At 38.3% G+C, this 144,179-nt stretch overlaps 5 protein-coding genes across 7 annotated transcripts; 3 read left to right on the top strand and 2 right to left on the bottom strand.

The window, feature by feature from the left end:
• The first annotated feature begins 43,808 nt into the window (after positions 1–43,808).
• Positions 43,809–64,826, top strand: LOC125238087. Its single transcript, XM_048145376.1, has 9 exons — positions 43,809–43,944; positions 44,076–44,293; positions 44,980–45,156; positions 50,198–50,296; positions 58,210–58,314; positions 59,849–59,987; positions 60,504–60,657; positions 61,991–62,124; positions 63,652–64,826. Exons 1-9 carry the CDS (start codon positions 43,809–43,811, stop codon positions 63,789–63,791), a joined length of 1,302 nt encoding a protein of 433 aa, XP_048001333.1. The 3' UTR covers positions 63,792–64,826.
• A 4,129-nt stretch (positions 64,827–68,955) lies between these two features.
• LOC125237664 (transmembrane protein 165-like) lies at positions 68,956–132,476 on the bottom strand. 2 transcript variants are annotated; one of them, XM_048144799.1, is made up of 6 exons: positions 132,304–132,476; positions 129,771–129,886; positions 83,459–83,812; positions 75,575–75,655; positions 74,832–75,024; positions 68,956–71,077 (listed from the first exon to the last, which is right to left on the bottom strand). In XM_048144799.1, exons 2-6 carry the CDS (start codon positions 129,876–129,878, stop codon positions 71,010–71,012), a joined length of 804 nt encoding a protein of 267 aa, XP_048000756.1. In that variant the 5' UTR covers positions 129,879–129,886; positions 132,304–132,476; the 3' UTR covers positions 68,956–71,009. The 2 variants fall into 2 exon arrangements, with proteins under 2 accessions (XP_048000756.1, XP_048000755.1); XM_048144798.1 differs by lacking the exons at positions 129,771–129,886; positions 132,304–132,476 and adding an exon at positions 100,694–100,962.
• A 299-nt stretch (positions 132,477–132,775) lies between these two features.
• Positions 132,776–137,955, top strand: LOC125237668. The gene is given in 9 exon segments (XM_048144803.1): positions 132,776–132,983; positions 133,067–133,184; positions 133,524–133,683; positions 134,301–134,795; positions 136,472–136,558; positions 136,692–136,808; positions 136,948–137,065; positions 137,316–137,528; positions 137,618–137,955. Coding segments are annotated over 9 exon segments (1,656 nt in total). The 5' UTR covers positions 132,776–132,820; the 3' UTR covers positions 137,803–137,955.
• Positions 134,781–135,732, bottom strand: LOC125237667 (splicing factor 3B subunit 5). Its single transcript, XM_048144801.1, has one exon. It carries the CDS (start codon positions 135,534–135,536, stop codon positions 135,279–135,281), a length of 258 nt encoding a protein of 85 aa, XP_048000758.1. The 5' UTR covers positions 135,537–135,732; the 3' UTR covers positions 134,781–135,278.
• LOC125237662 (bifunctional peptidase and (3S)-lysyl hydroxylase JMJD7-like) lies at positions 137,956–141,738 on the top strand. 2 transcript variants are annotated; one of them, XM_048144796.1, is made up of 7 exons: positions 137,956–138,088; positions 138,161–138,240; positions 138,405–138,475; positions 139,122–139,277; positions 139,976–140,142; positions 140,753–140,944; positions 141,490–141,738. In XM_048144796.1, exons 1-7 carry the CDS (start codon positions 138,037–138,039, stop codon positions 141,705–141,707), a joined length of 936 nt encoding a protein of 311 aa, XP_048000753.1. In that variant the 5' UTR covers positions 137,956–138,036; the 3' UTR covers positions 141,708–141,738. The 2 variants fall into 2 exon arrangements, with proteins under 2 accessions (XP_048000753.1, XP_048000752.1); XM_048144795.1 differs by lacking the exon at positions 138,405–138,475 and having other exon boundaries at positions 137,960–138,088; positions 138,161–138,311.
• The last annotated feature ends 2,441 nt before the right edge of the window (positions 141,739–144,179 follow it).

Raw genomic sequence — 144,179 nt, 5'->3', positions numbered from 1 at the left:
TTCTGTTAAAATTTTAGATGAAAAGGACCTTATTACATTTACATCACCAAGTCTATTTAGGCGCGGAATTCCATTTTTTTCCTTGTGTAAGTGTTTTTCTAAGTTTAAAAATAATTTTGATACACAATAATTTGTTTAGTTCTGTTGACGTCAACAGTGCACATGGTAGTAAATATATTTTCACCTTGGGCTTTTGAATCTTTCACTACGCTCAGGCAAATACCTTCGTAGTAAATATTTAAAATTGCTTCTTTTATTAATCAATATTCTGTTATAATACTTTGTTACATAGCAGTCCGATCTTCTATTTTAATACCTATTATTTTTATTGTGGTGAAGCTTCAATCCTTTTCCGTTTTGCGGAAATGCTACTTAAGCTTTAATCTCAATAAAATGTTAGGTGCTTGCCATTTTGAAGAACTAAATAACAGCCCTATTATAGATAGTTGATGGCATAATTTTGCTAATCAAATAAACTGATTTCTTCAATTGATTGTCAGCATGTGTAATACACAGAGACTAGCAAGGTAAACATACTATATTGTTAAGTTAGATTCCTTCTGTCGGTTTAAAAATATTCAACTAGTAAAATATTTATAGATGTAATGTAATAATATAAATAATTATGCCATTAAGTATAATTAAAATGACTTCTAAATAAAGGATTAATAATAATAAGATTAATAAGTGGTTTAATGTTTATGAATTCCTAAGGAGAATCCAAAATACGAGTACACTCAATAAGTAAGTATTTAATAACCGTGAAAGTGATTTTATTTACCTAATTCTTGGTTATTTTTATCACTAGTATCGTATAATGAATTAATGATAAACAGTGTTGACATGGCTAATAATCGAAACACGATTACGACAAAAATTTAACTATTATTTATAAATGTAAAAGCAAAATACCTATTTGATATAATAGGTAATAGTAAGAACGGTAATAGTCACATTTCGGCGCATTTAATGGTCTAATGCTAAAACTCGAAGTATTTAAGAAACCCATTGTGCCCGTTATCGGCTATTGATAAGGCACTTTTCTAACTTAATAATACGATACTACTCTCCTGGCCGATTTCGACCACGGCGACTGTTTCAATCACCACCACCTCAACCATCCATCCGACCATCTATTTCGTTGGTGCGAACCCACAAATACCCGTGCACATGACGGGCAGCAAATAATATGTATTGTATAACTTAGTAAATTATCATTGTTTCCAACCGGCACAACGAACTTTGCTTGACCAGTTTTACCGCTGCAATTATCAATATTATCATGCATTTTTTACTAAAGGTTAGGTTAGGTAAATGGGGGATGTCTGAAAATTTTAAAATCGCCTGATATTTTTTCTGGTGATAGGAATAAGCATTTCTATTTACAGAAAAAAGTTACAGATTTTTTGGTGGCACCATACATTTTATAAAAATAAAAACGTGTTGCTCGACTGCGCGTACGACCCACTTCGGCAGTTATGAGATTTGTCTTAGTCTTTAAAAAAATTCCATTTTGAATCTGTGCTGGCCACAGACACTGACAGTTGATTGTCAGCTTGACATTTTTCTCGGAGAATTCATAACCATATCTGGTGAACTATTTATTACTGTTTTCGACTCATTTTCTCTCCCTGGCCTCTGATTTTGCCTCCTTCTACGACTACCTTCGCTCTCGAACCCCGGACCGTGATTTTACTGGCTTAAAACGACGACCTTTGATTTTAAACCCTGGACCTGATTCTACTTGCATTAACGAAGATGTGTGCTTGCCCTGCTTGCTGCCGACGGCCTTTGCGTTGAACCCCGGACCTGATTACAATTTTTAAGCCCATTGAATTGGGAAAACGTGGATAGGTACTAGCGATTTTGTAAGAGCTAGTTCATCTAATTTGCCAAAATGTGGAACAGCGACAAACACAATGCCTGTGAAGAAGAAATTGATGAAAGATGCAGAGATATTTTGGACAGAGAATGTGTATCCCATTAATTTTGAAAAGTGCAACTACATGTTATTAGAGTGTAATAAACATAAATTTGTCTTGATCTATATTAACATTATTACTCATTTTAGCACCCATAAGTACGTTTTCACATTATTCGATCTAATACCAGATGTTGGACCGATATCCCATACATTACAGGCGTCGTCTTGGATTTTTTCCATTGAAATCCTTCCGACATCCGATATTGGATCGGGTAATGTGAAAACAGGCTAACTCCTAGTAGTGATTCATAAGCGCACCTGCCTACAGATGAGAACTAGAGAAGGACCTGTGCCCTAAACAAATAACTTTAGATTGTTGGTTTATTGTCTGCTTTAAGTAGTTAGTGCTCAAAAAGGAAATGAGTTTGCGGTGTGACGCCTACTGCTTTTCACATCACCCATTCAGAAAGGGTACTTTTCGGCCCTGTTAGGAGGGAATTAAGTGACACATTTCTGTTCAATAACTTTGTCTGGCCTGTATAAAATATTAACGCCACGGAAAGTGTTTGCACATAAGTAATAATCAGTAATCAGTAATTCTTTATTGCTATCATAGGTACATAAGTTGGTACATTTCAGTAGGTATAGCACAGCTATGAACCCTGTAAGGGCACTGCAAATATAGTTCTTAATAACTAAAAATCTTAATACTTACAATCTTATAAATCTTAATACCTATATAATATTGCTATGAAAACATTTTTATGTTGTAACATATTTTAATATTATGTATAAAAAAATTGTGTTGATTAAGTGCATAATATTTTTACAACAGACCTGATTCATATTTTAGTATTTTACTTATATGATATGAAAAAAAGTGTCAAATGGTAGCAATAGTAGATTGTGCAACAAGGGAGAAAAATGAGATATATATCTTGAGTGTAGCAAGGTATTCTTAAATTTAATCCTGAGCGTAGTGAGGGATTCAAGTGTTAAGACACAAGGTGGAATCAAATTTGCTACACATATTAACATCAACTTTTAGGAAATTTATATATAATGATATGTTATATGAACATAAAAAATGGTATGTTATGTAACCATGTAAAAAATGTGTCCTTGAAGGGAAAAGTATCACTTTGGTCCCTAATAGCAAAGAGGAAAAGTGCCTCTTTGCACCCTCCTCGCAGTGCAGGGAAGAAAATAACCCTTTCTTTTCGAATCCCAGTCACTACACTCAGTATTCAATTACATATAGAATACTTCACTTTGTTCACAATTCAATTTATATCCTCGCTATAAATATGCAATTTTGCTCCCTCGTAACACAATCTACTATAGTGCTGTTAATCATGCTTTAACAGTATGGAGGGCCATAGAAGAATATGGAAAGCCATAGCCGACTGAATTTGATAGTAACTTGACAGTAACTCGACACACATGACACACACAAGTAAAATAAAACAACACAATAAAATAAATCAATTATATTTTATTATAGGACATTGCAAATTATAAAAAAAAATGTATTTTACCATATTTTTCCTATTGGTCTATCCAAAAAATACACATTTTATAAAATGCCACCGTGTCAGATATTTAAGGCTTTCTTTTTATGATATTATTGCCAGCGTGTAACTGCATTTTAAGGTTGGTAAACAAGACACGGTATCTTACACTCAGGTGGTCTTCACAGCAAAATCGCACTCTGGTTGGGCAGTTCCTGCCAACCTATTGACACCAACTTTCCTTCAGCTCCTTTCTTAATATGAACAATTTTAAATCTGGGTTTTTCTGGTTGGTTTTAGAACAAGTTTGTATAAAGCATGTTTTGGGATCCTTATATCGTGTTTATGTACTTGCATTCATTATAACAAATAGTGTCCGGAACTTAAAAGCGATGATCGTCCTTATATCAAGCAAAATCAGAAGTCAGGGAGGCAAAACGGATCGTAAACAGTTCAGCAGGATCAGGTCCAGTGTTTAAAAGCAAACGTCTTCGTTAATGCAAGCAGAATCAGGTCCAGAGGTTAATATCAAAGGTCGTCGTTTTAAGCCAGTAAAATCAACGTCCGGGGTTCGAGAGCGAAGGTAGTCGTAGAAGGAGGCAAAATCAGAGGCCAGGGAGAGAAAATGAGTCGAAAACAGTAATAAATAGTTCACCAGATATGGTTATGAATTCTCCGAGAAAAATGTCAAGCTGACAAACTGTCAGTGTCTATGGCCAGCACAGATTCAAAATGGAATTTTTTTAAAGACTAAGACAAATCTCATAACTGCCGAAGTGGGTCGTACGCGCAGTCGAGCAACACGTTTTTATTTTTATAAAATGTATGGTGCTTCCAAAAAATCTGTAACTTTTTTCTGTAAATAGAAATGCTTATTCCTATCACCAGAAAAAATATCAGGCGATTTTAAAATTTTCAGACATCCCCCATTGTGAAGAATATTTTTATCAGTGTGATGTTTGTTTCGAGAATTTAGTGATGCCGATAATTGGTATAAATGGCTTAAGTCTCAATGAGTCAATGGCACTTAAGACTATTATAAGTGAGCAAGTGGTCACATACCCACTAAGTCATAGGCTCCCCACAGACAGTCTTAAAAATTCATAATCTTAAAAAAAACTTGTATGCAATCTGACAGTTCAAACTGACACTGACAAGACACTGACAGATCTGAACTGTCAGATTGCATACAAGTTTTTTTTAAGATTATGAATTTTTAAGACTGTCTGTGGGGAGCCATAAAAGTTGCTACACTGGTTGATAAGTACTACGTAAGACCACAGATTATAACAGCTCTTGCTATAAGATATTACAGATGACTTCTAATGGTATATAACTATTATTATTTGGGTAAATAATATTACGTTATATGTACTCCATTTATATTATTATTCAGAAACGAAAATTTGATTTTTAATTCGTTAAATAAGTCCGTTTGGCCAGCAACGCCATCTAGGTAAATATTTGAACACCTTATTCAATCCGACCGCAGGCACGTGCATGCGATAATCGACCTAGTGGTTTCCATGCTGCTATGGTCGCGAGTGTACCTTTCGAGAAACGGGCCACTGGTTGTAGAGTGGCCTAGGGTTCCAATTGGTTGACTGTACACTTGTACAGTAGATGTGTCAGTTACGTGAATAAAGTTAAGTGTATATCTCATACCTTAGTAACTGAAAACTTAACCCCCCGTCACTCGGAAATGACTCAACTAGAGAAAGACCCGCCACCCGCCCGTTACTTTCTTCATGCGCGTCCTAATTGGACGTCAGGTGCGCAGGCGAAGACAGAGGGACGGACGTTAAAAGCCGTTACTTTTAGCGGGAACTTGAAATTCGAATTGGAATAAATATAGCACTTTTTAAAGGGCTTGCTAGACTTTTATAATCGAACTAGAGGAGAAATCAATGGGAAGAATTTGATGACTTTTTTGGAAGTTATTTCACCTACATATTACCGAGGCCGAGACGTTCTAAGAAAACAAATAAACCACAAATTGCTATTTTTTCTTTAATTTTCCTGTAGACTTATCTCTTTACTTAAGGTACTTAGGTTAGGTACCTAGCCAGATCGATTTTTCACCCCTAAGAAATAAATTTCGTTGAAATCGTTAGAACCGTTTCCGATATTTCTGAAATATATATAATAGGTAATTGAAGGAATTCGTAGGTGTGTAATTAAATACAAGAATTGCTTGTTTAAAAGAATAAAACATCAGTAGGAATAAAATTGATATCCAAATGTCTCAATTTAGAAAAACTGGCACCATTGGTTTCAGTTCGAATGAGAGCAAAGTGTTCGGCAGAACGAGCAAATTATTTCGTTTTAATGTCATATTTTCAAAATAACACGTTATTATCAATGGCGACACTAAACGCCAAGACGGCTGCGCGCGCGCATAAACCGCCAAAACTTGTCTCTTACGTAACCATTGGTACCAAAAAGGGTAAAACAAAAAAAAACACTGCGTGCCGTGCCTGCTAAACGGCCATATCTCAAAAGAAAATATTTTTGAGATTATTGAAGATTCGGGTTCAGAATCATTCAAAGTAATACCTCAATTCGGAAAAAATACAAAACGTCTCCTTTAAAGCCTTTTTAACCCCCGACGCAAAAACGACCAGGTGTTATAAGTTTGACGTGTCTGTCTGTCTGTTTGTCTGTCTGTCTGTCTTTCTGTGGCATTGTAGCGCCCGAGCGGATGAACCAATTTAGATTTAGTTTTTTTTTTGTTTGAAAGCTCAATTAGTCGGGAGTGTTTTTAGCCATGTTTCATGAAAATCGGTCCACTATGTCGGGGTTTTTTCAAAATTTTAATTTTGTGGTTATTGAAAGATGCATATGGCCACATCTCCACAAAAATTGTCAACTTATTTCATGCAATAGCCTACAGCATACTAATGCAGACGTACCAGTTATATTTTTTTAAATAAATGGCTTTCCCCTCTTTTGACAGGAGGGATTTTGCCAACGACGACGTTAAAGACGTACACCGCACGATAAGAATGTTCGGTGAATTAATATTTTTGAATTGTGGCTGTAAACATTGTCAAAACTTTGACATGAGTTTTCTCGAAGAAATATTTTTTGAGATGCGGCCATTTACATGCATGGGACGACTTGTCTCTTACGTAACCAAATGTCGCTACCAAAAAGGGTAAAACAGAAAAAAACTGTGAATCGATACATTACGCAACTTCGCACCTGGGGGCAGATGTACTCAGTTACTTACTGTTTATCTTCGTTGATCATAAATTAAAACTTATTATTTAGCGAATAAGGGCTATCAAGAGTCTTACCTTCTTTAATTGGTCATGGATGGTCTCTCTAACTGTGGGATAAGGTGGAGAATAGTCAGTTAATAATGGTTAAGGCACGTGCCGAAAGTTTTCTTTGGAAAAAGGATATTTTTAGTGTATTTTTGAGGTGCTTTCGAGTTGAGATACTTAAACGGATAAATCTATGTTGGGGTGTGGTAAAATTTGTAAGTATCGAATAATGATATTTTTAGTGTATTTTTGAGGTGCTTTCGAGTTGAGATGCCTACACGGATAAGATCTATGTTGGCGGGTGGTTAAATATGTAAGTATCGATTGATGTTCTTTGGTTTTTGATGGTGAAATTCTCAATAATCAATTGCTCATCTTAAAACTGTATTATAAGCGAAAAGCACACTACAGCTAAGTTTAAAATTCCGAGTAAAAAAAACTCTATAATCGAAGTTCCATTCTCTATTATTTCATGCGCCAAGATTTGAACCAATCCTAATTAATTTTGGAAAAGCAATGAAAATAATTTATCTGCTAAAAATATTGGTACCTTCTCAAGGTATACAGATATAGTGAGAAAAGGGTTTCCTTCGTATTTTTCCGGAAACGTTCGTATTTAATTTAACATATTAGTTCAGTCAATGTCAGTACATCTCGTACTGACACTGACTGAAATAGCATGACACGTTCGTACGTTTCCGTAATAATACAAAAGCAAATCTTTTCGAACTACATCTGTAACCTAATTTACTTAAATTCATCTAAAATTGAGTTTTTTTCTTCGTTGAAACACGATACGTAATACTTAGATTTTTTTCTATACATATCTTATCTACATACCTATATATGTCATATAATAATGTTTATATACAGAAGGTCAAGTACCCAAGGGTCAGTGTCCGCACAGATGCGCGGACATCTGCGCAGGAGTCTCGCTCGGCCGGCCCTAACGTCTTCGATGTGTCGTGGGGGCGTGTTACAGCACTAGTCAATATTGAGCACTGCCACGCTGCCAATTTTATACCGGTATCAAAAGTATAATAAAAGTAAGTGTAGTGAAAGTGCAATGTCACAGCTTCGTTTTCTTTCAACCCCTTATTTGCCAAGAGTGGCACTGAAGCTTTAGTAGTTTCATGTGTTCTGCCTACCCCTTTATGGGATACAGGCGTGATTGTATGTATGTATGTATGTATGTATGAAAAGTATCAAACATACACGACATGCGGTCTAGCCCAGTGGGTAGGGATCCTGCCTGCAAAGCCGAGGTCTTGTGATCGAGTCCCATTTATTCGTGTGAAAGGCACATAATATTTCTTCCTGAGTCATGGATGTTTTCTATGTAGGTGTGAAAGCGACTGCCTTCTGACTTTCCAACCCAAATAGTAACTTGGCCTTATTAGAAGGAGTCCGTTTTCCTCACCATGATCCCCGATGTAAAGCGACTGGCAAATGGGCGTTTTCCAAAATAAATCTCGAATATCGAATTTCACCAGTTCTGGACGTGTGTGGGCTCATTCTTCTCAGAATCAATGTGAAGCTATAATCCCATTATAATTCCACAATGATAACAAAATTTAATTATGAATTCTCCTTATTATTTTTTCTTTTTATGAACTATTGACTCAAACTAAATAAGAAATAAATAAAACTAACTGTTACTCATTTCAATTATTTAATAAAATTGCAATAGAACTATTAATTAGATAATATATTGTATAAGTCATAAGTTAAGTATAGCTTTAAGAATATTGTGTGTCCTTACAGGGCGTCATGTACCTACCTATATATACTTGTAACACCTACTGTATCATGCACATGACTACAATGAAATAAAGAATAAAGAATAAAGAATAAATCTCGAGCTGATTCGATCCCGACCCCGACGATAAAAAAATGTGTCCCAAATTTTCCATACAAAATTCCAGTTAATTCCAATGCTCGTAGTAAGTTCATACCTACTAAAATCGTGACGTAAAGGAAAAAAGTGAGGACACATTTTGTCGTCAGGATCGAATCAGCTCGTAATTCTGAGAAGAATGAGCCCAAACACGTCCAGATCTGGCGAAATTCGACATTCAAGATTTGTTTTTGAAAACGCCCAAATATCTAATGACATTTCGCACAAAAACATAAGTTCTGAAAAACTCATAGTTGTGAGCCGGGGCTCGATACCACAGTAGGTATAATAAACCAACATGCAGCGCTCAAACTGACGTAGTCTCGTTACAAAAAAGGGAGGGTGCCTAAGAAAAGGTTATATAATTATTAACGGGAGGGCCATACGGTGAAAGTAACAACGCTGCCAGACTATAATTGTGACTTTAGTATTGAAACAATAGGCTTTCTTCTGTTCTGGAATGTATAATACTATAGCTGAATACTAAGTACATCGAAAGCAAATCTTGTATGAATTATCGTAAGTTTTTTGGGCTATGGTTAGACACAATTTGGCACGTGCAAAAAAGTATGTGTATGTAAAGTATGGCGAATATATTCTAACAACGTTTTTAGACTCGTGCGTAAGTGTCATAAATTTAAGTATCTTTTTTGTGCCACATTAGATAGTATCTCAATTCACATCACACAAAATTGGTTATATCCGTTAGGTGCTAATGGTGCTATCTTGTAAAAATTTATCAAGTTTGTGTAACATACACGCATGTGTACTGCGAAGATTTTGCAGATGATTTTCATTTCCTATGGCTTATATAATCGCAATAGCTTCAGTTATTTTTCACCGCACCAACTGGTAATGGCTCTCTTTGCTTTTCGAAAACAGATAGCAAAATTGCATTTTATCTACAAGAGTGAAAAGTAATTTCATACCAATGTTAACTTGATGTCTTGAGCAGCTAGTAGAATTTACCTATAAATGATGATTTTGAATCATAAATATTGAATAATTGATGGATTTGATTTAGTTTGATGTTTTATAGTCAGTATTTTGTTTGTGTTGGTGTGGTGAAAAATTATGTGTTTCACTCGGTGGCAAACTTTGTGCCTTGAATTGAAACCCACGCAACGCTCAAGATTCCACTTTTTGAACCACTCGCTACGCTCGTGTTCAATATTGGAATTTTTCGCTTGCTCGGCAATCAATATTGGCCACATGGGGTTAAACAACAACTATGCCCCCTTGTAAAACAAATAACTATCACATTTTTCGGCTAAAATGTAATTTTTGGTGCAAGCTTTTGTAGAGGACAAAATTTTGCTTACCACAGGGCACAGGCAACTATTGCTCACCGATACAACCTTAAGCACAATAGGCTCCTTGTCTTCTAGTAAAATCAGCTTTTTTAATAACTGTCAAAACGAATTTTAACGGTTTGCTACTATGGAATTACATAATATTTATTATGTGAACATTGTATGCGTAAATCGGATTTTTTTTTTAAGTTTCGTAATACTCAACCCGGGTGAAAAATATTATAGTTACTTGACCCGTTTGAACCTCAACATTGAGAGTACAGAAGGGCATCGATAATGTTCAGATAAAATATGAGAACTGTTATCAACCACATTGTGGTCCGCCGCAGCTTCCCGCCATGAGATAACTCGCTTCACGTATGGGAACTTACGGAACACAAAAAGTATTATCAGAAACACTTTTAAGTTCTCGCGCTTTGTACACATATTTAAAGTCACAAACAGGTCGAACGCGATTAAAATAAAAAAAAAAAGATTTTAATTTGGTAAAAATAATGTTAATTAATCGCGTTCGACCTGTATGTGACTTTAAATATTATCAGAAAGCCATAAGTTAACAATTCGGACAGTGAACGTGTTAACTTTAGTGCGTTTTCACATTATGCGATCCGATGTCGGATGTAGGACCGATATTCCATATATTTGAGCCGCCTTTGATTTTTTCCTTTGAAATCCTTCCTACATCCGATATCGGATCGGATAATGTGAAAACGGCCTTAGGGTTAAGCTAACAATTTTTATATCAGAATTATGTTGTGCTTTTTTCCATGTTGTCCATTATGAGGTCATTTGAATTTTTGGAACGGTCACCCATCTATTCATGCGTAGGCACTCAATTTTTTCCGCAATGGTCCTATATCTTTAATGTTTGTATCTGATGTTTTCTGGAAGAGATAGCTTTTTAGCGCAAAGATCACCTGGTCTGTAACCCTCCTTAAGTGATCGTGTATACTTATATTATGTGTGCCATAAAGAATATTTGAAATTGTCTTCCACACCATGCTTTTTTCAAAAGAAAAAGATATATTTTGAAGTTTTTGAACACACTTTGAAGTTGCGGTAACAAGCTAACAACCAAAACAAAATATTTTGAAGTTTTAGACACACTTCAAAGTTGCGGTAGGGTCCGAAACAAATGAAAAGACATACACGATAGTCGAGAGTGGAAACAGCGGCGGCGTAAGGCTTCCCATCCTCTCGGATTACTTTCCGGCCGGACATAGGGGACACGGTCCGTACACAACGCACACTAGTGTACTTACTACACATACTAGTGTACTACACGTATACATACACGTGTGGTGACTTGGTGAGCCTCTTATAAGATACAGGAGTTATGAATTCGTGGCTGTCCTGTAAGACAAGTCAGAGAGTCAATCGGATTACCTAAAGAAGAATGAAAATCTTGTTTACAATTGGATCGGATATGGTGAAGAATTGGAAAGGACTTCAAATGCATCGTAATTATTTTTAAATTATTGAGAAAGTAACACAAAGTCCCAAATAAAACGGGAATTCTGAGAAATCCTGTAATAAAACTTGAAAATATCACTCTTATTCTATAAAATTTACGCCGTGGCTTGCGTGGGCGACGGTCGCGCGATGGTCGCGCGACGGCGATGCGACGCATACGAAATCAAACCTTATCGATATGGAAGTATGAGACGCGACGGCGACGGTCGCGCGACGGTCGCGCGACCGTCGCCCACGCAAGACACGGCGTTAGTGTGGCTTCAAAAAAGATAAAAGCGTCAAATATTAGAGGTTAACATATTAAATTTAAACTCTGGCACAGTATGTGCTATCAAAACTGTTACCTTGGAAGGACTAGATTTTAGAAAAAATCTGACAAATAAAACCAAATATTTAAGATCTATTGTAAGATCGAAGGTTCTTGAACATTTGTTATGCACTAGCATGTTAGTATTAGGTTTATATAAATACCTACTTAGATAGTTTGGATTTAAATTATTTAAAATAAGATATCGTCACTACTTTAAAAAAAACTTGTATCTTCGTCTGTCAATGAAAAGAAAATTGTAGTAAGTATGTATGGAATGCATATAGACTTACTGCGTTTTAACTTTGAGGAACAGCGTGAGATACGAGATTTTTTAAAAGTAGTGACGATATGTACAATTGTTATTATGATATAGGCATTCGTTAATAGTTATCAATTCCTATAAACTACTAAAATGTATCCTGCTTATGTGATGTTATTGTACCTTACGAAATAAAATGAAATCCATACTAATATTATAAATGGAAAAGTGTGTGTCTGTTTGTTTGTCCGTCTTTCATGGCAAAACGGAGCGACGAATTGTCGTGATTTTTTAAGTGGAGATAGTTGAATAGAGGGAGAGTGACATAGGCTACTTTTAGTCTCTTTCTAACGCAAGCGAAGCGGGTAAAAGCTAGTAAATAATAAATAAAGCTTGCCAAAGTATAGCAGCATATAAATAGAATCACAGACGTCTGTTATCTATTCAATTATTCATACTTCCGGCATTCTTATTATAATTTCCTACCTGTCGCGCCCTTGTTTTTTGTCTTAAACTGTACATCCTCTGATCCTAATAAGTCCATTTGATAGCGGAACTGATTATTCAAATTTCGAATCATTGAAGTCAGCCATTTTGTTTTGAGACCTGTCACTTTAGAATTACTTTGAAATCGGGGATCAAACTATAAAACCTAACCCCATCGATCTTTTGAAGAGACTCAAAAAATGTTGGGTCATGTCGTTCTGATTTCCGTTATGTTTCGGTGGTGTTTATGACAATTTGCTTACGAACTGTTTAATTATTTAATTTAAATTCGGTTCCAAAACGGGAGGAAACATTTGTTGACATCCTTTAGGGTACCTAATTAACATAATGAAGCAAGATGACGTAGTTTAATACCCTCTGAAGGTCGAAAGTGAGATATAACATTTCTTCATTTATTATTTATTTGAATTATTAGATTATTAAAGTTTTACCATTAGTATATAATTGCAAGTACCCAACTACCCACTTAGATCCGTTCAGATTAGAGACGAATGGAGGACTGACAGATGAAGGCCTCTGTCAGTTGAGATTGAGCAGTAAATCCTAAATGCAGAAGAACCTCACCTTACGGAAGATTTTGTACCTAGTTATAGCATAATTACAGCCAGATAACCATAGATCTTACTCATAGTGTTGTGTTACTGCTTAAGAGTAGGTAAGGTTTTCAAAACTCAAAGAGGATGCGGAGTGTTAAGGTAGGCAACATCTATTAGAACTCAAAAGCTGATTGCGGGCAGTATGCCTGTTTTTCACTGATTGATTAAGTACCTACATTAGAAAACACCCATGACTCAGGTACAAATTTCAGCACTCATCACACAAATAAATGTCAATACCGGGATTTGGACAGTCACCGGCAAAAAAAGTGATGATTGATTTCTGTACCTTATCGCTTTTAGTCATTTGACAACTTCGTATGACATTTCAAACAAGATGTTAATGTGACAAGGTACAGATATCATCACTTATTTATGCCGGTGACTGTGGACCCGGGTCCATCGGCTTAGCAGGCATACGGCAGGGTTAATCGAAGTAAATAATAATAAGCTTTTCCCCTCACTAGCTCGGAAACACGTGTTTTATCCTTTAATACCAGCGGGTAAAAACGCATTTTATCCACTAGTGGATAAAGTAATTTGACTTTGAGTTTAGTCAAATTTTCTGCTTTAAAATGATAAAAGTGGGTTAATCTATAAGTGATGAACATGTTTTACCACCTATGGAACTACTGGAACTAGCGATAAACTCGTGTTTCGCGTTGTACTTTCCTCGCTATAGTGATGGGAAAAGTTTTGTGTTACACACGAGTGCAAATGTATTTGACTTCTCGTATATTGAAAAACTCGCAAGCTCAGGATTCTATTCTCGAACCACCAGCGAAGCGAGCGAGAGAGAGAGACTATAGACTCGTTTTGCAATTCCACACTCGGCGTTAAAATACAACTTTGCACTCTTGTATAACAAATAACTATTAATTGGCCGCTCTAGATATGACCGTTACTGTCCGTTCTGCTTGGACTAGCATTATAACCGAGCATTAACCAAAGATGACACGTCTACGACTCTCCACGCATATCGCGATGGCGGTAAATTAGAGAGAGCCTGCAACGGTATCTGTATCAGGCCAGTAAACAGTATCGTTCTTGGACTTCATTCAATAGTTATTTGTTTTACAAGGGAGCAAAACTGTTTAACCGCAGGTGCCAATATTGATACCCGAGCAAGCGAAATATTCCAATATAAAAATGGCATATAATTAACCAGGCAACTAAAATATTAAACGGGAAGTTATGTCGGGCATACAATAATATAATTTGGCTGTGTTTTAATATTGTGGCGACAAAAAAAATATATGAGCCTCAAATATTAAGCATCATTATTATTGAAAAAACGGCAGCAAATTTCAAGCGACAAAAATATTGCCGAGGAACATTAGACAATACTTTGGCGACTAAAATAATAATTGGCACCTAGTATTGTAATTTGTAAAGCGTAAGATTTTTAATATTTGTAGTCATATAGATGTTAGCACCTAAATAATTATACTTAGCTCACCGTTTAAAGTAGTATTTAAATTGCGGAGGCAACTAAAAAAAATATTGGGAAGTAGTTTTTTTTAAAACACATATAAAATCGTTTCTTAATGGAAACGATGGTCTCATCGGAAGATCAGCGCTGGAAGTCACCAGCAACACGCTGAGGTGAGGCCATTTCGTGGCACTTCATTCCTTTCCGTCTTGTGGTTATTATGTGTATTTTGTCTTGCCTGTGTTCACGAATAAATGTTTATTCTATTCAAACATCGTATTTGCGACCCGTAAACCACGGGTAGTATTTAAATATCTCACATCTATTTTCGAGCGAGTTGCAAGCGAGGGAAGGCGTATCAAATCATTTTATAATAAGTACACAGCAAAAAGGTGTGTATAAGCTTCTAATGGGTTGGTAACGTGCATGTGAAACCCTTTAAGTTGCAAGCGTCCATAGGTTACGGTGACCGCATTCCATCAGGCCGATCGTATGCTCGTTTGCCACTGACGTGGTATTCAAAAAAAATGCCATGATAATCGTATAGTATAATATTACAAGAGCAGAGTTATTTTTAGTAGAGGTAGAGGTTTTTGGTAGGTCCTACCAAATTTTCTAAATATGGCATAATTCTTAGGTACTTTGTATGAACAAAACAACGATAGCACAAAGGAAATGAAATACAGTCCCAGAGGCATGCATCCCCAACACACATGATTCGCAACACAATCAAAACAGAAATAGGAAGAAGATGGACAACTTTTTACCGCCTAAAATTACGGAAGTACTCTTAATTTAGAAGATTATTTTGCTCATGAACATTATGCCAGCATAAGATTCAATATTATAAAATCTGCGGAACGATTTATGCCAAAGCATATTCTGAGTAAGGTTTTCCTGCCAAAAAATAATCTTTCAGAGTGATGTTAAGACTGCGTAAGGCCAGCCTTAGATTCGATAGAGTAAACGTCACGAAAATTTAAATTAATTGTATTCGAAGTTGCCAGCACCCCCAAACACCTAATTTCTTACCCATAAGTATAATATTTTGTCGACCGTTATATTTTATAAGAATCCTTTTTTTTTATTAAAATGACAGCTTAGGTGATGAGTGCCGATGTATAAATTTTAAATGTACTTTTTATGTTAATTTGCTATATAAATATTTTGAAAGAACTGTATATTTTATATTAATAGACAGCCGTTTTCCTATTAAACTGTATCTCTTAAATTGTTTCCAATATAATAATTCAGTTGCCAAATAAATAGTTGGTACTCGCGTCTGAATAAACCGTAGCCATAATGACATTAAAATGCTACCTCATATTGAAATATTATGAGGCCCCATTTTAGTCGCCAAACTATTATTTTTGATACCCATTTCTATGGTTATTTAGTCGCCCGGTTAAATAGGTGCCTATAAAAATTAACATACATACATTACATACATACATACAATCACGCCTGTTTCCCAGAGGGGTAGGCAGAGATCACGATCCTGACAAATCACTTTCGCTTCACACACTTTCATAACCTTTCTCATACACGCTCGTCGATTTCGAGTACTTCTGACCTGGCGTTTTTGCAATATTTCCCCGATTTGAACAAGAAAAGTTCGCCTAGGTCTTCCACTTCCAACTGACCCTTCCACTCTTTTTTCATATACTTTCTTCGTTACTCTCCTCTCATCCATCCTCTCTACATGCCCGAACCACCTTAACATACCCATCTCAATCTTTAAAATTAAAATTCAGAAAAAACCCCCGACCGCGACATAGTAGACCGATTTTCATGAAACATGCCTAAGAACACTCCCGACTAACTCAGCTTTCAGACAAAAAAACTAAATCTAAATCGGTTCATCCGCTCGGGACATACGATGCCACAGACAGACACACACACACAGACAGACAGACAAACAGACAGACAGACAGACAGACACGTCAAACTTATAACACCCCGTCGTTTTTGCGTCAGGGGTTAAAAAAGGTAAAATAATGTTAATTAATCGCGTTCGACCTGTATGTGACTTTAATTTTAGATAGTTATTTGTTTTATAAGAGAGCAAAATTGTTTAACCGCACGTGCCAATATTGATACCCGGGCAAGCGAAAGATTCCAATATAAAACGTGGAATCTTGAGCGTTGCGAGGGTTTCAAGGCACGAAGGTTAAACAAACTTTGCCTACGAATGAAACACATATAGTTTTTCACTACACCAACACGAACCTACTCGTAATACCTACTAAACTAACATCAAACTAAATCAAATCCATCATTAATTTTATTCAATTTATGTATGTATCTCTACGTCCTTTAATTTAAATATTTCGCTCTTCTCTTGACAAAAGTATTAGGCGGTATTAATGAAGTATTTTAACTGTTGACCTTTTCCGCCAAAACCCATATTCATTAGTCCATTTGCATATTAACTCTGACTCAAAATGGCGACGACAAAGCAGCGGAAACGGAAATCAATCGGGGCGCTTTGGTAAAAACGGGGTTGTTATGCTGATTGGTTGTTTGAATATTATTACAATGTGAGAAACGGGACGAATGTTACTAACTGTTACAGGAAGGCACTGATTTAAACTTACACGATTTTTACACATATTTAAAATTGCAAACGGGACTTAATCGCGTATTGATATTATTATGTTTTAACCCCTGACGCAAAAACGACGGGGTGTTATAAGTTTGGCGTTGTCCGTCCGTCCGTCCGTCCGTCCGTCCGTCCGTCCGTCCGTCCGTCCGTCCGTCCGTCCGTCCGTCCGTCCGTCCGTCCGTCCGTCCGTCCGTCCGTCCGTCCGTCCGTCCGTCCGTCCGTCCGTCCGTCCGTCCGTCCGTCCGTCCGTCCGTCCGTCCGTCTGTCCGTCTGTCCGTCTGTCCGTCTGTCTGTCTGTCTGTCTGTCTGTCCGTCTGTCCGTCTGTCCGTCTGTCCGTCTGTCCGTCCGTCCGTCCGTCCGTCCGTCCGTCCGTCCGTCCGTCCGTCCGTCCGTCCGTCCGTCCGTCCGTCCGTCCGTCCGTCCGTCCGTCCGTCCGTCCGTCCGTCCGTCCGTCCGTCCGTCCGTCCGTCCGTCCGTCTGTCCGTCCGTCCGTCCGTCCGTCCGTCCGTCCGTCCGTCCGTCCGTCCGTCCGTCCGTCCGTCCGTCCGTCCGTCCGTCCGTCCGTCCGTCCGTCCGTCCGTCCGTCCGTCCGTCCGTCCGTCCGTCCGTCCGTCCGTCCGTCCGTCCGTCCGTCCGTCCGTCCGTCCGTCCGTCCGTCCGTCCGTCCGTCCGTCCGTCTGTCTGTCTGTCTGTCTGTCTGTCTGTCTGTTCGTCTGTCTGTCTGTGTGTGTGTATCTCTTATTCTTAACCACGTGTCATGAAAATCTGTCCACTAAGTCGGGGATTTTTTCAAAAATTTTCAAATTCGTGACTACCCACTTGAATGTTTTGTGTGTGTTATTATAATTAGGCTTAGGACTTTTTATGGCATACCGTGGTTCTAAAATCCGTGGACTCGACATATGAAAAATTTTCGAAGTCGAAGTCAAAGTCCAACAGTATGATGTCATATTAAATATAAATATTTATACATACTGTCACAACGTTACCTAGTTAATTTTAATCGAACGTGGTTAATATTATAATGTTATTTATTAGTACATTTTATCATAATCCTATATAATAATACCAAAAAATTACTATTAAGATAAAATCAACTACGTCCGATTAAAATGAACTAAGTGACGATGTGACAGTGTGTATAAATATTTATATTTAATGTGACATCATACTGTTGGACTTTGACTTTGACTTCGATTTTTTTTCATATGGCGACTCCACGGATTTTAGAACCACGGTATGCCATAAAAAGTCCTAAGCCTAATTATAATACGCGATTAAATCCCGTCTACTATTTTAAATATGTTACAACAAGGCTTAGAATAAATTTTAAGTGGAGTACTGCCCTAAGTGAGACGAACTCACGGCATCTGCATCTATATTCCATCGCTCTGCCATCTCAGCCACCAATACTTCAACCAAGCCAGTCAAATTTTCAACCATATTGGTCAATGGGAGTGTTCCAGCTAATAAACTTGGTACTTACTTATAAGTACCTAGTTTTTTTGAGTACTATAGTACTCAAAAACTACTACTTGCCTGCTTGTCACTATTAAGGAAGCTACTGAGTACCAAAACCCCTACCTACTTAGTTATTAAAATAAGTCAATGAACGTTGATTACTCTACATAAAAGAAACATACTCCACATCGAAAACAACATAAATAATACTACTAATCAAAACATCGTAAACAAACTAACGTGCAATAGGTATTTGTTATACGCCAATTAAAATGACGTAAGCGCCATATACACATACAAACATTTGCCATTTTGTAGCTGAGACTGCCACATTGACTTATATCGGATCGTGAGGAAGTGGCACACGGGCATCAAAAATGCTGCTGGTGCATTCTATGCGACTAATCGCACGCGTAACGCAAACTCGGGCCATATTCATGCATCAAACGAGAATATTTAACACTGATTCAAACTTTCAGTATTATTAAGTATCAAAACGGTACTTAATCGCGTATCATTATATTTTATAACTAACTTCAGACGTTTCGAGTTAATTAAGTCCCGTGTTACTAAATGTTATCGAGAATATTCAGTCTAAATTATATGAATTGACTTATCCTTACTTTATAAATCTTGATCTGCGCACGCGTTCGTCGACACCGCAGGTGCGCCGGCGCACACCTTGCAACGCTTATGTGATTCTAATGAGATTAAGGCCAATTGGAAGATGCCGGGATCGCCCTATACTTATTCTGAGTATTCTGACCCCTCGATGTGCGTATTTTAATATATATATAATATATATAGATATGTATACACTTATACCTACTCACTTCTGACTTGACGTAGAACACATGAAACTACTTTGGAGTGTACATAATTATGTATGTAGGCCATTTGTTTCAAAGTTGTCCACCCCACTTTTTTTGTAACATGGGTATTTTTACGCGATTCATACTCAGAATCGCGAGGTCTTTCGATCCTGAATCCTGATAGGAGAAAAAAATGTCCCAAGATTCCCATACATTTTTCAAACCTTCGATTCCGTTACCGCCATACAAAATGTATGAAAAAATGGTAACGGAATGGGAAAAAATCTTGGAACACTTTTTTTCTCCTATTAGGATTGAAAAAGCTCGCGATTCTGAGCGGAAACCACATAAAAAAATTCAAATCCAAAAAAAGGGGGTGTACAACTTTGAAAAAATGGCCCATGTATGAGAAATGTATCAGCAAAATGTAAACCTGCAATTACATGTTACACGATAACGGCCGCAAATACTACATTACGATACTAGTGCGGAAAAGAGGAAGTTCGAAACGAGTGGCGAATAAGTCAAACACGACCGAAGGGAGTGTTTTAAATCGACACGAGTTACGAATTTATTTTTCGTTAAAAAAGTTCCCAATAAGAAGAGTCATAACTGACACGTATTACCTAATACAATAACAGAATATATAATAGTACAAGTACAGTAGGCCCACTGCTTTGATGTTCACGAAATGCCGCTTTTTTAAATGCCTACAAAATTCTAACAAAGAAACGAGCCACACGTGCGCAGCGTCGGATGATAGGGTTGCCTATAGATTAAAACGAATTAATATTTGCAAAAAATGTTATACTATTATATTCATGTCTTGGGTACTTTCTAGGTATATATACAGTATTTATATATTTTTGTTTGTCCCAACATCACAAGCCTTATTGAACTTTTCCGTGGGACTCAATCAATAGTAGATCTATGTAAAATTGTGCTATTTTATTAATGAAGTCTATTTAACTAAGCTTCATTAGCCATTCCACACGCGGACATCGCATATGAAACTTAAAAAAAACTCGCGACGTAAAGTAACAATTAGAATGTGCGAACGTGAGTTCCATGAGAATGCGCGCCACCCCTGAGTAGGCCGCGAACTCGCGGCCGCCGGCATGTACTTGTAGCGCGGCGATAGGATCGCGGAGTGAGCCGCCCCTGATATTATCGCCCATTCAGTGGCGACGACCTTCGTGCGGCGCAATAGAATTCAATGTCGTCTGGACGCGTGCGGTCCGTTTGTTAATGTAGGTAAGAATTTAGAATGGCGGCGTTTTGTGAACATCAAAGGAGTGAGCCTTCTGTACTTGTACTATTATATATTCTGTGATAATATCTCTTTCGTAGCTATCTATCTCTACCGCTCTTGCGTATTGTCGCGACAGAGCCAGACTACCTTTCGGCGGCGTTTCGATTTCGTTTCGCGTCGTAGAAAGGCCATTCGGCTACGGGCCCTGACTTGTAAATACTGACCTGTCATTCGTATCAAAGTGCACTTATTTATGTGCGCATGAGTCACTGTCTGGAGCGAAATAAAACATTCGAACTATCCAGTATGACGCATGACAGTCGCACGAGCTATATGATTCATATTATCAAAGGATTTAGGTCAAATACATTGCCTACCTGGATAGGACGTCCTATAGGATATTTCCAATATCGGAAGGATTTCAATGGAAAAAATCCAAGGTGGCGCCTGTATTGTAAGGGATATCGGTCCGACATCCGATACCGGATCGGATAATGTGAAAACGGACTTACTCGTACCTACATAGATCTATATACAGAACAGACAGTCAATAAGTTTTTTATGTACATTTGTCGTTTATTATTTACTAGTTGCGTTGGAAAGAGACAAAAAGTAGCCTATGTCACTCTCCATCCCTTCAACTATCTCCAGTTAAAAAATCACGTCAATTTGTCGCTCCGTTTTGCCGTGAAAGACGGACAAACAAACAGACACACACACATTCCCATTTATAATATTAGTATAGATTAGCAAGCTCGTTTTTTCAGCAACGCAGGTTTTTTCTTTAAGGTTTGCGCGCTATTGTGAACTTGCTGATAATTAATAAGTTGCCAATCTACTTTGTCACAAATCACCTCTGTCACAACTTACCCCAGTCTCCCCTGCTTTATAAATAAATAAATGTATCTTGAAGATTTAAAACTATCCAACACGTAACAAATGCACGTAATACCATCCCTCAGGGTCAACGACCCCACCTAAGATGGTTAGCAGGTGGGTGGCAGCTGGATTCCCTCCAATCTATATTCCCCTACTAGGCTAGTCGCTACCCGAGGTGAGTGAAAAAAGGTATTTTATTAAAGATAAAGGTTTATTTTAATGCATAAATGGCAAAAGCGATCAGCTTGCTAGATTAGCTTCTAATATACTGACTGCTCAGGCCTAGTGGTAAGAGCGTGCGACTTTCAATCCGGAGGTCGCGGGTTCGAACCCCGGCTCGTACCAATGAGATTTTCAGAACTTAATTCGAAATGTCAATTGATGTTTGCCAGCTACTTTTCGGTGAAGGAAAACATCGTATGGAAACCGGTCTAATTCCAATAAGGCCTAGTTACCCTTCGGATGGAAGGTCATATTGCAGTCGCTTTCGTAAAACTAGTGCCTAAGCCAAATCTTGGGATTAGTTGTCAAAGCGGACCCGAGGCTCCCATGAACCGCGAATGCCGGGATAATGCAAGGAAGACTATACTGATCGACCTTAGAGTCAACCCTTGTACCTACTGTTATACTCGTATACTCCGTGCATGGTGAAACCAAGATATGTTAGCAACGTTTTTATAGCCTCTCCACTGCCAGCGTTAAATAAACGTTATTTCACTGATTTTTTACTTTTAAAATAACATTTGGGCCATGTTTGTCAAAGTTGTCCGCCCCACTTTTTTTTAGATTTGGAATTTTTTATATGATTTCCACTAAGAATCGCGAGCTCTTTCAATCATGATAGGAGAAAAAAAGTGTCCCAAGGTTTTTTCCCATTTCGTTACCATTTTTTCAACATTTTGTATGGCGGTAACTGAATGGAAGGTCTGAAAAATGTATGGAAATCTTGGGACATTTTTTTTCTCCTATCAGGACCGAAAGACCTCGCGATTCTGAGTATGAGTCGCGAAAAAAATACCCATGGAACAAAAAAGTGGGGTGGACAACTTTAAAAAAAAAAAATCATTACCATTAAAACTTCCCTCCTCCATTTTAGGGAATGTCACTCTCCATCCCTTCAACTATCTCCACCACATGGACAATCAAACAGACACACACACTTTCCCATTTATAACATCAAGTATATGGATTAGTACCACTTATACCTAACTAACATATTACGCAACAGTACATTGACTCCGTCATCTCGCACATAATTATAATTATGTGATAAATTCGCACGCGTCTACTTAAGGTGGCTCGCCTAGGTTACCCGAAGCTCAGGCTGCGTTAGATGGCGTTAATCTGCAAATTACCAGTCTTATTTTTTTTGTGGAGTCGTACAGGCATTTATATACTTTCAATTATGCTTCGCGAACATTTAATATTAAAATTGACGTATTACAACAAACATTCAACTTCTCATTGTAACGTTAATCCCCTTAATGTAAATAAATTTACTATTTTACACTATTTTTAAGTACCACTCACACATACAAACAGTGTTTTTGTATTCATTCTAGTCGATAATTCCACGCGGCGACAGCTTGTCTAAATAGCCTTGCGGTAAATACGTGCCATCGCATGATTTGCATGGAAGTACTGGGTTCGAATCCAGGACTTTTTCTCTTTTTTTTTTTTTAATACTACGTCGGTGGCAAACAAGCATACGGTCCGCCTGATGGAAAGCGGTCACCGTTACCTATGGACGCCTGCAACTCGAATAGTGTCGCATGCGCGTTGCCGCCCCATTAGAAACTTGTACACTCCCCTTTGCTGCGTATGCACAGCAAAAAGGAGTGTACAAGTTCAAAGGAGGGTTTGGGTTGCCGAGGACTCAAAGGACAATAGACGGAACAAATTAGTTCCGTAAGTCCTGCCGTCGTCAGCACCCCGCACCCTCGTTGAGCTCTGGCAGCCTTACTCACCGGCAGGAACACAACACTATGTGACACTATTTTTTGTTCGTCGAACTCAGAATTTCTAATATAGTTATCCTAATCTGATATTTTAAAAAATTCCAAAAAGTATAGATAAATTTTAGTTTCTAAACTACGATCCGAATGATTTTTTTCTAATTGTTTATTTTTGATGGAGCAAGGGTATTCAAATCGCTTTTGAAATCTTAAATTAGTAAATGAAAATGCAATAGTTAACTGAGTAACGTAATGCTTTAAAAACTCAAGTGGACTTTTTTTATCTAGGGAGTGATTTAGATAAAATATTATATTTAGCGAGGGTATTAAAAGTAGTGTTTTATATCTCAACTTAATAAATAGAAAATCAAAATGACAATAAAAAAATCAATATGTTCTCTAAGACAAAATTGATACCTTCGGCTCTCCATTCTTGCTCAGTCAATAAAAAAAAGAAATTTATATCCAAAAAAATACAAAAAGTTTATAGAATCCTGGGAATCGAACGCACCTTCACGGCGTGACAGACGATTGTTCCCCAACGACGCCATTACATAACACGCTGTTACCGATGAAATTGGGCTATACATATATAATTATTTAAATATAAATAATAATGTCAAATCCATACTAATATTACAAATGGGAAAGGGTGTGTGTCTGTTTGTTTGTCCGTCTTTCACGGCAAAACCGGAGCGACGAATTGACGTGATTATTTAAGGGGATTTAGTTGAAGGGATGGAGAGTGACATAGGCTACTTTTTGTCTCTTTCTTACGCGAGCGAAGCCGCGGTCAAAAGCTAGTTTATTATAAATGGGAAAAGCTGGTTACTCTATAATCTGAAGTGGAAGAATTCGTTGTTTCACCAAAGATAATGTGTGTTTGTTTGTTTGTCCGTCTTTCACGGCCAAACGGAGCGACGGATTGACATGTTTTTTAAGTGGAGATAGTTGAAGGGATGGAGAGTGACATATGCTACTTTTGTCTCTTTCTAACGCAAGCGAAGCCGCGGGCTAAATCTAGTACAGTACGGAAGCATGGTCGCGCGATAGACGATAAAATATCAGGCCGTCCCTGTCGCACTATTAGTAAGTGCGATTATAGGGACGGCCAGATGTTTTATCATTTATCGCGCGACCATAATTGCCTGCCTGGACCAGATTATATTGATGATAATTATTATTTGTAACCATTTAGTTAATATTGTCTTCAGTTACCGCGATAGTTACTCATGAAATAAAAACTATGAAAACGGATTAAATCGTGTATAATGAATTTACAATTCATCCCGACGTTTCGAACACTACAGCGTTCGTGGTCTCTGAGCTCAGCGGGTGACTGAGGAAAAATTACAATGTGCAAAAGCTACCCACATACCTACATACATATTCATATATATAACTATTTAGTTGTTGAAGAAAAATATTCACACAACAATAACATAGGTCAACTCTAGCTCAGTAAATGTAAGGAAGTCAGCACATTACTAATACTATGCCCACACTATGACCTATGTACCTGACCTGACGTGTAATATTTTATTTTATCAACAAAGGCATAATAAAGATTATAATGTATTTTTGTATGAAAATAAAAAATAGGAAAGAAATATAGTAAGAGTCTTTTTTAATAGAATATTTATTCTATTAAAAAATAAAAATAAAACTTAATAAATCCAAAAAAAGTTCAAATTATTAAAAAAGAGCCCGGAATCGAACTCGAGATCTCCTGTTTCATAGTCAATGCATTTGACCGAGACGCCATTTCGATTTACACTAGCAGTGTCGAAATACACGATATGTATCTTTATTGACAAAATGCGTCATTATTTCTGAGTCTGCTTGAGTTAAGTAAACCAATATCTTTAAATAATTACTTGTCAAGAGCCAAGTGTCACTGATGACAATGTCAACTAAAAATGCGCGAAATATGACGGCTCTGTGTCTGTACACAAAATTTGGCACACACATTTTCGTAAAATTAATAAAATATTCACATGGATTTGTCCATGATTTCTGTATGAAACAATGTATTTCGTTCAATACTGCGACGATGGATAATGTATAGTAGATGTATGCGCATATTTTTATTTAGTTGTAGTGTGCGGTGACTAAATAAATGGTAGATGTTTTTTGTATGGAAAGCGAGCCACCTTAATTGCACGTTCGCGGTCAATGTCGGGTGACTCAGATGCTCTCGATTTTGTGGTCCGAGTTATAGCCGGCAGCGTTTCTTTATATTATACCAAAGACGATCGAGTTTTATAGAGAGTTACTATCAAAGTAAAACGTGTAATCACTGCCATCTCTCGACACAAGCGGCAACGTTTTTTTTTAAAATATTATACTTATATTTTAGGTATATGTACGTACTATGTGTGCAATATTTTGTAAATATATTATTGATTGATTGATTTATTATTTTCCCGTGTGGTGACGGGTTAAGAATTTCACCACCCCCTTTCTTCCCGTGGGTGTCGTAGAAGGCGACTGTGGGATATGGGTTAAATTGTGGCGTAGGCGAGAGGCTGGCAACCTGTCACTGCAATGTCACAGTTTCGTTTTCTGTCAACCCCTTATTTGCCAAGAGTGGCACTGAAAGTTGAGTAGTTTCATGTGCTCTGCCTACTCCTTCATGGGATACAGGCGTGATTATATGTGTATATTATTGAAACAGCGTTTTTACTAATTCTTTCAATAATTAATTGTGGTACATGCGTCATATCCTTATTGTTTTCAACGGACTCTCTTTATTAGCGAAACCACCTTGAGGAAACACACTGTATGAATAAGATTTTAAATCCTATATAAATAATGCTTGCTAGTAACTTACTTAGATTAGGGCCAGTTGCACCAAACCACCTGTAAATGTAGGCTCTGTTCGTAAAATTTTACCGATTACGTGGAGGACTTAACGATTTGTTAATGAATTGCGTTGCACCAACCCAAAAATTACTGAACGTAACCGCTAACTGTGATGCCAGGTCGTGAATGAAATCCTACCAACATTTTATGGTAGAATTGATTTTTCATATAGCAACCCAATCATATAAATGTCAAAATCTTTATTTAAAAAAAAACTTAGGCGCAAACTAAACTTTCTTTGCAGCTCTTATCGAAATATTTAACAATTTACACCACTTATGTACATTTGTGTTCGTGGTTATCTTTAATGTATATTCATGACGCATGAAAAGGACGCATCTCTACGACTTTCAAGTGGCTATTTCCAACCTAAAAGCCTTTGTAACAAGGAATGAAGGAACCAATTACCAGGCAAGTTTTCTCATGAGTATTATAATAATTATAGGTAGCTTATTACAGACCTCTTACCCAAATGCATAGCCTTTATTCCGTGAACTAGCTATGAAACAAATTAGCATACTTTTGGTGCAGTACTAGGTAAGTTCAATGTCATACACAGCACACAGCCTATGGCAAAATTTCCAATAAGATTAATGACAAAACTGTTTGTAGTAGCAGACATTTAAGTTTATTTATGTACTTTTACTTAAATTTTGTTGTGTTTGATAAGGATTATTAAGTACTAAATATAATAATAAGTTACATGTTGCTTTCTATTCAGAGTTGATTTACACCATTTGATGTGGACTACAAGATGACAGTTCTACAAGTGAATCTGTTCTAGAAATCAACAAATTATACTATGAAATTAACTGGAAGTCTGGAAGAAACTTGTAGAAAATAAAGTTTTACAAATTATTATCATCAGAATTTCAATTTTGTCAATAAAATATATTTTTGTTACTTTATGTGCCAAATGACTATACAGTCTCCACTAATAGACCCCAACCCATTAAAAATTGTGGTTATAAAATTGGAAATTGAATGCTTATTCTAAAGACCACATTTTCACTGCAATATGTTTGAGGCTGGCATCTATTGGGATCAATCCATTTATTCACATGTTAGAGAACAGCATCAATAGTTTAAATGTGGCCGGCAGACACATTTTTTCCAGAGTATGTAAGTTTTCTATGTAATCAAGTGTTTACATAATTATATTACTGTCTGAGTAACCCACAACACAAGCATTATTAAGCTATCATGGAACTCAGTCAATCTGTGTAAAAATAAAGTCCTACCTATAATATTTCTTTTTTTCTAACTTATATCTAGTGTCACAGTTTATGATAATTAGTACTTTATTCATGAACAATACAGGATTTTATCTACCTTCCTGTATAGTCATTGTTTCCCACTATACTCTTATTATAACTATCTGCTTATTCAAGTTATAATATCCTTTTTTTGAGGTGTAGATAAATTACCCATGGAATTATTTACTGTTGTTTTAATTTCACAGAGGTATATTTCTTCTTTCCAGAATAGTAAGTTTCCAAATTAGCATGACACAACTAGAAATTATTTTGCCTATATAATTATACTGCTACTGAAAAGTCTGATAACGCTCTGACATGCCACAATATTCGCAAGCCCACCCTCAACAGTATGCTGAAAAATAAGTACAGAACTATAAGTGCCTATGAAATCTTAGACTCTGATTTATTTTAGAAATGTTCAGCTGCATCATTTATATCAAAGCAACACAAATTATGAAATACAATTTGAGGACTTTTAGTAGTAGGTAATAATACTTTAAAATGGTTAGAACATTTTGGTGTCAAGAATTTATCCCTGACCGACATGAAAAATTTAGGTATAAGTAAAGTGAATTTCAAGCAGATACTTACTATGTTTGCATTACTATTTAGGATATAAAATCTGTATTGCTTTCATGTTGGTTAGCTTTATGTATTTAATTAGCTGAAATACATGCTTGATTGTCAACTTTGCCTTTGCACTAGTCAAACTCAAGATTGCATCTCTCTGTCCGGAGTGTTTACGAATAGTATGAATTCACGTTCATCCCACTGTTTTACTAAAAGCCTACACTATTTATGCTGGTAGAAACAAATAAATTCTCATTCCTATGCCACTGGCATAAGTCAACTTCGCTGTGTCACCGACATAGGAGGAGGATTATTTTGGTCTCAAACTTTGCGACGCCAGCACTGAACATGTTAAATGTAAATAATTTAAGTTGACTACTGCAAAGTTTTTGCATTATAGGTTTATGAAAAAGTTATAAAAGGAGAAATAAAACACAGATAAGTAGGTATGAACAGAAGTATTATAATAACATTTTCTTTACATTTTTTCACTGATATCTTGCCTATGCTGTTGCCTAAAAGTTGTGTAGATTGTCCCAACACATTTGCTTCACACTAAAATACTTCATTTCGTATGTCTCATAGACGTGTATAGTTTAAAACGAAAGTTGATTCCTGTCGCGAGATACGATTTTGAAGGTCGGATTTTATACAATGTTTGTCGTTATTCTCGCCCTGATTTGGGATGTCATAATGGATCCACAACTTTTTCCAGGATATTTATTATTTTATTCGTGATTCCAAATACACCAAGACCCTTTTAAAGACTGTATTGTCGACAAATAGTTTTCATTATTTGCTGTCGAATTTTGATCTCATAGGACGCACTTGTGAATTTCTTACAGCATCGATCGATTATATATTCAACTAAAGCTCATTCTGCACTCGATCTAAATATAAACACACACATTTATTAACAAAATAAATTAAATTAAAGGTGTTTACAGTTCAGTTCAGTTCAGTTTTTAAAATTAAATGGCTTCAGTCCATTGGGACTATTTCGCCAGTGTCAAGGTGATATGAGCTAATTATTAGTAATTTTTGTACGGTAAGTACGACATTGTACGGTGAGTTAGCACTTGTAAATTGATAGCTAGATTTTACAAGAGCACGTGGACTACCGGCCGTTTACGACAAAGAAAAGGCTAAACGCGTTTCGAGAACAATTCTTCATCAGCTTCTCACTACAACATTAGTTTACTGCATAATAAGCTATCAATATTACACTTTAAACAACATTAATGAGTAAAAGAAAAATAAATTATTCACGACACGAAACCGCTAAGATGGCGTCCCAACCGGAAGTCTGATAATTATTCCAAAGGTGTTTACAAACACAAATCGTCGCGCAATTAAAATAACCTTAAAACCACTCTGGTGTGTCACTGTCACTTTTTTATGTTTAGTTACTTCCACATTTTTACTGTTTTAAACGTTTTATAAGTATTTTACATTGCTAATAGCTCAAATTATTTTAAAATAAGCATAAACTCGTGAAATACGGGACAAATTCAAAACATTGGCCGCCATTTTGGTTCCTAGATTTACCTAATACGAGCCGTTAACCGGTGCTCTGGCACCGGTTAAATGAATCGTAACCCTTTTACTGACGGATGGCATGGTGCAACGCAAATATGGACTTAACGGTCGTCGGAGCCATCTTTAACGATGAAGGGGGCGTCAAAGTGTGCTGGTGCAACCGGCCCTAAGAATCGTACCTCAATTTCTTAGCGCCGCCTATGAAATACTATCATAACTACACTGATTTTTTTGTACTGACGTGATATCATGATATTCATGATATTCAAATAAAGAAGCATGTCATTTGTTTCTATAAAAAATAAAAACACGCAAAAATGTTTGGGGAAAACATGATTTTGGCCACTTCCAGGCTGCGAAACAGCGCCATCTGGCCTAAAAGGCCCATACATTTCAGGGGTACGCTTTTTTGTATGGGCTTTGTTTGTCCCGGTATTATATCGACCTTGGTTACTAGTTACCTATTTTGTCACTATTGTAACAAAATACTTACTAACCAGGTTTTATATCTCCTGTCTACTCGTACATAATCTTGACACTAGAAAAACGAACGGCTTACAACCATTGCAGGCATTCTTCTAACCGCTGCCCGCTTCTGCCTTAATCCCACCCGCGCGTGCGCACGCTCCCCGCGAGATGCGCCGCGGCAGCTGACCGTGCTCGTTTTTTATGCTTCACTCTAATCTTGATACTTGGGATCATTGGGGTTATCTCAGAAGAGAAATTTAAATACTTATAATTATTTTTTTTTTACCACAAAAGTATCACCTACACTAATTACTACCACAGTTAATATGTGAGGAGAATTGTAGGTACACTAAGATACAAGTGCAGAAAAGAGGAAATTTGAAACGAGTAAGGTACAGCGGGGCAAATCTCGACTGGGGGGCAAATGTAACTGGTCCATTTTTATCATGTTTTACAATATTTGCATTATTAAATAGAGTGTCCACGGGTTATATATGGTCGGCTTGTTCAGTGGATACATGTAGAACTCAACATCATAGTGTAATAATGGAAAAAATGGATTAGTTACAATTGCCCCCAGTCTAGTTTTAACCCGCTGTACCTTATCAAAAAGTGCGAAAGGGACGGCCTGGCCCCGTAGCCGAATGGCATTTATGCGACGCGAAACGCCACCGACACCGCCGCCACGCCGCAGAAATGCAGTCTGGCTCTGTCGCGCCAATGAAATAGAAATAGAAATATATTTATTGCAAGAACATAGTTTTGTTACAGTCAGTGTGGTGTTACATTTAAGGAGGTCCTTATGTTCTACCCTATGATAGGCATGCAATATAAAGCTAACATGCAAAAACAGTTCTATTAAAAACCTAAATAATGCGCAAGAGCGATAGATCAACCGCCGCCTATTAACCGCCTTCCAAATCTCAAAGGAAGGGGTTATCAAGTCGTCTGTATGTTTTTTTTTTTTTTTTTTTTTTTTTTTTTTTTTTTTTTTTTTTTTTTAATGTTTGTTCCTCGATATCTCCGTCGTTACTAGACCGATTTTGAAATTTTGTTTTTTGATTGAATGTATATGCATACAGATTGGTCCCATTTTTCTCAGAACCCAGTTCTGATGATGGGATCCTGGAGAAATCGAGGGAACTCCTCAAATCTGAAAGGCATACATATGGTGATTTTTGTGTTTTTAAAGGAACAGCATGCATTTACGTACGGAACAGTGACATTTGGTGCAGTGGAACTCCTGATGATGGTCAGAATGGAACTCCTCAAATCTGAACGCCACACTTATAGTGACTTTGGTATTTTTATAAGAACAGCATGCACTTACGTCCAGAACAGTGATATTTGGTGCAGTGGAACTGCTGATGAAGAGTGAGCCGCCCCTGGTTAGAGTTCCGTTCTGATAATCATTCTCATCTGTAAGTACTTCAGAATCATCCAGATTTCAAAATTGGTTCAGAAATGACGGAGATATCGAATAACAAACATTAAAAAATATACAGACGAATTGATAACATAATCCAACATTTGAAAGTATTTATCACCAGAACCCCAAAGGAAGGCGGTTTTTTTTTCTTAAAAATTATTATTTATGAAGTACAGCCTGCATAAAACTACACTCTTCCGGACCTTCATTTAATATCGAAAAGGGAGTCAAGCAGGGTGACCCGCTATCGCCCAAGTTGTTTACCAGTACCCTCGAACAAATATTTAGAAAACTGGCGCCTGGATGGGAGAACAGAGGTATCGACGTCGGTGGACGGCGATTAACAAATCTCCGTTTCGCCGACGACATAGTTTTGTTTTCGTCTTCAGCTACGGAACTCGGCACCATGCTACAAGATCTAAGCAGTGCAAGCCTTGAGGTGGGATTAATGATGAACATGTCAAAGACCAAGCTCATGACAAATAGCCAAGATGTTAAAGTGTTTGTGGATGGGGAAGAAATGTTATATGTCCAAGAATACATCTACCTGGGCCAAATAGTCTCTTTTCAGGCACGACAGGACAAGGAGGTCGCAAGACGAACCGGAAGTGCCTGGAAGAGCTATTGGTCCATGAAAGAGCAAATGAAGGGTGACTTCCCAATATCTTTAAAAAGAAAGCTCATGGACATGTGCATTCTCCCCATCCTGACCTACGGAGCACAGACTTGGTCTTTGACAAAAGTTCAGAAATCCGCCCTCAAGGTCTGTCAGCGTGCCATGGAGCGTAGTATACTCGGCGTGAAGTTGACCGATCGCCTCAGAAACACTGTACTACGCTCCAAAACATGGATAACTGACGTAGCTGAAACAGCCGCCAAGCTTAAGTGGGACTGGGCAGGGCACGTTTGTCGTATGCCGGATGACATGTGGGCTAAAGCGACAACCAATTGGATCCCACCAAATCGAACCCGGGGTCGCGGAAAACCTCGACGGCGTTGGCGAGATGACCTTGACGCTTTTGATGAGAACTGGTGGGAAACGGGTCAGGACCGGGATACGTGGAAAGCGAAGAGGGAGGCCTTTGCCCAGCAGTGGGACACTCTAGGCTCATATAAATAAATAAAATTTATGAAGCAAGTATCAAGAGCGTTCGGCGCGTGCGCGCGGCAGATGCGCGCAGCATCTGTTCGGCAACCTGTTGCCCAGCTTTATAACCAGCTTTTGCCGGCGGCTTCGCTCGCGTTAGAAAGAGATACAATGTAGCCTATGTCAGTTTCCATTTCATCAACTATCTCCACTTAAAAAATCGCGACAATTCATCGCTCCGTTTTTCCGTGAAAGACGGACAAACAAACAGACACACACACTTTCCAGTTTATAATATTAGTATGGATTACATACCCAAATGGTGGTAGTTAGCAGAATGCATTAAAATGCATTACCTAATTAGGTTCTTACCTCTACCTAATCATTTGATCAATTTGAAAGTAAATGTAATGGGTATAATAAGCGATTCAGCAATGAAACTCATTAACGGAACCCGAAAATGAGAATTCTGTTTTAAAATACATATTAAAAATAAATAAAAAATACCTTCACACGTTAATACCGTCATTAGCTCACCTGTATGTCCTGTAACACCTAATAATTGTATATGAATATACCAAATACATATGTAACTCCGTATAGAGAGCTATACAGTCTAAGAAAAAAACGTACCTAATCAGAACCATGTAGAAAAAGGTACGGTGGCCTAGATGGCGTTACACCTTTGGAGGACGCTCGACTAGATGGCACATTTCAACACATATCAAACTAAGAATATGGGCCAAATTGTCAAAACTGAGGTTTAAAAGTTTTAAGCTTGTGTCGAGAGATGGGCGTCTATGCTCTGTGATTACATATTTTACATTGACAGTAACTCTCTATAATACTTGATCCTCTTTGCCTATACTTTTTTACGCGATATGTTTACCTCGTCGAAAGACACTAAAATGACATAGGTGTCTTGAAAAAAAAAAGTACCTAAGTAAAACAAAGGTTAAATAAAAATAACCTGTGATTTGAGTAAAAGAACCGTAAAAAGACAAACTCTTTCTTTTTCGTTAAGTCTCTTAAAAAAGTTCAATTGACTCGTGCTGCACCGTTCAAAATCAACATCCAGCTTTTTTGTTCTAATTGGAAGCTTCATTAGAGGATGCTCAAAAACTGGTACAAATCGCATCCTGTAAGTCGTGGCAGACGTAACTTGTCGCTCCAGTGATCTTATCTGTTTTTTTAGGCTATACCTCAGGCAATTAATGACCAATAAATAAATATCTTGAAACCTTATATCCATACCAATATTATAAATGGGAAAGTGTGTGTCTGTTTGGTTGTCCGTCTTTCACGGCAAAACGGAGCGACGGATTGACGTGATTTTTTAAGTGGATATTGGCTACGTGCACCACAATTACGCCCACTACCATGTGAACTTGAAGTGGAAAATGTCAAAAAATGACATGTAAACAAACATATATTTTAACGATTTTTCGCTTATTTTTCGTTAATTTTCAATAAATCGAATAACGAGAGCTACTATTTCAAGTGTAATTTAGGTAGATAGATTATAAACACATGGATATAATAATAAAAATCAGTTTCCAAAGCATTACTCACGGTATAAACTTCCAACCCCAAACCACAGAAAGAGGCAATAAATTGGTGCTGGCAGGGCATATAAGGAATCTTGAAGAACATAGGAGTAATGGCAGAAGTTCTACGAGCGAGTGATATGGTATTCGCTAAACCTCCGTCCCGTTAATGCCATATAAAACAAATCTAAACGTAAGCACCTAGTCATGGCCGCGGCCGCAGAAATATCCGACACGGGCCCATTCCCAGGCTAGGCCTAAATCTTTAAGCATAATCTTTTACGGTAGGAAAAATACTAACAGCGTATTGAACAATATTAGGTAAACATAGCTTAAATATAATTTATTATAATGTTTTGTTTTGACATGTCACTTACGTTTTCTTTTTACGGTAGCTATCCATTTAGTTCTTCGATCCAATTTCCAGTGTGCTCTAAGAAAAGCATAGAACGTACAACGACTATTTATGGCATTATTTTTACAATTAATAACGAAACAACATTGGTGCCCCATATCAAACATTACACATTGTATTATATTTTATGAGTTTTGATAGATGACAACCACAATCAGTGTCGATTTTGACCACCGCAAGCACTGCGATCGCTTTGCTTACCCCCTCCATGCACTTCGCACGAAGCCAATAGTTGAAGGGATAGGAAGTGACATATGCTACTTTTTGTCTCTTTCTAACGCGAGCGAAGTCGCGGGCAAAAGCAAGTATCTTATAACTCTCACATTTCGATCAAATATTGCAAAATCGAAAAGCTCTTGCTTTCGACCCATAGCGACTCACTAACATATGTCACTCGTCCTTCGGGAGCTACGATGCCACAGACAGACACACACAGACAGACAGACACGTCAAACTTATAACGCCCTGTCGTTTTTGCGTCGGGGGTTAAAAATAGTACGCAAGTAACAAGCAAGCAATTGCTTTACCCTACCCGGGTCCATGTAACATAGTCATAAGTCTAGACATAATGCATGTACATGACTGCAATAAACCAATATGAATATGAATATGAATATGAAGTCACTGCGATATTACGTCCGGTTTTAATAACGCTCATATTTTCCCCATTCCGTTACTTGCACCTACGTCGACTTTATTTTACGGTATAAAGTATAAAAGGTAAAAGTTCACGTCGAACCCGCGGCAATAAGAAAACGACCGCCGACAAAAAACGAGACGAAATTAATGGAACGGCAAAAACTGGCGACAGATGCCGTCTGGACAGTCGCGCGGGAAAGTGCACAATACAAGAGATATTTAATTGATAGCTTATCAAATCGAATTAAGTCTAATCAAGTCTAAGTAATTCTTACGAAGGTTAAATTTCATTTCATTTCATTTCATTTATTATGAACCAACTTACACTAACAGATAAACCAAACATGTAAGTTATAGGTTACAGGTAAAGATTACAACACAGGACTATACAACTATACAGGACTATACAATTCTCCAATAGCTGGGTCCACACAGAGCGAGGCATGTCGCGAGGCAATTTCCTCGGGCAGCAAACGTGCTATGTACTAGACGTGCCTCGTACGAGGCAGTGAGTGAGTTTTGCTGGGCCGAAGAACCACAAACGCTCACGAAACGAAAAGCCAGTAGATATCTAACTGTATCGCTCTTGCGTATTGGTGCGACAGAGCGCGACTGCGTTCCGATCGGCGTCTGGCATGATCGATTGCTATTCGTCTAGGCCGGCAGGCAGGCAAGGTCGCGCGATAAATGATAAAACATCAGGCAGGCAAGCATGATCGCGCGATAAATTATAAAATATCAGGCCGGCACTATTCGTAAGTGCGACAGCGACGGCCAGATGTTTTATCATTTATCGCGCGACCATGCTTGCCTGCCAAGCCGTCCCTATCGGATTTAGTGAGGCACTTTAGCGCTCGAGTGTACCGGAAGGTGTCGGCACGAGCTATAGACCGGTACAACCGATTGTCTCCGGCGGACGACGAACTGGGTGCCAACGGACAGGTTTCACTCACAATTTTTATTTGGCTATAAGTAGATATAGGTATGTATAATATTCCTTTGTGCATATATAGGTACACGGTGGGCCTGAATTAAATAACCCGGAAGATTTTTGATGTGAAAACAAGTAAAAAATATGAAATTTTTGAAGAAGAAATATTTTATTTTTTATTTTGGCGTTCGCATTAGTCCCCATGGTTTTTTAATAAGTCATACGTTCATAACCAAAAAATAAAGTTCTGGAGTATTTTTTTCAAACATTTTTTTTTGAGTATGCGGTTTTTTTCCAAAGTTTTTCTTTTTTTTAATACTTATCAGTCAATTAATACGACAAGACTAGAATATATAGTGGCGTAGCGTAAACTACCTACAGTCAAATTACGTTTTTGCGCAGGCACATTAAACAGCGGAATGCAAAAAATAAAAAATATACCGGAGGACGGTCCACCATGTTCCATGGGTCAATCGAAAGTCCCTTTTGAATATTATTAATTCGATGTGGACAAAAGCCGAAGGTAGACGGTAATGTAGTAATGACATGCAAAGGTACGTAGGTATGTATAATTAATTATTATCAAGGTGTTTCAATCCTCAAGGTTTAAAGCGAAAGCGCGCAGATGTAAGCTTTCTCCTCAATTAAACGAAGTTTCGCCTACGGACTTTAGGCACTGAACCCATTAAAAGCGAGTAGACCATAAGCTATTGGCGATAGACAAGGACCACACCTCAGACACTGGCGATCAAATAAATATGAAAGAGGCGCGTTCCTAGCACACAGTCTATTAAGCTCGTGTAGGTGAAGAGGTGAACGCGTACCATGCTAGTTTGAGCGAGATATGACAGGTCGACTGTTCGCGTTTTTGACAGGCGGTAACTGTGAGGTGTCCGAGGTGGGCGGCACTTTCAGCGGGGAGCGGGAGTGGCCATACTGTACGATAGTACTCTTTATTATACTGTGCACGGACAAAAGATAGTCAAAAAAAGTCAAAAAACGCTCTTTTTAATACAGTTGCTCAAAAAGTGCCCGTTTTTTGGCTGTTTAGCGTGCGAGAAGTTGGTTTTTACGCACTAGTGCGTAAAAAGTATACGTTCCATTTTACGACTACTTACCGAGTTGTTATTGTTCTCGGCGTTAACGAGGGCTGGCGAGAGGTCGCTCTGGACCGCGTAAAGTGGCGTGCTCGTGTGTTGGAGGCCAAAACTCACTTTGGGTCGTCGCGCCAACAAAGTACCTAAGTACATACATACATACATACAATCACGCCTGTATCCCATAAAGGGGTAGGCAGAACACATGAAACTACTAAAGCTTCAGTGCCACTCTTGGCAAATAAGGGGTTGAAAGAAAACGAAACTGTGACATTGCAGTGACAGGTTGCCAGCCTCTCGCCTACGCCACAATTTAACCCATATCCCATAGTCGCCTTCTACGACACCCACGGGAAGAAAGGGGGTGGTGAAATTCTTAACCCGTCACCACACAGGCAAGTAAGTAAGTAGGTAGTAATTACCGAGTTGTTTTAATATTAGTCGTTTACTAAGACGGAATAAAACTATAAACATACTATTAAGGCATTAATATTTAAAACATTGATATTTCCTATGTAATTGTTTACTGTTAGTCATATTATAGGTACATAATTTATAAAATGGTTTATATTTAAAAAAAATAGGTCACAAATGAGTCGTGTAAACAGAATGGAACGAAACGCGTCTTCTGTCAAAAGCAAAGACCTTTACAGGGGACAGCTGAATCACATTTTTTGCCATACGAAATTAAACCTTATTACTGAAACAGAAAGTCGATCGTATCAGACTAGAGAAAACGGTCCACATGAGAGGGCATTGTTTGGGCTGGTGTCCCTCTCGCACGTGTTGCCAGTGTTTATGAGGTTCCCATATTAGTAGTATTTTTATCTGTATATTACCTGACTTTATAACTTCTTATTTTATTTTAATGTTATATTCAAACTAGGGTTTCGATATATTTCAAAAAATTTGAAAATAATTATAATGTAATTATTTTGATGCCAGTAAATCAAAGATTTGTATAATTAAAAAATACTTTCAATCGGGTGTTAGTAGATTTTAAGTAGTAACTTTGAAAATTGACTGGTATCCCCAATTTATGACAGTGATGACGTCACTGAATAATGTTGACATTGTCAGCAAGTGCGAGAGGGACACCAACCCAAACAATTACCTCTCATGTGGACACACTTTTTGACCTAACTAAACTATCTAGTTTAATAATTCTAAATCTATGGTCAAAAGAGTTGTCTCTTAATGCAAGCACGTTCAAAAACCTTAATATGTTACGCAATTTGTCATAATTATTTAATGTTATTTGCAATATATCGAGGCATAAATGGGTCGATTGAATTAAAATATTAGTATACATTAAACAATCGTCCCAAATCGTAAATGTTTATTTTTATGGTACCCAATGAAATAAATTGTGTTGGATGAATAGCAAAATCGAAAATATGCCCGCAAGTTTAAAAGCTTCAAAAATACGCCTTTGAATTGTCAATTTGTCAAATATACTGCGTCAATGTCAATGCGAAAATTCGGAGTTCGGATTGTTTTATTTCGTTGTAGTAGTATTTTTCGCAACTGTATTAAAAAACGTCGTTCGTCACACGTGCGAGAATATCATTCTTCACTCGTCCCGAGATTTGCCACTCGCGTGCCGCTCGTGGCAAAATGTCTCGGGCCTCGTGAAGTTCATACTTCTCGCACTTATAACGAAATGTACTATTTCGCTCGCGCTGTCTTAGCGTCTTCTCTTTTATTTACACGGGAGCGACTAAGGGCCAGTTGCATCAACCACATTTGACAGACACATCATCGTCACGCAGCAGACGTCTATAGAATTTCCCACACAATAAAATTTAAGGAACGCTAGAGAAAAATGCTAAAATGGAAGGGATCCCCCCTTTCAACTTGGGAATTTTAGTTAAATATACAAGTGTTATTAACTAAATTTATCGAAAAAAATTGTACATTAAAAAAAACTCAGTCAAAAGATATTAAAAAAATATCTTTAAAATCGAGGTTCTGCTCTCGACTCTTTCCTCCTTCAAAACTTAATCATCGGAACGAAATTTGAGAATCTGAATAACAATGAAATAATCTATGTCGGACCGTTTAGCTTTTTGGATTAATTGTTACCAATCTTGAGTATCACACCTTTTTTTGCGCCACAATGAAAAAGGCCGTTTTTGGAAATTTTTGATTGGCTCTAGAATCTTTAAAAAGCAGAATATCAAAAAAAATCAAAACGGTCCGACACAGATAAAAATAATAACATTCTGTGTTGAAAAAATCATTGCTCTATCTTCAAAAACGGAAATAGTCGAGAGCGTTTGTATGGAGAATTTACCCCTACCGTATCGTCTTAACGGTGACAGACGGTTCGGTGCAACCGACTAAGCGACAGCTAAGTATCTTTAGTGTATGATATCTATTTCAGTTTATCTTTAGTTCGTTTCTACCGCCGATAACTCATAGCCTCTACTCTACAGATTAAAATGTTAAATGTGGTGCGAAAATATATGCCTTGGTATTGTTACGGAAACATATGAACGCGTCATGCTATTTTAGTCAGTCTCAGTACAAGATGTTCTACTGACATTGACTGAACTAGCATGACAAATGAGCATTTCTTTTTTCTTGCCAATATTTTTTTTTTATTGTTTTAGGGAATTTTAGATCAATTGTACTCAGAATCACGAGTACTTTCACTGGGAGACAAAAAGCTTCCCAGAATTTCTAGACATTTTTGTTACTTTCCTCTTTTGTTACCCCATACAACATGTACGGAAAATGGTAATAAAATAAGAAAAAATCGTATGGGACAATTTTTTTAACTACTAGGATTGAAAAGGCTAGTAATTCTGAGTAGAAATAGCATTTTTTTTTTAAATATCACACTTCATAAAAGTGGCAAAAAAAAAAGAAATGCTCAAATACGAACGTTTCCGAAAAAATACGAAGGTGACCCTTTTTGCACTACCTACATCTGTAGCTGTACTCGCTTTTGGTGGGAACAGTGCTTTATAACGGAAGCTTTGTGTTAAAACGACATCATTAATATTTTATAACGAATTGACTTGTGACATTTTTGTTTTAGACAAGGGTGTGGTACTGTCGCACTGTCAAAAAATGTAATTTGTAAATGAGGAGTGCCTTTTAAAGGGCTTATTTTTCTATAAAAACCTTTAAATAAGTCTTTTTGAAAAGTTTCTTCAAATATGAGACATATGTATGGTTACGCAGCAATGTCATTTTACTTCCTTTACACTTTTACTTAAATATTTTCGACTCGGGAATTTAAGAAAGGGCATTTTTTTATTGCTACTTTCGATGTGCTCGTATGAGCCCGTGTGGTGACGGGTTAAGAATTTCACCACCCCTTTCTTCCCGTGGGTGTCGTAGAAGTCGACTGTGGGATTCGGGTTAATAAATTGTGGCGTAGGCGAGAGGCCGGCAACCTGTCACTGCAATGTCACAATTTTCGTTTTCTTTCAACCCCTTTTTGCCAAAAGTGGCACTGAAACTTGAGTAGTTCATGTGCTCTGCCTACCCCTTTATGGGATACAGGTGTGATTGTATGTATGTATGTATGTATGTACTTTCGATGTTTGTCAGGATATGATACCAACACCTACAAGAGTAGGGTAGTAGGTAAGTAGATAGAGGTAACTTACTTCTCTACAACAAAATAGTATTTATTCTCAGAAAAGATGGTAGGTACCTGGTAAATTTATAAATACGTATATCCTGTAGGTACCTACTACAATCTTCACAGACTACATTTTTTATTAAAGTAAAGGAGGCGAAGACGAATTAATTTTTTTTTTTAGAAATTACATAAAATTAAGTGACAATTTCTTTGAAAATCTACATCACATCAAGTTATTTTCGTACAAAATTAATCTGTAACTTTTACTAAAATTGCTCTTATGCCTTATTATTATTATTATTTGGAGCCTATCGTGTCCCACTGCTGGGCAAAGGCCTCCCCCCAATTTTTCCACTTCTCTCTATTCAAAGCCGTGTCTGGCCATTCCTTCAAAAAGGAGTCCAGTTCGTTCCGCCATCGCTGTCGGGGTCTGCCAGATCCCCGATTCGAGTTTTCGGGCTCCCACTCCGTGGTGATTCTGCTCCACAACTCGTTCGGCATCCGGCAGACGTGACCAGCCCAGTCCCATTTTAGCTTGGCCGCCTTCCGAGCTACATCGATAATTTTCGTCTTAGTGATTATGCCTTAGTGATTATAAATTTCTATTATATATTTTTGGCAATTTTTTGAAAACGAGCCTTTACTGTCACAATTCTTACCACTTCTGGACATTTTCTCATATTTTGTTAGACCAAGTAGAAAGTCTTTTAATATGTTATATGTATATTTGTGAACTACTCGCAACACACGGTATGATTAAGCGCTCGGTTGCGATTTCACTAATTTTCACATGAAAGCCCTCTTTTATTTGACATTTTATATGTACTATGCCTACTTCTGAAGCTGGGACATAGTACAAAAAAATCCATATTCATTTACTGAAAGAAATATAACCAACAAACCAACCGGTAATAAACCACATAAAAACAACTTTACACAAACAATCAAATTCAACGCGTTCCTATATCTCAAAATACCTAAATTACATAAGATGTCCCCTACACAATCTGTCCCCATCTGATTACAAAACCATTGGATGCTGCGCGGGACCAGGCCACGCCCCTCACGGGAGATCAGCCAATCAGAGAGCGGCTGGGGTTCTTTGAAAGATTGCTGAGATTTTGCTCTCGACGATACCTACCTATAAGTACCTATTGATATTGAATTGATGTAAATAAGTGCGTCAATTGATACAAGTAGATATTTCTATAGATAAATAAATTGCTATCTTTAATATTCTTATGTGAACAAAACTAATAAGATTTCTAGTTAGATTTTATTTCTTTATATAAGTAAGTACACGCCTGATTTTATTATATTTTGTTACATTTTTATCTACTAATAGTACCTAGTAGTAGTGGTAGTATAAAACACTTTATTGTACCAGAAAAGAACATAACACACGACAAGAAAAAGCTTATCACTGATACGTACAAAGGCGAACTTATCCCTTTAAGGGATCTCTTCCAGTCTTCTATTAGTGATAACTTTTATTTTAAATCATCCTTGCATCATCCCGGCAAATGCCACGGTTCGTGGGAGCCTGGTCAGCCTGGGGTCCGCTTCAACAAGTAATCTAACACTAGTTTTACGAAAGCGACTGCCATCTGACCTTCCAACCCGAAGGGTAACTAGGCCTTATTGGAATTACCTAGTCCGGTTTCCTCGCGATGTTTTCATTCACCGAAAAGAATACTTATCAGTAAGTTATTGTACAGGTACCTACTACATTATTATAGTCTATAGATAACTTGAAAATTCCTAGGAAGATTACTGAAGTACTTAACAAAAAATTTCTACTTAAGTCTAGGAGTTATTAATTAGATCACACGCTCTACCTATTGGGTCTCGGATAATTGCATTTAAAAAAATAATAGGCTCGTTCAAAACTTTTGTTAATTGATCCTGTACTAATTTATAACTAATCTACAGGTTAAAACGCCATACAATAAATACCCTTATTACCCTATTCTACCCTAAATTCATTATAAACGCAACTCTACAATATAAAATGCATACAATTCGTTTATTTCCACGGGATGCCGACAGAGGCGGTAGAGAGCACTGACAACCAGCCAACGGGCGGGATCAATAACAATAACCGGGTACCTGGGGGTTAGCATTTATCCTGAAAGATTTGATGCAGATCCCTTCTGTATGGATTTTAATTTTTAAGCTATATATCCTATATCCTATCTTTTGACTACAAGAATAAGGCACGGTAAGTAATATAAGATACGGATCATTAAGAGAGCTTGAGAAACTAAATTAACTAAAGTAAATAACGTAGAATATCTTTTGCTGTATTCTTGACGAATTGAAATATTTTCGGAACTATTACTGCCATCTATGTACACTTTAGTAAAATTCTACCAGAGTAATTACTAATTCTACTCGCCACTAGATGGCGCTGTACAACAATGTAATAACATGGCAACACTAAAAATTTGTTGATAAGTATTGGTAGCATTGGAGCCTCATTATCTTTTAGCCAATAGGAAGCTAGAATCGCAATGTTTTCATTCTGCTTTCATATGGTTCGAATGTTCCCGCGGTGGCCCTTGCATAGATTTCCGTTCTAGCGATTTAAAGTTATTTTTTCAATTTTTTTGTTAATATAAAATAGAATAGCCTTTAAAACGTTTTAAATACACATGATAAATAATTTAATATTTTGTTTGCTAAAGTAAGCGGTGAAAAAATGGTTTTTGTGAACTTTTGTTTTATTTGATTTTTCCTGGAATTGCAATGTTTAGGCACTGCGTGAATAGTGTTCGTGACAAACTTTACTTTATTATTTTACCATATTATCTTACCAATTACCAGTGATTTTTACATTCATAATATTTCTGTAAATATTTAAAATCGAGGCGAGATCGGAAATGTATATCGAGTAATATTAAGAATCATGGGTGAAAATGAGAACTTTGAAACAAATTACATATGGAAAGTGGGCGAAGTAGCCATAGCCTGGCTGTCCAAGAAAACTTACGCAAAAGTCACTGTAGTGAAGGACAATCGTGGCCATTTTCATGGTGATAAGGGTACGATTTCTATTTTGAAATGTAGTTCATTGTATTGTTTGTTAGCTTTACCCATGGTACCAGTTTTCACATTCAGTCAAGTACTTTGTCCCGGTCACGGTAATGCTGTAAACATAGTTGCATAGTTTTAGGCGTAACAGTGGAAGATGATGGTTCTACGGAGAAAGTGAAATGGAAGAAAGAACTTTGCTATCATGTTGAAACTTTTGTCACGAAACAGAAACTTTGGATTCCATGGACTTGTTTACGTCTCGCGGAGAGGTGCAGGCCGTTCTACGGGCCTAGCAGAGTGGTCAAACCGAAGGGCATGGTTACTAAAACTAGCCCTGGGACGGGGTCTGTGAAGAAGGTAAATAAACACAACAAATTACTTACGTACATTTTTAATAGTTTCAATGTTAGAAGCCGCTTGCTTAGTACAAACGGCGATAGCGGCGAGCGACGGCCATAGGTGCAAACGAAAGGTTCCGTCGCTATCTCGCTCCAACCTATGGCCTCTTCTAGCCGCTGTCACCTTAGACCATTTATTTATCATGGTCATTATAATGGTCAGGCCTTTAGTGTTGTAGGTTTCATATAATAAAATGGGGATAATGAACCCCTCCCTTGTCTGTCTGTCTGTCTATCTAAGCAAACCGTTTAAAATGTAAAACAGTGTTTGTGTGTCATCAAAAAGTATCTTGAAAGGCCCCCACAGATATAAGAAAAGATAAGATAGGTCCTACTCTAGTTATAAATATGTGGTCTGTTCTCATAAATAAATTGAATCTATGCGAAAGAAGAAAAATCCAATTACAATACTAGCTTTTTCCCGCGGCTTCGCTCGCGTTAGAGAGAGACAAAAGTAGCCTATGTCACTCTCCATCCCTTCAACTATCTCCTCTTCAAAAATCACATCAATTAGTCATTACCATTAGTCGCTCCGTTTTGCCGTGAAAGACGGACAAACGAACAGACACACACACTTTCCCATTTTAATATTAGTATGGATTCTTATACTGCACAGACTGATTGAATACTGATATTCCTTTGCAGGTCACTAAGGTAGATCCCCTGCTACCCTTCAATGTGAAGCCAGACCACTACAAGACCCCTGACTTTAATGCCAAATATGATCAGTCGCATCAACCACTCAAGCAGGGAAAAGTTGAGAACTCTTTTAAGGAGTTTGTGCGGAGGGGAAAGGAGATGTTCTTTGATACATATTACAAGGTGACAACATGCATGAAGTGTAGAAGATAGTGCTAATTCTCTGGAGCACTAGCCATGATGTCAATAGTTGTCACCGTAGCAAAATCTCTGTTGCACCAATATGAGAGTTTTGTTCACTCGTTATGCATCCAACTGTTGGCATCTTGGCTAGGTCTTTATTCCATTCTGTACTATTGGCTCATATGGTCAATGTTAAGTTCCAATTTCATGGCAGATGCTTATAGAGAAAGGAGCTGGACTGAAACCCTTGTTATAAAATTGCAAACATGTATCTCTTGTCTCTTTCCAACACACACTAATTTCAACATGTCCAATAAGAACAGACAATTATCATTATTAGACTGTTAGAATTAAGAGACATGAATGATGCCATACAACTGATTTTCCACCAGATCATAACCTTCTTTGCTCTATCCCGGCATTTGCCACGGCTCATGGGAGCCTGGGGTCCGCGTTGACAACTAATCCCAAGATTTGGCGTAGGCACTAGTTTTACGAAAGGGACTATCATCTGACCTTCCAACCCGAAGGGTAACTAGGCCTTATTGGAATAAGTCCGGTTTCCTTCACTGAAAAGCGGCAAACATCAAATGACATTTCGCACATAAGTTCTGAAAAACTCATTGGTACGAGCCGGGGTTCGAACCCGCGACCTCCAGATCGAAAGTCGCACGCTCTTACCACTAGGCCACCAGCGCTCTCTGTGATTTTCCACCAGATAGGTATATTATAAAAAGATTCATAGCAAAGAATTTGACACCAATAAGAACCAATAGAATCCATACTTCCATACTATAATACTATAATATACTATAATAATATAATAATATAATAATAATAATTAATAACACAGTCACACTCGATCATGTACTGCGGGGCCATCGCGGCGTGCCGTGTTGCTCGAGTCAAGTTTCCGGACGCTGACCGTGCAACTAGGACCGCCGAAGGTGTCCCTGCATGGCAAGTACGGATCGAGCGTCGTATCAACTCGTTTAGGACTCTCATTGCAAAGCTGATCTGCTTCAGAGGGGGTAATAATCGCCCCCGAGTAATGCGCTTTGTGAACCAGGCGTTCGCGGGGACGGACATCAGGCCCCGCGACTATTTGGCCAATGTCACAGAGCGCATCGACTTCCTGAAGCAGAAAGTCTATGCATAGGCAAGCCGTATTCGCCGCTACAGAAAGCGTGTGGACCGATTCCAGCAGAATCGTCTTTTTCAAAGCGACCAAAGGAAAGTATACCGAAGGTGGGAGGAAACCGACCCTCGTGTGTCTGACGTGCGGCTGCCGGATGCTACTGCCATGTCTGATTTCTGGCGTAGCATCTGGTCGGTGCCCGTCGAACACACGGAGGGTGAGTGGATGACCGTTGTCGAACGCGAGTGCGAGAGCATCGAGCCTATGGGGGCTATCACCATCAGCCCCGACGACGTAAGTTGTGCTACCCGTACGGCCCAGAACTGGAAAAGTCCTGGACCGGACGGATTGCACAACTTCTGGCTAAAATGGTTTCGATGCTCGCACTCGCGTTTGGCAACGCAATTTCAACAAGCCCTCGATCTTGGTTCTCTCCCACCTTCCCTAACAACTGGTGTTACTTTCCTGCTCTATAAGTCCGGTAGTACCACGGAAGCAAAAAACTACAGACCCATCACGTGCTTGCCTACACTTTACAAGCTCCTTACATCCATTTTGAGAGCAAAAATTAACGCGCATATTGTCGCTAACAACATTCTGGCTCCCGCTCAAAATGGATGTAGGGTTGGGTCCCGTGGTACTAAAGAGCTCCTCCTCATAGACATGACCATCTGCCAACAAGTTCGGCGGAACAAGGGGGCCATTTCGGCCGCTTGGATTGACTATAAGAAGGCCTATGATTCGGTGCCTCATTCATGGCTGAGAAGGGTATTGGAGCTGTATAAACTTGATGCAGCTTTAATATCCTTCCTGGCTGCATGTATGAGGCAGTGGACCACAGTCCTTCGTCAACCAGGAGGCAGGGATGGCCCCCTGGCCCGCAGGACTTCATAAGGATTGAGCGAGGAATATTCCAGGGTGACAGTTTGAGTCCATTATGGTTCTGCCTAGCTCTGAATCCCTCAGCACGCTGCTGAAGGATTCTGGGCTAGGTTGCCGGCTTCGGAGAGAGGGTGAAGTCATCTCTCACCTTCTGTACATGGACGATCTCAAACTATTTGCACCGAACACCCAAGACCTGATGGTGCTATTGAAAACCACAGAAGTTTTCAGTACCGCCATCAGAATGGAGTTTGGTGTCGATAAGTGTGCGGTCATGCATGTGCAGCGGGGGAGGTTGTAAATTCAGAAAATTTACAACTTTCTGAGACGATGTCGTTCAGATCTATCTCTGAATCAGAAACCTATAAGTACCTTGGTATGTCACAGTCGTTGGGTATTGAGGATGTTGGCATTAGACGGTCGGTAAAGGAGCGCTTTTTCAGTCGGCTGACAAAAGTCCTTAACAGTCTTTTGTCAGGAGGCAACAAAGTGCGCGCCTTTAACGCCTGGGTAATGCCTCTACTCATATACTCCTTTGGCATACTACGGTGGACCCAGACTGAGCTGGACGCCCTGGATCGGAGGGTCCGCTCACTGCTTACCACACACCGTATGTTACACCCGCGCTCGTCTGTTATGAGATTGTACATCCCACGGAAGTGCGGAGGTCGAGGCTTCCTAAACGCCAAAGATCTCCACAACCGTGAGGTGTACAATCTCAGGAATTACTTCCTTAACAACGAGTGCGGGATGCATCGTGATGTGGTGGCAGTGGACGGAAACCTCACGCCGCTCTCCTTGGCGAAACAGAACTGGCGCAAACCTGTGGTACTAAGTACTGCGGACCGCAAGGCGGTATGGGAGAGCAAGCAGCTACACGGGCGGTTCTACAAGGCCCTCACGGGACCCGATGTAGATCTGCTCGCATCGGTGAACTGGTTACGATTCGGGGACCTCTTCGGAGAAACCGAGGGTTTTGCCTGTGCAATTGCGGACGAAGTTATGATGACGAACAACTACCGGAAATATATCCTGAAGGACGGTACGGTCGACATTTGTCGGGCATGCCGCCGTCCCGGAGAGTCACTCAGGCATATTATTTCCGGTTGTTCTCATCTTGCTAACGGCGAGTACTTGCACAGACATAATCTCGTAGCCAGGATTATTCACCAGCAACTTGCTCTTCAATACGGCCTTGTGGACCGCGAAGTACCGTACTACAAGTACTTACCTGCGCCAGTTCTCGAAAATGGTCGTGCCACGCTCTATTGGGATCGATCTATTATCACTGACAGGACTATTGTAGCCAATAAACCTGACATTGTGATAATAGATCGACTGCAACGCCGGGCAGTGCTCGTTGACATCACCATCCCCCATGATGAGAATCTCGTGAAAGCCGAGAAGGACAAGTCCAGTAAGTACCTAGACTTGGCTCACGAGATAACCGCCATGTGGGATGTTGAATCAACGATCATTGTTCCGATAGTCGTTTCAGCGAACGGTCTCATAGCGAAGAGTCTCGACCAACATCTTAAGAGACTCTCGCTAGGTGGCTGGATCAAGGGCCAGATGCAGAAGGCGGTGATCTTGGACACAGCACGGATAGTTCGACGGTTCCTCTCTCTGCAGCCCTAACCACCGGCAGCTTGGGCCCTGCCCCGCTGCTGGCGGCACCCTAGGTTAGGTTTTTTATAATGTGTTTATATGTGTTTTATATTGTTTTGTATGTGTTTTTGTATTTTACTTTTATATTCATATTATAAACAGCCTAGCCTAAGAAAGAAAATAAATAAAGAGTATAATTAATAATTTAATTTAATAATATTTAATAATAATAATAATAATAATATAAATGCGAAAGTAACTCTGTCTGTCTGTCTGTCTGTCTGTCTGTCTGTCTGTCTGTTACGCTTTCCCGCTTAAACCACGCAGCCGATTTTGATGAAATTTAGAACAGACAATCTTTAGACCCTGAGACAAAACATAGGCTACTTTTTATTTCGAAAAAAAGGGATGAAGGGGTTGAAAAAGAGGTTGAAAGTTTGTATGGGATTTCTTAATTTTAAAAGATAAAACCATGAAACTTTATATTTTAGCACTTGATAAGAAATCATTAAACATATATTTAAAGTCACATACAGGTCGAACGCGATTAATTAACATTATTTTTACCTTTAAAATAAACATGGTGGGAAATAAACATTAACTAAAAGCGGGTAGATTATATTTATTTGTCTACCCCGAACATTTATACAAATTAATATCGGGTAGTTTTGTGTTGTTTACATCTCCGGTGACATTTTGCTGGGACGTCAGTCTTCTGCGACCACGACCAGTGCAACCTGGCCAAAACGTTGGGAAAAAAGGTAAAAATAATGTTAATTAATCGCGTTCGACCTGTATGTGACTTTAAATATGTGTACAAAGCGCGAGAACTTAAAGTGTTATATCATTAAACATCTTGATAAGGGATAGGGATAGCGATAGGGATAGCGATAGGGATAGCGATAGGGATAGGGATAGCGATAGGGATAGCGATAGCGATAGCGATAGCGATAGCGATAGCGATAGCGATAGGGATAGGGATACGGATACGGATAATATGGGTATCGTTAGAGGGATACGGATAATCGGTCGGCGGTCTCTTACAATCAATGTGCTCTAAGACGATCATTGTTTGCTTGCTTGAAGATTACGTTTGCGATAAGTATAAGCAAAATGTAAAAAATTGTAAGGGATAATAGAAAAAAGTACTTTTTACCCACCGATCATAGTGTCGAAATACGGGCTATGTGGGATGTTTATAAAGGTTTCCCCAGCGTATATAGAATTACCTACGCTGTGGTCGATGTGTAATATTTCTACAATCATTGCAAGCAAAAGTATTATGTGCAATCGAAATAATCGCAGATAAATATACTTACAGAGAAACCTAAGGATCCAAATGAAAATCTTAATGAATACTTTTATTACGCGGGCGAAGCCGCGGGTAAAAGCTAGTTGCTTATATAATTATAGGTGCTGATGATGGAGAATACTATTGAGAGCCGGGACACACTAGAATATCTTCTGCAAGTGGACGCCAGTACTGAAGACAAGTTCGACTTGGTCATCAAGGTAACTATGAGCCTCTGCAAAGCCAAAGGTAAAGGAAAAATCATTTTCCACATAGTTTTTAAATTTGGTTCAAGATGATAGGGTTCAATTAGCATAATTTTATGGTAAAATAATTCAAAAATAGGAAAATAATGAAATAAGTAAATGTTTATTCAAAACTAAAACTTAAAACTAAATTTTAACTTCTGCCAAACCTGAGTATGGTTTGTTGTAGAGACGGGCCGAATATGGACTTTGCCGAATACGAATATTCGGCCGAACATTCGGTTCAGCTCTTACCGAACCGAACATTCGGCCAAATATTCGGTTACGCCATATTTAGAAAGCGGATGTTAAGATTAAAACTATTAAAAGATTGTTAATGGTTACATAATATGTTACTAGAACTACATATGTTCTTACGATTTAGATATCTCTTTTTAGTAGTTCCTTAGAAAGCTACTACTTATTATCCAATGGAATACGTAAGATCTTCATTAGTTATGTACTTTGTTTATTCGGTAAATATTCGGCAATGCAACCGAATTCGGCCGAATACGAACATTGAAAAACTTGCCGAATATGCCGAATACCGAATATTCGGCCCGTCTCTAGTTTGCTGGCAGACGAGGCTCCAAATACATTAGGTTCTATATCTACTTATAGTACTTATACTATTTACTAGCAATGTCTCATATTACTGCAATTATGCCTCCCGGACCACCAGGTTGAATTCCTAAAATGTTGAAATCCCGAAACGTTGACTTTCCCAGAATGTTGATTTTTTTCAGTTTCGCAAAATGTTGAATTCTCATAACGTTGAAATATCAAAAAGTTGAATTCTCAAAATGTATACTTTCAACATTTTGGGATTTCAACATTTTAAGAACTCAAGTTTATATTCCTGGAATCTTTTTTTAACATGGGTATTTTGTAATATGATTTCTACCCAGAATCGCGAGCTTTTTGGCCCTAAAAGGAGAAAAAAATGTACCTTTGATGGTCATGAATTTCAGTCTTCAGACTGTATTTAACCCATTGCTGCCACGGGGAACAAAATTTTAAGGCATTATGCTTCGAAAAGGCTCATCAGTGGAGTCTTGGAACTTAAATATGCCCTGAAACTATATAGCATGTAACAAAAGTCAATAGGGTGCTTTGAGATAATTTCGACATACAAAAATGCTCGGGTAATTTCGAAAGGGGAATCTTGATATGATGGAAATAATGGTGATTTTTATGTGACTTTCAAAATTAGACGACGTTCGAAATTACCCCAATGCACATTACTTCAACAGCCGACAAGACCAATACCCTGATTGCTATTTAAGCGGAAAAAATCGAAACTCATTTTTTTCGAACTACGAAATTTTTTCACTTGTATCACACTTAGGGTCATTAGTAACCCTATGAGCTGTTAAAGTATTACTCGGGACTTTTGCTACACCCTGTAGGTACCTACTGCAAATTTAATCTTATGGAAATTTAACATTTTAGGGTTCACCATACCGCAAAGTCAACTTTCTGCAAATTCAACATTTTAGGATTCAACAAGCTGCAAATTCAACTTTATGCAATTTGGACATAAAAAGAACTCAACATAATGCAAATTCAACATTTTAACATTCAACATCCTGCAAATTCAACTTTTTGCAAATCCAACATTTTAGGAATTCAACTTGGTGGTCCTGGAGGCAATTATGTTGTATTTATATTTTTAAAGCATGATTTTCCCTACTTTTTAGCCACATTGAATAATAACATAAATTTACATAAGTGGCATTTTGCTACATTGCCTGTTGATATTAGGTAGGCATTTTGTGATTGCTACTATTGCTACATCCATTAGCAATACTTTACCCTTATTTCGCTGTTAAATTTGGAGAAGATTTTTAGATATAATCAGGGACCGGACAACCCCTTCCGCGCTACAAGCCTTTCATTGGGAATCCCTAACGTAAGGACGACCCAATCGAGAGACTCTCCCTTTCGAACTGCAAGCCCATTCATTTGACTAGCCCTTACAAAAAACTTAGCAAAACAATAAAGCTAGCCCTGTGCATTGGCTTACCGCTATCCGATACGGCTTGCAAGCCTTTAATAAGGGTTACCCTTATTTTAAGCGCTATTTATAAGGCTTTCCCTTTTGTTGAAGCGTAGTCGAGCCTTGCGTGAAAGAGACAGGATTATGAATCTAAGCTAGTGTAAGAGGCGGAAGGAAAATGCGCTGTTGCCAATCCGCACTATGCGCCCCATTTTTAATTTTGCAACGAAACATGTTTTCGTTGGATAGAAGTAGAACACGGCTAGAAATTATTTTTTCCCGTCACTAGCTCGGAAACACGTGTTTTGTCCTTTAATACCAGCGGGTAAAAACGCATTTTATCCACTAGTGGGTAAAGTAGTTTGACCTTGCATAAAATCAAATTAACTGCTTTAAAATTGATAAAAGCAGGTGAATCTAGTAATAAAGATGATTTACCACCTGTGGAACTACTGGAAGCAGTGATAAACGCATTTTTTGCGTTGTTGTTTCCTCGCTATATTGAGGGGAAAAGTTTTGTGTTACACTCGGGTGCAAATGTATTTTACTTCTTGTGTGTTAAAAAACTCGCAAGTTCAGAATTCTATTCTCGAACCACTCGCTTCGCTCGTGGTTCAACTATAGAATCCTTTCACTTGCTCGTTTTTCAATTCCACACTCGGCGTTAAAATACAACTTTGCCCCCTTGTATAACAAATAACTATTAATGAACTGGGAGACAAGGGACTGAGGATCGCCTGATGGTAAATGATCATCGTCGCCCATAGATCAGTAATATGTATGTTCGTACGTATGAATGTATGTAGGTATGTATGAATGTATGTAGGTATGTATGAATGTATGTAGGTATGTATGTATGAATATAAATATACATATAAATATGTAAATATGTATGTATGCATGTATATTTACATGCATACAGTGTTGGCCGAAAATCAATACAATTAACCATTATCATCACACATTGAAAACGTTAATTGCCAACATAAAAATAAGCCGTTTTCGTCATCCAACTCGCCTTGATGAGTTAATTGGGTGAGCAGTTCCTAAGATAGAGCTGATGCTGAACCCTGGCTTTTCCCAGGGGAACGCGGGTTTGGTTTAACATAGGCAAGCGCTGTTTTCGTCATCGGACTTGTTTTGATGAGTACTTGAGTGAGCAGTAACCAAGGTAGAGCTGATGCTGAACCCTGGGTATTTCTAGGGGAACTCGGGTTTCGTGCAACATAGGCAAACGCTGTTTTCGTCATCGGACTTGTATTGATGAGTACTTGAGTGAGCAGTAACCAAGGTAGAGCTGATGCTGAACCCTGGCTTTTCCCAGGGGAACGCGGGTTTGGAGTAACATAGGCAAGCGCTGTTTTCGTCATCGGACTTGTCTTGATGAGTACTTGTGTGAGCAGTAACCAAGGTAGAGCTGATCCTGAACCCTGGCTATTCCTAGGGGAACGCGGGTTTGGAGTAACATAGGCAAGCGCTGTTTTCGTCATCGGACTTGTTTTGGTGAGTACTTGAGTGAGGAGTAACCAGGGCAGAGCTGATGCTGAACCCTGGCTATTCCTAGGGGAACTCGGGTTTCGTGCAACATAGGCAAACGCTGTTTTCGTCATCGGATTTGTATTGATGAGTACTTGAGTGAGCAGTAACCAAGGTAGAGCTGATGCTGAACCCTGGCTATTCCTAAGGGAACTCGGGTTTCGTGCAACATAGGCAAACGCTGTTTTCGTCATCGGACTTGTCTTGATGAGTACTTGAGTGAGCAGTAACCAAGGTAGAGCTGATGCTGAACCCTGGCTTTTCCCAGGGGAACGCGGGTTTGGAGTAACATAGGCAAGCGCTGTTTTCGTCATCGGACTTGTCTTGATGAGTACTTGAGTGAGCAGTAACCAAAGAAGAGAGCTGATGCTGAACCCTGGCTTTTCCCAGGGGAACGCGGGTTTGGAGTAACATAGGCAAGCGCTGTTTTCGTCATCGGACTTGTCTTGATGAGTACTTGTGTGAGCAGTAACCAAGGTAGAGCTGATGCTGAACCCTGGCTATTCCCAAGGGAACGCGGGTTTGGTGTAACATAGGCAAACGCTGTTTTCGTCATCGTGAAATATCTGAGACTCGTCTTTATGACTGGTACTTGGTTGAGTTGAGTAGTACCATAGAATCTGTCAAACTATTTCTGTTGATTGTTGTGAATTCTATGAAGATCGTTTGAAACAGAAATACTTTTCTGGTGGAAATCAAGCATACAGCGCGTCTGATAGTAAGTAGTTACCGTAGTCTATGGACGCTTGGAACTCCATTATTCTCTTTATTCCCTGTGTTACTATTAGTGAAATCGACTGTACTTAATTTTGATATTCAAATGGATATACATACGTATTTTTTTAGACACAAATAAATTGTTTCATGTATGGCAAATTAATAAATGTGTTCTAACTACTTGATGTTAATATTCACTTCTGGTAAGATTTTTGTTCAATTAATATTATGTTTTTATGCCTAACTTGAGATTGCATGAAATATTTCTATATTATAATGTACCGAAACCAGAGTTGCCCTAGATACCGCCAGGGCTCAGCTACAGCGCTGTCTTGCGCTACTGCGTACCCAAGTCCTCGTCAAGACATGTCCGATGACGCAAACAGCGTTTGCCTATGTTACACTAAACCCGAGTTCCCCTAGGTACAGCTAGGTTTCAGCATCAGCTCTATCTTGGGTACAGCTCACCCAAATACTCATTAAGACAAGTCCGATGACGAAAACAGCGTTTGCCTGTGTTACACTAAACTCGAGTTCCCCTAGGTGCAAACAGAGTTCAGCATCAGCTGGACTTTGGGTACTGGGTACTGCTCACTCGAGTACTCAAGACAAGTCCGATGACGAAAACAGCGTTTGCCTGTGTTGTGTTACACTAAACCCGAGTTCAACTAGGTGCAGCCAGAGTTCAGCATCAGCTGGACTTTGGGTACTGCTCACTCGAGTACTCATCAAGGCAAGTCCGATGACGAAAACAGCGTTTGCCTGTGTTACACTAAACCCGAGTTCCTCTAGATGCAGCCAGGGTTCAGCATCAGCTGGACTTCGGGTACTGCTCACTTGAGTACTCATCAAGACAAGTCCGATAACGAAAACAGCGTTTGCCTGTGTTACACTAAACCCGAGTTCCCTTAGGTGCAGCCAGAGTTCAGCATCAGCTGGACTTTGGGTACTGCTTGCTCGAGTACTCATCAAGACAAGTCCGATGACGAAAACAGCGTTTGCCTGGGTTACACTAAACCCGAGTTCCCCTAGGTGCAGCCAGGGTTCAGCATCAGCTGGATTTCGGGTACTGCTCACTCGAGTACTCATCAAGACAAGTCCGATGACGAAAACAGCGTTTGCCTGTGTAACACTAATCCCGAGTTCCCCTAGGTGCAGCCAGGGTTCAGCATCAACTGCACTTCGGGTACTGCTCACTCGAGTACTCATCAAGACAAGTCCGATGACGAAAACAGCGTTTGCCTGTGTTACACTAAACCCGAGTTCTCCTAGATGCAGCCAGGGTTCAGCATCAGCTGGACTTCGGGTACTGCTCACTCGAGTACTCATCAAGACAAGTCCGATGACGAAAACAGCGTTTGCCTGTGTAACACTAAACCCGAGTTCCCATAGGTGCAGCCAGAGTTCAGCATCAGCTGGACTTTGGGTACTGCTCGCTCGAGTACTCATCAAGACAAGTCCGATGACGAAAACAGCGTTTGCCTGGGTTACACTAAACCCGAGTTCCCCTAGCTGCAGCCAGGGTTTAGCATCAGCTGGATTTCGGGTACTGCTCACTCGAGTACTCATCAAGACAAGTCCGATGACGAAAACAGCGTTTGCCTGTGTAACACTAAACCCGAGTTCCCCTAGGTGCAGCCAGGGTTCAGCATCAACTGCACTTCGGGTACTGCTCACTCGAGTACTCATCAAGACAAGTCCGATGACGAAAACAGCTTTTGCCTGTGTTACACTAAACCCGAGTTCCCATAGGTGCAGCCAGGGTTCTGCATCAGCTGGACTTTGGGTACTGCTCACTCGAGTACTCATCAAGACAAGTCCGATGACGAAAACAGCGTTTGCCTGTGTTACACTAAACCCGAGTTCTCCTAGATGCAGCCAGGGTTCAGCATCAGCTGGACTTCGGGTACTGCTTACTCGAGTACTCATCAAGACAAGTCCGATGACGAAAACAGCGTTTGCCTGTGTTACACTAAACCCGAGTTCCCATAGGTGCAGCCAGAGTTCAGCATCAGCTGGACTTTGGGTACTGCTCGCTCGAGTACTCATCAAGACAAGTCCGATGACGAAAACAGCGTTTGCCTGGGTTACACTAAACCCGAGTTCCCCTAGGTGCAGCCAGGGTTCAGCATCAGCTGGACTTCGGGTACTGCTCACTCGAGTACTCATCAAGACAAGTCCGATGACGAAAACAGCGTTTGCCTGTGTAACACTAAACCCGAGTTCCCCTAGGTGCAGCCAGGGTTCAGCATCAACTGCACTTCGGGTACTGCTCACTCGAGTACTCATCAAGACAAGTCCGATGACGAAAACAGCGTTTGCCTGTGTTACACTAAACCCGAGTTCTCCTAGGTGCAGCCAGGGTTCAGCATCAGCTAGACTTCGGGTACTCATCAAGACAAGTCCGATAAAAAAAACGGCCAAGAGCGTGTCGGGCTACGGTCAGAACCTATCAAGTTCAAAACAATTTTCCTAGAAAGTCGTTATAAAGTTCTAGTTTTGTGATTTTTTCATATTTTTTAAACTTATGGTTCAAAAGTTAGAGGGGGGGGGGGGACGCACTTTTTTTCCTTTAGGAGCGATTATTTCCGAAAATATCAATATTATCAAAAAACAATCTTAGTAAACCCTTATCCATTTTTAAATACCTATCCAACAATATATCACACGTTGTGGTTGGAATGAAAAAAAAATCAGCCCCCACTTTACATGGGGGGTACCCTAATAAAACATTTTTGCCATTTTTTATTTTTGAACTTTGTTGGCGTGATTGATTTGATATACATATTGGGACCAAATTTCAGCTTTCTAGTGCTAACGGTTACTGAGATTATCCGCTGACGGACGGATGGACAGACAGACATGGCGAAACTATAAGGGTTCCTAGTTGACTACGGAACCCTAAAAAGCAGCGTTTGCCTGTGTTACACCCGAGCAAAGCAGGAGCCTATCATAACTATAAGTATTTGGTATTGAAAATTGAACCTTATTTTATCTACAGCCGTTTCCATTAAACAGAAACGCGCAAATATCACACACAGTGCCGCCATAGGTAACGATCGTATGTTATTTCGTTCGGAGTAATGTGTGCTTTATGAGCGAGGTACAGGATTTAAACTCGCACGATATGATCTATAAGGGAAAGCAAATAAAACCCAATATAAGGCTCACCCGTTAGGCTGAGCCGATGATAAGGGTTTTGAAAGGGTATTGGGCTATTTTAGGTAAGCGCTTTCGTTAGGGCTTTAAAAGCAAAATGAAAGGGTATCGCGTCAAAAGGGTAGGGTAAGTTAAGCCTAACGAAATACCCATACAAAACCCCGTATAAGGGATAGCGGGCCGGTCCCTGGATATAATGAACAAGTTTGTGATGATTTAACGACATTAGTTTTTTTTATTGCAACAATTGATTTTAATAACAAAGCTACCGTGAGACACTGACATATAAACCGGGTCACTCACGTGTAAAAAGTTGAAAAACGCTCGACATGTTTCGTTCCGTAACGAGGAGCATTTTCATTGAGCTCGCGCGATTCCTTTGGTATTCCGACGCAGACTGCGGGCTGCAGCTGCAGCTCGCCGCGACCGGTGCAACGAGAAACTACCCCCATTTTGAGAACAATTTATTTTCTTGTAGAACATAATGACGGAGAGAGAGATAGAAGATTACCTGCACCAGTGCTGGCGATACAACTACGTGCATAAGCGACTTCCGGCGAACGCCGAAAATGATACAGGAGAGGTAACTAACTCGTAAACTCTAACCCCCTTAGGATTCATAAACGTTCACTAAAGTCATCAAGCCGATAAATTGTTTGTCCCTTTCTATCACACCAATACGTCGGAAAGGGACAAACGAATTTTATCGGCTTGATAACTTTAAATCCCGTTTTCACATCACCCATTCGGAATTGGGATTTTTCTTCCTGTTAAGAGTGAGAAAAGTAACGCTTTTCTGTACAAGGGCTTTATGATTTTACTATTTATTAGGGATGTACCGACTATTGATTTGGCCGACTACCAACTAGTCGGCGCTTGGGTGGCCGATTAGTCGGCTAGTCGGCCAGAACATAATTTTCGAGTAATTTATCAAAATTTTTGAATTACATTGGTCCTTTGTTGGCGCTTTTCATTATTTTTTAAAGGTTCAAAGGTCAATGAGAATATTGATATACAATTTCCATTTTTAACAAACGGTTTGGCTTAAGTGGGTAGGAATCCTGCCTATGAAACCGATAATCCTTGGTAGGACATTTCTTTCTGTAATTACCGCAGTTGTTCTTTTGAGTAACAACATAACAAATAGGTTCATAATACAACAATATCAGCTGTTAATTTATGTTTGTACTGTTTTTCTATCACTTATAATGTGCCGACTAATCGGCCTTTTTTGCCGACTAGTCGCCGACTACAAATGTGGCCGGATAGTCGGCTTTCCCGGGTACATCCCTACTATTTATACATCCAGCTGGGTCCACACAGCAAGGCACGCCGCGAGGCAACTTCCTTCAGAACGACCAGTGTAGACAATATTATACGTTTTTCTCGCCACGGACGTTTGCCGCCCGCCTCTGTTCGCATTTTCAGAATTTGGGTCACCCCAATTAGCAAAAGTTGTGTGACGATAATTCAGCATAAAATCTGTCTAAAAATTTTTTTTTATACCACGTCGGTGGCAAACAGGTATACGGCCTGATGGAAAGCGGTCACCGTAGCGCTGGTAGCCTAGCGGTAAGTACGTGCGACTTTCGTTCCGGAGGTCGCGGGTTCGAACCCCGGCTCGCACCAATGAGTTTTTCGAAATTTATGTGCGAAATGTCATTTGATATTTGCCAGTAGCTTTCCGGTGAAGGAAAACATCGTGAGGAAACCGGACTAATTCTAATAAGGTCTAGTTTACCCTTCGGGTTGGAAGGTCAGATGGCAGTCGCTTTCGTAAAAACTAGTGCCTACGCCAAATCTTGGGATTAGTTGTCAAAGCGGACCCCAGGCTCCCATGAGCCGTGGCAAAAGCCGGGATAACGCAAGGAGGATGATGATGGAAAGCGGTCACCGTAACCTTATTTACAATTTTCGCATTTTGAATGTCGATTATCGCTTAAAGTTTATGTAATTAACACAAAAACAATATTTTTATTGAAATTTCATGCTTAATTATCATCACAAAACTGACAGCGAGTTAATTTTTGTGAACAACTTTCGCTAATTGGGGGGGTCCCAAATTCTGAAAATGCCCGAGGACGTGTGATCTGCACACTTAGCTTTTTTTTTTTCAGAATACACCAGTTCGAAAAGTAGCTCCTATATCGTGGTGCCTCGTGTGCGGGAGTAATGAGGGCAGGCGCCGCGAGTGCCCGCGCTGTCCTGTCTCGTACCATCCCGCCTGCCGCAAGGAATGGCTCGTCAAAATCATACGTAAGTTATATCAAAGAGGATTGTAAGTATCAATCCGAAGCGGAGTTCCTCATAAAGCCAATGGCGCAAAACGTCACAGAGAGGCGCAATTTTGTATGAGTCAAAGGAGCGTAAGCGTGACGATGAGAGAACTTCAAAGCACTTGGAAACCTAAAGGACAGTAGTGGCAAACCACCTAAATGGGCATTCCGACGCTGACAGCAGAGAAATTTTTTCGAAGAGGATATACTCGATATACGGAACTAGCTTTTGACCGAGGCTTCTCTCACGTTGTATTCGAAAATTGTGAATGGCTCCATACAAAACTTCCACCTCTCATTTTAGGGGAGTGGGGGTCAGATAAAAGTAGCCTAATACACTCTCCATCCCTGCAACTGTCTCCACTTAAAAAATCACGTCAATTCTTCGCTTCGTTTTGCCGTGAAAGACTGACAAACAAACAGACACACACACTTTCCCATTTATAATATTAGTATAGATAAGTATAGATTTACTAATAAAAATCTTAACTTCCAGATCGAAAGAACCCACCAAAGAAGCCACAGAAAGAGGCTGTTACCATCTCCAAAGTCCTGTCCAGTACCCGGATCCTGACCACCAGTTCCTTGGTCCCAGCTCAGCTGCGGGATGAGTTACCCTGCCCTAGCTGCATGTGGGGACCCAAACCAGGGTATGGCTTACTTTCTCATCATTTTAATCACACTTGCTCAGTAAGTGTGCAATAGTACGCGGGCGTAGCAGGATTACTCCCGCTTTGTTTCTTTAAATTTTGTCTTTATTCATGTATTTTTCTATTGCAAGTGTGATGAAAAACATTGTGTATAATGAAACAACTGGTATATATGGCTGAAGAGGGGGTACGTATCACAATGTCTAAACTTCGACCAGTCTGGCGCAGTCGGTAGTGACCCTGCCTGCTGCGCCGCGGTCCCGGGTTCGAATCCCGGTAAGGGCATTTATTTGTGTGATGAGCAGAGATATTTGTTCCTGAGTCATGGATGTGTTCTATGTATATAAGTATTTATTTGTATATCGTATATATCGTTGTCTGAGTACCTACCCACAACACAAGCCTTCTTGAGCTTACCGTGAGCCTCAGTTAATCTGTGTAAGAATGTCCTATATTTATTTTTTATTTTTTTACTTAAAAAAACTAACGCTAAATGGCCTACGTTCAAAATACCTAAATTCTAAAAATCTAATGGTGTTTTGAGGTATATTTAAAATATCGAATGTTTAAAAGGGTGCCTATTATAATGTCTAAAATTAAAGAACCTAACGTTAAATGACCTACGTTCAAAATACCTAATGATTTTAAATACCTAAGCAAGTTACACCTACACTTAACAAATGATGACAATTTGTCGCACTGTTTCGCCGCGAAGGACGGACAAACAAACAGACACACACACTTTCCCATTTATAATATTAGTATGGATTCTCAGGGACCGTCCACACTCATAAGACGCATGTCTTGCGGCGCGCAACGGACGTCTCCGCCACGCCGCCTGAATGTGATTCAAAAAACGTCTCCTCAGTACATTTTGTATAGGAAGGACGTAAGACGCGCCCCAGGCGGCGTGGCGCGCCATGCGTCTAAGGTACTGGTCCCATCGCGAGCTAGTAAGCTATGAGCTATTGGCTATAAAAACGAACAAAAGATAAGCACTACCGTGCAAGTAAAAGAGACACGGCGATTTTGATAGCTCACCACTGGGCAAATATAAACGTCGCAGTCTCTTTTATTTGTACGGGAGCGACTATCTTTTGTTCGTTTTTATAGCTCATAGCTTACTAGCTCCCGGTGGGACCAGGGGGGCTACCATGAAGTGCTAAAGCCGTTCAGTTTAGGTTGAGAGAGAGGGACGGAGCTATGGAACTGCTACAGCTTCGTTCCTTTCTCTCAACCTAAACTGAACGGCTTTAGCACTTCATGGTAACCCCCCAGTACCTTATGAGTGTGGATGGTCCCTTCCCGTTTATAATATTAGTATGGAGGTCAGGTACGACGACGTGGTGTGGCACAAGCTCGGCAGCTGCGCGTGGTGGCCGGCGCGCGTGCTCACGCCGGGCGACGCGCCCGCCTGCCTGCTGGCGCGCCGCCACGAGCCCACAGACTACCCGCTGCGCTACTACGGTACTACACACACTATAACGTAGCTGTAGCTATCGTTACATTTGGCAGGTCCACAGAACAGCGCCCTGAGACAATGTACTCCGTCCCCATTTCACCATAAGACCACTAGACGATCGGCATACGCTTCATGGTTAGTATTCCAAAAATACGCACCGAGCGTTTCGCTTCAACATTTCATTTGCGAAACGTCAAGGAGTGGAATGCTCTGCCTGAGTCTGAGTTTCCGCTCGAGTACAATCCAGGTATCTTTAAAGCAAGAGTAAATAGGTATCTCATAGGTAAGCGTGCTCCACCGTAGACCGCATCGATGATGCGGTCTACGGTGGAGCACGCAAAGTGATGACTTACCATCAGGTGTGACCGTGGTCAAACGTCTACCTATTCATACTAAAAAAAAATTAAACGACAAATATAGACGTCCGTCGCCTCCAAACGTGCCTGATGACTGTATGACACAAAATTATCTTTTTTCCTATTCACCTCGTCCACCCTTATTAGCAGTGATCGGGGATTTGGATGCCACACGGGATGAATGACCTCAAACATTATGCTAGTATGGATATGCCGCGGGATTCCAAGCTTTATGTGGTTAGAAAAAGGACAGTTTTTTATCATAATTTATTTACCTACCTTTATATTATTATCAATTTATTGCTAGTACGGGTCAAAATTTTAAATAATAAATGCGACATCAAATCATCATTGTTATTACTGTTGAATGTATTTTTCTTGACCAGTTCAGTATTGGCCTTACAATAAAATGAAGTGAAAATTCACTTTATTATCGATAAATAATTTAGTGCAAAATTTTCACATACCTACTATTTTCTTAGTGACAAAGAAAGTTTGACTTGTTTATATTACACGTATTTAAATTATTACCTACAGTTCTAATCATTACTATTTACCTAAGCAACACTTGCTTATTCAATATCGTTTATGTTATAAATATATTACCTACACGATAATTGCGTTTATTTTTCAACCAGTTACTTATAACCTCATTGTTTATGAGCTACTATAGTTTCTTACCATTAGGCGCTCCGTCTGATCATTTGTCTACTATGACGTAAGAAAAATTATCACGGGCCGGACGGCATATCCATATCACTGTTTCTAATACTTGACATCCCGCAGTGTGGCATCCAAATCCCCGATCATTGGTTATTAGGGTCAGTTGATCCAAACCGTCTGTTACCGAATTTAATGTTCGCATTTTTTTTGTACCGACCCCACATAACGTGGGATCCTGTAGGAGGAAGATTTTTTTTGTATGGGAATTCACATTAATAGAAATATCTATGGGGTGAGTGTATCCCCGAAGTTCATCATCATCATCATTCACTTGCCATTATCCCATCGCAGCGTGTCTTCCTCTTCTATACATTTCTATCGCCCGTCATTCTAATCATTGACTTGCTTTCGTTTCATTTCACCTCTCACGCAGTCCATCTACGTTTTCCTCTCTGCTTCCTTCCACATTCAAACGTAATACCTAGTCACTAAAAAACTCTTAATATATTTCAGGTACGCTGAACCACTCCTGGGCCCGCAGCAGTCAGATGGTGTTATTCCTGCCCTCGCACGCCACTCGCACCGGCGACTCGTTGCTCGCACAGGCCTTAATGGACGCCGCAGATGACTATATCGCCGTCTACCTTACATAACTTCATTCTACACGATAGTGGTGTGTTTTACCACCTCTCGCACGCCACTCGCACTGGCAACTCGATGGTCGCGCAGACGATTATGTCGCCAACTCGCCATATACCTTACATAACTTCATCAACACGATATTGCCGTGTTATACCACCTCTCGCACGCCACTCGCACTGATCAAAATGGACGCATCGGACGATCATATCGTCGTACCTTACATAACTTCATCAACTTAGTTATGTAACACAACAGTGTTATACCACCTCTCGCACGCCATTCGCACTGGCGACTCGGTGCTCACACAGGCCATAATGGACGCCGCAGATGACTATCGCCGTCTACCTTACATAACTTCATTCTACACGATAGTGGTGTGTTATACCACGTCTCGCACGCCACTCGCACTAGCAACTCGATGGTCGCGCAGACGATTATGTCGTTAACTCGCCATATACCTTACATAACTTCATCTACACGATATTGGTGTGTTATACCACCTCTCGCACTGATCATAATGGACGCATCGGGCGATCATATCGTTGTACCTTACATAACTTCATCAACTCAGTTATGTAACACAACAGTGTTATACCACCTCTCGCACGCCACTCGCACTGGCAACTCAGTGCTCGCACAGGCCATAATGGACGCCGCAGATGACTATATCGCCGTATATCTTATATAACTTCGTCTATACATTGTGTTATACCAGCTCTCGCACGCCACTCTCGCATACGCATTATGGAGCTTAGACACTGGTCCCACTACAAGCGATAAATCCGATAAGCTATCGGTGAATGGAAACGAACAAAAGATAGCTCCCGTGGAAATAGAGAGCGAGCGATTTATAGTTATCGCTCGGCGGCGAACTGTAACTCGCTCGCGGTATCATCGCGTGTCTTAGCTCATCGCTTAATTGCTTCTGGTCGGACCAGTGCCTTTAAAGCACACCTCTGACACTGACGATCAAATATATGAAAGAGGCGCGTTCCTAGCACACAGTCTAAGCTCGTGTAGGTGAACGCGTACTATGCTTGTATAAGTGAAATCTGACAGGTCGACTGTTCGCGTTTTTGACAGGCGGTAACTGTGAGGTAACCGGGAGGGGGTAGGCGGCACTTTCAGCGGGAGTGGCCATACTGTATGATAATACTCTTTATTATACTGTGCTTAACCCTTAAATGCATAGTGATGTATATGCATCATGCATTTAAGGGTTAAAGCTTCAGACAATACGGCACTGGTCCCACCGCGAGCTAGTAAGCTATGAGCTATTAGGCTATGAAAACGAACAAAAAGAATTCCCGTGCAAATAAAAGAGACAGCGATATTAATAGCTCACCGCTGGGCGAGTAGCTATAAACATCGCCGTGTCTCTTTTATTTACACGGGAGTGATTATCTTTTGTTCGTCTTTATAGCCGATAGCTCATAGCTTACTAGCTCGCGGTGGGACCAGCCATCGTTTCCTTCTATCACCTATCACATAGTGTTTCTTATTAGGTATTTCAAAGAAATATTGTTTAAGTTACACGACTGAGTAGAATACCTACTTAATATTTTGTTAATATTGTGTCGTTCAAATAGGTATTTGCAAGTCAGCACACACTTTCATTCACTCAAAGGATTTAAAATAATCCTTTTATCTGAAGATGTGATATAAAATTACGATCAAAAACCATTTAAATTACAATCCATCATTTATTATTTTATCTTTTGACTATGCGAAGTAAATGTTGATTATTTTATGCGAATTTTAAATTGTGATATTAGTCAATATTTGTTATGTTATTTTTGTTATTGTAATCGTTAGACGCACGTTACTAAGGCCTGATTTAGACGGCGTGCAAACTCGCATGCGATTTTAGTTACATTGCGGGCTGTTTAAGTTACATACAATTTTACACAGCCGTCAATACCGCAATGTAATAAAACTCGTATGCGAGTTCTCGTACCGTCTAAATGGGCTCTAACTTATTTTGCATGTATATTAATCACTAACGGCTCAGCCACGACATTGGTCTAAGCGCGACAGCGGTGAGCGGCAGCCATACGTGCGAATGAAAAGTCCCATCGCTGTGTCTCGCTCCAATGTATGGCCGCCGCTCACCGCTGTCGCGCTTAGACCATTGTCGTGGCTGAGCCGTAATAAACTAGATATGAGAATCTGAATATAATTATGTTTTTTAAAGTAATTAGTTTTATTTAACAACGGCACCCTAATTTGGACACTCGCGAGACCCAATAATGGACACAAATCTAAATAAAGAAGCTTAACTTCTTTTTCAGTACAGATGGTGTTTTTTTTTACGCACTAGAGAAGTGGTTCATTATATGCCAGGTCGAAACTTCGGAGGCTAATCTGTACTGAAAAACGTCGTACGATACACGTGCGAAAAGGAAATTCGTAACTCGTGTCGATTTAAAACTCCCTTCGGTCGTGTTTTAATCTATCGCCACTCGTTTCGAACTTCATTTTTTACGCACTTGTATCGTAATGTACTATTATAAAATATGAATACAATATTGTCTGTCACTAGTTTTTGTCTATTACTGGTGCCGTAGGTATAACTACGGGTTTTTGTGATAATAATTGGCTGGTCAATGTCCGAATCGTTTAGTAAATATGTATCATGACATGAGTTTCATCGTGAGGAAACCGGACTAATTCCAATACGGCCTTACCCTTCGGGTTGGATGGTCAGATGGCAGTTGCTTTCGTAAAAACAAGTGCCTAAGCCAAATCTTGGGATTAGTTGTCAAAGCGGACCCCAGGCTTCCATGAGCCGGGGCAAATGCCGGGATAACGGAAGAAGGATGAAATGTATCATGCTTACTTAAGATTATTTTAAATCCTGCATGCAATTTTGGCTTGTCAGTTGTACTAGGTATATAAACATCTAAGCGAATGAAACACAGTACATATATACAGCTATTTTTATTCAATTTTACATAAAAAATAATACTTTAAATAATTCAACACTTAACAAAAGCATCCAACATGATACGACGTTCACTTTTGTACTTATAAAAAATAAACTTAAATGGTATTAACAATAGTTTACAATTTTACATACATACATACATTGCAGCTTGTGTAATATCATTCAAAGATAAGTGAAATTATTTTGTGTGGATATTTCAGAATAATGACAACGAGGAGGCACACTGACATTTTTTCCGTTCAAGTGTCTAGACATGTCACTGTCAGTCATATGTGTGAGAGAGAGAAAAAAAATCTCTCTCACGTATGAAATTTTTTTCATCACATTTGCTGTTTAAAGGCCTCATGGCGTCTACGTGTACTGAAAAGAACAATGTACTATTTTATTCCCAATATTCCTTTTGATGTTAGTATTTTTGTGGTAACATTAAACAAGTTTGAGAAAAGCAAAATCAAGTTATTTTCAGAATTTACATATCATCGGTCCTTATGGAATATTACGCAAAACTTAAACTTAAGATGCGTAGAGGGCACCACTAACACGCAAATAAACAAGCGTTTGTGCACCAATGCCACATTTACTAACCCTTAAATGCATAGTGATATATATATGCATCATCTATTTTTGACTATTGACAAAATGTCAAAATTCAAATTTGAATAAATCTTTGTCAAGGTCATGCATTTAAAGGTTAATAAAAAATAATGTATGAAAATTTGTCAAAAACTGTATAGTTTACAGTTCGTGATAGAGTCGCCCCCTCGCGACAAAACATTGCAGTAATAATCCAAATCGCTTGGTATTTAATATTGAATGTGACAATTATTAGGACAGTGTCCATTACTGGGACATATACATCATATGGATTAGTTTTTTTGCAACACCCTGTGGAGCGATAAAAATATAAAATTACGCGAAATAAGATAATGGTCAAGATATCTAATCTACGTCACTCATGTTATTTACGAAATAAGATAATATAATATCACAGACCATCTTTACAAAAGTGTATTTTCAAGCATAGAGGATTAAGGGAAGTTGTAACTCTATACATCAGTAAATGCAAGTTATTTGTAATGACATCTAGCGTCAACTAGCGTAAATTATTAGTAGCACTACTCGACACTAGGTGTCACCAGTGTCTCGTCTGCCAAAAATGTAATATTAAAACAGTTTACATTTTATATTACAAGCATAAGGAATAGGCTACTTGCCTCCTAGTCAAATCAGCTTCTTTTTAAGAACTGTCAAAACGAATTTGAACGACTTGCTAATATGGAATTAATATGAAATCGAATTGAGTGACGTCACGGTCAATTCAGTTATTTTATATATTTCTACCTGACTTATTAAATAGGAATTCGATTTAAAAATAACTTCTGTCCATGTTTTTCTAATAATTATCTGATGCTTTATTTCGTGCATAGTATAAAATAAAACATTTTATTTTAAGAACAGTCAAGTTCCCTATTGAAAACAGAGTACTGATTAATACTATTGTAATATTAGTTAAAAATGTTGAGCATTACACTTTGTGTTCGTCGCGACATCTATTGACAGGGTAGCAGTACTGATAATTTACGCTAGTTGACGCTTGAATGTCACTACAAATAACTTGCATTTACTGATGTACGGATTTACAACAGAACTCTTCCATTACCTATTCCTTCAAGTAATATGTGGCTTCTCACACTGAATGTCAACCAATTTTAAGGCCACTATAGAACCCTGTCATATTGACTCCGTGCTTTATACAAAATAGAAGTATCTTTGAAGTTTACTGTGAAAAGGTCCTACAGTGACCTAGTGCTCTGAATATTTTGGACATGTACAATAAAAATATCCATAAATTTTCGCTTGTAATGAATTGACGACATGTTTTGTTCTAAAAAGATTATCTATTAGATTAGAAGATTGAACATTTTGATCGACTCAACATGCAAAAATAACACTTGCGACATTTAAACACGAACATAGATTAAATATAAGAAGATCATATACTTATATTATATCATCCCATACATTAAAATGCGACCGCCTAAGAACGCGCATACACTACACCACACATAGATGGCGCCACAAAACAAATGCCTTGTTGCCATCGATTATTTGTAGATTGGCGTTAAGTGTCACGTTCGAGACATAAATCTATGTCAAAAGTGACACTTAACGCCATCTACAAGTATAATCGAAAACTACAAGACATTTTTTTGTGGCGCCATCTATGTGTGGTGTAGTGTATGCGCGTTCTTAGGCGGTCGCATTTTAATGTATGGGATGGTATGATCTTATATTTAATCTGTGACACGAATCAAAATTAAAAAATAAGTATAGTTTTTTTGCCTTGCGTAACTTTCAGCCCGCTACGCTAAACGAAGTTACCGGCTATGTCGAACAGAAAAATAGTATACCTACATACTGCTGCAGAAAATAAGAAATAATAAAATCACGTAGGTATTTGTCGAACTCTCCTTCGATTCGGCCGACAATTCCATATGATCTATTATATTTCTTGCATTACTGCTCTAGGTACTTAACATAACACATCTTTGTACGTACAAATTGATTCTGCAGCACTCTTGAACAAAATGAACTAAACAATACTACTTTACGATACAAGTGCGGAAAACAGGAAGCTCCCTTCGGACGTGTTTTAATTTACACTCGTTTCGAACTTTTCCGCACGTGTATCGTAATGTACTACTTCGCAGATAATTTTCTTATTATGAGGTATGTCATAAAAGATTCAATAGCCTAACTCTAAAATGCATTTTTTTTCGTGCGCTTTGCGTGCGCTTTTAATTTCATAAATACCGTTATGTTATCTTAACCAATGAGTTTACAATAGTAACAGTAACATGGAATTTTCATACAGATACAAAACTATTAATTTATATCGTCACTACTTTGAAAAATCTCGTATCTCACACTGCTCCTCAAAGACAAAACGTAGTAAGTCTATATGCATTCCATACACACTTAATACATTTTTCTCTTCATTCACAGAAGAAGATACAAGTTTTTTTCAAAGTAGTGCCGATATTGAACAACGTTCCAACAATATTTTATTGGTTACTCGCTTTTGTCAGTTGAAAAAAAACGGAAAATAAAAAAACATGCAAAAGATTATCGTCTCATTCATACCTACAAGAATTGAATTTTCCCTCTTTTTCAACTGACAAAGATTTTGACAGACTATAATAATATAATCGTCCCGTCAGTAGTATGTGACAAAATGCGTTTTCTGATGGCGACTATACAGATAGTCCTAATATTTTTTACATCAAAATTATTATTTAAAAAGTCATCTTGACAATTTCTCTGAAAAATTAAATGTTTACGCGTCCAAGACGAAAACTAAGTACATTTCATTGAATTTGACACATTACAAATTAGTCAATATAATATATATGCCATAAAGGCCCGGCCACGACATTGGTCTAAGCGCGACAGCGGTGAGCGGCGGCCATACATTGGAGCGAGACACAGCGATGAGACTTTTCATTCGCACGTATGGCCGCCGCTCACCGCTGTCGCGCTTAGACCAATGTCGTGGCTGGGTTGTAATAGCCGAAACAATCTATAGGCACCAAAAGCAAGTTCGTCACCGAGCGATGAACTAATCTCTCACTCTCTCTTTTCTTTACACAGGAGCGACTATCTTTTGTTCCGTTTCTATCACCGATTGCTCATCGCATGTGGGACCAGTGGCATATGTCGGCGGCCAATAGTAAGATCCGGCAGATAGTGAAATTCCTAGATTCTTACTAGGTTTAGAATCGGTCTCTCAAGTTTTAATAAAGTTAAAAACAATTGAGGTTGAGCTAGTGTTGTGAACTCAAGTCTTTTGAGTCTTAATAAAAACCTTACTCATTTCTGCTAAGCGCTTAAAAAATGTCGACTATGGTAAATCAAAATAATTGAGTCCTAAGCGTAACGGCCCAGCCACGACATTGGTCTAAGCGCGACAGCGGTGACCGGCAGCCATACGTGCGAATGAAAAGTCACATCGCTGTGTCTCGCTCCAATGTATGGCCGCCGCTCACCGATATCGCGCTTAGACCAATGTCGTGGCCGGGCCGTAATTGTCGGTTGCACCAAACTAAATTTAGCGTTCGTATTTTTTTTATATGGGAATTTCTGCGTTACGTTAATGTCTGTTAACTGTGTTTGATGAACTGGCCCTAAGCAACACTAGCTCTAACAAAATCGTTCTCAGCACGTAATATTAAGTGCACAAGGAACTATCATACTATTGTCACTTACACGTACATTGTCTACATTAGTCGGGGCCGATGAAGAGCGCACTCACGGCGAAGAAGAGGAACACCAAGCCACCGATTATTGTCACTGTGAACAAAAATAATAGGTTATTTATAGGGTAGGTAACTTCTACAAGAATTAGGTACAGTGTCTTTTCAAAGGGCCTATTTCTATAAATACATACATACTTAGTAACATTATGACACAAGTGCGGAAACGAGTGACGATAAATTAAAACACGCCCGAAGAGAGTATTTTAAATCGACACGAGTTACGAATTTCCTCTTAGCACGAGTATTACATGACGTTTTCCAGTACAGATGACCCTTTGAAGTTTCGTCCTGACTAGAAATTAACCACTTTGCGTACCTACTAGTTCCAGCAAAAAGCACCATCTGTACTGAAAAAACGAAATAATATACCGCTCTTTCATTCAGCACTGCAATTGACCTTGTAAAATCGGGCGCAGCCCGATATTCAAGCGCTCTTAAATTCAGCAATGCGCTTAAAGTTGTGGTCACCTATCGAAACTTCGTCAGCTTATGCTGCAATTCACCTGTTGGTCGATTCACTCACCAGTTCTGACGCTGATCTTCTTAACGCTCTTACATTCAGCAGCTCACTAGACCCTGTAGAATCGGGCGCAGCCCGACATTTAAGAGCTCTTACATATCTTAACGCTGTATCATCTATACACGTCGAAGCTCCATCAGCTCACGCGCTCGACTAGACAGCTTGATCTGATTCATTCACCAGTCCTGACGCTGATCTTCTGAGCGCTCTTACATTCAGCAGTGCTATTTACCATGTAGGTTCAGGCGCAGCCCGAAAATCATTCTCGAGCTCTTATATTGCAGAACACTCGACCCTGTCGGGCTCGGGCGCAACCCGACATTCAAGAGCGCGAAGCACGCTCTTACATGTAGCAGTGCAATTGACAGCTGATCATCTGTTGAGCTACTCACCAGTCATAACAGATATCTTCTACGCCACCATCGTATTGCAGTACACTCGAGTCTCGACCCTGTAGGGCTCGGGCGTAACCCGACATTCAAGAGCGCGAAGCAGGCTCTTACATATACAGGGTGTCCACTTTCTGGAAAGTCAGGGAAAGTCAGGGAAAAGTCAGGGAAGCTCATAGTGGTCATGGAAAGTCAGGGAAATGATTTGGAGGTCAGGGAAAAACTTGGCACCAAGAAAAAATAATATGATTTCGTGGGTTGGCCACATCCATGACAACAAAGATGGATTCTCGGTAGTGATTTTAAGGCCACTTAAAATTGTCTCTTTAGACTTTTTATGACAAAGTATAGTACCTGGCCTCCATTCCAGTAATTGCTAATGAGAGATATCTTCATGCTCTAGCTGACCTTAATTTATCCGGCCCAAAATCGTAAATGCGGAAAAATCCACATTTTTTTTACATTGCGTGCCCTACCCACATATTCCAAAATGGCGAAGGGGGTCGGGAATAAATTCAGTTATTGTGATTCAGATCTAGAAAGTTGCACCACAATGTCACCATGTACAACATTCATAAGTCAGGTGCTTCTGTTAGGGCGATGTGAAAACGACAAAGACAAAGTTACGTCGCTGTCCAAGTATCTATCCGACAATCCAAAGCGGAGTCCCTCATAAAGCTAATGACGCAAAACGTCACATAGAGGCGCAATTTGTATGAGTCAAAGGAGCATAGGAGGATAATAAGCGTGACGATGAGAGAACTTCAAACACTTGGAAATCTAAATGTGTGTGTGGCATGTAGTGGCAAAACACCTAAATGGGCATCCCGACGCTGACAACAAAGAAAAAATTTCGCGCTCGCTTCGCTCGCGTTTACTATTTTTCGTTTCGTATATTTAAATTCCCTTTATTATTCGTGAAAGTTTCGTGAATTTTTAATGAAAAAAAAACATGAAAATTTAGAATCATTCCGCAATTTGCACATAACTACTCTGCTCTGATAGACTAGGTACTCCATTTTGTTTCCTATGTTATGCACATAATAACTACTACCAGCCCCAGGGACGTAAAAAAGGGGAAAAAATTTCGCGCTCGCTCCGCTCGCGAGATGTTTTTTTCTAGTGTAGGATATCTAAGGCCGCCGAAACTCAATTTCGCTCTACCTTGATGCACGGGCCAGCATTGGTATAGCGAATAATAAATAGCGATAACTACCAACCAACTACAGATTTCGTTTACGTTAGTTTTATAAAACCATAAATTAAAGTTTAATAATTAACCTTAGGTACAAAAATATGAACTGCCTTGCAAATTTTAATATTTTAGAAAACAAACATATCCCAGAAAAAAAAATGGATTGACAGACGGACTGACAGACGCACGAGTGATCCTATAATGGTTCCATTTTTCCTTTTTAAGGTACGGAACCCTAAAAAACTTTTAGATTTTCTTTTCAAGACAGAAAACAAAAAGTTTTTTACCTAAGCAAAAGGGGTAAAAATTGAAAATTTGGTCAGGGAAATTTTCTTAAATGGTCATGGAAAGTCAGGGAAAAGTCAGGGATTTTTTTTTGGGTTTAGTAGTGGACACCCTGATATAGCAGTGCAATTGACAGCTGATCAGATTGAGCTATCCACTCACCAGTCCTAACAGATATCTTCTGCGCAACCATCGTATTGCAGTACACTCGAGTCTCGACCCTGTTGGGCTCGGGCACAACCCGACATTCAAGAGCGCGAAGCACGCTCTTACATGTAGCAGTGCAATTGACAGCTGATCATCTGTTGAGCTACTCACCAGTCCTAACAGATATCTTCTACGCCACCATCGTATTGCAGTACACTCGAGTCTCGACCCTGTAGGGCTCGGGCGCAACCCGACATTCAAGAGCGCGAAGCACGCTCTTACATATAGCAGTGCAATTGACAGCTGATCATCTGTTGAGCTACTCACCAGTCCTAACAGATATCTTCTACGCCACCATCGTATTGCAGTACACTCGAGTCTCTCGACACTATCGTGCTCGGGCGCAACCCGACATTCAAGAGCGCGAAGCACGCTTTTACATGTAGCAGTGCAATTGACAGCTGATCAGATTGAGCTATCTACTCACCAGTCCTAACAGATATCTTCTGCGCCACCATCGTATTGCAGTACACTCGAGTCTCTCGACACTATAGTGCTCGGGCGCAACCCGACATTCAAGAGCGCGGAGCACGCTCTTACATGGAGCAGTGCAATTGACAGCTGATCAGATTGAGCTATCTACTCACCAGTCACCAGTCCTAACAGATATCTTCTGCGCGACCATCGTATTGCAGTACCATCGAGTCTCTCGAGGAGAAACTTACAGGAAACATGTTGACTCACCAGTCCTCTGATCTCCTGAGCGCTCTATTCAGCAGCCCGATATTCAAACGTGCACTAGACACTAGACGTAGCAGTGCACTAGACCCTGTAGAATCGGGCGCAGCCCGATATTCAAGCGCTCTTATACTCGTATGTAGCAGTGCAGCAAGTGCACTTGACCCTGTAGGGCCGGACGCAGCCCGTCATCCAAGTGCGCTTCAGCAATGCCCTTGCTCGTGCTTGATGTTGTGGTGTGTGTCTATATACGTCGAAACTTCGTCAGCTTATACTGCAATTGACCTGTTGGTCGGTTCACTCACCAGTCCAGACGCTGATCTTCTGAGCGCTTTTACATTCAGCAGTGCTATTCACCCTGTAGGTGCGAAAATCATTCTCGCGCTCTAGATTATATTGCAGAACACTCGACCCTGTCGGGCTCGGGCGCAACCCGACATTCAAGAGCGCGAAGCACGCTCTTACATGTAGCAGTGCAATTGACAGCTGATCATCTATTGAGCTTTCTACTCACCAGTCCTAACAGATATCTTCTGCGCGACCATCCTACCCCCCACGACAGCCAGGCCGGTGCACAGCGCGTGTCCCAGCGAGCCGCCCACCACCACGCCGACGGTGTTCTCGCGCGTGGCCAGCACCACCGTCGCCAGCTGCGACCGGTCGCCCCACTCCGCGAGGAAGGTTAGCGTCGCCGCTTGGAGGAGCACCTTGAAGGAAACATCGATTAGAACAGTGGTGGGCAAACTATTTTCATTTGGAGTCAAAATATTCAGGATTTTTTTAGCGGCGGGCCAAATTTACACCTAAAATGTATTTTTATACACTATTTTGAAGGACCGGTGGCGGGCCAGATATACAGGGATTGGCTCGCGGGCAGTACATTGCCCACCACTGGATTAGAAGGTACTTGTAAGGTGCTCGCAACATCTTGCCGTTGCACAGAGTACAATGCTCTGGCATATAAAATTGTAGGTGGTATCGGACGCGCGCACCCGCGTCATTTGTAGATTGTGTCACAAGGGCCCAAGAAAAGGATTCTATAAATGAATAATGAGCGAAGACAGGTAGTCTAAAACAGAACCCATACGGAGTAAGGGGTTCAAGTATTAATTGTATATAATACTAGCGAGTGGCAACATAAACGGAGAAGTTCCACTTTGCTCCCTCATATCAGAGAAGTAAAGTCCCCTATCCGAATAAATGTCAACCGTGTAAACGTATAGGTAAACGAAATTATAAAGCAAAGCTGTAACTCACCTTAATAACGGCGTTTCGTTTCCGCCGCTTGTTCTCTGCTTGACCCTGCTCTAGCATTTCTAGAGTTTCTTCTTTTTCATCCTGGAATTTTAATTACAATTTAGAATAAAAGTTTAAGTATGTTTTTTTCTTATGTGTATTCTCATGTGATGGGTAGGGTATCTAAAAATACCTAACAAGAAAAGAGTTGCATAGATTTGCATAGCTGTCTCCTGTTATTTAAGGTGAAAATTTGACGGTATAATTTTACAAATAATGTTTAAATTTTCACATCCTTTTCAATGTCTAACTTCACTTTGCGTTCCATTAGCTAATGCAAATACTTATATTACATGATATGATTAAATTTGTATGAATATGAATTATATAACAATTTACATTACAACACATGCCAAGCGCGAGATAAGATGAGAATATAACTAAATAATGTATCTATTAGTAAATATTTTAGATACATGTTTCATATTTCAAAGAAATACAAAACGGTTACAGTAACCATCGACAATCTGTCTGTGTCGAAACCGTCGAAGGTCGAAAATCGAAATTGATTATGGCTCTAAAATTAATCGATCGATAGAAATGTTACTTACTTTAAAGTATGATAAGATTTCGTAAGAATTTTCGATTTCAATGGTCACGGTATCCGCCTAAGTACAGTCGCCATCTGATACCTATATGGAAACAAGCAAGACGCTTGCAAATATTGGAACAAGTAATTTAATGTTTTGGTAATATATACCTGATCGTGACTGTACCTATTGCGCTGACTATAACAGTTGAACTGATTTTTTTATCCCAGATACTAAAATGAGAAAAATGTCAGTGGCATCAGGCAGACTGGAACGCACACACCCATTTTTGCCACTTAATATCTGAGATAGAAAAACACATCTTGTACAAGACTCGTCATTAAATTTTGAGGTTTTTAGAGAACATAAAAACATGTGATACTTATAAACGAAACCAATCGAAAAATGCTGTACAATTTTTTGCGCGAATGGGCCATTTTTTTTTTTCAAAGTTGTCCCACTTTTTTTAACATGGGTATTTTTTACGCGATTCATATTCAGAATCGCGAGGACTTTCGATCCTGATAGGAGAAAAAAATGTCCCAAGATTTCCATACATTTTTAAAACCTTCCATTCCGTTACCGCCATACAAAATGTATGAAAAAATGGTAACGAAATGGGAAAAAACCTTGGGACACTTTTTTTCTCCTATTACGATTGAAAGAGCTTGCGATTCTGAGTGGAAACCACATAAAAATTTCCAAATCCAAAAAAAGTAGGGTGGACAACTTCGTAAAAAAAATGGCCTGAATGACGTACATTATCCGCCGATAGATACTTCGTTTTGTAATACATGTGATACTAAGAACGTATACAGGCATCTAATGAGCGAAAAATGTACTATAAATGGGGGTTATGCTTAAATACATCTGCAACATACAAAGCGATCCACAAATGCTGAATTCCTTTCAAAAAACGCAAAGCTTATGCTTCTCAAAAAGGGGGTGATTGTGCTAAACGTAAAAATGCTAGGCTAAAAAGAAAAAAACTAATGTGTCATTCGTACTGCATGGCATAATGACGAGTGTTCACCCTCGGTTCGGGGCCCGTGGACGGACCAGGTAGGGGATCTTCTGGAGCGGCTCTCGGACTTGAGTTCTGCTCTAAAGGTAGTCCGGGGGACGAGCGCCCGGACGCGTTACCGGTATGAGAACCGGCGGGCGACGTAAGTTCTCTTGACGGTTCCTGTTGCAAGTTCCATTTGTATGTTTTACTATCGTTTGAAGGAATTCAACATTTGTCCGAAATTCTAGATACTTATTTGTAGATCTAAAGGACAAATTACGAAGCTGTTATCGTTCCTCGCTTTTGATACGACTACCTAGATTTAAGGCTCATTAAAACGGTATGCGATCTCGCGTGCGATTTTAGTTACATTACGCACTGATGAGATTACATACAGCAGATCAAGTGACATTGCCTTTGCGCATGCTGAATTGTAAGAAATTAGGAAAAAAAACGCCAATGACAGTTAAGTCACACTGACAGTTCACATCGTTGTTTTTCTAATTTCATACATTTAGCACGCGCAAAGGCATTGTCACCTCATCTGCTATTAAATTCTACAAACGTCATTTCGGTCACTTAAATAAATTATACGAAATAAAAACCGGCCAAGAGCGTGTCGGGCCACGCTCAGTGTAGGGTTCCGTAGTTTTTCGTATTTTTCTCAAAAATTACTGAACCTATCAAGTTCAAAACAATTTTCCTATAAAGTATTTATAAAGTTCTACTTTTGTGATTTTTTTCATATTTTTTAAACATATGGTTTAAAAGTTAGAGGGGGGGGACGCACTTTTTTTTCCTTTAGGAGCGATTATTTCCGAAAATATTAATAATATCAAAAAACGATCTTAGTAAACCCTTATTCATTTTTAAATACCTATCCAACAATATATCACACGTTGGGGTTGTAATGAAAAAAATATCAGCCCCCACTTTACATGTAGGGGGGGTACCCTAATAAAACATTTTTTTCCATTTTTTATTTTTGCACTTTGTTGGCGTGATTGATATACATATTGGTACCAAATTTCAGCTTTCTAGTACTTACGGTTACTGAGATTATCCGCGGACGGACGGACGGACGGACAGACAGACATGGCGAAACTATAAGGGTTCCTAGTTGACTACGGAACCCTAAAAATAAAAGAGCCACCATTCCGTGATTGTTGTAACGTATTCTATCAGAAATAGTATTTTTCAGTACAGATGGTGTTTTTTTTACGCACTAGTGCGAGAAGTGGTTCATTATATGTCAGGTCGAAACTTCGGAGGTCCATCTGTACTGAAAAACGTCGTTCGATACACGTGCGAAAAAAAGGAAGTTCGAAACGAGTGGCGATAAATTAAAACACGACCGAAGGGAGTGTTTTAAATCGACACGAGTTAGAATGTCCTGAATAAAGTTTTTTCTATTCTATTTCTATTCTAAAATGTACTATTATACAATCGTGATATAATACAAAGCTTTTCAGTCGAGTACCATGTTTAGGCCACGAAGCTTGCTGAGTGGCCTAATAGTACGGTACGAGAGTGAAAAGCTTAATTATATCACTATTGTATACAATACTTTTTCTACGAGTCATCATCTTCATCATCAATGGACGTAAATATCATCATTCATGCAAGTTAAAATTAATGTTAATAGAGTCGTTCACCGTTGTATCAACATCGAATTACCTAGCAACCAATTGTTTGTAATAACCGTCCCTGATTGGCCGATAACGCGACAGATAAAAAAAAATGTGTTTCAGATGCAGGAAAATTTGCCAGGTATCGCAAATTAGTATAGAAATTGTATGAAGTTCTATTTTTGAAATTATTACAGTTAACTAAAGTCAACTATAATGAGCTTATAATATAATTGACCGACTCAATTATATTATAAGCTCACCCTACTGCCATAGAGTATCCAACACTGAAAAGTTAGCACTTATAGTTTAGTCTGTGGTGTCCTAATTGACAGATTACAGTCGACAAGTAGAAAAAATATATTATTTGCGTATCTTCAAAAAACTTTACCTGCCCGTACCAATAAAATAGCGCAATTTAATAAAATTAGCATGCGACTTCTCGCAACGTATAAATGGTCCTCATCATTTAGATGGTGCCACAACTTTCATAATTACATTGCGTTGTTCGAATTGGTCAGCTCATCGGCTGAATCGATGTAACCTCAAAGTTTCGCAATGTAACTAAAATCATATGTGAGCACACGACATTGATGTATCATTAGTACTAGATACACAGTCAGGCGAAAAAAATGACTACAGTCAAACTCTAGATCTTACGAAAAAGTACAGAGTTGGTGACTTAGTCATTCGCCGACCGGCGTCGAATGACAATGTCGTCGTGCTCGGTTAAGAATTGTAAAAATAGCACAAAAAAACACAAGAAAGACAGTGGGATGAGTTTTTTTACGTAAGTAATTCAAATGTATTGACAAATTATGTATAAACTCGATGCAATTTCGTGTTTTAGAATAAATTTAATTAATTGCAAAAATAAAGGATTTTCATGGAACAAAAAGGTACGGAGTCGCTATTATTTTATTTACATCTACTTACATGCGTTTTCTTATACATGTGCCTATTGACGAAAAAGTAGGTAGGCAGTGTACAGTAGCCATCAGATATATGGCAACGAACGAGATGTTCAAAAATATCTGAACATACACGTTTTCTGATATCTTTGAGTAACTCGTACGTTGCGATATATCTGACTGTATATTTTTAAAATACGTGTAGCAAACTTGAAATGGCAGATTTCATCACTTTGTCTCTTATGTACTTTAATAGCGTTATATTTTAATTCAAGATTCCCTCGGGATCCCAAGGTGGTGACAACACCGTCGACATTACTAATTAAAACTTAACCAAATATACTCAAAATAAACTAAGAAATGCCATCAGCATCCTCGGTTAAGTGGCTCTAATATAGGCCTATATTAGAATTAAGTTTTTAGTTTCATTTATACTGTAATTACTCTGTATCTATTTTGTCAGGAAGTATTAGTTTCAAGACTCATGTCTACTTGCTATCCCGAATCCCTTCATTATCGTAATTGGAAGAAAGTATACCTACCAGTGCACAAATTACTTATTCACATCACCTTCCGTCCTTAAATGGACTTTTTCTTCCCCGCTAGGAGAGATCAAAGTGGTACTTTTCTTCCCTGCTAGGAGGGATCAAAGTGGCACTTTTCTGTTCAAGGACATTTATTTGCCGGTATAAAATATATTTCTTTGATAAACTTGTCGATTTGTTGAGTTATTATCTCATCATCCCCCTAGCGTTTTCCCGGCCTATGCCTCGGCTCAGGGAGAGCCTAGGGGTCCGTTTTGCTGAGTTATTATCTAATAGTATTAAATAAATCTGTTTCATCTCTATGTTCCTTCATTTTTCGGTCACACGGTAGCAAAATTATTTTCACCTTGGGCGTTAACACTTGAATCCCTCATTAAGCTCAGGATTCCATTTTAGAATCCTTCGCTACGCTCCGGATTCTATTATATAATCCTCCGCTACCTTTAGGATTCAATGTACACCCTCGCCGTAAATTTATCATTTTGCTCCCCTGAGACACAATCTATTATTTCGGTTGTATTTATCGAAATAAATATTGTTGCCGGGTTTACAGGTGGTTAAAGGTTTTCACGATTGTTGTATGGGAGCCCCCTTAAAAACATATTTTATTTTGTTTTTAGTATTTGTTGTTATAGCGGCAACAGAAATACATAATCTGTGAAAATATCAACTCTCTAGCTATCACGATTCTTGAGATAAAGCCTGGTGACAGATAGACAGGCAGACGGACGGCTAGACGGAAAGTCTTAGTAATAGGGTACCGTTTTTACCCATTGGGTACGAAACCATAAAAAAAGATTATATTTACAATGAAAACCTAGGTATACTGCCAATTTGGCAAACAAGTGAATTTGTTTATTATAATAGATGTCTTAAGTCAAACCTTGTATATAAAATGTAAAAAGTGTAAATAAACTTATTTTGTTATACGAGGTTTTTTATTACTCAACGTGCCTAATATTATTTATGCGACTCCATGCATCCGATATTCTGATGACTTGTAGTTTTGACATTGATTGTTTTTCTAATGACGTTTCAGTAGTTGCCAGTATCGCGGTGATCGGACGAAAACGGTTTATATGTTACTTATTTGAAAACTCGTATCGAACGGTTCACGAATTTGATTCTTACGGCTTACATAACAAATTCGGTTTTCAAAAAACAGATATATTTTGATTTTAGGTTTAAGTTAGCGTTATTTGCACCTATCTGAATAAAATTGGAATGTCATTTGAGGCCATTTTTTTCGACTTTTTTGTTCGGGACTGTGTGTCTATAGATATTTAGTTTAAGGCACACGAGCGTCGTGTGAGCGTCGTCTAAAAGAGCCTCGTAAAACAGTTCGATCTAGTCAAGAACAGTTTAGTAAGCATTAGCTAAAGTGGAAGTCCTTATTGTTATCTGAAAGAATATAATTACGTCCTGATGAGGACCTAAAAAATATAATCATTTTGCCCTTCGGTTGGCAAAAAAGGTTGCCATTTAAAATAAAATAACTATCATATTAATAATAATATTTAGGCTAGCGATACACATTACACACGCCTATAGGTTGCACAACTGGCATGCCAGCCACGTAAAATACTTGCATGCCATTTAATTTTGCCACTTTTGCCAGTTACTTTTTACGTGGCTGGCATGCCAACTGGCATGCCAGCCACGTAAAAAGCGAACCACCTGTGGCTTGCACAACTGTGCAAGCCACAGGTGGTTCGCGGGTCTCATCTAGAGAGTTACCTGTTACCTAGGTACTACTTATGATCATATCTAATCTGTTTTTATGTTAAGACCGCGCATGTATAAATTTATCTTAGATTTAAACATAAGATATAAACAAATCACGATAAGCTCCTTGCATTGTTCCGAATGATAAAAAGATTACAAATTAATCTTTTAAATCAATCTTGAAGCCCTTTAAATCTAATCTATGTTTTAATCTTGACACTTCTGCTAAACCTTTGCTGAAATTTTAATAGTATCCGGAAAAACCGTGATAAATTTGCGATAATATCCGTGGCCAACATCATCTTGTTAATTAAGTAGAATGCTTTTAAAATGAATCACTATTAAAAAACGATAAAAACGCGAAGGAGTAAGAAACAATCCGTATAAATATTCTTTCATTAAAATCCTATTTTGTAGTTTTAAAAATAAGTAATGTAGACTGGGCCATATTTTAGAAACATGTTAGTTTTGTTCCTACTAGGTTTCGTAGTTTCTTTAGAGTACATACATGGTTCAAACCTTAGAGTCTGCAAAGTAGGAATAAATATGACTTACACCTTCATACATTCGCTATCGTCTAAAACCATTTACATCTGATTGAAATGTACCGACTTGTATGAATATTTTTTATATAAAGTACTTAGGTATCGTAACAGGTCAGTCATAAATCTACAAGTATCACCTAACAAAATATTACAGTAAAATAAAAGCACGATCTAGTTCATGATTCATGAAATAGCAGCCATAACCCTAGAAACCTAAATGGTCGCGCACCGTGCGGTTTCAGAGGAATTTCCTCCCACGAACGCTCCGGCTGTGGAATGAGCTCCCTGTCGAGGTATTCCCGATGAACTACAGTATGGGGTTCTTCAAAAAAGGAGTGTACAAGTTTCTAATGGGTCGGCAACGCGCACGTGACACCCCTTGAGTTGCGGGCGTCCATAGGTTACGGTGACCGCTTTCCATCAGGCGGGCCGTATACCTGTTTGCCACCGACGTGGTATAAAAAAAAAAAAAACCCAAGCATTTATGACATGTTCAAGTAAAAAGTACCACATTGTCGCTTACCACGTAATTTGCTTGTATCTAAATACATTTAGTGTAATGGCTGCCGCTCACCGCTGTCGCGCTTAGACCAATGTCGTGGCCGGGCCGTTAGAGTAAGGTCCTCGTGCACGCTCATATTGGATGGGCAGCGGGGCGGGGCGTGCGGCGGACATGTCAAACAATTGAAGTTCAATACAAGTGTCCTGACTCGACGCTGCATATATGGTGGACGCACGCTCGCAAGCCCCGCCGAACCAAACGATCCGAGCCTCCACTCAGGCCTTAGTGCGTTTTCCACATTATCCGATCCAATATCAGATGTAGGATAGATATCCCATACATTCAAGCCGCCATCTTTGATTTTTGGCTTTGAAATCCTTCCGACATCTACACTAAGAGACTATATTTCGCTTAAAAACGGCACATCTAGCGAGTCATATAAAAAATACAAACCTGATCCTCCCTCCTCTTCAATTCACTCTGCACCTCCTCTAACTCCTCCTGCCCTTCATTCGGGTCCATTTTCCACCCGTCTCTCAGCATCTTCAGCCCAAAGATCGCGAACAGCGCCGCACTGATGTAATACGTGTATATCCTTGGTATGTACGTCGCGATCCATCCGAAGGCCGCGGAGAGTATGGTCATGAAGACGAGAGCTGATATCGCGCCGGCGAAGACGATGATGCGTGGGTGCTTCATGGCCATTATGGCGGCGATGAAGAAGGTTTTGTCGCCAAGCTCGGAGACTATGACCACTGACAGGGAGGCTAGAAAGCCTTGCCAGAAGCTCCCGGTGGTGGCCGCGCGCTGGAAGAAAAAAAGTCTGTGATGTAATTTCTTTATTTAGTCAGAAACTTAGAACTTGGCAAAAAGGGTTGAAAAAAATTGGAGACATAGAAGTTTCGTCCTGTTGTTTTTAATTTCTAAGTATTTTTTACCAAACTTTAATGTCCTTGCCGACACAGAATGTTTGCTTAAGGTCAAATGGGTATTGTAATCATGATTAAAATTGATATCTAAGGATCCGAAAGCTAGCTTAACATAATCGAAGTTGTTCAAAAGTCCGCCATTTTGAATGTATTTATTTATGGTATGTTCATATTGAAATCCTCTGAACAGACCGAAGAAACCTTGTCAGTAGTGTCATTGTAATTTAGGATGTTTTTTTCTTCATCAAGTGGTTTGACAAGCTAAGGAAAATATAAGTAACCTTCAAATCAAGAGTGAACAGGCATCTTCTGGGCAAGCTCACTCCATCGTAGGCCACGTCTTTGCCTTTGGCTAGTCTGTGGCCAAGAGTAAGCCCATTTATAATTAAAAAAAAAATGTATTTCCCAAGACAATTACATTGCACAAATGATAATTAAGGTTTTAAAACGATATGCGGAGAAACTTTAACCTTTGATCCAGCAAAAATGTCGGTTTCCGGAACGGAAACAATTAAAACACTTAGTAAATAGGTAGGTATGAGTAAAACAGCCTTATTTTATGCACGTGCGAGGTGACATTTCAATGTCACTTAATTCGTTAATTAAACCAAGAGACAAGATAATATTACTATTTACATACCTACTAAAGTGAAATCTTCACTAATATGGGTCGTTTCGAATAAGATAATATAAACAAAGAAAGTCATAAAAGAGAACAGATAAAAACATTTAAGGTCAGAGCGGGTAAGACCGGCATACTTTATTTGAAATAAAGTTTGAGTGGATAAAACTAGACTATTAAAGTAGTCTGGACTGATTCACATGGTCCTATGGGCTAGCAAATTTTATATTCTTCACAGCTTTTATAATACTTTGTTGAATTAAAGGAAACTTATGTGATAAAAATCACTTTGTTTAAGGCTCGCCGGGTTGACCGTCCCGCGCGCTGAGTAAGAAAAGACCGTCTAAAGCTCGTTGTCGCGTAATTTCATATGGAAATAAGTATCAAAATAATGTTCATTGTGATATTCTATAATAACAGGGAGTAAATGTGATAGATACTAAAACAAATAACGTTGATATCCTCAACATATCAGCATTTTTCTATTTATAAGGCAAGACCGTCATATGTCCCGTAAATGAGGTTGATAACCTTTTTTTTTTAGGTGCAGACAAAAGCAAAGCCGAAACTTATAATTAAAATTAACCTACAACACCCGTTTAAACTAGATTTATTTCCCATAAAGCCTAAAAAAGGTACCTTACTCCTATATGCCGGTCTTTCCGACTAGGCAGAATTTCGAAGTTACATATATTTCAGAAGCAGAACATAAAACAATAAATTGAACCCGTTTTACGAGCATTCATTGTACTACTTATACGGGAAGAACGATTATTAAATTACTACGTCACATACATAACGCACAAATATTCCAACTGCTTTTATTTTATTTTAATTTTTTGCGTAACCATGTTGATGAACTCGATGGTCGAGTTCGAAACACGAATCAAGTTTTTTGTTAACTAGTGTTCGTCCTAGGGATATCTATTGAAGATTAAGGATGAAAAACTGGTATACCTTCGGGGGTGTAAGAAGTGATAGATATATAAATACAAGTTATATTCAGTAGACGGTCTTCCCGACACTGACCTTAGTATTGTTATAATAGACTCGAGCACTGAGGGTTCGATAATGAAAATAGGAAAGGTTTTTAGTATTTTATACGGTGGTTGGTTGAAAAGATGGATGGAATGTATGAACAATGATATGAGAGTGAATGGTATTAGTATGAAGATGATCTGCTGCGCCGACCCCAAATAATGGGAAAAGGGCAAGGGAATGATGAGATAATAATATGGTGGTATGGTACTAAGATACAGTAACTTGAACTATTGAAAATAACCCATCCTCTAAAATTTGCCATTCAGAAGATTTTTCCTTTTGAAAGAAAATTTAATTTACTTTTCCCCTTATTAGCTCCTGTTCTATCCTTTAATGTCAGCGGGTAAAAACGCATTTTATCCGCTAGTGGATTGAGTAATTTGAGCTTGAATGTAGTCAAATTTTCAGCATTAAAATTGATAAAAGTGGGTGAATCTAGATGATTTACCACCTGTGGAACTAGGTACTGGAAGCAGTGATAAACGCGTTTTTTACGTTTTACTTTCCTCGCTATATTGAGGGGATAATTTTATTTTTTTCCTTTCTTACGCCCATTGAATCCTTTTGAACTATATACCTACTGTTCTTACTTACTATTTTATATAGTTTATTTGTATATATGTTGCTGCCTTTTCCTGCCATAAGACTTAATAAATAAATTCAAACGCCTAACATGTTTCATACTTGCGGAACCCTAAAAAGAGATGCTTCCAGATATCTTATCGGCGATAGATGGCACAATCTATGTGTCAATGACATACATCTAAATTTACGCCGTATCTAAGTACATTTAATATTTACTTTTTTTTTTTACATGAACATATTTACATAATCATATAAGAAACTAAAACTAAACTTAATAGCTAGCTAATGTCTAAAATAGGCCCTTGAGGCATTGTACCAAGGATACTGGCGACATTTCCTCGCTGTATCGCAATGCTGATACGTTGTGCGAGGAAGTCGCCAGCTCTTCGGTCACCAGTTACCTCAAATAATAATATTTACTTACATTTATTAACTTACAATATTACTATTATTAATTCTGTGCATTCATAAACGTAAACATTCACTAAAGTTTACAAGCCGATAATAGTTATTTGTTATACAAGAGTGCAAAGTTGTATTTTAACGCCGAGTGTGGAATTGAAAAACGAGCAAGCGAAAGGATTCTATAGTTGAACCAGCGAAGCGAGTGGTTCGAGATTAGAATCCTGAGCTTGCGAGTTTTTCAACACACGAGAAGTAAAATACATTTGCACTCGTGTGTAACACAAAACATTTTCCCTCACAATAGCGAGGAAAGTACAACGCAAAAAACGCGTTTATAACTGCTTCCAGTAGTTCCACAGGTGGTAGAGGAGGTAGATTAACACACTTTTATCAATTTTAAAGCAGAAAATTTGCCTCTATTCAAGGTCAAATTACTTTATCCACTAGTGGATAAAATGCTTTTTTACCCGCTGGTATTTTTTTTTTAATTTATTGAGAAACAAACAGTCTTATAAAACATGTATGTAAATATGCTAAAAGCTAGAATTTCTTATAGAATAGACCTATAGTTTCATATATGTAAATATACTTTTTTATAAACTTAATACTATGAATACTATGAATATTAGTTACATGACAACTGCAAAAAATCTAATACAAAAATAAGATAAGACCGAGAATAGCTGACCATAAACTTTAAAAACTTTAAAATCTAACTCAGTAAAGAAGAAACACTTTTCTTAAATATTTCTAACGAACTGCCAAAAATATCAGTGTTCATACAGTTTTCATTGTACGACCTGCATGCGCGTTTGATATATGATTGCTGTGCATACTTGGTACGACATCTTCCAACACTGAACAGCATTTTGCTCCGACAACCACGTTCTGTTCTACGAGGCACTCGAAACCCTATATTATGTAGAATTTCAGGGGCATCTACATGATTGTTGACGATTTTGTATAAAAACACCAAATCATTGCATGATCGCCTTAATGATAGCGGCTGAAGTTTATGTCTTGAAATTAAAATTAAAGGACAAAACAAAACACGTGTTTCCGAGCTAGTAAGGGGAAAAGTCGTTTGTCCCTTTCCGACGTATTGGTGTGATAGAAAGGGACAAACGAACATTATCGGCTTGATAACTTTAGTGAACGTTTATGAATAAGGGGGTTAGAATTTACTAACATTTGACGACCGGTCTGGCTCAGTCGGCAGACCCTGCCTGCTGAGCCGCGGTCCTGGGTTCGAATCCCGGTAAGGGCATTTATTTGTGTGATGAGCACAGATATTTGTTCCTGAGTCATGGATGTTTTCTATGTATATAAGTATGTATTTATCTATTTAAGTATGTATATCGTCGCTTAGTTTGGGGCTAAGTTGATCTGTGTAAGGTGTCCCCAATATTTATTTATTTATTTATTAAAATATGTTAGTACCCACCAAAGAGGAAGTTACATAATATTGTATCACGATTTAAACATACCATGTTTATTTAGCAACATAATATTTGCATGCATGGTTATACAAACTATTAACAAACAAATCACTATTATAATAGATCTAATCAAATATTTATCATGCACCTAGACATTGCCAATAAGGTCAATGAACCTTTGCACTGATCACAGATTACGTAAGACTAAAATAGATATGTTACTTTGATGCTGGCAGCTGGTACTTATTCTATATTTGCCAAATATCTGTGTTGCAACTCTTTTTTTGGCATACAAAACCAAAAGGCACACATTAGTAATAGTATTTGACAAATGTCCATGTGAAGTGTCAACATAATACTAAAGCAGATATTCTATATTGTTTTGCCCTTACTGGCAATGTGGCAAATAACGTAAACTGAAATGAAATGAACCTCAAATACATGGGTTCCGTTTCGAAAAACATTAGCTAAGTTCTATTTTTTCTACAAAGCAGTACTGGTACTACATCGTATGCTTCCGTTTAAAAAAAAAACGCTATTTTCATTATACAATAAATGTTATAAAACGATTTATTCCTTTTTAAGAGGGGTATAAGCATGGTCACGGCCGTCCCTATCGCACTATTTGTAAGTGCGATTGGGACGGCCTTATCATTTATCGCGCGACCATGCTTGCCTGCCGGATACGTATAGCCAAATTGCCAATCGTTTGCGCTTCGCTACAGCGAAAACGTAAGAACCTATAGTGATAGGTACTTACGTTTCCGCTGTGGAAGTAATAAATATTATGCAGAAGAGTGATAAAGAGACAGATTAAAGCCGTATTTATTGGATAAACATTCAGTAAACATTATTTGCTGCGCAGTATAGGTTACATCAATAATATGTAGTACAAAATATTGACATAAAGCCATTTTTGAAAATCATACCAAATGTGAATAAAATTGATTTCAATAAGTTGCGCGAAACATGTAACGCCGTGGCTTGCGTGGGCGACGGTCGCGCGATGGTCGCGCGACGGCGATGCGACGCATACGAAATCAAACCTTATCGATATGGAAGTATGAGACGCGACGGCGACGGTCGCGCGACCGTCGCCCACGCAAGACACGGCGTAACAGAATCCGGATCACATTATTTTTTATTTAATTTTTAACCCCCCGACGCAAAAACGACGGGGAGGTATAAGTTTGACGTGTCTGCATGTCTGCGTGAGTGTCTGTCTGTGGCATCACAGCTTCCGAACGTATGAACTCATTTAGATTTTTTTTAACTTAATTAATCGGGAGTGTTCTTAACCATGTTTGATGGAAATCGGTCCACTATGTCGCGGGTTTTTTTCAAAATTTACATTTTGTTTCGTGGTTTGAGGAACAAAAAGCTTACAATTATTTGCCAAATTTCGTCCAAGAACGGCGTATCTGTTGAGAATATTTTGTATATAGTCTGTGGCCCGGCGCCAAGTTAAGGGCCTGCGATTGGGCAATAGCGAAGTAGTTAACGAGAAATCAACCAACCAGGGTTTGCCCTTTGGCGATAAAGTTATTTGGTACAATCAGTGTAAATTGTGAACTTTTTTTAGTACCGATGGTGCTTCTTTTACGCACTAGTGCCAGGAGTGGTTCATTTCACAGTGGATCACTGTGTTGATTTAAAACACTCCCTTCGGTCGTGTTTTATTTTTTATCGTCACTCGTTTCGAACTTCCTCTTTTCGCACTTGTATCGTAATGTACTATTGTTTACCTACTAGCTAGCATTTTGAGACCCATCAATTATGTTTTTGAACCCTTAAAGTTCGAAATAGGTAAGATAAAGCATTGACCCCCAATATATCTCAAAAACCTATCTTGTATCAAAAATCTTTATAGAATAAAACTTGTAGCAAATTTGATTAGCTTTTATTGTTTCATAATCATCACATCACTGGGATTCATAGTTTTCGAGATAATATATGTAAAAATCTGAAGAAACACAGGAGCGAATAAGCTAAAATGGAAAGGAGCCCCCCCCCCCCCCCCTTTTAATTGGGGAATTTTAGTTAAATGTATTAGTGTTATAAACTAAATTTTTCGAAAAAAAAACAGTTTTAAGATATTGCGAGAAAATCTTTAAAATCGAGATTTCGCACTCGACTCTTTCCTCTTTCAAAACTTAATCAATCGTAACTAAATTTGAAAATCTGAATAACAATGAAATAATCTGTGTCGGACCGTTTAGTTTTTTTGGCTAATTGTTATCAATTTTAAATACCACACCTTTTTATGCGTCACAATCAATAAGGCCGTTTTTTCGGAAATTTTTGATAGGCTCTAGCGTCATTAAAAATAAGAATATCAATAAAAACAAAACGGCGACAAAAAATAATAATAATCTGTGTTGAAAAAATCATAGCTCTATCTTCAAAAACCAGGGAGGAAATAGTCGAGAGCGTTTGTATGGAGAATTGACCCCTCCTGTATCGTCAGCCCAAACAAAGTTGCGACGTCAAAAATTGTGTCCCTCACATTTCCTTCTACACCTTTCTACTGCTTGGCCTATAACTTATTAATACTGTATTGTGTTGTGTACTGTAGGTATAAACTGCATAATAAAGTGAAGTACAGCGGAGCAAATATTTACTACAGCGAGATTATTCATAAGCGTGTGTAGAGGTTCTGCCAAGGTCACTGCGTTATTTATTTACAACTTTTTCCTTTATTTACTTTTCGTGTTTTTCTAGCAACGAATTTTTTATAATGCATATCACGCAACGTCTAGCACTACTTGTGTCCTTGAGTCCATACATCTAGCGCGACTTCAGCCTGAGATACAGATGTCTGTAGATTGTACAACTGGCATGCCAGCCTCAATCAAAATACTTTGTACGTAGCTGGCGTGACCGTTAATGCAATCTACAAGTACTTTGGTATATGGATATGGACTCACACGCAAGAGCGCCAATTCTTTAAAAAAATATGCTAAATTGCACTAAACCGCCTGCGAGTTTGCACGTCGAACTTTTTCGAGTTTTTGGCATTTTAAGATAACACAGGAGGAGCTTATGAAGGGAAACCTTCCACTCTCACTCAAGCGAAAACTCGTCGACATGTGTATTCTGCCTGTCCCAACCTACGGCGCCCAAACATGGTCACTCACAGAGATTCAGAAGTCCAAACTGAAGGTTTGCCAACGCGCTATGGAGCACAGCATTCTAGGTGTCAAAAGGACCGATCGGTTCCGAAACACTACGCTGCGCTCCAAAACTCGCATTGCTGATGTTGGCAAAAAAAACCGCCAAGCTTAAATGGGACTGGGCCGGCCACGTCTATCGCATGCATCCGGTAGGCTAACATAGCCACCAAGTGGATGCCGACGAAGAAGCGTGGGCCGGGCAGGCCCAGGCAAAGATGGCGAAACGATCTCCCCTGGGCAAAGGCCTCTCCCCTGGCTCTCCATGACTCCCGATTCTCCGTTTCCTCCGGCCAGTTCTTCAAAAAGGCGTCGAGCCAGGGGAGAGGCCTTTGCCCAGCAGTTAAGTTTTTAAAATACTTCACTCGTTGTACGGAGAAGGTGAACAGTGCGGTATCCAAACGGTTGACTTGACTCAAACATTTTACAAATTTTCAGTGACTTTTACGCTATCCAGCAGTGTATTGTCAAACGGTTAAGTCTTGGTAGATGCTCTGTGTCAATTGTTTAAAGTTATTTCACTAGGAACGTGCTCTATCGAATTATTGAAACTATTGTTACGTCTCAAATATCTCAATATACAGGTTGAAATAAAAATGACCGTTCAAACTTTGCATAGTGACTTTTGAGGTCATAATGAACCACTTTTATTATGGGACCAATGCAGATATCGCAGAAAAAAATTTGACTGTTCCATAGAAATTAGCGGCATCATAAACCATAACAGTTCAATTGTATGAAATAGCCAATTTTTTTTGCGATTTCAGCATTGATCCCATAATAAATATTGTTCATTATGACCTCAAAAGTCACTATGCAAAGTCCAAACGATCCTTTTTATTTCACCGTGTATGTATGTATTACAAATGGAACTGTGACATAGTTGCCTTTATCTATATGACTTTTACAGTACATCTATATGACTTTTCTATTGGGTACATTTACTTCATGTTCCAAACTATGCTCCTGGCTGATTTTTTAACTGTTACTAAACAAAATAGATCACTAATGTGTACCCTTACCACTAGTCATCTTGCTCGTAGTGTTGGTCGTATCGTACGCAAAAATGTGCGAGCGAGAAGCAACGCAAAAATGTACAGTAAGAGATTTCTTACAATCTGATTTAAAACGTCACTATGACAAAGTTCTACAGTGGCCTAGGGTTCCAATTGGTTGACTGTACACGAACGTATGTATATCAATGTAAACGAACGAATATACATTTTCAGTACAGATGGTCGTTTTTTTACGCACTAGTTCGAGAAGTGGTTCATTATATGCCAGGTCGAAACTTCGGAGGCTCATCTGTACTGAAAAACGTCGTACGATACACGTGCGAAAAGGAAATTCGTAACTCGTGTCGATTTTTAAACACTCCCTTCGGTCATGTTTTAATTTATCGCCACTCGTTTCGAACTTCCTTTTTTACGCACTTGTATCGTAATGTACTATTGCACCCGTGTGTAACACAAAACCTTTCCCCTCACTATAGCGAGGAAAGTACAACGCAAAAACGCGTTTATCACTACTTCCAGTAGTTTCGCAGATGGTAAATTATCTTCACCACTTGACCCATTTTTATCAATTTTAAGGTAGAAAATATGATTAAGAAATGAAAAAAAATGTCACGTCATTGCCAAGCTCGTGGTAATCGTACTGAACAAGACATGATATAGCGTTTACTCTTGTAAATAAATATGTTGACTGCATTATACAGAGTTGCAAAATAAGTACAGATTGCAACGAACGATAGTAATTATCATTTGTCCAAGGAAAATATTTCATCATTTTTTTTTTCTTTCGTCATGATTTGCGTTATTGTGGTGAAATTTGAAGAAATTCGTTCTTTTTTATTTTTTGCCTCTCCTGGACAAAAATCCTAGATCCGCCACTTGGTGCTTATAAATATCCGAACAAGTGAAAACTTGACAATAAAGGCATGTTCAGATATTTGAGAGCGTCTCGGCCGCTCAGATAAATCTAAGTTAACAAATATGAGTCAAGTATACCGTGAAAGTGCCATCTGATAAATATAGAGTACCTTTCGAAATGGGCGATATTGACGTCATACATGTCAAATACAATCTCAATTGGATACAAGTACGTAAATTCAGATCATGATAATCAATACATCTGCATCTGTCTATTGTAGATTGTGTGACAGTGACAGGTATATTTATAACGTTTTTTAGGTTCCTTGTTGAGTCCTCGCGAGATTTATCTTACATTTACTAAAATATCTGGGCGACCGAGCTTCGCTCGGTTCTATTTTAATATATCACGTCTTTAGATAAAGTAAACTCTTATAAATACAAAAACAAAAAAAAAGACAAAAAACAAAAACTTAATTTCTGGCCGGGATTCGAAACCCTGACACCTACGATCTATCTGCGTACATTAGACCGACCTCGTACGACTGAGCTAAGCGGAATCGATGCGCGCGCGGCGAAATTAAGGACCATATTTTACGTTTACAAACGCGAAAGAAAAACTCATGAAAACTCGAAAATTCGCGTTTTCCGGGGTTTAAGGCTACGCTAGATCGATTTTTCACCCCCGAAAACCCCCACATAACAAATTTCAGCGAAATCGTTAGAGCGGTTTCCGAGATCGTCGGTATATATAAATAAATAAATAAATAAATAAATAAATAAATATACAAGAATTGCTCGTTTAAAAGTATAAGATACACGGTGTAGCATGAGGAAAGTCAGGAAACCGAATAATTTTCACAGCGTATTCTTGTCTCCTGATCTCATAAGAAAACTAAAATTTCATATTAACTTTTCTGGATTACGCCTATTTTAATAATTACTTATTATTTCTCAGTACAAAACGCTCTTTTGATAGCGATGATGCTATTATCGGGCATAATCTAACTATTCCCGTTGATAGATGTCAAAAAATTTGGCACATATTGCAAATAGCAAAAAGTAAGTTTCAAGAAAAAAAAATCATAAGTGCCAGTTTTACGAATAACATTTACTTTTTATGTGAAAATACATCCAAAAAACAAGAAAAAAAATTCACTAAAATTTTTTTTGCGAAATTATTCTCGACTTCATATAACATTTTATCTTTTTTTGGCCTCAGAAATGCGTTGTTAAAATCTTTGTTCCCCTCATGTTACACCGTGTATTAAATTTAATAACAAGATGTGTATCATAAATTCATAATAATGCTACTGTTAATTTTGATCGGGTGATACAATTTCTGTACCATTTTGTAAAGAAATTTGGCGGAAAATCATATTTTAAGTTTCGTGCTCTTTACTCTGGCCATCCCTATTTACCCCATTTTACGCTACGCGATACGTAAACAAAAACAAGGCGTCTATATTATTATGTTTTAGTATGTTTTGTAGACTAGCCTTTATCCTATCTGAGTGTACACACCGAATGCTAATGTGCGAAACGGGCACACAACCTTATGTGACTTAATTGCATCCTTGCAAACTACTACTTTACGCACTGTACTGTTATTAGAGTACATACGATTCATGAATCGGTTATTATTTTGCAGGCATTTTTATCTAAAACAAGGGTGTTTTTTGGTAAAATAAACGTTAGAGGAACTTTTTGACATGCCTCATGGATAAAATAAAATACTTAATGTCCGGAAACACATACATCCACAGTAAAAGTGTAGTTAATGGATATAACAGAAGGGTACTTATACTTCAAGTGCAATAAAGGTGTTTTAAGAGTTTTGAATGATTCACGGTTATTTTCATTAGACATATTGACCGGGATATAGACCGTGATTACCGTGATCATGATGCATGCAACTGCGTCGAAATATCGGGAGCTCGACAAAAATCAAAAAGGTAATCACGGTCTATATCCCGGTCAATATAAGTCTAAAGGTGTTTTAATACATATGGTATTTCTTTTTAGGGATCCGTACCTCAAAATAGAAAATCGGAACCCTTATGTCCGTCCCGAACCCGTATGCGTCTGTCTGTCCGTCTGGCACAGTTAATTTTCTCCAAAACTACTGAACCGATAACTTGAAAGGCACACATAGTAGTTAAATCTGTCATCAAAAGACGGACATGTAATTTAAATTAAGAAAATGAACTATAGGGGTCACTTTTGGGGGGTAAAAGTGAAAATTGAAAATCAAAGGTTTTTGATTGAACTATACTAAAATATTCTTTTAAATAATTTTTAGTCAGGTAATAGCGCAATATGTGTCAATATTCAAGTAATTTAAGAAAATAGGCAAAAAATGCCCCCGCCCCTCCCCCCACATCTCCGAAACTACTACGCGTAAAATAGAAGTAAAAAGCGTGAAGAACAAGGTAAGGTTAAGGTTAACGTATTATTAGGGTAAATTGCCAGTAGCTGGCCCACTTCCAATTACTGGCCAACTTGTACTAATAATGAACTCTGTATAGTGATAATCTGAATTAATTTTGGCATAACGTGGCCAGTAATAGAAATTTTATGTAAATAACCTAAGAACCTAACCACAAAATTAAAAATTTGAAAAAACACCTGACATAATGGACCGATTTTCATGAAACATGGCTGTTCTTAAGCCACTCCCGATTAACTCACATTCAAACAAAAACTAAATCGAAATCGGTTCATCCGTTCGGGAGCTACGATGCCACAGACAGACACACACAAGACAGACAAACAGACATACAGACAGACACGTCAAACTTATAACACCCCGTCGTTTCTGTGTCGCGGGTTAAAAATTAGATTATTTTTATATAAGTAAAGAGAATTCATTCCTAGTATAGTGTCCAGTTATACTTATTGTACACTAGCCAGTAACTGCCAATTTACCCTATAACATCTTGCTTTTTCTCTGTATGAAAAGGTCAAAATTTATTATAGTCTGCGAAACTGCAATTTTGGAAATTGCAAAAGCAATATGATGTGTCCTATAGGAACCAAAATGAAACATCTTATTTTCAAACCAAAAAAAAAAAAAATTGGCCGAAAGCACGAAAAAACGGCCACTTTCGGTCACGTAACTATATACGACGAAAAAATTCATCTGATAGGTACTCTAAGTATGATTTTTAGAGATTCCTGATTGATTAGTCATATTCCGAATATTTCAATCTGCAACTCTAAAAAGTCCCTTAAATTCTCATAGGAACCAAAATAAAAACATGTTATTTACCAACCAATCTATTTTAATTTCACATACGCCAGCGGAAGAGATGACGTCAAAGTTGCGATTGCCAATTTTTATTTTAGGTAATAACGTCAAAGTGCTAAAATTGTTGCCTCAAGGGCAGAAACGAATATAACTATCCTATCACATCCTCCTTGCGTTATCCCGGCATTTGCCACGGCTCATGGGAGCCTGGGGTCCGCTTTGACAACTAATCCCAAGATTTGGCGTAGGCACTAGGTTTACGAAAGCGACTGCCTTCTAACCCGAAGGCTAACTAGGCCTTATTGAAATTAGTCAGGTTTCCTGACGATATTTCCTACACCGAAAAGCGACTGGCAAATATCAAATGACATTCGCACATAAGTTCGAAAAACTCATTGGTGCGAGCCGGGGTTCGAACGCCGCACGCTCTTACCGCTAGGCCACCAGCGCTTCACATTCTATCCTATGTAACACTTTATGTTCTCGCGTTTTGTAACACATGTGACACCCCTTGAGTTACAGGCATCCATAGGTTACGATGACCGCTTTCCATCAGGCGGGCCGTATAATACCTGTTTGCCACCGACGTGGTATAAAAAAAACCCACATTTATTTTTACAAAATAACGTTATATTATCGCGTTCGACCCGTGTGTGTCTTTAAAAAAATTATCTTATGGTAGGCCGTTAGACTAGCCTAGACGAAACTTTGGAAAAAAAAAACCGAAGAGCTGGAGAGGTTCTGGCTACTCTCGCAAATTAATTATACATACTGTATGTCCTCAACCGCTTGCAACAAGTCACAATTCTCATTCGATTTTATAGTTTATAGACGGTCAATCAAATCTTGGCACTAAAAATGGCGCGAAATTCAAATTTTCTATGGGAATTGAACCTTTGCCCTAACATTTTCAATCAATTTTTATGTTTTATAGGTCGTTGATGATTCCACCAACGCAACGTCAAGGTTTCCAAATGCGTGCCTTTACTTTATGAAGAAAAATTGGCCGGTGGGCCTTACAGTTTTAAATTCTACGCCTTTTTTAGTGCCAAGATTTGGTTGACTGTAAAAAAGGTTGTAATCCGATTCTTTGTCCTTTTTTTTTGAAGGTCGAACGACGCTATTTTTTTTAATGCTGAATGACTTTGTTTAGACTGGCAAGGGTAAAGTGTAAAGTATACGGCCGTAATACCTAGGGTTGCAAAAAACTGTTTTTTTTGGCTTGAAAAAAAAAACATGACAAAAACCGTGAGAAAAACCAGTTTCTTTTCTGGAGCATGTTTTTTTTTCTAAAGTACTAAATCACAAAATTTGCAAAGCAGTTAATACATTTATACGGTTTTTTAGACCTAATGTTATCTATTAAACGAATTTAATCAAATAACTCTAATTTCTGGTCTTATAAAAATAACATTTACGAAATCTGTAGTTGGTAGTTATCACTAAATTACTGTTGGCAACACCACCGCCTCTCCCACGCTGCACGCCGCATCGGGGATTCCCCAATAAACGTTTGTATACTGAATGTTAATCGAATTAAAATGTACGTTATTCTTATTGAAACACGTTACAACTCACGAAAAACCGTTATTGTCGAATTATTTGTTCACCTGAAAAAAAACCATATCTAGAAAAAAAACCATATCTAGAAAAAAAAAATGGTGCTCGGTTTTTTTTTTTTTCATAATAAAATTCTGAAAAAAGCATTTGGTTTTTTTTTCTATTTGCAACCCTAGCCGTACCCCTCGCACCAACTTTAACCCTGAAAAACATTTCAGGGTTAAACTAAAACAACTGATTGATTAATTTATTTCCGACACGCACTCCCCTTAAACCTTCAGCAATAAAAAAGTGAGCTTTTGACTACTGCTTGACGCATAATTTATTACTTTCGAGCACGATGGTACCCATTCCATATTTCTGAACCTCTTTTTAGAGACTGAGTTTTTGACGGACGGAAAATGACATAGCGCCCCCAAATGGCTAACTTACTAGAACCAAAAATTGTATACGTTTTCCGTAACGTTTTAACTGTCGATTGACTTGTTCTAATACTTCAAAAAGTAGTAGCGACTTCTTGATAATTGAAAATATTAAAAACCGAGATAATACTCGCATGTAGGATTCGGATGTAAGTCTCAAGTAGGCAATTGTCTTTTTTTGAACTTTTCTTTTTAATTATTTGTCCTATTTCCCGATTTCCGAATATTAAGAGTGATTTAAAATTTGACCATGAATGATCCTGCAAAGGATTCATATAAAGGTGCAAGCACTAATTGCTCGCCCTTAGAGTTGGTCAAAAGGCGCCTAGCCTTATCAGAGATAACATACACTAGAGAAATTTCGTCGGGTACTACCACGGCGGGCGGGTGGTCTTAGTGGTAAAGACGTTAGCCGCGTAAGCTGAAGACCCGGGTTCGATTCCCGGCTCGGCCACCAGTGGGCCTTGTCGTTTTTTCTTTCGTGTGTGATATCTATTTCAATTTATAATGAATGATTTTTTTCATTTATGAAAATACAATAACTATGATGACAGAGCCGGTCTGATGCTGAAAACAGGAGATGGCAATTTAAACTCTACGATATAAAACAACACAATTTTATAAAACAATCGGATATGGAACCCTAAATATAAATCATAAAAATAATAGAAAGCGAATCGAAACCGCGTCAAATTAAGAAATCAATTTAAGCAACTCAGTGAAAAGTTATTTAATTAGGTACCTACTTTTCGGTTAGACGGACTTGGACATTTTTTTTGTTTTAAAGGTTTTGGCAGCATTATTATTGCTTGCAGCATACGCATCATCAGATCAGCATGTACAGTCAACCAATTGGTACCCTAGGCCACTGTAGAACTATGTCATAGTGACGCTATAAATCAGATTGTAAGATATCTCTTACTGCTTGTCATTTTGACAGGTAATATTGACAGGAAATTTTGACAGGTAATGTAGGTAATATTGAACATTATATGGAAAATTTAAGAAACCGTGAAATTTCGTCTGAGAAACTTTAAAGTTTTGGGAACCTTGTCATTTAATGGATCCACATTTTCAATTTTTTAAATTTAAGTTTCCTTAAGAATTCGTCCTACTTTTAGGAAAATCCGGAAGTTGCACATGTACAGCTGCCTTTTATTCAATGAAAAAAAAACATTGTTGCTTCTCTTCTCAATGAAAGGCAATATTAATCACTACAAGAAGTTTATCCGTTTTCTTATTTTTAACCGCCGACGCAATAATGACGGGGTGTTACAAGTTTGACGTGTCTGTCTGTCTGTGGCATCGTAGCTCCCGAACGGATGAACCGATATTGATTTAGTTTTTTGTTTTGTTTGAAAGCTGAATTACGGGTTGTTCTTAGCCATGTTTCATGAAAATCGGTCCACTATGTCGCGGTCGCGGGTTTTTTCATTTTTTTTTTGTGTGGTGACGGGTTAAGAATTTCACCACCCCCTTTCTCCCCGTGGGTGTCGTAGAAGGCGACTGTGGGATATAAGTTAAATTGTGGCGTAGGCGAGAGGCTGGCAACCTGTCACTGCAATGTCACAGTTTCGTTTTCTTTCAACCCCTTATTTGCCAAGAGTGCAGGCACTGAAACGAGTGGTTTCATGTGCTCTGCCTTCATGGGACACAGGCGTGATTGTTTGTTGTTGTTTGTTTAATTTTGTGGTTTAAGTTTTTCAAATAGAATAGCATTTTATTTGTAACAAAACTTATTTCAAATCGCGTCAAAAGTAGGATATAACGAATTATAACGATATAATCATACTTTTATGTGTTATTAACAATGAGTGTTTTTAAACACAGAAAGATAACAAGTCTTAACACTTATAACACGGTGATCTCATTATAATAATTAATTCTCGTGTTTAAAGAGTTTCAGGTTATAAAGCGGTGATAGTTTACACAGATAAGTGCAAGAACGATTACGATAGTCAGAAACTTCAAAATTTCTCGTTTCACCGAAAATCGTATTCGCGGAAACCAAATGTTGTTTATTTTATTCGAAAATGTAAACGTTAAGGATAGGTTATATTTATAACAATTTTTTTTGTAGAAAATTTTGGAATTAAAGTTAAATTTGAAAATGAAAGTTGAAAGTTTTTAACTGTTAATTAGATGCAATTTTGTAATAACAATTCTAATTGAGTTTTTAATGAAACTTTCATAAACTCTTACAAAAACTTTACTATAAGAAGTATTTATTATCCTACACACAAAACAATAAATAAACAAATTAAATATAAATATTATGGGGACACATTACGCAAATCAACCTAGCCCTAAACTAAGTATACCAATATTATGTCTAAGTCGATTTCACAGTCAATTTATTACGAAAAAATTCAATTAATTAATTTAAAAACACACCTGCAAAAATATATTCGTCAGCCATGTCGTAATATCAGGACTTTCCGTCACAGTATCAGGCGCCACTGTGGTACTGAACCAATCAAATTCCGTCGTGTTCGTTTCCATTTTCAAATCACTTCACTTATTCAACCGTCCGCACTGACAGTGAGAAAACAAAACACTGAAGCCGTCTATCATAACTTTATCATTATCATTATTATCACTTTTATCATTTTCAAGATCAGATAATATATATAATTGCGTTTAGTGCACGACTCGCGCGCGCGGCGTTTATGCGTGGACTGACACTATGTAGTTTGGAAGGAAAACTTGTGTTTAGCTATGTACAGGTGGAAAACGGTAATGAATAGTAGATTTTTATATGAGTACCGGTTTTGCAGTGTTTGCAGTTGTAAGATTTAATGACTGGCCTAGTGTATAATGTGTATATATTATCACTTATCAGGGTTGAGTTGGGTTTTCCAAGAACAGAATAGGGTCACGTTAGATGTTCTATAAATGGCAGTAAACCGTGCTTTATTTTATTCTAACAAATATGTATGATAGAAAGAGAGGTAAACCTTTATTTCAGCACGGGAAGCATGGTCGCGCGATAGACGATAAAATAGCAGGCCGTCCCTATCGCACTATTTGTAAGTGCGATAGGGGGCCTGATATTTTATCGTCTATCGCGCGACCATGCTTCCCGTGCAAGTGACAGGATCTCATAAAATGAAAACGCTAGCCAGACTGTTTAGCTTCTTCTGGAAGGTACTTAAGATATATATATATATATATATATATATATGTATATATTTTTAACCCCCGACGTAAAAACGAGCGGGGTGTTATAAGTTTGACGTGTCTGTCTGTGGCATCGTAGCTCCCGAACGGATTAACCGATTTAGATTTAGTTTTTTTTTTATTGAAAGCTGAATTAGTCGTGCTCTTAGCTCTTAGTCATGTTTGTTGGAACTCGGTCCACTATGTCGGGGGTTTGTTCAAAGTTTAATGTTTGCCCGTGTGGTGACGGGTTAAGAATTAGTAGAGGAGATATAGCCTTGGGGGTCATAATAATTACCACAGAGCCGAAGTTTGGTTTTTTTAGTTCTTTGTGTGTGTCTTTTTAACATACTAAAAATATAGTAAAATATATTTATGCAAAATGCGTTTTTTCGACCGCCAAAATTTGTATGAAAAATTACTATGAAAAAAAAATCCTAAAATTTAAAAATCGTCTCTGGTATCAACTTATGGGGAATTAGGCGCCAAAAATTTTTATACCGTTGATGTTTAGCAAAAATATAACAATTTTTCACTATTTTAGTAAAATAAAAAATTACAAAAATCATAAATTTGATGAAAGGAAGTAATTAAAACATACATTTCAGCAAAGTAATTTTTTTCATAGGTACCACACCATGGTAAATACGGGTACGATCCGCCTGGTGATAAGCAGTCACGGTATCCTATGACGCCTGCCACTCTAGAACCTCCACATGCGCGTTGCTGGCCCGTTAGGGTACCTTTCCACTAGAGATGCGCTACGTGATAGTGTTTGATATCCACCAATCATGTTCACTGTTCACAAAGCGTAGCGCTAGTGGGAACGGGTTCGACTAAGCTGATTGTGGATATCAAACGCATCCATAACACATCTCTGGTGGAAAGGCACCGCGGGAGAAAAATCCTCCTAAGCCTACATCGAAAACAGATGCCTTAATCTCGCTGTCCAAGGCTCTAAGTCACGCGGCCCCGGTAGCCCAAAGAAGCGCTGGCTGGACGTCGTGGGAGCGGACATACAAGAGAACAATCTCATGTCTAAGAATGCTGAAGACCGGGTAAAGTGGAGAAGACTGAGCAGGAAAGCGGACCCCGGCGCTAGGCCGGGAAAACGCTTGATTGAAGAAGAACCCGCAGTGTGCGACCATATACGGGTCCAGGGTGTGTGGATGCGCAGATTTATGACTAAGAAAACCAATGATTATTAGGTTTTGGTTTTCTCTCGTGTTCGATATAATGCTTTATCGATAGTTTTTGTTTGGGATGCGACAATTTATGTACTTACATTGAACAAGTTTATGGTACGAGTAAATACGGTTATCGCAATAGGAGGATTTTTCTCCCGCGGACGCTCCTTAGTCTGCGAGCTAGCTGAGGACTGTTAAGGGTGCCTTTCCACCAGATATGTATTATGGATGCGTCTGATATCCACAATCAGCTTAGTCGAACCCGTTCCCACTAGCGCTACACTTTGTGAACTGTGAACATGATTGGTGGATATGAAACACTATCACGTAGCGCATCTCTAGTGTAAAGGTACCCTAAAAGGCCAGCAACGCGCATGTGGCGGCTCTAGAGTGGCAGGCGTCATAGGCTACCGTGACTGCTTATCACCAGGCGGATCGTACCCGTATTTACCATGGTGTGGTACCTATGAAAAAAATTAAATTGCTGAAATTTATGTTTTATTTACTTCCTTTCATCAAATTTATGATTTTTATCATTTTTTATTTTACCGAAATACTGAAAAATATTTATATTTTTGCTAAACATCAACGCTATAAAAGTTTTTGCCGCTTAATTCCCCATGAGTTGATACCAGAGACGATTTTTAAATTTTAGGATTTTTTTCCATAGTAATTTTTCATACAACTTTTGGCGGTCGAAAAAACTCATTTTGCATAAATATATTTTACTATATTTTTAGTATGTCAAAAAGACACACACAATGAACTAAAAAAACCAAACTTCGGTTCTGTGGGAATTATTATGACCCCTCCCATACAAATTCTCATTCCACTCCTCTACTAAATTTCACCACCCCCTTTCTTCCCGTGGGTGTCGAAGGCGACTGTGGGATATGGGTTAAATTGTGGCGTAGGAGAGAGGCTGGCAACCTGTCACTGCAATGTCACAGTTTCGTTTTCTTTCAACCCCTTATTTGCCAAGAGTGGCACTGAAACCTGAGTAGTTTCATGTGCTCTGCCTACCCCTTCATGGGACACAGGCGTGATTGTATGTATGTATGTATGTTAAATTTTGTGGTTGAGTTATCATGTCTCTGCGTTGTTTTTCTTATTATGAAGCTAATAGGTGATTCACTCGGTTAACCACGGTCCTTTTGTTCTGCAGACGAGTCGGTTATTATCTCTCAGTCACACTAATTCATAAAGGTATTCATACCAGCATAGGAATTTACATCTACTTAGTCGGTCCTAAAGTTCTGTCACAAATGCTTTAACTGATAAAATTGTATATAAAGGTTTTTATTCAATAAAAAATACATGATATCAAAACCTGTTTTATACTTATTAAAATGTGATATAAACGATCGAAAATGTAGATCGTGATTTTTAAGAATCCTTGATTAAGGCCTGACTCGTAACGGATTTGTCAAATTCAAAACTGTTTTAACGGTACCAGAGCCGGCCGAATCAAAGTATGTTTTTCTATAATGTGTTTAAAATGTATTTAAAATTTATTATTTATTAGTAAATTCATCATTCTCCATTTCTCCTCGCTCATGTTGTAAGTTTTGTTGTATGCCCTCCATCGTACATCCGACAGTGTTTTTCGACACATTCTTAGTTTTTTTAGTCCTATCAAGGACTATCTTTTTTTAAATATTTTGGTGGCTTATGGTTGGTGTCATTTAAACGAATGAATTTCTTAGACACTCCATCCTATTCTGGTTAATAGGTGAATACTATGAGACTTCGTTAAATTAAGTTTTTTACCCGATTTGAAGAGCGTTGGCTTTAGCAGGCTGCTGGCTTCATAGCTGTGGTGGATGATATCCAGCTATTGTCAGAATAAAGTTGAAAGATCATATTATTAAATAAAATCTGCGAACAGCTTCGTTAAGCAGTTTTTGTTGTAGATTTTTTATCGAAAAGTGGTTACTTTGCTTTAAATGCTTAGTAACGGACACTGCATCGACTGAATTCCTAGTAAAGTGGATATTTGGAGACTCATCTACATTATCATTGTTTCATAGGAATCGTAAAGAAATTGCCTTTCAGATAAGGTATAATGTTGGTTGCCTGGTAGTGTTGAAAATGATTTAAATGCAAGTTTCGTCAACAGGAATCAAGTTTTTGACAGCAATTTGTCGCCGAATTATTTTCAGCGATCACTTTAATTTTATCTATCTAGTTAGTTGAGAATTGCTTTTAAACATGATTCTAACATAATAATTTTGTGAATCTGGCAATTTGAATGGTGTAATGTATATATAAAGTAAGCTAGAAATTATACAAGAAAAAGCACTCTGAATTTGACAAATCCGTTACGAATCAGGCCTTACTTTGAGTTTGTCGATAGACGTCAGCACGCGGAAAAATAGACTTCGCAAAAGGAAGAAAAAAACATTGTTACATTAGCCAAATAAAATAATAATTTTTATTTTAGTATGAGTTCTCTGAATTTGGGCATATTGAATTACTGGTATTTCATTTTCCTAGAAATCTTTAAGTCTGCTAGTAACCTTTAGAACTTGGGTACTTTTCAGTAAAACGCTTAGATTTCACAATCATCAACGGGAATGTGCAACAAAACGTTGTACAGTAGCAATATTGTCCATTTAATTCACAAAAATCATATACAGACTTAAAGATAAAAGACCCAGCGTTTATAATAAGTATCATTAAAGCATATTAAGCCAACCAAAAATAAAAATAAAATAAAAACGTCCGGAAGAGGTCGCGTGTTTCTTGACTTGTTTTTTTTACCAAATTTTCAGATGTTACAAGGAACCACGCGAAACTGCGACAGCAAAGTACTTTAAGTAATATTGCAATTTATTCAGTATGAAACGAGCTTTCAAACCATGCATATGCATAGTAAGAAATATCTGTCAATAAAGTTTTTATCACTTAAAACCTTTGTGACAGAACTTTAGAACTGACTAAGTATACCTAAGACGAACCATACATACAATACAATACAATACAATACTCTTTATTGCACACCTTGATAAAATACAACAATACAAAACAAGGAAGAAACACGAACAAAGGTAAACAACAGGCGGTCTTATCGCTAAAGAGCGATTTCTTCCAGACAACCTTAAGGTAGCGGAAATTGATAAATACATTACATACATACATTTTTGACTTCTAAACCAGTGACATGATCACTGAATCTGCGTAAGTTTTGAATCTAATACACAAGTAGGAAAAAGCGACTTATATTGACCGGGATATAGAACGTGATTACCTTTTTGATTTCTGTCGAACTCCCGATATTTCGACGCAGCTGCATGCATCATGATCACGGAAAACTGACGAAGGCGGGTGGATGTCAAAGTTGCGTAGACAGCGCGCGATCTACCCTCCTTCGAGAGCGTTTGTATGAAGTATTGACCCCTCCTGTATCGTCTTAAGTTGCTCGGGGTTCAGTTTCAATGGGGTAATTTTTGAGCACTACTCAGATTTTTGTTGTTAACTATTCAAGTCCGCTTTATCATACATATTGTTGTAGGTATAAATACTTATAAATACCGGCACGGCACATGTGTCTTACTAGGTTAAGAGACTAGTTAAGTGTAAGGCAAACATTTCTCTGATATCATATCATCATCGAAGGTCAAACGTCTCAAATGATATTTTCACACGAATAGAATACCTACATAGGGATAGAAATGTTTACACACACATACATAATAAACTCACGGCTGTATTCCCAAAAGGATTAGGCAGAGCGCATGAAACTGCTCAAGTAAGTAGCAATTAGGGGTTGAAAGGAAACGAAATTGTGATATTCACCCACCACAACACAATAGGCTAGTTTCCTACTAGTCAAATCAGCTTCTTTTTAAGAACTGTCAAAACGATTTGCTAATATGGAATTACTATTAAATACTGAGGAGTGACGTCAGTCACGGTCAATTCATTTACCTTTTATATCTTTCTCTTTGCCTTATTAAATATAAATTTAAACATAACTACTGTCCATATTTTTTTTTCTAATTAGGTGGTGCTTTATTTCGTGCACTGCATAAAATATTTTATTTTAAGTATATATAGGAAACTAGCCTATTGAATCTGTTACCGACTATAGTCGGCTTTTCCATGGGAGGAAATTTAAGGGGGTGGTGAAATTCTTAGCCCCTCACACGGGTAAGTAACATATACTTTCCCTACTAATGTTAAGTAATATAGGTATAACATAAGTAATTTCTAGACAGGCAGGAATTGTCTCTTACGCATTGTTAGTATAGCTAGATTGTTGCGTGGAAAACTGTCAAGTACGAACGTGATTTGTGAGAAAGAGTTCCGTATAATTTTGTATTGAATTATTTAGAGTCACACAAAATTTGCTCTACTACTCAAAATATGGCAACTATGGCTCAAATAAAAGATGACCCTATTCTAAATACCAGCCTAGATTTACTTAAAAGTAAATAATGTAATAAACGTATAATTGAATAGAAACAAAATCCCCACGTGTTATTCACACATATTATCAGTTTTGGTTTCAAAAAAATCTGGATAATACAAAAAAAAAACTAAATTACACAAAATTGACTGAACTATACCAGTTCCATCCACACTAACATCATAACTAAAACATAGCAAAGTGTAAACAAAGGAATTCACCTAATTAATACGCACGCAACAACCAACGAGTTAACCCTTAAATGCATGACCTTGACAAATATTTATTCAAATTTGAATTTTGTCATGCTGTCAATAATAGAGTCAAAAATGCATGATGCATATATACATCACTATGCATTTAAGGGTTAATTTACGAAAAAATGTACCTACCATCATAAAAATACCTCTCATTTCGTATTAAGAGCGTTATAACATTTCGGCGTCGGGCGAAATTAGGTATTTTACCCGCCGCGCGAGCCCAATATGCCGACCCTTTCTAGCACGTCTTATCACTCGCTCGCACTACAATAATGGACAAAACAATCTTGATCCTTTCTATGGAATTTTGATAACAACCACAATCTACTATCTCGATATAAACTTTTGATTTCTAATAAACATTATTTTGTACGAAAATACTAGAATGTAGCGCAAAATAATATCAATTATGTTAAAATTTATTTAAAAAATTAATTATAAAAGTAGATCCCATCCCAAATATTTGCTTTTGTTATATGAAAATTACTGTAATGCTGTATTATGATTACCTCTGTAATCCATTCCTTTGGAATCGGTATAATATAGATTCCTGTAATATGGATTCCTCGGTAATCAAGTACTTAAGTAATCTGAATTCCACTTTACTTCGATTCCAGGCTTATTACTTTACTTCTTTATGTCACTCAAATTGTTTTTGGTTTACATGTCATTCTAGCATTTTCACTTTCACATTTCAAGTGCATATACCACGAGTATAGGTTTTCGGGTGTGCTGATTTAAAAATTAGTGACCGATTTGGAATCTGACATTGCTGACTGTCACTTTGACACAAAAGTCGTCATGGGTGTCGTAAAATAGGTTTTAGGGGTGCTGATTCCAAAATTAATGACCAATGTGAAATCTGACATTGCTGACTGTCACTTTGACACAAAAGTCGTCATGGGTGTCGTCAAATAGGTTTGCGGGGGTGCTGATTCCAAAATTAATGAACAATGTGGAATCTGACATTGCTGACTGTCATTTTGACACAAAAGTCGTCATGGGTGTCGTAAAATAGGTTTTAGGGGGTGCTGATTCCAAAATTAATGACCAATATGGAATCTAACATTGCCGACTGCCACTTTGACACAAAAGTCATCATGGGTGTCGTAAAATAGGTTTTAGGGAGTGCTGATTCCAAAAATAATGACCAATGTGGAATCTAACATTGCTGACTGTCACTTTGACACAAAAGTCGTCATGGGTGTCGTCAAATAGGTTTACGGAGGTGCTGATTTGAAAATTAATGACCGATTTGGAATCTTGACATTGCTGACTATCACTTTGACACAAAAGTCGTCATAGGTGTCGTCAAAAAGGTTTCGGGGTGCTGATTCCAAAATTAATAACTATTTTGGAATCTCACAGTGCTAATTGTCATTTTGACACAAAAGGAATCATGGGTGTAGTCAAATAGTTTTAGGGGTACTGATTCCAAAATTAATGAAATGATTTAAAAAGTCATGACCGATTTGGAACCTGACATTGCACAGTACCCCTGGAAACCTATTTGACAACACCCATAACGACTTTTATGTCAAAGTGACAGTCAGCAATATCAGATTCCAAATTGATCATTAATATTGAGATCAGTACCCATGAAAACCTATTTTACGACACCCATGACAACTTTTGTGTCAAAGTGACAGTCAGCAATGTCAGATTCCACATTGGTCATTAATTTTGGAATCAGCACCCCCTAAAACCTATTTTACGACACCCATGACGACTTTTGTGTCAAAGTGACAGTCAGCAATGTCAGATTCCAAATTGGTCGTTAATTTTGGAATCAGCACCCCCTAAAACCTATTTTACGACACCCATGACGACTTTTGTGTCAGAGTGACAGTCAGCAACGTCAGATTGAACATTGGTCATTAATTTTGGAATCAGCACCTCCTAAAACCTATTTTACGACACCCATGACGACTTTTGTGTCAAAGTGACAGTCAGCAATGTCAGATTGAACATTGGTCATTAATTTTGGAATCAGCACCCCCTAAAACCTATTTTACGACACCCATGACGACTTTTGTGTCAAAGTGACAGTCAGCAATGTCAGATTCCACATTGGTCATTAATTTTGGAATCAGCACCCCCTAAAACCTATTTTACGACACCCATGACGACTTTTGTGTCAAAGTGACAGTCAGCAATGTCAGATTCCAAATTGGTCATTAATTTTGGAATCAGCACACCCTAAAACCTATTTTACGACACCCATGACGACTTTTGTGTCAGAGTGACAGTCAGCAACGTCAGATTGAACATTGGTCATTAATTTTGGAATCAGCACCCCCTAAAACCTATTTTACGACACCCATGACGACTTTTGTGTCAAAGTGACAGTCAGCAATGTCAGATTCCACATTGGTCATTAATTTTGGAATCAGCACCCCCTAAAACCTATTTTACGAGACCCATGACGACTTTTGTGTCAAAGTGACAGTCAGCAATGTCAGATTCCAAATTGGTCATTAATTTTGGAATCAGCACACCCTAAAACCTATTTTACGACACCCATGACGACTTTTGTGTCAGAGTGACAGTCAGCAACGTCAGATTGAACATTGGTCATTAATTTTGGAATCAGCACCCCTAAAACCTATTTTACGACACCCATGACGACTTTTGTGTCAAAGTGACAGTCAGCAATGTCAGATTCCACATTGGTCATTAATTTTGGAATCAGCGGCCCCTAAAACCTATTTTACGACACCCATGATGACTTTTGTGTCAAAGTGACAGTCAGCAATCTGAGGTACTACATATTTGTAATCTGAAAGTAATCAAGTCAATAATTTCAGTTATTTTGAATCGACTATGATTCCGAATTATTGGTAATAGTAATTATTGTATAGATGATTAGTGATTCCTTTACATTTAATGGTAATTTACCGTTTCACTTGATTACATTACAAGTAATCTGACACCCAGTAGTGGATTACAAAGTAAAATCAAGTAATCGTGTAATCCGGAATCGATTACGATTTCCCCATCTCTGGGTTTAGTTATATGGTTCATTGGTACTGGTGACCACCATCTGGCTCCATCATCAGACCCTGAGTACCACCTCTTGTCAAAGGTCTTGTTGAGACGAACCCAACGAGCCTAAACACGAAGTCGTTTACTTACATGGTTCACTGGTACTGGTGACCACCTTCTGGCTCCATCATCAGATCCCGAGTACCATCTTGATGTGTCTTATCATCTTGACCGTATTGTAATTTTTACATATTTATCATCATAACGTTGTAATACTTTAACATTCAAACATAACAAAATATTACAAAAGCAAATATTTACGGATCTAGGATCAAATTCGTTGGTCGCTGTTTACACACACACAATGCGAGGATAGCCCGTGTATAAACAAGGCGTCCGACCCACACAACGATAAATATTCTCGACGTTTGCGATCAAAACTCGGAGAGCGAAGTGACATACGTCTCACCTATACGAGCTCCGGCGCGGCACTGAAATCGCAGGCGTCCGTCGCCGGTCAAATAGCGACAGGAAGGCTAGTTTTCAAAAAATTGGCAAAAAATCATTATATAATATTATAACGACAAATGGATAATAGCAATTTAAGCAGATTGTACAGATTATTTATATACTAAAATAACTTCGATAACATGTAGATTTTCGGAGAAATCATCACTTGTTTCAATGTATTTTCAAGACAAAATTGAGTTCGTTTTACTTTCAATTTCTCAATTTCAAAGGATTAAATGATAAATATTGTTTAATGGGCCTTAAGTACAAGATATTTGGAACTTAAATTTACCTCATTTATGAGAGTGAGCTTATCAAATTGTAGATAATAAGAGCTCCGAATTCTGTGCTTCACGCGGTTTTTCCTAAACGAGCATCAGGAAAACAATCATTACTAATTGAAAAAGCTTTTTTTTCCATATGTTTTTTAATTAACCGACAGTTAATAAGATGTTCTAACTGAAACAAGTACTTTCACTGTCTTTTAGTATGAGTAAAGTGTACAATTTTGTCGATAAATATTGTGCATTTTACAATATATCGCCTTTTTTTGTCATAGCGCTCTTAATTGCGCACAAACAAGCCAACGTCATCGCTGACGCCTCGTAAACGTTTCATAGCTAGCTCTCCCTATCGCTCTTCTGTAGTGGCGCGACAGAGACAGACTGTGTTTTGATCGCCACCTAGCGTCAACGATTGTCACTTCGGCCATAGAGGAATTAGTGAGGGAAGAGCTGTAAAGCCGTGGCTTGCGTGGGCGACGGTCGCGCGACGGCGATGCGACGCATACGGAATCAAACCTTATCAATATGGAAGTATGAGACGCGACGGCGACGGTCGCGCGACGGTCGCACGACCGTCGCCCACGCAAGACACGGCGTAACTCCATACATAGTTTAGTTTGTAATGTAAATAACCTGTATACACTATCGCATTGGGAAACTGTAAAGATAGCTGTAAGACTTATATATATAAAAAAAAAAACAGTAAATGTGAGTTATTTGTATAGGCATAGTTATACTGACATCTAGCGACAATCATGCGTCAATCACGCGTCAACTAGCGTAAATTATCAGTACTGCTACTTGTCAATAGATGTCGCAACGAACGAAGAGTCTAAAGCTCACCAATTTTTAGGTAATATGTATTACAATAGTATTAATCCCTCAGTATTCTGTTTTCAATTCCTTCTGCTTGTAATATAAGTTGTAAACTGGTCTAATATTATTTTTTTGGCAGACGAGACACTATTGACACCAAGTATCGAGTAGTGGTACTGATCATTCAGCTATTTGACGCATGATTGTCGCTAGATGTCACTATAACTAAGCCTATACAAATAACTCGCATATACCATAATTTGGATATATGGAGACTATTCCCTTACTTATTCCTCTATGCTTCGACCCAGAGTCTACGCGCTCGTCTTTTATTGTATAACAGTCCTGCGTAATGTTTACAAACATGTCCTTGTCGTGTGTAGAATGGTTGTAAAAGCCGGCGAGTTACTATGCTCGGACAAACCAGGGTAATTTAATTCAATACTTAGAAGAACTTACTTCAAGTGACCGAAAAACTCCGAAGTGACCGAAAATCTCCGAAGTGACCGAAACTCTTCGAAGTGATCGAACTCTTCAGCTTACGTGACAATATCCTGACGACCAGTGGCCCGTTTCTCGAAAGGTACAAGCCTTGTATTACAAGTGTGTTTCCATGACAACCCATACGATTTGACAGTTGGCGCACTTGCTTGTACCTTTCGAGAAACGGGCCCCTGGGGCCTATTTTTCAAAACTGAAAGTTACAAGCGGAAGTCTCTTTCCAACTTGTCATACCTCTATTAGACTTTGACAATCACTTGTAAATTGTAACTTGTAGCTTCGAAAAATGGACCCCAGGCCAATATCTCTATTGTAAACATTCTTTAAAAGTCTATATGCCCAAAGAACTCTAAAGAAGAGCAATACTTGCTAGTCTTGAATAAACACGCTCTTATTCTCTTAGACTTTGACAATCACTTGTAAATTGTAACTTGTAGCTTCGAAAAATGGACCCCAGGCCAATATCTCTATTGTAAACATTCTTTAAAAGTCTATATGCCCAAAGAACTCTAAAGAAGAGCAATACTTGCTAGTCTTGAATAAACACGCTCTTATTCTCAATGAATTAAGTTGTTTTCACATAATTATACTGCCACTACTATACTTCCATGTCTTCTATTATATGCTATGCTACTTCTGCAAAGTCAGCCAAATTAAATATGTAGTTATTTCGTCCGTCAAACACCAAAGACTACAATTTAGCAGTCTAGCATCAGGAATAGCATCTCTATGCAATGTTTATCAACATATCCTTCTCTTTGTTTAACGAAAGTACAGTCGCCATCAAATATATCAGAGCGGCCAAAATGCTCACAAATATCGGAACACGCCTCTATTAGCAAAGCGTTGAAGTGCTCTATACAAAGTCCGCAACGAGTACGTTAGAGGTTCCTTCAAAGTAGCTCCTATCGTGGAAAAAGTGAAGGAAAGTCGCTTGCGTTGGTATGGCCACATACAACGGCGCGAAGACGACTAACGTGGTTAAGAAAGTACTCAACATACCAAACTCGACCAGGGGAAGAGGAAAGCCGCCTGCCACTTGGTAGAAAGAGATGGACCGGGACAACCTAAGTACTCAGACAACCCAGAAACGAGTTCTCTGGCGCAAGTGTACGCAGGGATACCCGACCCCAGATAAACTGGGAACATGGGTAGGACAAAGAAGAGTTGAAGCGCCATACACGTGGCGACTGTACTTTGGCTTATCGGCGGAAAGTCGCGTTTGTCGGTGTTTTACAGGTTGCACTTCGGGGAGTGTGCTCAAGAGCTACACGAGCTTATTCCACCCCATTCTACTCAGACTCTTAGACGCTCGGCTGATTTCCATCCTTATACTTGGTAGATATTCCGCGATATCGCACGAAGCGCTTTGCCTCTTCTATGCGCACTGCCAAGGAGTGGAATTCCTTGCCGGCGGCTATATTTCCGAGCTCATATAACCCGGCAACCTTCAAATCAAGAGTGAACAGGCATCTTCTGGGCGAGCTCACTCCATCGTAGGCCACATCTTTGCCTTTGGCTAGTCTGTGGCCAAGAGTAAGCGCATTTATAATAGTGATAAAAATAATAATAATAGGGTCTTTGCTATGTAAGTTTATATACATACGCTCCGCACCGAGCGTCCACTCATGCCTTACAGTTACACTTACACTTAAAGGCCGATATAGATAGATATATTACAGTTTATGTATCTGTTAGCAAAGAGGATCGAGTATTATAGATACTGTCAAAGTAAAATGTGTAATCACAGTGCATAGACAGCCATCTCTCGACACAAGCTTAAAACTTTTGAACCTCGGTTTTGACAATTTGGCCCATATTCTTAGCTTTATATGTGTTAAAATGTCAAATATTAATATAATATTAGCGCCATCTAGCTGAGCGTCCCCCAAAGGTGTATCGCCATCTAGGTCACCGTACCTTTTTCTGTATGGTTTTGAGGTACGCTTTTTTCTTAGACTTTAGCTGTCTAAAGTAAAATTCATAATCCTACGGACTAAATTGACAAATGACTGACAGGTAAAATGATACCAGGAACAGCAAAATTAAAATAGGGAAGGGTATATGACGATAACAATATATCGACAAGTTGTAAAGTACATACAACAGACAAGTTTAAATCAAGAATAAGTATATTAGTTTCAAATAAGAGGTACACATTTTGGTTTGTTCTATGTATCTTCGAGGTAGTGGATGGATGCCACGCATTTTTACCCACTAGTTTTAAAACATAAAAAGGTTTCCGAGCCTGTAGGTAAAAAGTAAAATACCCAAAGACCTTTACAGGGGACAGCTCAATCACATTTTTTGCCATACGAAATTAAACCTTATTACTGAAACAGAAAGTCGATCGTATCAGACTAGCGAAAACGGTCCACATGAGAGGGCATTGTTTGGGCTGGTGTCCCTCTCGCACGTGTTGCCAGTGTTAATGAGGTTCCCATATTAGTAGTATTTTTATCTGTATATTACCTGACTTTATAACTTCTTATTTTATTTTAATGTTATATTCAAACTAGGGTTTCGATACATTTCAAAAAATTTGAAAATAATTATAATGTGATTATTTTGATGCCTGTAAATCAAAGATTTGTATAATTAAAAAATACTTTCAATTGGGTGTTAGTAGATTTAGTAGTAACTTTGAAAATTGACTGGTATCCCCAATTTATGACAGTGATGACGTCACTGAATAATGTTGACATTGCCAGTAAGTGCGAGAGGGACACCAGCCCAAACAATTACCTCTCATGTGGACACACTTTTTGACCGAATTAAACAATCTAGTTTAATAATTCTAAATCTATGAAAATACCATGTCCGACGATAATCAATTATCTGTCACGCTATGGCAAGTATGTCATAAATATCTATATAATTTTCGAATAATATTATTGCTGCTTCGAAATAAAAAAAATATCTCTAATTAGCGGTCTACAGACCTTTTGATCTGTCGAAATCACAGAAAAAGTTGGTATATTGATTAGCCGATCAAATTGCCAATTTCATTGTCCCGTCTGGGTACATCTTAAATCTACGATGTAATCATAATTTAAATACCGATAAGAACGACACTGGCCAAACTGTGGCAACATTCGTTCACACTTACTTGTCAATTTGGTCCGTAGGTTTATGGATTTTACTTTATACGGAGTTACATATGTCTGTGCTGTTAATAAAGTTAACAGTTTGTTGGTTTGGTAGGTACACGATGCTATCTTTGGCCCGTGCGAGCAAATTTGCCCAAGGTCGACCTTGTGGGGTATCGATTTAGCAATCAAAAGTGCGGAGTCTTGGTGATACCGTCATAAATACGTAAATATGACGTAACTACTATGGATAACGCCGTTTTTTAACCCCCGACGCAAAAACGACGGGGTGTTATAAGTTTGACGTGTCTGTCTGTCTGTCTGTCTGTTTGTCTGTCTGTGTGTGTGTCTGTCTGTGGCATCGTAGCTCCCGAACGGATGAACCGATTTAGTTTTTTTTTGTCTGAAATCTGAGTTAGTCAGGAGTGTTCTTAGCCATGTTTCATGAAAAAGTAGAGAAAAAGAAGAAAAAGAAAAAGTTATGTCGCGTGGTTAGGTTATTTCTTTACTATGTTGTCCTAACTATAGTTAAATGTAATATATATATATGTAGTTAATGTATACACCTTCTCTCAAGCAAAGCAAAGCTATTGAAATAAAATCGTAGCAATACTATAAAGTTTTAACAGCTCATAAGGTTTTATGAGTTATTCAGCATGAACAATGCCCAGTGGTACCAAGCCGTCATCCATTAAATCTTATTCACAGCATCAAGGAGGGGGCAGAGGGGGGAACGGCGTTTTCACATTTTCCGATCCGATATCGGATGTAAGACCATATCCTATATACTAAAGGCGCCATCTTTGACATATCCTGCCTTCTATATCCGATATCGGATCGCCTAATGCAAATTTCGTCAAATTCAAAGGGCGCTAAATTCGTAATTTTCGAGTTTTGGTCGCCCCTCAAAAGCGACCATCGTAAATTTAACTTGTGCGTGTTTAAGCTGATTTTTTTTTTCTATTTTCGTCAAGTTATTGGTTTGACCCTTAGGGCGTTTTGTTATCAGATAATGTCAAAACGCCCTTAGGGTCACGCCAAGTGTGAGACAGTACATACATATATACATACTAAAGAGCTACGTTTTTTCCTATAATAACCTAACCTAACCACAAAATTAAAATTTTGAAAAAACCCCCGACTGCGACATAGTAGACCGATTTTCATGAAACATGGCTAAGAACACTCCCGACAGTCCCGACTAACTCAGGTTTCTGACAAAAAAAACTAAATCGAAATCGGTTCATCCGTTCGGGAGCTATGATGCGACAGACAGACACACACATAGACAGACAGACAGACAGACAAACAGACAAACAGACAAACAGACAGACAGACAGACAGACAGACAGATAGACAGACGGACGGACGGACAGACAGACAGACAGACAGCCAGACACGTCAAACTTATAACACCCCTTCGTTTTTGCGTCGGGGGTTAAAAAGGGTGATGCTTTCCAAAAAAATCTAAATTATGACCATTATGAACATGATTTCAAAATGTTGTACCGGACTTGTATACGCAAGTTTATTACCCAGGTTATAAATAGCAGTTGTTTACCAAAATAATGATATTTAGAGAGCAAAAGCTATAATAATTATCTGTGTCTTTCAGTATTATAATATGCTTAATAAAGAATCACGAGAGTATAGACTTACATTGACCGGGAAGGGAATACCGGGATATAGACCGTGATTACCTTTTTGATTTTTGTCGAGCTCCCGATATTAGACTTATATTGACCGGGATATAGACCGTGATTACCTTTTTGATTTTTGTCGAGCTCCCGATATTAGACTTATATTGACCGGGATATAGACCGTGATTACCTTTTTGATTTTTGTCGAGATCGACAAAACTCAAAAAGAAGAGAACAGAGAGAGAAGAGGTAATCACGGTCTATAGCCCGGTCAATATAACTCTAATGAAAATAACCGTGAATCATTCAAAACTCATGAGAGTATACCTACAGGATGACATAGGTTATTTAGATCCTGCTTAAAATCTTCCGTCTATATTATAATAATATACACCTAAACAGCGAGCCGGATATTTTGAGCATGTCTTTGTCTAGCTTCATCAGCCATATTGTAAAATTATTATAGCCAGCCATATTATAAAATTAATTCTTAAACATTAAATTAATTCTTTCTTTTCATTTATTATGCACTAGCATGTTAGTATTAGGTTTATATAAGTACCTACGTAGATAGTTTGGATTTGAATTATTTAAAATAAAATGTTGTGTACAATTGTTATTGTGATATAGGCATTAGTTAATAGTTATCAATTCCTTTATACTACTAAAATGTATCCTGCTTATGTCATGTTATTGTACATTGTACCTTATGAAAAAAAAAATGTTCTGTCTATGATTGCAACCTTAGAATAATAAGTAATCTTTAATCGTTCGTTCAATAGAACTGCACTTTTTCTAACAAATCGGGGTCATTTGTTCACGAAGGTAATTAAAATTACGATAGAGGGGTCTTTGACCGATAACCCGATTATATCAGTCTGTTCTGTCACCAATTTGTGTCTAAGTTATAAATAGAAATGATTATGTAGGTAATTAAATACTGTATCCATACTTCCATACTAATTAATATTATAAAAGGGAAAGTGTGTCTGTTTGTTTGTCCGTCTTTCACGGCAAAACGGAGCGACGAATTGACGTGTTTTATTTAAAGAAAAAGAAAGAAAAGAAAATATTTATTTGCTTAAACATGGTAATTGCATACAGATGTTTAAAGTAATTACTAATTAAATTGTATCACATGCTTAGCCAAAACAAATATGGCATGCAAATTAACTTAAAACTAAAATATAAAGATTGTACATAATCACACGCAATTCAGATTTCAATATAAATACATTATAAACACATTTAACTAACAATAATTACATTTAATAAATAATAATACGCAATCGCATTTAATAAGGTCAGGTTTAATGGAGATAGTTGGAGGGATGGATAGTGACATAGGGCTCTTTTTGTCTCTCTCTCTAACCCCCCATTTCCCTAAAATGGGGGGGTGGAAGTTTGTATGGAGCATTCCGCAATTTTCGAATTCAACGCGAGCAAAACCGCGGGCAAAAGCTAGTTGTAAATAAAACAAAAAAAAAAAAACGTTGCAGGCGACTGGCCGAAACGTTAGCAAAGATTTCATTTTCAACTTGAGCAAAATTGGGGGTCGCAATTTAAAACGGATTCTTGTGGAATTTAGTAAGTGTAAAAACACTACCCCTTTTTCTCTCGTGGGTGAATGGGTTTTTTCTTGAACCCATCATGTGTGTTCAATTTTGGTGGGCGATGGGCTGGCAACCTGTCGCTGTAATATCACAAATATCACAATTTTGTTTTCTTTTAACCCATTAATCGTGACATTCCTCTAAAAGTGGCACTGAAGGGAAGTTTCATGTGCTCTACCTACCTCTTTTGGGAATACAAGTGTGAGTTTATGCCTGAACGTATGTAGAAGGTTACCATAGATTTTTGGTCAATTAAATTATTATATAATTTCAACATTATCCTTGGCTATGCTATCCTGTGATATGGTCAACAAATGAAGCAATCGCATGCCGTAAAATCGTTGGCCATTAGGTAAGTTTCTCAGATAGTTACCCTGAAACACATAATGACACATGATAGCATGATAGTCTACACGTGCCTTATCACGGTGATAACATCATGACATGACTGTGGTCACAGTTTTTTTTTTTTTTTTTACTTGGACATAGAGATATTTAAAAGGTGTTATATTTATTTCTCTCTGTTCTTTGGTTTACAAATTCTACAATCTTTTCTTCTTTGCCTCAAGGTTGACAGACAGAGAATGCCTCATGGCATTAAGTTCGCCTTTTGTACTTTTGTGCACGTACAACATTTTAGTTACTAACAAAATAATATCTATTATATTTAAAATTGGTAGATAAATTAATTTCACAGAGAGATATTGCGCGATATTGTTGCTTTGTTTCGAAAGAACTACCTATAACAACCTTGGTAGAAGGAAAACGAAAATTAATAATTGCAAATAGTTATTTGTTTTAAAATGGTGTAATATTCCGATCTTCCCGAACGGTCGAAGATCTTTTTCCTCCGTTTTTTGAAGTAGAAAAAATGAAATATTCAAGGTCAAATTACTTTATCCGCTTAGTGGAACTATACATATAAACAAAAATTGATCGAGAGTCGTTTTTTACGACTCCTGAAAAACAGGAAGATCAAAGAAGGATATCTCGGCGCTTATTTAGCGTAGTGCTACTAAAGAATTCTGTCCGTCTGTCTGTCTGCTGAATTAGTCGGGAGTGTTCTAACTGTTCTAAACCATGTTTCATGAAAATCGGTCCACTATGTCGGGGTTTTTTTCAAATTTTAATTTGTGGTTAGGTTAGTTGTATCTTAGTTGTGGACGGAACGGAGAGAGAAACTAAATAACAGACGGCCAACCAAATTTTCCGGACGCCGCACTGGGAAGCCATAGAATTGAGATATGTGTAACTCAATCGCAAAATCTAATCATGGTGGCAAATTAGCAACGAAATTCTGGCTGAGAAAATTATCCAGATGATATTTTCTAACAACGGATGACTGATTGATAGCAAAAAAATACTAGCAAATAAAAATGAAACTTTTTATGGTCATGCCAGTGCCAACATACACCGTGTTTTTTTTTGTTTTCCGTTAAATTCGACACGGTTCGGTTCATTATCAGGAACCAATTTCATCGTTTACATACCTACATGATAAATGAATTAATCAGTGTGAGAGACCCTTAAGGATAACATTCAAGTTAGTGTCAAGTGATTGACGGCACATGTCAAAACAAATAACATTAGGAAGTGGTAAAGGCTGTCACACACGTGTTCAGTAATTATTTTTATTTTTTTAATAACTCTGTAACTGTAAGAGTTAAGACGCTAGTTTCATAGAGAAATAAATTAATGTATTTGATCTAAAGAACCTTCCCTTAAAGTTAACGGAATTCAATAAAAACACGGTGTATATAATTGAAAAGATACACATTGTTCCGTCTATTGTCCTTTGAGTCGTCGGCAACCCGAACCCTCCTTAGAACTTGTACATTCCTTTTTGCTGTGTACTTAACACAGCAAAAGGGAGTGTACAAGTTTCTAATAGGGTGGCAACGCGCTCGTGACACTGTTTGAGGTGCAGGCGTCCATAGGTTACGGTGACCGCTTTACATCAGGCGGGCCGTATGCTTGTTTGCCACCGACGTAGTATATAAAAAAAAAAAACATAATTTTGTGATGCGGTTTTCCTTGCCGGGGAAGTACCTTCTATAATAAATGAAGGTTTACGTCAGCACAATAAAATGTACCCATTAAATATTAATATATATGTATGCTCATGCCTATAGTATTTCAAAGGTAATAAAGCCTGTCACAAATGTCACAAAGAATGGGTTAACTGTTTTCTATACTCTGCCTACACCGTTTATTTATTTTTGTGATGAGCACAGGTATTCATAGATGTTTTTTCCATGTTGTCTGAGTACCCAGAACCTATAGATAACATTATACATCAGTCCTGTAGATAATATTATACAGGCGTGAGTTTAGTATGTTTAAACCTTCATCGGTAGCGTCAAAATACTTGCCATCATATATAAAACAAAATCGCATCTAGACATTAAGAATTACAGTTCAAAATGATACAAATGTCAAACGGTTAAAGGGTTAAGCAGTCGCTATAAAAAAGGTATTTTTATAGGTATGCAAGCACTAGACAATCTCGAGTTTTTATCATATATTCGTAACGGCTGATGTCATATCCTGCATTATTTGTTCAGATAATGAGGGACAAAACCGTGTGGCTCATCTTTTTGTGTCTCTGTATGTAATTCGTCACACATTAAAATGCTAACACTTAACTACTTTTTGCCGCGAGAATACAAGTATAAAAAACATTTTTATTGAATAAATAAGAAAATAAAGTAAATAATAAGTACAAACAAAAATCCACAGCACAGGCTTCGTCAAATATAGTATCTATGTCATGTCAAGTAGGTTATTAACATATATATATATATATATATAATATATATATAAAAAGGAACACAACATACACCTAAATCTAAAATAACCCTCCCTGGATCGTACCTGGCTCAAACGTCCCCATTATACCCGCCGCATTTCCCCGCTGAACTGCAATGGAGACCTGTTGGACCAGATACGACTCAGAACGAGGATCGCAGCCCCTCTCCCGCAAACGACGCCCTAATTCCCTGAAAAAGGAGCGAGCCTCTGAACCCCAAGGCCCCGCTGTCTCAATTGCCACCGGCACAAAGTCATAAGCGGTTTCCAACGCGGAGTACTTTGTGTGCTTAGACTTTGCCGCGGACTCCGCCGCTGAGCCAGCACAACTTGTAGTCTGCCTCAAATGGGATGCAGCGTAAGTGCTGACACAAGTTGCATCCCACACGAGACAGCGCCCCCTTCGCCACGGAACCAAGGTCAGTCCGTCTGGCCGTTTGCCGTCTGTGCGACTCAACCCCGGTGGCTCCAAGACGCAAGGCACATTGGCAGAGACCAACGCGCGACGCACGATCTCGTTAATTGAGTGATGCCTCGGGAACCGCCCAGCACACCTTTGGCAACTAAGGCCGTGGTGCCCATCTTCCTCAACCATCACTCCACAGCGGCAACGGTGAGCCTCACACACCCTTGCCCCCAGCCTAAGAGCCGCTGAAATTCGTAACGAATCATTATCTAACAGCGTACCAAGCTGAGGCGAAGGCAAGGCATGTAACCACGCCCCAGATTCAGCCCGTTCGAGGGCTTTAAGGCGCGCCAGATCAACGCCCGATGCACCACTCATCAGCGAATCATATACCCGCTTGCTCAATATGTCATCCCACTGTTTTTGGATAACAGGGTTGTCAGGCCGCTTACCGCAGGGGATTGTGTCCGACCACTGTGCAAGTGCATCAGAAACGTACGAGACTGGAAAATTGCCGCCATATTCAGGGTAAATGCGAGCGACAAGATCCGCAGCCCCGTGAGCTGATGCAAGAAATGCAACTAGTCCCAACCCCTCAACCGCGCGTATCCCTAGACCCCCATATCTTATGGGAAGAGCAGCCTGAACCCACTGGGTGTTGCTCAGTTCCACGTTCAACACCATCTCCAAAGTCACCCTGAGCTCACGATCGATTTCCTTAGCCTCGTTAACAAATTTCCACGTTGGGGATGTTCTGAGGATGTAAGTCATCCGAGGCGTGGCAAAACAGTTCCGTAACAGCGTCAAAGCGACATGGGATGACAAATTGAGCAAATGGTCCCTAACATTAACGAGAGCATCCTTCTTCATCCGTAAAGCCGCGCTGACCCCCTCAAGAAAAATAGGCGCCCCCAATAATGATAACCCCGTCTTGTCAACCATTTTAATCCCAGGCAATAGAGACTCCAAATTATCCAAATGAAATTTCGACACTGGCCCGCACGTGAAAAGCTCGCACTTTGTTGGGTTCACCTCTAAACCCACATTTTTCAAGGCTGGTATCAATAGCTGTAAGTCCTCCATGACTTCACCCGGCTTACCCCCGATAGTACCATCGTCAAGATACCACGCGTTAAGCGGAGACTTGAGCTTAACAATGGTCTGCTGTATAGCCAGGCAGAAAATCAGGGGACCTAGAGGATCACCTTGTTGTGCTCCAACCTGAGAACTAATCAATTCGTCCTTTAGGTAAAGGTTAGACGAGGCGGAATAACACTGATACAAAAAGGGGTAGAGAGACGGCACACGCTCCAAGACCTGCTGCAACATAACGTCCCTGTCAAGGCAATTAAAGGCGTTTCTCAAATCTACCTTGACAAGGACACTGTCCGTGTTATCGCGTTCCAAAACAAAAGTCCTGGTAGCATGTATAGCCGCCTCGCAACCCCTTGTCGTACCAAACCCGATCTGGTGCGGCTGTAAGTATTGTGACATAACGTCTCTCACTGCTTGACATCCCAGCTTTGCTGTAAGACGCCGAATCACACTGCCCACAGCGATCGGCCTTATACCCCCATCTTTTTTGGAAAGGGCACACAACGATGCTCCGTCCAAATAAGGCGTCACCTGTAAATTAAGCATCCCTTTTAGAAGGAAATTGCACAAGCAGGTTAATGATTCCAACAAACGTGGCCCGTTACTGCCTGCGGATGAGGACGTCAGTTCCTTAAGATGCTGCGGGCTCAGACCATCTAACCCCGAAGCGGACCCGTTATGGAATGAGCCCAACGCCTTAGCCACCTCAGCTGATGCTACCGACAAATGAACACTATGTCGGTCCGGCTCTGGTGGGAAAGACGGTGGTTTAGAAGGGGACGGATGCTTTTCACGCATTGCTCCTAACGTGTCTTCATTTATAGGCGCCAATGATGATTCCGACATAAGCAAACGAACCGCACCTCTTAAATCGCCGTCATAGACTTTAGCCTCTATTGCGCGATATTTAGAGCTCGACTTATGACCTACACAGCCATCGGGCAGGAATAGCTCTGAATTTTCAATATTTTCCTTGACAAGACTTGTAAGGGATTTGTTAGACCTACTCTCCGGAACCCTTAGAGCCGAAAAAGAAAAAGAAAGTAACGCTAACCAATCTTCGGTCTCATTTGTACGCAGCGCCTCGTTTATCACGTCACATAGTTTACCGGCAGCGAGACTTCGCGCTCCCTTTGGGATATGTCTCAAAACGCGTACGCTCGATTTCAAGGACGGCAAAACCTCCAAGCTATGTCCCGGAGCCGTCGGCGTAACCGTTATTGTCGGAACGGGCTGTGGCAAAGCAAGGTTTGAATTAGGAGTGCTCGGACTAGCTCCCGGATCAGGATTGGCCACATCCCGGTGCATTTTAGTAATGTGAACATGAAGTCCCCGAGGCACCACGTACAACTTAGGTGATCCCGGACAGTAAGGGCATGTTGCTTTGGTGGGGCTGCTCATGTTAACTAATTAAGTAAATATCAAAACATAATAAAATATTTTGAACAAACAAAAAAAATATATCAATAATCACACTAACAGCCGACAAAAATTAAAAATATACTAAATAATCAAAATAAACTTGTAAAACATTTTAAAATGATAGTGTAAATAATTCAATATGCTTAATTATAACTATAACTATTAAATTAACTAGCAATACATAACTTAGCATTAAACCGTATAAACAACTCCATCTAATTTCGCCGAGATAAATAAAACCAGCCGTGCAGCCGTAGCAGATGCAGCAATTACTCGCACAATTCGTAGTCTCGAAGTATGTACACCCCGTAGTGGATTTCGTCTCTCAGTAGCTATAACACCATCATCTGTTACTCAGCAACCGACCAAAATGTCGGGTAGGAACTGTTTTAAACTGCTTAATGTGTCGCGAATTAGTTGACTACCCTACGTTGTCAACATTTTTCTGGAACTGACAGTGTGATCGCGTCTGTGGCAGCCAACGCACGCTGTCATTGCTTGGCCTATCAGGAAACAGCTTCGTCCACCAACTTGTACTTCGATATTATTTTTGAGTTTGTAACGGATAAAAAAGTGTTCTCACCGGGTCCGTGCTAGTGATTTTGTGCTTCATTTTGGAGGTTCGCAGTACACAATCTTGCGCAAGTTAGAAAGGATTGTTTACCCAAACTTCTAGTGTTCGTCTTCGTAAGTAAACAATTATTTGATAAATAAAATCGCGAGACCTCGATTGGTATAATGTTTACATGGCCGGTGTTGCCAGCTAATCCATACAAGTATTATATATATCTAGATATTACACATACCTACCATACCTACCTCTACCTTCCTAATACCAAAGAGGATTGAGTATTATCGAGCGTTAGGCCTGATTTAGACGGCGTGCGAACTCGCATGCGATTTTAGTTACATTGCGGGCTGTTGAGGTTAGATTAATTTTGCACAGCCATGAAATACCGCAATGTAATAAAACTCGTATGCGAGTTCTCGTACCGTCTAAATGGGGCCTTACTGTCAAAGTAAAATGTGTAATCACAGTGCATAGACTGCCATCTCTCGACACAAGCTTAAAACTTTTGAACCTCAGTTTTGACAATTTGGCCCATATTGTTAGCTTGATATGTGTTAAAATGTCAAATATATAATATTAGGAGCCATCTAGTCGAGCGTTCCCCAAAGGTGTAACGCCATCTACGCCACCGTACCTTTTTGTCTATGGCTTTGGTCGAGGTACGTTTCTTTCCTAGACTTTATCCGTCTATACGGAGTTACATATGTCTATGCTAATACTTTTACAAAGTTTCGAAAAAAGAAGTTCTCGGGGATTTCCTAACGGATCATGGAATTTTGTAATTAGATGTATGGTTGCTCAACCTCATACAACAATGTTTTAAGCATCTAGAGAATTATATGAGATAATTTGCGATTATGTTAACAAAAACCATATAAGTAAAATTTGTATTGCCTTTGATTTCCAAAAAAAAAAACTAAATTAACACATTTAATTAAAGATTTTTTAACTTCTGATTAGCAGACACGTCTGCAATCGATGCCACTAGGCTTAGAATAAATTTAAAAGTGGAAAATGTCTGCCTTGGGTGAGACTTGAACTCATGGCCTCTGGATGTGAGACACTTTCCACTTTAAAATTTATTTTGATCAAAGATGTTACTAGAATAACAACATTTATGTTCATTTAATGTTGGCTGCCACGTGACAGGCTTAGCCTAGTGTGGGGCCACAGGACAAAATAAATGTACCTATTGTAATAATTTCTAATTAACAATAAACTATTCTTATTCTTCTTCTTCAAAATACAGTTAAAATACATAAAGAATTTCCTATTACATAAATTAATGTTTCTATTTTCGCGCCATCTATCGATGTTGTATGTAACTACGTCCTCATGTAATGAGCAACAATTCTACAAGGTGCATTCTAAATGTAGCGCTTTGGGGAAATAAAAGCCATCCCATTCGTTAATTAGACCATACAAGCTTTTTTTTTTAATAGCTGGCTTATGTGTTATGTGTCCTAGTGCTGAGCAAAGGCATTTGCCCGTGATTTGCACAGCTCCCGTTGGTGTGCTATTTCTTACCTGTATTGTTTTATTTTTAGTTTTAACCCTTAATAGGGCAGAAGAACTTCGGAAATTAGTCAAATTTTAATTCTGTCAAATTGACAAATAAAGTCTAAACTATGGTGGTAAATATATGGCCCCAGCCCTATTAAGGGTTAAACTAGCGCCATTTATAAAAACCTTTGGCAGTTGAAAACTCTATTAAAAGTTCACCAGCACTAGCGCCATCTATGGCATTCATAAGGAACTATCTCCTATAATTAGCATCTATGTAGCTCTTGAAATTCACGTGTTTTAATTATAACCTGTAAGTGTATACAAACATGACGCACACAAAGATAAGATTGATCATGAGTGCGCTTACACGTAATTAGACTTTAGTGATAGGTAAATTAGTAGGTACATGTAACCGACAAAGTAGGGCGGTCGGCACTAAAATTTGACATTTGTGCACCGGCATCAAAATAATAGCTTTATTAGAGTTTTATTAATCAGTTTTTATTGAAAACCGATTTTCGGTAGGTTTTGCCAAATTTCACTAAACTGCCCGTAGCTCCGTAACTAGAACCGACAAAGTGGGACGTTTCACTAAACTCACTCACAAATAATGGCATCAATAGTCGTTGCACGTTCTATGCGTTTCTTAGAGCACACTGGAAATTCTTCTTCTTCTTCTTTACATCCTGTTACCCTCTGCTGGGGTGTAGGGCTCGAATCATATTTCTCCATTTACTCCGGTCTTGGGCAGTTTGAGTGACCTCCTCCCACCCCATGTCTAGCACCCTGAGCTCCTGCTGAACCGAACGACGCCAGGTCGATTTAGGGCGGCATGGTTTGCGCTTTCCGGGAAAATGGGGCTTTTGCTGGAAATTGGATCAAAGAACTAAATGGATAGCTACTACCGTGAAAAGAAAACGTAAGTGTTATGTCAAAACAAAACATTATAATAAATTATAATTAAGCTTTGTTTACCTAATATTGTTCAATCAATCAATCAAATCAATCAATACTAGGTACTTACGTTTAGACTTGTTTTATATGGCATTAACGGGACGGAGGTTTAGCAAATACCATATCACTCGCTCGTAGAACTTCTACCATTACTCCTATGTTCTTCAAGATTCCTTATATGCACCAATTTATTGCCTCTTTCTGTGGTCTGGGGTTGGAAGTTTATACCGTGAGTAATGCTTTGGAAACTGATTTTTATTATTATATATCCATGTCTTTATAATCGATCTACCTAAATTACACTTGAAATAGTAGGTCTTGTTATTCGATTTATTTAAAATTAACGAAAAATCGTTAAAATATATGTTTATTTACATGTCATTTTTTGACATTTTCCATTTCAAGTTCACATAGTAGTGGGCGTAATTGTCGTGCACGTAGCCAATAGAGGAGCACTAAGAAAAGATTTTTCAAAATTCACCTCCTAAGGGGGTGAAATGGAGGTCCAAAGTTTGTGTGAGAAAACATGATTAGATTAGTACGCGGGCGAAGCCGCGGGAAAAATCTAGTGTAGTTATATAACAGTAGGTCTAGGTTCCATCAAAATATGGTAAAAGTAAGTAACTTATCTGAACGCAAAAAACCAAACAAACATTGATTATAACAATTATAACAAAGATTGGTTAGTGTCCAAACTATAGTTATTTTTTTTACAAGTGGGCAAAGTTGTTTAACCGCACGTGCCAATATTGATACCCGAGCAAGCGAAAGATTCCAATATTGAACCGCCAGCGTAGCAAGTGGCTCAAAAAGTGGAATCTTGAGCGTTGCGTTGCGAGGGTTTCAAGGCATGAAGGTTAAATAAACTTTGCCACCGAGTGAAACACAAAAATGTTCGCCACACCAACACCAATAAAATACTGACTATAAAACATCAAACTAAATCAAATCCACCAATTTATTCAATACTTATGATTCAAAATCATGATTTATAGGTAAATTCTACCAGCCAGCTTTTTCATCAGAAATTACTTTGCACTCTTGTGGATAAAATGCAATTTTGCTATCTGTTTTCGAATAGCAAGGAGAGCCTTTACTAGTTGGGATGGTGAAAAAAATGTTATGCATACTGTAAAACCTTAGGAAATGCCACATTTCAGCTCTTTATCAATGCAATGACTCGTGTGGATAATCTTGCAATTACTCAAACCGTAAACAGTTAAAATGCATTGATAAGCAATGTCACGGCTGTAAACTGCATGAGCTGTCCATAGTTATGGACATGAGTATATATGTATAAAATTATAAAAGATCTTTTATGTATACACGTGTTTTAATATAATCTAATTCAGTGGTGGGCAATTTTTTTCCATTGAGAGCCAAAATTTGAAGGGATTTTAGAGGTGGGCCTGATTTACACCAAAAATGTTGTTTAAAAACAGACTAGACAAGTGGCTTTTAAATAATAAGATAGTGACATGACTTTTCTAACTATAAATCATGAGATTCATGAGACACTGTGTAACATAGGCTCATGAGCTGAATAGCTGCTCGCCTATAATTGAATAATAATGTATTTTTCCCCTCACTAGCTCGGAAACACGTGTTTTGTCCTTTAATACCAGCGGGTAAAAACGCATTTTATCCACTAGTGGGTAAAGTAATTTGACCTTGAATAAAGTCAAATTAACTGCTTTAAAATAAAACTGATAAAAGTAGATGAATCTAGTAATAAAGATGATTTACCACCTTTGGAACTACCTACTGGAAGCAGTGATAAACGCATTTATGGTGAGGGGAAAAGTTTTGTGTTACACTCGGGTGCAAATGTATTTTACTTCTCGTGTGTTAAAAAACTCGCAAGTTCAGGATTCTATTCTCGAACCACTCGCTTCGCTCGTGGTTCAAATATAGAGTCCTTTTACTTGCTCGTTTTTCAATTTCACACTCGGCGTTAAAATACAACTTTGCCCCCTTGTATAACAAATAACTATTTACTTGCCATATGACATATGACACACTATTTTGAGGGAAGGATAAGATTCTTCGCGCCTTACTTTGCCCACCACGTTTATTTATTTCATGAACTTTGGTTCAGATTCAAAACAGTTCCAATGTACAAAACGGCAACTGCATTCCCACTCCGTTTACGGTACAAAGTAAAAGGGACTTAAAGCCACCGTAGTCGCCATAAGGGTTCCTTTTGTACCTTTTTGGTATGGAACCCTAAAAAATGGTATGATAAAAATCTTACCTCCGTGGCAGCTGTTGAAGATACTCCTTGTGCATCACTGGCCGATGCCACTGCCCACATCACCGCAAACGCCATAGCGCCCAAAATGTATGACCGTCTTCGCACCATGTTGAACACTGTTATCAAAACATTTTAATAATGAAAAAGTTGTTACTTTTAGATGGTGACTTCTAGATTAATGGGTTATTCTTTGACTAAAATACAACAGTCAATTGTGTTCTTAAGAGGATATGGTAGCGAAAATGCTAAAATGGAAAGGAGCCCCCCTTTCAACTTGGGAATTTTAGTTAAATATACAAGTGTTATTAACTAGATTTATCGAAGAAAAATTGTCCATTAAGAACAACTCAGTCAAAAGATATTTCAAAAAATCTTTAAAATCGAGGTTCCACTCTCGACTCTTTCCTCCTTCAAAACTTAATCAATCGGAATGAAATTTGAGAATCTGAATAACAATAAAATAATCTATGTCGGACCGTTTAGCTTTTTTGGTTAATTGTTACCAATCTTGAGTATCACACTTTTGAAAATTTTTGATTGGCTCTAGAGTCTTTAAAAAGCAGAATATCAAAAAAATCAAAACGGTCCGACACAAATAAAAATAGTAACAATCTGTGTTGAAAAAATCAGTGCTCTATCTTCAAAAACCAGGGAGGAAATAGTCGAGAGTGTTTGTATGGAGAATTGACCCCTACCGTATCGTCTTAAGGAAACAAAGAAAAAAAATCCTTGTAGATATAAACAAAGACTTATGACCTTATGAGTCTGTCTCTTTGTTATTTTATCACAACCACATATTTTGCACTAAAATCTGCATCTTTAGGTATATGTAAAAACAAAATCTATCCTCAAATGGCCCCTTAAACCAGTTGAGAGTACCTAAATGAAAATATTATACAACAAATAAGGAAGTTAAAAACAAGTAGCTCAGTTACAGATAGAGATCCCCTTAGTTTTGTATTTGGTTGGTTAACCAAATGTTGTACATAGAGTTGTGCCGTTCCTGCGAATATTCTTGTGTTTGTATGGGAAATATTCTCTCACAAGCATATTCTCCATAGTAAACTGAGAATGATTTAGAGTACGGCACAACTCTAGTTGTACCTAAATGTAAAAATTATTTGGTTACTTTTTTTTAATACCTAAAAGTATTGAGTATAAAGTAGATCCATTGTTTTTTGCTATTGCTATAGTGTCCTAAGGTCCATGAGTTTGCTTTCCATGTGCATGTGATTATCATTCTGTTTACAAATGAGTCGGATAATCACAAGATAATCCTACAAGTCTTCTTTATGAGTTTACAGATAAGTGCCAAAACTATGTATACACAACCTAAAGGTATATGCAATAAAGTTGTGTAAACATACTTTTGGCACTTTTTTTGCTGTGTGTTGTTTTATTTAGCTTATGAAATAAAACTATGGAAACAGATTAATAGTTTTCATAGTTATATTTCATGAGTAACTATCGCATTAACCGAAGACACTTCTTGTAGCTTTTTAATTTGTACAATAAAAAAAAATAAAAAGATTTGGACTGTTTGTATTTGCAGATTTCAAAATAATCTTCTAGATTTTGACTATCATGGATTTCTGCAAAATAATGCCTGATTCCTTTGATTGTCTATAATTTATATAATTTTCACATCATCTATGTAAAGTTTTAGTAATATCACCACCCACAATAATCTCTGCTTTGCCTAAGCCTGGCATTAAGTCCACCTTTTGTTGTACTATAAGTTTTTCTTTCTTTGTGTACAATAAAGATTAAATAAATAAATAAATCATCCAAGCCACATCTGATAGTGGTTACGCCAGGATCATGTATCAAGAACATAGGTACCTATTTGAACTATGCTTAAATAAATTGATTAAAATTATACGAACTACAATTAAATAAATCTACTATTACCTTGTGTGTGCTTGCTATTCCATTCAACAGTTAAGCACGAAATGAACAGTAATTAATTTAAGACTGAAGTTTCCTCAATTAATTATTATTAATTTTATTATGAAGATAGTTACTCAGTTTTGACAAAGGGTGCTAAAAATGACTTACATATCATAAATTTAGATTATGTACACCACATACCAATGTTCAATACGTACTTTGATAACGATTGACATACATAATACATAAAACATTTAATATGCTATACCTATTTAAATCATTAGGTATTTAAGCCAGCAACCCTATGTTTTATTAAATTGTTAGAAGAAACAGTTTTGGTAACTAGATGGATATAGATTTTAGAAAGTACTCATTAAAAGTTAAGGCAAATAACTAAAGAATAGTCGAAGTCGCATACAATTAGATTATTAAATACAATACAAGGAATGATAATGAAACGGAGATGTAAGAGTCCACCTTGTAAAATGAGGCGACTTAAATTATTAAGTTATAAGTTCTAGATTACTAGGAGTAGTCTTAACAGGAGCTAAACACATGTTTTTCATTAGGAAAGTAACATTTTTTTCAATAAAATCGTTGAAACGTCACCGGTAGTTCGTGAATGTGGCGATTGCCAGCTTACCTTATCTAGTCTAACCACTATTCAGATCTCTTGTTAGATCAATAAAACTATATATCTAAAACGATTATACTATTGTCACATTACGTGATTATTAATATAAAAGTAATAACTGGATATCACACGAAAACACACATTTTCAGGAACACATCGCGTTTCCTAAATTGACATGACAGATAGATTCGTTTAGATGTTGATGTTGGCACTTGGCAAGGTCCATTTCAAGTTGATTTCAAGTTTTCAAGGCAACTCCACAGAAACGTAATAAAACAATGTCGAATTTAGTTATATTAGATATTTTTTGTGACAATATCTACTAAAATGCATGAAATCTAAAAAGTTCATTATTATTTGCTAGTTGTTAATTATATCGTTTAATTTACTGAGCATGAACAATTTAAGAAAACTAAACGTCCAGGTTCTGATTCTAGCAATAACAAAACGCTTCATCTTCAATGCTTCAAAGTGACGGATGGTCACAAGTCAACAAATTACACTATAACCCCTAAAATAAATCAAAATGCCTCTCGATTACCGTAGATTTAACGGCCCAGAAGATAGTGTATCCTACAAACGTTTCACAAAAGACTATTTAAAAACCTACGACGAACTGCATAAAGATTTAATAAACGAAAAAGGCTCACGGAAAGATGGGCGCGCTCTATCCGAAGCCCGAAGCATGTGTATGTTTTGTACGTGTTTACTATTGTGAATGAGTTGAAATTCTTTGAAAAAGTGTTAAACTAATTGCCAAGTTTTGTTTCAGTTGCGAGAACAGATATGGTGTCTCAAGCAAAGGGGTCGGCGTATGTAGAATTGAAGAAAACTAAAGTTGTGTGTTCCGTTTTTGATCCAAGAGAAATACCACATCAAAACGAATTTAGGTTTGTTTTTTATTGAATTCAAATGAGCTATCGATTTCGTAGCTCACATTATTGAATATGCTTACATTTGTATAATTTTCTGATGCAGTGTATTACTTATTTTTTAACCCCGGACGAAAAACGACGGGGTGTTTGACGTGTCTGTCTGCCTGTAGCATCGTAGCTTCCGGACGGATGAACCGATTTAGATTTGTTTTTTTTTTTTGTTTGAAACCTGTATTAGTTGGGAGTGTTCTTAGCTATGTTTCATGAAAATAGGTTCACTATGTTAAGGGGTTTTTTCAAAATTTTAATTTTGTGGTTAGTTAAGTTTCATTACAAATTCATTATTTTCAACAGCCAACTGGGGCAACTGTATTGTGAAGTGAAGTTTGCTCCATTCTCGTGTCCCCGCGAACGCCGACCGCACGCGCCAGACACCGAAGAAAAGGCATTGTCTGTAGCTCTGAGACAGGCACTGGAACCTGCAGTCTGCAGGCATTTGTTTCCTAATTACCAGGTAATGAAAGTAGTCAACTGGATGAGACTAGCTCAGGACCGGGACACATGGTGTACTAGAAGAGAGACCTATGTAATGATGTCGCGGAAACTTTCCAAAAAAAATCTTAAATTTCTTGAAAAATTCATGAAACTTTCATGAAGAATAAAGGGAATTTAAAGTTATGAAATGGAAATGTTCCATCCATACAATTGTCCGTACAGAATATGGAAAGTTTCCGAAGCTTTCCTATGTGAAAATTTCAGAGTTTTGGAAACTTTCCGTGGGCACATCAGTAGGCCTATGCTCAGCAGTGGGCAATAAAGGGCTGACATGATGATGATGATGATGAAAGTAGTCTAGGTATTTAGGAAGATCCACTCACAGCATTGCTACCAAACATTAATTATCCTTGGGGATAGCTTAGGTTTGTACCAACCAATTTGTTTGAGATTTAGCTTGAGACAGCTCTATATGTGAATCAGCCTTATTACTGTGTCTTGAGAAATCTGTCATAATGTAGTTAACACATTCATGGACATGTATGCTATAGCATACGCACAGTCATTTGGCCTGTGACAGATGGCGCCACTGCTGTCCTTGAATGTGTTAATGTTAATGTATTGTTTTTCTTACAGATTGATGTTTTTGTCTACATTTTGGAACATGACGGAGCCTGTCTAGCTGCAGCCATCAACGCCGCAGGCCTAGCATTAGGAGACGCTGCTGTCCCTATGTACGATATAATCACTGCTTGCTCCTTAGCTGTCATTGGAGACAAGACATTTATTGATCCCACTGAGGCTGAAGAACATGTGGCCATAATGAGTCCAGGGAACAATACTAACCACGGAAATGTGACCATGTCAATGTTATCAGGGTTGAAACAGATATCGGACTTCAGATTAACGGGCTCTATGGATGTAGAATGTACGACAAATGCCATGGAGGTTTTAGAAAAAGAGTGTGATAGAATTGTTCCGAATATACAGAAGGTTCTTGTTGTAAATGTGGTGAACCGTTTGAAACAACAGGCGGTTCTAAAAGAGGAGGCTAAGAAGAGGGAAGTATCGTTGAATGTTAAGATGGAGGAGTGGAAATCATTATTAAACGCTGGATGAAGTTTAGACTTTGTTTTATTACAAATATCCTTAAGAATACTTATGATAAGATTTAATTAAGAGCTGTTTCTTCAGAACTGTTCATTATTTCCATGTAAGTTGGCTACATCAGTAAATTTTCACATTGTTGAGATAAAATTACTAATTTGGGTGTGACAATCACAATATTATAGAATAGGAAGTGAAATGTGATAGTGTTTAGTAGACGAGATTTGCTTATATATTTTATATGAATAAACTGAACTGACACAGTATGTCTTTGCATGTATAAACCGACAAACTTGCTCGCAAATAGACTTAGTATATAATTCCTAGCTACATTTAGAGCCAACTACCTATTTTCAATGCATAGTGGATTATTTCCAACATGGCTATGATGATAGCACTGAAAGGGTAAATGTGCTTGTTTTTATGCTAAAAATTATTACTAAATAAATCATTCTAAATCAAGAGAGTATCTGAACAAATTTTAAAGAATAGCTCAGACACTTAGAATTAATCTTCAGGCTTTTCTGGTGGCGGCCCACACGGCTGCAACATCTTCTCCATCAAATTGAACTTCACGCGAGCCTTAGACTCGTTTTCCACAATAGCGAAGTAGCTCAGCAAATCTGGATGCCCCATGTAACTGCAGCACGAATCTCGGTGCTGGTTCGTTAACCATTCGTACTTCGTGGTGTCAGCGTGTCCGGTACCGATGTATTTACTTTGAAGATGCTCGAGTTGACTGTGGATGTTGTATCTTTCACCCATTTTCACACGGCTTGGTTTTCTAGGTTATGTTACCTGGTTACGAATGTAACACGTCTATTTGTGATAATTTCAACGCTGTTTTAACTTTCAAACGTGTACTGTAAGTATATTAAGTACCGTAAATTACGAAAATGATGAAAATGCAAAGCAAACGCCAATCAAACAATTGCTTTTTTTTTAAGGATTGACAGCTATGTCAACTTCGGATTCCAGTATTAATAGAGTAGACTGATATTATTGTAAAATACTTTTTTGACGGTGGCAATACCAAAATTACCATGGAAACAGCGCTATTTTCAAACAATCGATTGATAGGATTCTCTTATTTATGTTTACACTTCTAAGATATTTCAATTATACAAAATGTTAAAAGGAAGTCGGAAATCTAAATTAACAGAATTAAAGCGAAATGAAGAAGAACTTCGAAAACAAGCGAGAAAAATTCTTCGTAAAAAGCAAGACACTCAAAAAAGGGTGACACATCTTTTTTTGCACGAGAAATCCCTGACTGAAATTGTAAGTCATAAAATCGTTTCGTTTTAAATATACAGTAAGTATTTTATTAATGTATTGTTGAGAGTAACCTTTACTATTGAGTATTGGCGCTTCTTATTTACCAAATGATGTCTGATCTGTAATACAGAAATTTATCAGGCGTATTGTAGCTCCTTTACTCATGCAAGGTACATAAAATAACATAATTTATTTGTTTGCAGCCCAAACCAAAAAATCCAACACATATTGTATATGCTTACTACCACAGCAATCAGATAACGTCGATTGAAAATCTAGATCTTTTATACAATTTAACTCATCTACACCTTCAATGGAATCAAATAAACAAGATCCAGGGCCTCGAAAAACTTCACAGATTAAAGAAGTTATATTTGAGCCATAACAGAATTAGTGTGGTTGAGAATTTGGAAACACTGAAGTATTTGGAAGAGCTGCATATTGAGAAGCAAGATATTAGCTGCTCAGACGGGCTGTGCTTTGATCCCAGAACTATGTTAGCCATAGGGGTAAGCGCGTTAATTCTTATTATAGGTATACAATTACCTAATTAAATAAGCATAAAAAGATTATTACTGTCTTCGGTTACCGCGATAACGCGCATTTTTTTGAAGTTAACTAATAATATTCTTTCCTTTAAAGTCATCGCTACGTATTTTGAATGTGTCAGAGAACAAGCTAACAGATGTTTTATGGGCTAAACCACTTCGCCGATTGGAAGTCCTCATTGCCAAGAAGAATAACTTAGACGATTTTACCGTGAGTGATATATTGTCTTAAAATATTATGCACTTAAACTTATATTATAGAATATAGCTAATCACTTTTAAAAGGGGATTTTTGGGATATTTTATAGAAGAAATTTACCATCAAAACATTTTTTTTTATAAACTTTCAGGAAGTTGCGGATGGCCTTTGCACGTTGGTATCACTAGTAGATGTGAATTTCTTAGGCAATCCAATGACCAAAAGGCATCGATATAAAGAAACAATTATAGCAAGATGTTCACAATTACGTAAGTGCTCCTCACACAATAGGTCATCTCAGCTACTTATTACATCATCACTACATAGTATAAAACAAAGTCACTTTTTCTGTCCCTATGTCCCTATGTATGCTTAAATCTTTAAAACTACGCAACGGATTTTGATGCGGTTTTTTTTAATAGATAGAGTGATTGTAGAGGAAGGTTTACATGTAGGTATAGTACCCGTGCGAAGCCGAGGCGGGTCGCTAGTTTACCAATAATTTAATCTTATTTTCAGGAGTCTTAGATTCTGTGGTTTTGCACACCACGTCGAAAACTTTCCTCCGAAGTTTTGATAAAGCCCTGCGACTACGTCAAATGCATGAAAAGAATAAAATTAGTATGACACAACAAGGTGCGGACGAATTCATGGAGCTTAATATGTTACCGGGACCCCGAGCTCGTAGCGCTATCACTATATCGGAAACAGAAACGAACCGGAAATCTAATGGTTAGTTTTACTTATTTCTGATAGAAAAGTAGACATACTTTACAAAACCTTACTGTATCAAAGTAAAATATGATATTTATGTGTTTTAGTGACTGTGCTCGACGCTACCAGCAACTTCATGCCACGCAATCTATGGAACAGGACACTACTATCCCCTAGCGAAACTATAGCTCCTCCGAGTGAAGCACCGAAAAGAAAAGAATTTTTTTCTGACTCGTATGAACAACCCATTAAGGGAATTTTGAAGAAACCCATGCCTATGAAATATATTTAATAATTTCTACTACTCATTCAAAAATTAAGTTATTAAGTTACTACTTAATGTAATTGGATTTTTTAATGGTTTTATAGTGTTTTTTATTTATACAACAATAAAATTAATTTACAAGAATCCAAACTAGTTCCGATTAAAAAAAGAACTGTCAATCTCCTGTCAATTTTTTCAACGCAGTTTTTAGGTTATGTTTACATGTTAAATAAATAAAAGTTATTATGTATAAAAGGCAAGATGAGTAGTATTATTACTGATGCTCTTAATGTCCTGCACGAGGAATCATCAGGTAACAATTAGTATATTTGACATATATGGTTTTATATGTAGATGATTATGGTAACATTTCTTTATATTTTAGATTTATATTTGGGTGAGGGTCTCTCTGAAACACGGGCATTAGAGCCACTAGAGTTCTTCAGGGAATATGTATCAAAGAACATACCAGTTATCATCAGAGGAGCCTGTGATTCCTGGCCGGCTACAAATAAGTGGAATGCTGACTATTTTAGGTAACCAATTTTAAACACTATGCTAAAGAAATGTTACGCTAATGGTGGCCCATGGTGGCCGGCTCATGGTGGCGGCTGGCTGTATCAAAGAACATACCAGTTATCATCAGAGGAGCCTGTGATTCCTGGCCGGCTACAAATAAGTGGAATGCTGACTATTTTAGGTAACCAATTTTAAACACTATGCTAAAGAAATGTTACGCTAATGGTGGCCCATGGTGGCCGGCTTTTTAAAAATCAATGGGGTGGAATGATAGGATGTGTTTTTACATAATTGGGAGGATCGGATGACAAATTTCTCCAATACCCAAATGATGTCCAAACTTAATTTTTTAGAAGATGTCCAAATCTTAAGAATAAGTGCGTTTTCACATTGTCCGATCCAATATCTGATGTCGAAAGGATTTCAAAGGCAAAAACAAAGATGGCGCCTTAAATCTATGGGATATCAGTCAGTCTGACATCAGATCAGATAATGTGAAAACGCACTAAGGGTTGAAAATGTTTTTGGTAAACATATTACACAATCTATGTTAAGATCTAAATTAGAACGTAACAATGAATGCCTTAGGGCCAGTTGCATCAACCACATTTGACAGACACATCATCGTCACGCAGCAGACGTCTATGGAACTTCCCACACAATAAAATGTAACGAATGCTTTAACGGTGACAGACAGTTTGATGCAACCGGCCCTTACTTATGTAAATTTTGCCTTACTTATGTAAATTTTACGGAAATGTAACTTCAAACTTTTTCGTTTCCCAAGTTGTATGAAAATCAACTTATTTGTTTAATTTATTGTACAGAAAAACAATACCAGATAAAAAGGTGACGGTAGCAGTCACCCCCAATGGTCTTGCGGATGGCATCACCGTCAATGATGAGGGGAAGGAATATTTTGTCATGCCATATGAAGCGGAGATGACAATGACAGAGTTTTTAGATTGCTTGGAGCAGAAAAGGTATGTGAAAAAGTATCTGAAGAAAATATTTGCATTTAATGATCTTTAGTAATACAAAAAAAAAAGGTATAGGTATTGGCTCTGTGAGTCATCATCATCATCATCCTTGCGTTATCCCGGCATTTGCCGCGGCTCATGGGAGCCTGGGGCCGCTGTGACAACTAATCCCAACTAATTTACCCCACTAATTAATCCCACTAGTTTTACGGAAGTGACTGCCATCTGACCTTCCAACCCAAAGGGTAACTAGGCCTTTTTTTTTTTTTTTATATGGGATAGGAGGCAAACGAGCAGACAGGTCGCCTGATGGTAAGCGATCACCGCCGCCCATGGACACCCGAAACACCAGAGCCTTATTGCAATTAGTCCGGTTTCCTTACGATGTTTTCCTTCACAGAAAAGTGACTGGCAAATATCAAATGACATATTGGCTCTGTGAGTATGGTAATATAAATGAATAATGTAAGTAAATGGAACACACCCAAATTAGACAATCATGCAGAATTACCATTTTTTTTAAATATGCCTTCTTTTTACTGACAATGTTGCTGTTAAAAAAACATTGCCAAAAACCTTTAGAAGTGTGGTATATTTTTTCTAAATATTTTGTTAACTAAAATAGTAAAAATTATATGTAGAAAAAGTAGCTTTCATGCTTGTCACCATAATAAGTTCCATCCATACATGTTTTTTTACAGAGAAAACTACATACCATACATACAGAAACAAAATTCCAATCTAACGGAAGATTTCAAAGAGCTATTATGTGATGTAAAACCAGAAATACCATTTGCCAGTGAGGCATTCAATAAGTCACCGGACGCTGTCAATTTTTGGATGGGAGACGACAGGGCTGTCACGTCAAGTAAGATCTATATTCATGTTGTTTTACTAAAGTTGACAAGCCGACAAAACTTGTCTGTCCATGTCCGTTTGTCCCTTTCCATCATACCAATATGTCTGAATGGGACAGGCGATTATTAGTGGCTTGTTAACTTCAGTAAGCATTTATGAATAAGGGGCCAATATGTTAATGCCGAAGAGGTACTCTATAATACGAAATAATTCAAGCGCTTGAAGATAATTGGACTGTGCAAAAGGTGATGGAAAAATTCATGACTGAAAGAGATGCAAAAATTACTAAAAACATTTTGTACTTTTGATAATTCATAGGATTGAGATACACACTTTTTTTTTATTATAAACTGGCCATTGGCCTTAGTCGCACCTGATGGAAAGTGACGACAATGCCGAGGTTGTAGCTCACTGGTTCAGTAATAGCCTATTTACTCTTGACTTAAATACACCCAGATTGTATTCGCCCGGGAATACAGATGAGGGGAGCATGTTCTGTTCCTTAGGTAGGGATTATTGTACGGATTTTTGACAAAATCTACATTTTACCCTGCTATTTATATCGCTAAATTTTGTATCATAATCATATCTCATTAAAACTTGCGTTTTTCAACTTTTAGTGCACAAAGACCCATACGAGAATATCTACTGCGTGATAGATGGTTACAAAGAGTTCATCCTCATACCCCCTACGGACTTACCTCTAGTACCTTACCACCGTTACCCTAGAGCTGAGTTCAAGTATAGTGATCACTGGGAAATAGAGCCGGTTAAAGATGATGATGAAACTGGCCTGCCTTGGATTTGTGTAGGCAAGTATATCTAAGTTCATACTATACACCCTACAGACTTGCCTCAGTGCCCGTTAAGGGCCCATTTAGACGGTGCGAGAACTCGCATACGAGTTTTAATACATTGCGGTATTTGATGGCCGTGCTGACTTGTATGCAACCTCAACAGCCAGCAATGTACCTAAAATCGCATGCGAGTTCGCACGCCGTCTAAATCAGGCCTAAGGATGACAATGAATGTAGATACATTACGTAGGTACCTACTGTTGGGGTTACGTATAACAGCACACTAGATAGATATCATAGATACCACAATGTAATACGCATAAATGTAATATTAGCATAGCAAAATGTAATACGCATAAATGTAATATTGCCTTAACCCTTCGTCTGTGTTTGATAAGGATCCTAACATAAGGCAATGGACTTTAAAAAATTATATCAAAGTTATTATTTTATGACAATTTTTTGACACAAACAGACGAAGGGTTAAGGCATTCTCTACCAGTCAACCATTGGATCAAACAGAAACTTAACAATAATCAATATTTACTTACTTATTTCAGACCCTAAGCAGCCAAATTACTCAAAATACCCCCAATTTAAGAAGGCCCACAAATATAGGATACGTCTAGACAAAGGCGACTGCTTATACCTGCCCAGCCTTTGGTTCCACCACGTAACACAGAGCCATGGGTGCATAGCTGTCAACTATTGGTACGACATGGATTTTGATATTAAATATTGTTATTTTAAAATGCTGGAGAAAATGTGTAAGTTTTAGGTTTTTATAATTCTGTTAATAAATATTTTTTGAGTTACTATTGGATTTCATTTTAATAAGTTTTATTTTATGTAGGCAATTAACACCCCCTGAAATGGACTCTTAAAATAAAAAGTAACTTACAAGACGTAAACTTTTGGCGCACAAAATATCCGGCTGCCTTTCCCCCTTTGGGTATTTTTTCCCGTACCTATTCGAAATATATTATAGTCTATACCTACCCATATTATTATGTCTTAAGTTAGGTTATCTATTGCTGTTTTAAGTTCTCGTTGTGGCCAGCAATATATTCTGCTGTTAGATTTTTTATACTACGTCGGTGGCAAACAAGCATACGGTCCGCCTGATGGAAACCGGTCGCCGTACCTATGGACGCCTGCAACTCAAGGAGTGTCACATTATCACGGTTCGCGGTAGTCCTTCCACCTTCCCTCTGTAGGTACATACTAAGTTTTGACTGATTTCTCCTATTCCATGGTAGTTTTTTAGTTACCTACTGTCCTGCCCCCCTCGGAAATAACAATCACGAAGGTATGGCATGATCCTGTGTATAATAAAACGTCATGTATTTTTTTTTCTTTTATTTCACCATAATGAATACCGATAAGCAGAACACAAGTGAGGGTACTATTTGTATTGTATATTGTTTACTGTTGGTGTCTCTTTGCCGCATCATTGCCACTTTCTGAAAAATAAAAAACCAATTATTCAAATCAATACTAGGTACTAGGTAGTATGTAGGAATCTAGGTATGATCCTACGTTCTTTTAAGCTACCTAACCATTAGGCTGCGTAGCCAACGGAAGACAAAAAGAGTTTAGTTATCACAGCGCAAGGGTAAACCTTGGGTAGGCCGCCAGGGAGCACTCGCGATTCGCGAGTAGACAATAGACATTGGGTAGGTCAAAGTCCGATGACCGTCTGTCCGACGGTCTAATATATCGCTTCTAACTTCGTATTCGTACGGTCGACACCTCGCACAGTTTTATCGTAAGATATGTAGGTAAGTGTTACCACTGTGTCCTGGTACAGGTTCGATCGCGGCCGTCCTTTCGCCTCGCAAATTAAGTTCGAAACCCCGACGCTGATGAGAGTGATGAGCGTAGATCGAGACTCCTCGCACAGTTTTATCGTAAGATATGTAGGAAGTGTTACCACTGTGTCCTGGTACAGGTTCGATCGCGGCCGTTCTTTCGCCACGCAAATTAAGTTTGAATCGCAAACGCCGACGCTAATGAGTGTAGATCGACACTCCTCGCACAGTTTTATCGTAAGATATGTAGGAAGTGTTACCACTGTGTCCTGGTACAGGTTCGATCGCGGCCGTTCTTCCGCCACGCAAATTAAGTTCGAATCGCAAACGTCGATGCTGATGAGCAGACATCGGATTCCGTGGGGCGAAACTTCTTGACAGCTAGGGACTTCCTATATCGATAAACTCATTTATCGATACTAGTTCTAAATACTAGTGATCACACAAAGGTTTGCTTATAAAATATTTTTTTATTAAAAGAGTATGCGCATGTGACACTGTTTGAGTTGCAGGCGTCCATAGGTTATGGGAACCGCTTTCCACCGCACCGGACCGTATGCTTGGTTGCCACCGACGTAGTATAAAAAAAATATTATATAATAAAATAAGAACTCAATTTTCTTCTTCTTTTTTGAAAACGTTTTTAAAAATTTACTCGTCACAATTTATTTCGACGCTATTTACCTTTGAGTAATTATGTTAACTAGAGAGGGCACCTCAACTTGATTTTGTGTAACAACACTTAGAGCTGATCAGCACAAACGCGCTTAGTCTGTGCCGAACGGCTGTGGTAGATTGACGTATCGCAATGAAAAATATTTCGTCTAAATAATGCCGTTATGTGTAGTGAGGTACTGCACAAACTGCTCAGGAAAATCTAACAAAAGCTAAGGAGTGACTTTTCATACGTAGGTTTACTGCATTTTTGTTTAAACACGCTTACTTTTTAAAAAATGTATCAATATAAACTCATGCCGAAGCGCCATGTTGCGGCGGCCATGTTTCGTTGAAACCAAAGAGTAAAAAATGCAACAAAAGCAGACGTGACAATATCGCAAGTTAGTTCAAGTTTCCTATCATACATTAAATTATATATATTTATCGACGCAAAAAAGGTTATTTAATTATTATTGTCAGAATTGCACAGTTTTCCGACATGTCGGTCTATAACAGATTCTCAATACGCGTGTCGAATTTCATGTGAGTATGTAAATGTAAGTGCAGTACCTAACCTGCCTGAATGAATTTGGGTAGGTAGACGGTCAAGCAAATTATGAGAGTATAAAAACGCGCGAAATTCAAATTTTCTATGGGACGATAAACCCGCGCCCATACATACATGGATGTAGATAAAGTTATATGTGTATAATTAGGCATTAAAACACTCATGTTATCTTATTAACACAACAAAAACAACACTCATCTTTTAATGCCTACCA

Source organism: Leguminivora glycinivorella, chromosome 22, assembly GCF_023078275.1.
Source record: "Leguminivora glycinivorella isolate SPB_JAAS2020 chromosome 22, LegGlyc_1.1, whole genome shotgun sequence".
NCBI lineage: Eukaryota > Metazoa > Arthropoda > Insecta > Lepidoptera > Tortricidae > Leguminivora > Leguminivora glycinivorella.
Note: the sequence above shows the minus strand (reverse complement) of the source record. Positions and strands in the feature narration are given on the sequence as shown.

Excerpts from the sequence above, each read along its gene's own strand:
- LOC125238087 (XM_048145376.1), top strand. The coding sequence starts at position 43,809 with ATGGGTGAAAATGAGAACTTTGAAACAAATTACATATGGAAAGTGGGC. Across the intron at positions 43,945-44,075 it reads CCATTTTCATGGTGATAAGG|GCGTAACAGTGGAAGATGAT; the intron begins GTACGATTTCTA and ends GCATAGTTTTAG. Across the intron at positions 44,294-44,979 it reads GGACGGGGTCTGTGAAGAAG|GTCACTAAGGTAGATCCCCT; the intron begins GTAAATAAACAC and ends ATTCCTTTGCAG.
- LOC125237664 (XM_048144799.1), bottom strand. The coding sequence starts at position 129,878 with ATGGTGCGAAGACGGTCATACATTTTGGGCGCTATGGCGTTTGCGGTG. Across the intron at positions 83,813-129,770 it reads CTTCAACAGCTGCCACGGAG|CGCGCGGCCACCACCGGGAG; the intron begins GTAAGATTTTTA and ends TTTTTCTTCCAG. Across the intron at positions 75,656-83,458 it reads TGAAGAGGAGGGAGGATCAG|GATGAAAAAGAAGAAACTCT; the intron begins GTTTGTATTTTT and ends TTAAAATTCCAG.
- LOC125237667 (XM_048144801.1), bottom strand. The coding sequence starts at position 135,536 with ATGGGTGAAAGATACAACATCCACAGTCAACTCGAGCATCTTCAAAGT.
- LOC125237662 (XM_048144796.1), top strand. The coding sequence starts at position 138,037 with ATGAGTAGTATTATTACTGATGCTCTTAATGTCCTGCACGAGGAATCA. Across the intron at positions 138,089-138,160 it reads CCTGCACGAGGAATCATCAG|ATTTATATTTGGGTGAGGGT; the intron begins GTAACAATTAGT and ends TTTATATTTTAG. Across the intron at positions 139,278-139,975 it reads GATTGCTTGGAGCAGAAAAG|AGAAAACTACATACCATACA; the intron begins GTATGTGAAAAA and ends GTTTTTTTACAG.